Source organism: Chaetodon trifascialis, chromosome 21, assembly GCF_039877785.1.
Source record: "Chaetodon trifascialis isolate fChaTrf1 chromosome 21, fChaTrf1.hap1, whole genome shotgun sequence".
NCBI lineage: Eukaryota > Metazoa > Chordata > Actinopteri > Chaetodontiformes > Chaetodontidae > Chaetodon > Chaetodon trifascialis.
The window spans coordinates 8,025,468-8,169,646 of NC_092076.1; the positions used below are offsets into that span (position 1 = coordinate 8,025,468).

At 42.1% G+C, this 144,179-nt stretch overlaps 2 protein-coding genes across 16 annotated transcripts; both read left to right on the forward strand.

Moving 5' to 3' along the window:
- The first annotated feature begins 2,937 nt into the window (after positions 1–2,937).
- On the forward strand, positions 2,938–33,822 carry LOC139349493 (disks large homolog 5-like). 7 transcript variants are annotated; one of them, XM_070990348.1, is made up of 35 exons: positions 3,225–3,638; positions 9,286–9,354; positions 10,038–10,206; positions 10,565–10,708; positions 12,737–12,920; positions 14,270–14,526; positions 14,775–15,087; positions 15,409–15,639; positions 15,761–15,799; positions 16,885–17,069; positions 17,207–17,332; positions 17,602–17,734; positions 17,819–17,943; positions 18,151–18,326; positions 18,568–18,671; positions 19,064–19,156; positions 19,865–20,815; positions 20,927–21,050; positions 21,732–21,879; positions 22,570–22,691; positions 23,181–23,261; positions 23,357–23,516; positions 23,779–23,856; positions 24,276–24,438; positions 24,529–24,662; positions 24,962–25,126; positions 25,232–25,415; positions 25,844–25,992; positions 26,284–26,454; positions 26,572–26,768; positions 27,403–27,546; positions 27,709–27,836; positions 28,747–28,856; positions 30,920–31,029; positions 32,762–33,822. In XM_070990348.1, exons 1-35 carry the CDS (start codon positions 3,341–3,343, stop codon positions 32,863–32,865), a joined length of 6,069 nt encoding a protein of 2,022 aa, XP_070846449.1. In that variant the 5' UTR covers positions 3,225–3,340; the 3' UTR covers positions 32,866–33,822. The 7 variants fall into 7 exon arrangements, with proteins under 7 accessions (XP_070846451.1, XP_070846455.1, XP_070846450.1 ...); XM_070990350.1 differs by lacking the exon at positions 15,761–15,799 and having other exon boundaries at positions 2,938–3,638; positions 10,053–10,206; XM_070990349.1 differs by lacking the exon at positions 15,761–15,799 and having other exon boundaries at positions 2,949–3,638.
- A 701-nt stretch (positions 33,823–34,523) lies between these two features.
- On the forward strand, positions 34,524–114,984 carry LOC139349494 (calcium-activated potassium channel subunit alpha-1a). 9 transcript variants are annotated; one of them, XM_070990364.1, is made up of 32 exons: positions 34,524–35,467; positions 46,158–46,301; positions 66,098–66,159; positions 70,357–70,450; positions 70,540–70,651; positions 76,645–76,720; positions 77,574–77,649; positions 77,799–77,969; positions 79,614–79,705; positions 82,757–82,867; positions 83,009–83,114; positions 83,221–83,303; positions 84,194–84,263; positions 84,427–84,582; positions 84,829–84,938; positions 85,227–85,295; positions 85,783–85,869; positions 87,195–87,271; positions 89,431–89,604; positions 92,242–92,274; positions 96,089–96,182; positions 101,285–101,408; positions 101,771–101,995; positions 102,735–102,927; positions 103,852–103,965; positions 104,192–104,284; positions 105,260–105,390; positions 106,144–106,338; positions 107,103–107,221; positions 107,342–107,563; positions 111,789–111,817; positions 112,698–114,978. In XM_070990364.1, the coding sequence occupies exons 1-32, from the start codon at positions 35,234–35,236 to the stop codon at positions 112,847–112,849; spliced, it is 3,828 nt and encodes a 1,275-aa protein (XP_070846465.1). In that variant the 5' UTR covers positions 34,524–35,233; the 3' UTR covers positions 112,850–114,978. The 9 variants fall into 9 exon arrangements, with proteins under 9 accessions (XP_070846465.1, XP_070846457.1, XP_070846459.1 ...); XM_070990356.1 differs by lacking the exon at positions 92,242–92,274; XM_070990358.1 differs by lacking the exon at positions 89,431–89,604.
- Positions 114,985–144,179: the final 29,195 nt, after the last annotated feature.

Sequence of the window (144,179 nt, forward strand, 5' to 3'; positions counted from 1 at the left end):
TACTATGCTACAATCACTAAAAGTAAGAATTGACCAAATTGTTGATTTGCTGTGGATTTTCTCCGGCCGTCCAATGAGGAATGTGCGGTTAAGTGACATTTGGTTGCCAGGGACCTAATCCCGCTTTAAACTTCATGAGTGCATATAAGCAAATTACAAACCCGAGGATTAGATGAACAACACATAATGAGATGTAGCGGTAGATATCACTATCCAGCCTGCAGAGCTGCAGCCCGCAAGGCTCGAGGTTCATCCTCTGATATTTGACAAAATAGGAGAATAAAACCCGTCCAACCTGTTCCTTCTATTTGTGTATGCAGTCAGCATACGTCCATCCGAAGAGGCTTTGAAGAAGAGCTGCAAACTGTGTGCAGCGAGACAACATATTAGTCTCCACTTAATGTTTTTACAGCAAACAACAGCGCGAGTTTGAACTTTTCAGGGTGTAAGAGCCTCCTGTTTCAGTCTGCGGTGATGGGTTTAGGAATTTACATAATTCCTAAACATTCCGTGTGCGCCAAGTGGATTTTCACTGCGGGAGAAAGAAATTAGTCGAGTTGTTATATAACCACTTACATTGTTAAAGCTGTGCTAAACTTAAGTGGGGAAATGTATAGGCACACTGTGTGCAGTATTAAGCTTTAAAGACAGGCCCTGTGTGCTCCAGCTACCTCCAGATGAGAGTCACAGTCCTCATAAAGGCAAAACACTGAAGCCCCTCAGCGATACAGACTTCTGTCAGCAATTATGTTAAATGCGGTCAAAGTAGATTTCAACATCTCTCCAGTTCAGCTGCGGATAGATAAGCACATATAAATAATCCTGCGTATGATTTCATTGTCTGCTTTTAGATCATTTGTTTCTTGAGGATATCAGCCTTACGTGACGTCTGCCTCCTTTGAGATCTGATGGATTATGTGGAGCAGAAGAAAGCTCACAGAGCGGGGCAGATGTGTCAGGGGACAATCCAGATGAGGAGCATGCAGCTATATGATCTGGAGATATGCAATCTGCTCTGAAAAGAGATCAAAACATGGAGTAAAAGCTATTGCTTTTCCCTTAGAATAATCTATTCAGGGTGCATAATTCATGTGCTGTATTGATAACTGGATTCACTGAACAGATTAGGCTTTAAAGGCAAAGCCCAAATCAATAAATGTTTGATATGTGATGCTGTAATATTTACACAACTGCTTATCTATAAAAACAATTTTCTTCATTTTACACCAATTGAAAGAAAACACTATTTTTGAGAAGTGCATGCACAACATGACAACAACCATACCTGTAAGATACAAGAGATAAAGGAGATAAAACTCCATCAAGCTGTCAATGATAACCAAAATACACATAACATCCCAATAAGTTCCTTCTATGTATCAGGAATGTCATTCAATAGCCATTTATTTTATGATTAGTGACAAACAAACAAACAACAAACTTCTGTCAACCAGAAGTTCATTATGAAGGATTTTTAGGGACCTGACAAGGTAAAAGTTCATAAATTTCACAAGAAAAAACAACAGAAATATCATTAAAAAAGACAATTTGGGGCAAAATAAGTAGTTTTTTTATACCCCCTCTTTTTTCTTTTTTTTTTTACAATCTCTCTAATCTTCTTGTGGCCCTTCTGATCTATGTTGAGACCACTCGTGTCCTGAGCCCTGGGTTGGGAACCATTGTTTCCCTCAGTACAAATACCATCTGTGTGACATGGAATGACTTTCATCAAGGGATCAATAAAAGTATCTTATACAAATATTGCCCAGTGGAGAAAAAAAAAAAAACCTGCAATATTTGGCTCCAAAACGTGGAGTAGAAGTATAAAGTAAAATGGAAATACTCAAGTAAAGAACATGTATGCCAAAATTGTAAATAAATACAGTACTTGAGTAAATATAGCCCGCTTAGTTATATTCCACCACTGCTCACAGAGGCAATTTTAATGAATAAATGCTTTTACTTTTGATATTTTAGGTAGGCTACATTAAGCTAATAATACTTTTTTTGTGACAATGCAAGACTTTTACTTTTAATGAAGTTTCTACCACTGATGGAACAACACAATCCCTCCACAACACCCTAGAAAATATTCAGCCAGCAGTGGCTAATGAAGTATCCTTCACTTAAGTAAAACTAATAACACCAAAGTGTAAACATACTCTATTACAAAGTAAAAGTCCTGCCCTCAAAATTTTACTCGAGTCATCAACATCAACAGAAGAAAAAGCAATTATTGTGCAGAATGGCCCATTTCAGAATAAATGTTGAATTATAGTTATTGATACATTACTATGCACACTACTACAATGCTGCCGCTGTATGTACTTTTGAATTTCACCAAGGGATCAATAAAGCCTCATCTTTATCCACAATAATACATAATAATTGATGATTTTTTATTATTAAACAAATATTGTTTTTTTTCCTATTTTATATTTGATTCCTTTCTATGTCTTTTTATACTTCTGATACTACTGCTGCTGCCTGTAACCCCCAAATTTCCCCTGTGAGGGATTAAAAAAGTATTATCTTATCTTATCTTATTATCTGCAAAGCAACTAAAAATAAATGTAGTGCAATAAAAAGTACAACATTTACCTCCAGAGTGTAGAGAAGTATAAAGTCAAATGGAAATAGTCAAATAAAGGTGAAAATTGTACTTAAGCTCTTACGTTACTTTCCACCCAGGAGCCATTTTACTACATCTGCAGTACTTGTGATATTTTAGGTGAATTTAGCGAATAATATTTTTACTTGTAAAAGATTGTTGACTGAACACCACAAACCCTCCACAACGTCCCACAAGACTGCTCTGTAACTTTTATATCTCGTGATATTTTTCTTAATGGGACTGAGCGGCGGGGAGCCAGGTGCGTCTACAAACTAAGCCCCGCCCACGTTTACCTTAAATGTCCATTGCACGGAAATATGATTGGCACAGAGCTACAGCTGCTCGCGCGGTGAGACATGGCGGAGTTCGCAGTCTGACAGAGAGGGCTCTTTGAAGAGTTTTTACACTTTTCAACATGTCGAAACAACTCGGTTTCTGGACCACAGCGTCTCCGTAACGTAAAGGAGCGGAGCTTAAAGCGGCAGACACGTTTTTCTTTTTCTTTTTTTTTCGGGAAGGACGAAGCGGTGGTTGGGAAAATGTGTTGTCATCTTCGCGCAGTCAACAGCCTTGGGCAACAAATATGGCTACTTCTTGTGTATCCTTCAGTTCGGGTTGAAAACCGTCCCGACTGGGCCGAGCGGGAGAGTTTCGGGGAGTCGCCGCAGTAGTCCGAAGTGAAGTCGACCGCGCAGAGAGACTAAGAAGGCTTTGCTTTTCGCGGAGATGGAGCCCAAGCATAAAGAGTTGTTGGAGAAATGTTACCAGAACTTGGTGGAGTCGATAACAGACGCGGACCGAGTTGTGGATGTTTTGGCTCACTGCGGGACCCTCAGCCAGGCGGAACGCTACGAGCTGGGACACAACTGCTCCTCCAGCTCGGAGAAAGTGGACCTCCTCCTGAAGATACTGCTCGGTAAGGACAGAGACCATTTCGCGGAGTTTTGCACAGCCCTGGAGAAGACGCACCCTCACCTGCACGCCGTGCTGCTCAATGGCATCGGACCGGTGGACCATACAACTGGTAAGAAACCGCTGGGTTGATTCCTCCATCGGTATCTGCTCATAACAACGAGGGAAAGATCGTGTGTAAAAGTAGATGAGTGTGGAAGCTTCTGTGGCTTTATGATAGTGATGTTTGAGAGCACTAGAGTTGTGTAGTTTGCTTTTAATCCAACCTGTTTTCGATCCTGCTCTGAGCATGATCTGTCCAACATTTGGGGTATTGACCATATGACAGTTTGATGAACGGCATGACTTTTCCTTTGGGCAAGAATAAACACAGAGAGAGGGGGGGGGGGGGGGGGGGGGCTACACAATCATGTGACCTGATGCTTATTTACACTCACACTACTGTGCTTGTTTCCTTTGCCATGTCACTAAAAGCACAGCCTGCTAGCCCTTTGTGAAAGCTTTTAATGGACCCAAAAGGCTCCAACAATCAATGTAGTGACAGCAGGGCTGCCCCTGTGTGTGTGTGTGTGTGTGTGTGTGTGTGTGTGTGTGTGTGTGTGTGTGTGTGTGTGTGTGTGTGTGTGTGTGTGTGTGAGTGTGTGTGAGAGAGTGTGAGTGTGAGAATCAATAACCCACTGTAGAAGTTAAATGAACGAGTGAAGAATGAAATGTGGGCTCATGCACACAGTGCAGGGATGTGCAGGAGCAGGAAGAAGATGTCAGCTTCGTCTGTGTCCCGGTGCAGCTGCAGCTAACGTTTGTTCTCATTATTAATCTGTAAATGAGCCTTTTTTTTTTAATTGAATGGCAGTTTGGGTTGTGATATATCCATCAAATGGTTTGCAGGGCTGCGACCAATGATCGTTTTCATTATTGATTAGTCTGCTGATTGTTTTCTGCTGATGTATTTGTTCATCAAAATATCAAACTGTCCAAAGCGGCTTTTTCAAAATGCTTCTTTTGTCCGACCAACACTTCAAAACTCAGATATTTACCAAGGAAACAGAAATGCAGCAAACCCTTACAGTTGAGAAGCTGGAAATGCTTTGACAATAAATATATAAACAAATTAGTAGCTGCTTTATTTTCCATTGATTGATTAACTGATTAATCGTTTCACCTCTCATGTCTTGTTTTGTCCGAAGGACAGATGAAAAATCCTGAAACATTCAGTTCACGACAAAGCAGAGAAAAGCGAGAAATCAGCAAATGTGTGTCATTTAATCCAAAGTATTTTTAGTTTTGTGTTGTCCAACTAATCAATTTTGGGTTTTTTTTGTAGTAAAATGTGTTCAGAATGACCTCCCTTAAGCAGTTTAGCATCAACAGAAATCAACAATCAACAGAGTTTAAACTGTGTACCGTCACTTTACTGAGAAATGGCTTTGTTGCACGTTGCCTTTAGGTTTAATGTTCCACCTTCATGACGTATTATTTCACCCTCATCAGTGACTTTATTTCTTAACACGTTCTGCAGAACATTCAGTGTAATATGAGTCATTTTGTCCCGTTTTCCTCACAAAAACACACCACTTTCCCCTCTAAATTAGTTTTTCCTCCCTCATGGCAAAATCCCACAGGAATAATGTCTTTATGATGCTAATAAATGTATCATCATAAGTCAACCTGGCAATGATTTATAAAAAAATCATGTCACTTTGAGACGTAAATCCCTCTTTTGTGTGTAGCTTGCAGTACATGCATAATATTGAGCAGCAGCGGTGGCACATGGTCCTTACTCAGCACCTGTGCTGCACCTTCGCATTTCAGAAGCAGCATTGGCGTTGCTGGTTACGTTGTTCACTCTCAGCTATCGCTTCATACTCAGTGAGCTGAATGGTGAGGTGTTAATTATGCATTTTATTCTGCCCTCATTATTTATGAGAGAACTGAAGCCGCAGAGTGAGTCCATTTTCCTAAGCCTTTTCATTTTTGCGCCGCATTTCACAAACGTGCACCGAGTCTATCTCTGAGCATTGATAGGCTTCCTGCTGCCGAGGAGGTTTGTGCACGAACGTGTTCTGGGCTGGTCTTCGTCGTCTGCAGCTCCCTGCTGGAAGTCACACAGGACACAAATGGGTTGAGCTGCTTTTTGCTACTGGGCAGACAGGTTCCTCCACTGCACAGCCAGGCGACGGGCCTTTCCCCAGCCAAAGCAGTAGCTTGTCACAGCCTATGTGTTTTGATAATACACGCCGTCAGCAGCCTGATTGAGCTGCTCCCCAGTCACCCACCGCCTCAGGGGGTGACAGAGGTGGATCATCTTTGGAATCAAAACAAGGTTAACGAGGGAGCGCCTCGTTAGTTAACCCCAGCAGGCAGCCGAACGTCAACAACAGAGGTGCAAAAATGTAGCAGATTGAAATCAAAGAGCTGCAAGACTTTCGCTGTGATGTGAATGTGATGCATGCCTGTACGGTAGTTTAAAAGGTGCGTGTCCCCGAAGGCTTGTTTGTTTGCTTCTTTTTTTGATAAAAACAAGAAATTCTGTAGTTTTATATAACCGTAGCTTCAGGGCTTGACAGCAGAGACCTTTTGTTAGCAGATTGTTTTCACCTTTTCTGAAGAACAATAAGGTGACGGCAGCATCTCATATGGGTGTGTGTCGCGGCTGACGTGTTCAATTGGCTGCGCTGTGCAACTGCAACAAAAGGCTGTATGTTCAGTCGTATGTTTTCTGTGGATTTCCTGATCTTCTGTCCATTTAAGAGGGAAATAAGTGTCCTCCGTTCTTCCAGCAGACTTTAGGTGTTTAGACAGACACTAGTTAGCATTTCGTTGCACATTCAAAACCTTTTTCCAGCTGTTTCATACCCATGATGGAGCCTCATTAGGCTTTATATTGTGCATCTTATTTCTTTACACAATAAAACAGGAGCCAGGCTAGCGACCCGAGGATCACTTACAGTAAGTTCACAAAGGCAGTTAATGTCTGCACCAAACTGCCTGGTCATTGCTGAGACGTTTCACTCTGAACCTGATTTCATTTTGGGCGCCACGAAGCACGAGTGTCCTCACCAAAGTTCACTGCAATCCACCCAGTAATCGTTAAAGAGGAGCTGAAATGATTGGTCCTGTTGGAGTACAACGGCATGTGGGGGAAATAAAGTTGTATGAGGGTGTGGTGACATGTAGCAGGCGTATGACCATCACCAGCCGAAGTGAAATTTATATCAACTCCACGCTAAGTGAACATTTGCTTTGCCACCGGATACAAATTTGTTCATGTGCGACTTTACGCCGCAGCTTTTAGCGGCTGCAGAGGGAGCTGCATGAAATCTGATAAACTGCCACGCTCATGCTGTCTAATGGGCCTTTTTTCAGTTACAGCAGGAAAAGCACGAGTGTAAATAACAAAATTAATGATGGCTGAATTCTGTGCTGCAAACTGCATCATGCTGACTAGTGTCTTTGTGTTGAATAAGATGTTAATGTTATTAATGGCAACTGTGCTTTAATGTCTGCTGTGAAACAGTCTGGTTTTATCATTACAGTAAATAATTTCTCTGCCCATGACATCACAATTTCAACACTATCTTTGCTTGAATGTGCAAAGATGGTGATAGATTTCGCCTTTGTCTGTTGAATTATCTTGCCCGATCAATGTTTTATTTTATGACTTCCTCCGTGTCCACTTCCTGGACCTGTTGCATCAGTGAATAAGACAACGTGACCTTATGGACTCGCGCAGGATAAGAAGTCGCTTTTACCTCCAGATCATATTTAACTCATTGTAGGACAATCAGATCTGAGGAGGAACATGAGCCTTTTAAAGATTCGGTTGTCGTGACTTAAAAAAAAAAAGAGATCAACCCAAATGAGACACTTGAGCGGTGAGGGTCAGACCCGCAGCGAGGTCCGGGTCACATGACTTCCACGGAGCAGAAAAGTGAGTGTGCTATGACACAGGGAACCTTGCCCATTGAGAGACTCTCTGCTCAAACAGAGTCATGGGAAACTTAAGCTAGAGCGAGAACAAAGAGAGCTTGATCCATGGGATGCCACGGTTCCTGAGGCACATCAGTCTTTTTTTTTTTTTCCTCTCTTTCAGTCCTTTGCTGGGAAAAAGAGGGGTGAGCCATGTTAGCTGGGCTCCTTCCAGTCTTAATCAAACTCATAGTCTCCTTTAGCTAGTGGGAACTCAGCCAGCCAGGGATTGATTTAGAGTACTGAGACGTGGGTAAATAGAACCGTTTGTCATGCTCCCGCTCCGAGCCGAGAGCTAGACTTTACATCAGGGGTGGAAGTTGCTGATTTAACCGAACCCTAAGCCGCTCATCCCACGGCCGAGTTAGATCTCAGCAAATGTGCACTGCTGGCTGTTTGATCGAGACTTGTGCAGTCTGCGAAATGTTTTAAGCACCATTAAAATGCCTTTTTCTTTTTTCTTTCCTGACACACTTAAAGGAGGAAATGTGTGGAGGTGCTTGTTTGAGTCACGTCTGATGCAGAGAGGGAGCAGTGCCGCTGCACCTCAGCCGACAAAACATTATTAAACAACAGTTTTGGCAATCTGTGGATTGTTTGTCAATCCAAGTTTCTCTGTTTATAGAATAAAAATGACTTCACCTTGAGCTTTAGTGTTTTCTGTTTTTATTCTCATATGCGCATGTAAATTTGAAGCTATAGGTCAGTCGATTCAAGATACGTAAGGACCGATATCGATATTTGACACAGATGTAAATCAGATAATGATACATCAGTCTTTAAAAGCCTTTTGTAAAGAACTGTGACCATATTGGAGCTGAAGAATAAACCTGTCAGTGCCACCATGAAACGATTAATGGGCAGCTATTAAAACACCAAACACTTGCTTGTTCCAGCTTTTCCATGTTTTGTGTTGGCTGCTTTTCTTTATCTAAAGTGGTAGAAATCTAACTAACCCTGTCTAATATCATTACCTTTGAGTTAAGGTAATTATGGTAGCCATTTCTCACTTTGTTCAGTCATTTTCTAGACATAATGATTAACCAGTTAATTGAAAAAAGAAGTAATCCTGCCAAGTGCTAATGAAAATAATCATTACTTGCAGCCCTACACTGTTTCTAAATGACATCCATATATCTGCAAGAACATGCATTCTAGATCTAGTTCTGGCTTTGGTACCCAATAGCATATGCCATCATGATATGAAAGATGCCATAAACATGTTAAACTTCGGCACAATGTGGCTTTAACAGACGAATCCTGAAAATGATCAATAGTCCCACCAGTGATGAAAACGATTGTTCCTTCAGCTTCTTTTCAAAAGTTACTTTAACTTTGCTTTTTCAAGTAACACAATCCTCTCCATAATACTTAGTGTTGCACTGAGGCTTCCTCTCTGTACAGTTAATTATGAATCACTGTAGGCTATAAAAGAAGGGGCTTTCACGGGGGGCGGGGGGGGGACTGTGTGATGTTGTCAGAGGAGATAAAAGGAGAAGCTCTGAGGCTGCAGCCTCTTTGGGGCCCTGGCTAGTCAGTATTCAAGCTCCCTGCCCAACTGATAATTAGCCACACTCTGCTGTCAGCCCACAGGCCCGTCATCGCAAGTTGGGGAAAGTCCCACCTTATTATGTCTCCAGCTGGCCCCTTTTTTCAGCAAAGGCCCCTGAATGTAACCTAAGCCACGGAGCCTTGATGTCGCATACAATGCCGCAGATAATCATCTTACTGTAATGCAGACATGGTCGAGTACACTCACAACTGACTTTAATGTTTTGTTCGCCTGGCAGGGTCCACTTACAGCATCTTGTCCACCATGCCGTCGGACTCAGAAAGCAGCAGCTCTCTCAGCAGCTTAGGTGAGTGTGGCGCTCACGGTGGTGTTCAGGTGACAGGTGTACAAATATATATATCAAAAAAATCCAAAATGTTATCTTCTATGTGCAAAGAACCAACCTTAGCACACACTCAAAAGATAATATGCATCAACTAAGAGTCAGTCATTGGTTGCTGCTTGTTTAGACTCTGAGCACATGCAAGTGATTACACAGATGTGAGAAGGATTTAGAAACCCTCTACCCCCAAACACACACACACACACAGACCTGGTTCATTTAGTCCTAGGATTTGACCGGTTCATGCCACTGAACGGGAAACACAACTTTGATTTGCATCAGCGGGGGATTCCTGTGTGACATATTCACAAAAACTGTGGTTAATGAGTACGACAGCGAGGCCGATGACTAAAGAAGTAGAATATCAACCCGATTTTGGCAGCACAAATGTGAGCAATGATTAAAAAGGTGTCTTCTTCTTATGTACTGTAAATGAATGTGTAGATTTTTGGTCCAGGAGCTGCAACAAATACAAGTTTTCAGTAAAAAGTTGTAAAAAGACTTTTTAGTCTCCAGTTTTATGGAAGCACATGTCAGTTATACTTTTTAAGATTTTAGAGAAATCAAGCTTTTAAAGACGTTGATGGCGCCCATCATTTGAGCCTTGTGAAGGACACATGCCACCAGTGACATGCTGACTCACGCAGGTACGCCCGGTCAAGCCTCCTCCCCTCCGCCCGCCCAAATGGACAGCCACCAGGTGAGCGAGAAGATGGAGACGGTTCTGTTCCAGCTCCGACACGTGACCCGCGAGAGGGACGACCTCCGTAAACGCCTGGCCCTCTCTTCGCCTGGAACCACCTTCGATGACTGCAGGTACTGTGCTGGTCTCGTGCCCCTAAGTGCCTGTTTTCCAAAACAAACATTTGCAGAAAAGGGCAGTGATCCCGTGTGCACTTGCACGCTGTGAATAGAGGCATTTTGCCTTGTTCAGCCTTTGAAAGCAACAGAGAAAACAACCGAGTTGAGGTCATACGTGACGCAAAATTGTTTTAAAATATGCTCAAGTCTGTAAAACAAGGGGTAAGCATGCAATTTTTATGATGCCCCTCTTCCCTCGTGTTCCCGTAAGCACAAAGTTTGTGATGTTTATCTCGCTCTGACTTCTCTCATCCTCCCATGTGGCATCTTAAAAACTCAGTTTTTTCTGCCTTCTTCCCTCTCTGTGTAATAGACCAAACTCGAAAGCAGGTCATGACTACGAGCGTCTGAAGCTGCAGTGCATGAAGGCGATGGCAGACCTGCAGTCCCTGCAGAACCAGCACAGCACCACCCTGAAGAGGTGCGAGGAGGCTGTGAAGAAAGCAGACTTCTACCAGTGAGTGGAAGAGCCTACTACAGGGCCTTTGTAAATTTTTTAACAGCCGCCGCATTTGTGCTGTATTTATTTGCGCTCCGCCTGCAGGGTAGTAGCTGGTACTCAGCTCCCTCTCTGACACACTCACAGCAGATTGCATAGAACAGATTTTATTTCTGTGAAAGTAATAGGGATGAAGCCTGTATATCAGTCCAAAAGCTGATGAGTTAAACCCGTGAAACACCCGTCAATTTAATTTCATGTTTTTCTTTGCAAAGTTTTTATTGTCTTAGCAGCATAAACCCTGAGTCGTCTTTTCAGACCAAAGGTTGAGAGACTGAATTACTCCTCTATAAGTAATGCCCTTAAAGAGTTCATGCCAAAGCGTGGCCCTGTAATCATCATCATCTGAATCCTGTGTGCATGGCACGGCATCTGTGCCATGAGGATAATGCTACCAACAGAGCATTTGTTGTCCCGTGAAATAAGCTGTGCCGAGTTGACATGAAGGCGGGGGGGGCGGTGGTCCATTTGTGTGAGGCCATACTGTCTCCAAAGTGTAGGGAACTAACATCTGTCCCCAATGCAAACAGGCGGATGAAGGATTATTGCCACGTTTAAGCCTCTCCTTCTGAACCCTGTTTGCACATCAGAGAGAGTCTTTATTTATTACTGTCCTGTCTGCCTCTGCACTTATCCATTTTAACTAAACACCAACCTCTCTGAATGTGAAAACACATTGTACTGAGATCAATAAGTCACTTAACACATAGGCTAGCATTAGGACTCAGTAATCATGAAGGATTTTATTGATCCTCATTGTATTCATGTCTGTGCCGTGTCCAGTTAAGCAGTATGACATAAGAGGCTTTTTTATCTGTTAATATCAGCATAAAACTAATTAGCATCTCTGAAGTGGCATAAAGACCTGAAAAGAAGGGTTTTTAGACAATATTCAAAATATTACTGTATGATTTTTTTTTTTAACTCCGCTGTAAATTACTGCATATCAGAGTCAATGAGAAAGTTCCTTTAGAGAGTGAGCTTGAACCTGTCTACAGTTGTAGCCTGTGTCTGATTTTTAATTTATTTAGTTTGATTGTTATGTAAGGTTACCAAAAACAAGCTTTGGTTTGAGCCGGGCACATCTAAAAATAAGCCATATTATGCTCAGAACCCGAGGAGAGTAAAATCCTGTCCATTAATTTGTAGAAATTGTGGAGTGTTGTTTCCGAGAAGTGCTAAAATGATGAGTTGATTGAAAGGAAATTACAGTAATCAACAGCAATTTTCATAATCAGTTAATCATTTAAGTAGTTTATCAAGCAAAATGCCAGACAGCCTCTGTTTCCAGCTTCTCTAATGAGGGGATTTGCTGCTTTTCACTGTTTTGTGTCGCTGTGATTTAAATGTCTTTTGGGTTTTGGACAGTCTGCAAAATGAAAACTTCACCTCGTGTTCTCGGAACTCGTGATGGACATTTTTCTTGTACAACCCTGATTCCAAAAAAGTTGGGACACTGTGCGAATGCAGTCATTCACAAATGAAATGCGTTTGCCGACAGTTTTACAAAGTGTTCCTGAGCTCATGTAGTAACATGCCTTTCCAGGATGCCCCTTTCATACCCAATCATGACACTATCATCTGTTACCAATGAACCTGTTTACCTGTAGAATGATCCAAACAGGTGTTTCTGGAGCGTCAAAGTCAGAATAAGCATGTATTTACAAAAATCTATGAAATTAATGAGGTCATTGAATTAAATGTATTGTTTGAGTATATGTCAAAAGCACTCACATTCTGGTTTTATTTATGTTTTGCACAGCGTCCCAACTTTTTTGGAATCAGTTGTAAAATGTTTTCTGTGAAGTAAACAGTGCATCTAAATCATCGTATTATATGCTAAATAATCATTAGTCGAGTATTTGTTGGTCCGTGACTCAAAGGGAATAGTCATACTTTTTCTTGGCTTCAAGCGCTGTGATGCTGATTTTAAACATGGCTGGCAGCGCCCACGGTCTGATGGTACTTTCTGTGGTGTCTCCTCAGCACGCTGCACAGCCGTCTGGCGAGCGAGCACGCCCAGCTGAAAGACGAGCTGGAGGTGGTGAGGCAGGACAACATCCAGCTGGTCAGGGAGCACAACCACGTGAAGCAGGCCTGCGAGGAGCTGAGGAGGCTGCACGACGACGACCAGAGAGAGCTGGCCGACATGAGGATGCTGCACCAGCAGGTACAGGTGGAACTGGCAATCCTGTCTAAATGTATGCTTACGCAGCAACATACAGGTGCAAACTGTCCACACACAAAGTAGCACTCATGCACTCATTCCCATCTCAGACTGCCTTTGAGATTTAATCATTTGGGTCTTGACATTTGAGACAGAAATCGACGTAGTTCTCGCTCGCTGACCATTGCTTCCAAGACGTCACTCAGAGGAATGGGGTCAGACGAGCTCGTCCTCCCATGTCTCCATCGATCAAAGCGTTCTTTCAAATGAGACAAATGACTTAACCTGCGTCTTTTACTGTTCATCCGTCTGACATTCAGTCAGAAGGTCAGATCATTAAATGTTTGCAGTAGCTTACATAACAGTGGGGGTTGTCTTGCATTGCTCTTTGATAGCAAAGATACATGCCTCATTGAGCTCAGAGCTCATGTCATCATTATGTAAACTGATGTTCAGCTTCAGTCAGATTGGGATGCAAATTAGCTCAGTGAGGTCGGTCCACAGTCGACCTTTGTTGTGTAGTTGTTAGATGCCAGTGATAAACTACATACTGGACTTTGTCTTTTGAGAAACATATCTTGATTTGTCCTCTAGTGTTTTTCCGCTTGTGTACTTTAGCAGTGTGCTAGTAAAAGAACAATCTATATCTGGAAGGATATGTGTGCATACGTAGGATTAAGGTTGATGGCCTACTTACCTGGTCTGGAGTAGGACAGAGGAAGGAGGTACAATCACTTTCACTTCCTGTATGAGGCAAAGTCCTGCACTTGTGCTGATGCACATGTATGACCATGTTGACTAAATTATCTTGCATAATCATATAAATCGTTTCCTATTTCTTGGATTTTTTTTTGTTTATGTTTTTGGTATTTTTAGCTGTTAGCCGGTCAGTATAGAGGCAGACAGGAAACATTGTGAGAGTTAGGACTTCATGACACACAACAAAGATCTCTAAAACTGAACTGAGATCATTGTGACAGTTCTCATGATCAACACATGAACTGAGTAAATGTAATCGTAGTTAAGTTCATGAAACTTTACTAACATATCTGTTACTGTCACACAATCCTGTTCAGTTTATGTTCACGCCACAAACTAACTGCATCAGTGATAAAGTTATTTTTCTAACTTAAATTTAAAACTTCATTATTTACATTAAAGTTCACCTGAATTGTAGATGTAAGTGGAATTAAATAAAATCTTATCTTTGTGTAATTGTAGTGAGACACTCAGTTCATTACATTGTTTGTCAGCATCCCTATTGTCCTTTAAATGCTCCATGAATAGATGAAACTGGCAGTCCCATTGTACTCCTCCAATCCAGCGAGGCACCTGAATGATGTCATTTACAGGTGATGAGAGAGGGGTCCTCTGATGTCCTCAACAAGCTGTATGACACAGCAGTGGACAAGTTGGAGGCCATGAAGAGCGACTACGAGGCCCTGAGGAAGCGCTACAACGAGAAGACGGCCGGTCACAACGCAGACCTGAGTCGTCTGGACCAGGCTGAGGAGGAGAACCACCGGCTGCAGAAACAGCTGGACATGCTGCTGAAGCAGAGAGACGCCGCCATCCACTATCAGCAGCAGTACTCCTCATCTATAAGAAGGTGACGCACACACGAAACCAGCGGCACTAAAAAGCTCCCAGCACAAACTCAGCAGCTGTAAAACATGTAATGATTAACAGCAGTGGCTGCAAACTTTGCTACAAACTCAGTGCTTGAGTTTAATGCCAAGGTCAAATGTGCAGAGTGCTGAAACATTCTTTATCCAAGGCAGGTGAAGCTTTGCAGATGGGCAGATGCTTTCACGTTTCCTTTATGATGCTTTAATTGTGAGCATGGTCACTTTGCAGGTTCGACAACACGCAGCAAGAACTGTCCAAGGCCGCAGCCCAGAACAAGGAGCTGCAGCGAGAGATGGAGCGGCTGCAGTCCGAGGTGACGCGGCTCAAGACGCAGCAGCTCAAGGCCGCCAAAGACTGTGAGAAGTACAAGGAGGAGCGGGACTCGGTGATCAACGAGTACCGCCTGATCATGAGTGAGCGGGACCAGGTGATAAAAGAGGTGGACCGGCTTCAGACCGGGCTGGAAATGGCAGAGGCGAAGCTGAAGAACACCTCTTCAGAGAGACGGGTGGCTAACGAGGAGCTGGAGGCTCTCCGACAGGTAAGAGTTAAGTTTGGTTTAAACGTTAAGGACTGGGAGAACAGATAGTCCTGTTTGGATTGTGGATTTGTAGAAATGCATCTTTAAAACAGGTTAATTTTAAGATCATGAATGTGAAAGACTTGTAAGAAGTTTGTGGTTTTATTCTATGAGATTTTATTGATCCCCAGGCAGTGTCACAGCTGCACAAGAAACAGACCAAAGACGTCGGTACAAAATTAAAAATAAACACTCTTCATGTATCAGAGTGAGACAGAAGATTCAGACAGTTATGAGCATTTCTCTCATTGTTGATCTCTATTATCCACTTGTGATATGAAGGAGCTGGCCTCAGCACTGGTGGACAGGGACCGGGCCATCTGCGAAAAGAACGAGCTGCTGGAGAAATACTGCCACGAGGTGAAGGACAAGGCCGAGGCCCAGAAGGAGCTGAGCCAGGCCTGCAAGGACATCGAGACGGTGCGCGAGGAGAGGGACGTGGCCCGCAAGGAGAGGACGGAGGCCATTATCCAGAGGGACCAGCTGCTGCGAGAGTATTACCAGGCTAGACAGGTAGCCAGACAGACGGGAGATTTATCATTACAAGTGCAGGGATTGACTTATTCCTCTGACAATAATCCCTTCATCCCATCTCATATAGTAGTAATAAATGTTTTTGTTTTTTTTTTCCCAGCAGCTGGCAGGTTCCCACACATTGAATCTGTTGAGAAACGTGAGCATCACCCGTCACACACTGTTTCAATGTGATTGTCAGATTAATTGCAAAGAAAGCGATGAGAGTCCTGCATTAGGAAATTACCAGCAATTACGAAGAAAAGGCTCCCTGACTCTGAAGAAAACTGCACTGCATCAGAAATGGATAATTAAGCCAAACAAGGGCACAGTAAAGTCTAATGGAATTAATTTAGCTATGGACTTAATTAATGCTCTTACTGCACTTGGCAGTCTCTCTGCTGTACGGTTATTTAGAGACGGAGAGAGAGCGTGTGCTGCAGATACACCAGAGACATACACTTAATATCCTATATCTGACCCACTTCAAACCACACTGCCTAATCCAATCTGTGACTGTCACGCCTCAAGCTACCTTTACAAGACTGCACAGGCAGATGCTTTGTAGTTTGCAGCAGTTTGTCGGAGATGTGTATGGTTAAACATGATGAAAAAATTCATCTTGAGGTCAGTTAAGTTGACTGCTTTCTTATTTTTCTCAAAAACTGCAGAATGTTCTGAACTCGCCATGTAAAAGGATCTTCATTTAGCCTTCAGACTGCATTAAAATGGGGCTTCGATGGTGTGGATGTATTGCAACCAAACCAAAAATGATCCTGGATGCCCAGTTTAAACAACACATCAGTGGGTTTGAAGGTTTAACACATGCCTGAACACAGCGCAGCGGCTGTTAAAACCATAAAACAAGATTTTACTGTCTGCAAAGTTACTGTGGACAATGACTGCAAGGTTAAAAGAAGAAGTACCCCCTTCATCTTACAAAGCCAACCTCCGGGAGTGTGTGTTTGCATGTATTTGACGCAAATACAATGTTCACATCATCAGTAACAATTGATGACGTGTGGCTAGGTTAAACTTGTTGCCAAACCGCTGTTTATTTTATTTTACTTAATTTCTGTGTGTGTGCTTCAGAACACTTGCTGAGCTAAAGCTGCAGCCTCAAGTGTCTCAAATATTTGTTGGAGGGAAAAGCACGATATTAGATCAAAAGCACCTCGCTGCTCGTGCCGTCTGTGCAGCCCTACACTGATCTCCATCGCCGTGCTTTTCCTTCACCTCCACCAGAAACAAGACTCTGCCACTCTGGACATGGAGCGAGCCAACAAGGAGATCGACATGCTGAGGAAGCAGTACGAGGCCATCTCTCAGGAGCTGAAGGAGGCCCTGCAAGAGGCCGAGGTAGCCAAGTGTCGACGCGACTGGGCCTTTCAGGAGAGGGACAAGATCGTGGCCGAGCGGGAGAGCATTCGGTGAGCAGCGGGTTCAAAAGTCTACCTTTGTTATGCGGAAGTAGGTTAGATTTATGATGCACGTGAGTCAAGTGAAGACTGAAATAGATTTGTTTACATTTGCTGTGATGCCTTATGAAAACGTGTGCATCTGTCAGCACGCTGTGTGACAACCTGAGGCGAGAGAGGGACAGAGCTGTGAGCGATTTGGCAGATGCTCTGAGGAACCTGGATGACACGAGGAAACAAAAGAACGATGCTGCACGGGAACTCAAAGAACTAAAGTGAGTCACTCCTCTACAACTTCCTGCCATGCTTATGCCATCTTCTGCACTATTTTTAGGATTAAATCTTGAATTTTATTCAGTAAGTTGCTACAAGAAGAGCGCAGAGCCTGTGCTCTTCTTGTTTTGGGATCCAAAAAGTAGATTTCTTATACTGGATCTTTTGTGCCACCCGGTGGATGAGTTGTGTCACTGACTGAGCAAAGTTCAGATCTCTTCTAAAGGTGACTGTCCTCACTCAGGAGCTACACTTTTTATGTTTCCTGCAGAGAAAAGATGGAAGACCAGTTAGAAAAGGAAGCAAGGTTTCGTCAGCTCATGGCTCACAGTTCACATGATTCAGCCATCGACACAGACTCGATGGAGTGGGAGACGGAAGTTGTAGAATTTGAAAAGCACAGAGTAAGAACCGCTTCTTAAATGTATCTTCAGTAATTCACTATTTGTTCTCTCAAACTGTAACTGAACAGATTCTCTATTCTTCAGGATATGGATTTGAAAGCTCTTGGGTTTGATATCGCTGAAGGGGTAAATGATCCTTATTTACCAGGAGATTGTGGCATATTTGTCAGTAAGGTGGATAAAGGAAGTATTGCTGAAGGGAGATTGAGGTAAATGTCTTGCTGTTTTGCCTCCTCGCACATTTTTTTAGAGCTGGTTATCATTTGAATTATATTAAACACTTTGTTTGCAAGAATATGAACAAGTTTTAAGCCTTTTGTTACTTGGCACTTTTTAAAACTTTAAAACAGTCCTACGTTTTTATTCATGAATCTGAATTTAATTCATTGAGCTGTCACTCTGTTCTCTCTGTGCAGGGTGAACGATTGGTTGTTGAAAATTAATGACGTGGACCTGACCAATAAGGACAGGAAGCAGGTGATCAAAGCGGTGCTGAGCGGCGAGGGAGTGATCAATATGGTGGTTCGCAGAAGGAAGTCACTAGGAGGACGGATCATCACTCCGATCCAGATCAACGTGGCTGGACACAAAGGTCGGCTTTGAATAGGAAATCAGCGTTACCATTTAGATGCTGCTGTTAACATGCGACCAATGACATTCCAGCACACCACATAGTAGTTATTAATGTTATTTAGTACTGCACATGCAATGATTAAAGGTTTAGTGGTGTACCTGTTTTTGTTGTTTGATGTTTTTGTTATAAACAGATGATATATATTTGACAGTTAACGTGACATTTTAATAAGGTTTCTGGTTCTTTTTCTGTCTTACAGACAGTGGCATTGGACTGGAAAGTGGTGTGTTTGTAGCCACTTTGGCTCCAGGCAGTCCAGCTGCCAGAGACTGCGCTCTTACTGTTGGGGATAGACTGTTAGCTGTGAGTATGCTGCCCAGAATTTAAGTTTAACTTACACTGACAAGACATGATGCACATTTAATGCCACGAAAGAGCTGTTTGGGTATAGAGTTGGGCTGCTAGTGCCCTCTGCTGTCCACAGATATGTTGTGTTTGGCACACTGGTCCAAAATATGCGCTCTATACTCAAGCTCTGAAGGGCAGTTAATGTACAGGAAAGTTGCGCATGTTACTGTTTTATCCTATGAGGAAATGATGCAGTGATACAGCTGCAGCATTGAATAGCTTCTAGTAGTGTCAGATTTTAAAAAGCAGTTATTTATTCCTCTCCACCATCTGTTTATCACGCTGTCCTTGGAGGCAAGTTGTGGCCGCTGGCGTTTGTCCTGACCTTGTGTTTTCCCTCACTACAGATCAATGGAATCGCACTTGATAACAAGTCGCTCTCTGAATGTGAGTCTCTGCTAAGGAACTGTCGTGATTCTCTCAGCATCTCCCTCATGAAGGTGAAGTCCTCAGGCCAGCAACACACCACAGAGACCACCACTGATCTAGTCGCGGACACTGACGTAGACTCAAACAAAGAGGGCCCTTTAGAAAGACATGTAGAACAGACACAGAGACCTTTAAAAGCATCTCTGTTAAAGATGTAATGTTTTCTAAATCTGTGAGACTTTTTAATGAGTTGTTAGTTTTGCTAGTGGGAGAAGTATTATTTCTCTCAAAGCTTGAACAAGTAAATCAAAAACAGCAGAGTAATAGTGATTTGAAAGCATCTGTGACGCCACACTTGTAGCTACGCCTGGCTTCTCCTCCAATATTATAATATTATTTAGCCGTAGCCTCCCTAGCATTGTTCCTTAGTTATGTGACTTATGACACCCTTGCTGTCTGAATCCATGTTTGTTAGACTGTCATTGGTCCGCTCATGCAAGGCGTTGACTGATTGATATGTCTTGTAGCATATAAAAAAACTCCATGTGGACATGTTAACAAGGTTAAAACCTCTTTACCTTCAGCAACTTACTTTGAGAAAGTGTTAATTTTACAATACTGGAGCAATCATCCAATTTCCTAAAACAACTGGTACATTTTACTGCTGAAAAGTCTACTGAGAACTTTTAATGTGAGGAACATCTCTAGCTTTTTGCATGTCGGAGGATCCCATGTTTTAATTTTGTAAATAAAGTATAATTTACCTCTTTCCTCCACAGTTCCTCCCACAGAGCTGTTCTGGACAGAGTTTATTTGAAAGTTTGAGAGACACAGAAAAGATCTCCCGGCTCCAGTCCTGCGAGATCCACACCAGGAACTGCAGGAACTCCAAGCACAACTGCTCCACTCAAACAGACGTTTGCAGCTGTGACAGAGGGGGCGAGGCGTGCAAGGATACGGGCGACTCTCTGGACAGCAGCGGCAGCAGTGCTCACTGCCACAGCAAGCCTTTCTCCAACAGCTCCCTACACTCCCGCTCCCTTTCCTCCTCCCACAGTCCCTCAGAGCCCCACCCGGACTTCTGCTACAGGAGGCAGGACCTCCACCATCGCCCCTTCACCTTCACCCCTGTGCTCTCTGACTGCAGCTCACCTCAGACCGCAGTGGAACGAGGGCAGAGCTCGCCAACGAAGCCCAGCGGAGGCACGTGGCCTAAAGTCATAGTGGGAGCTTCTATTCCTGAGTGCGCCCAGCTCTCCATCTACAAAAAAACCAAACAGAGGAAGTCCATCTTTGATGTGAATGCTTTCAGGAGGCCCGAGGCACCAAAACTGGACTACATGTCTCTTTCTCAGTTGCCCAAGCACTCGCCGCAGAGCTCCATATCTGAATCTGCTCAGACCCCTCCCACCCCGCCGGCCAGGAGCGACTCGTTCAGGTTCAAACATCGCCAGCAGAACAGCTCGGCGTCTGACTCCACCATCACCACCGGCACTCCCCCGGCCTCCCCAGCCCAAGCCACATGCCGACAGGATGATGGAGAGGCAGGGAACCAACTCTATTACACTGATGCTCCTCCAGGAGAGTCCAAGAGTGGCTCCAAGAAACCCGCTGAGGAAGAGGGGAGTCGACACCAGGTGGAGGAGCGGGGAAAGAGGAGGTACCGGCCGAAATCTGCACCGGCACTACGGCGAAATGTGACACCATTACACATCCCAGTTCCCATGCAGGTATGTTAGACGCCGTCCTTATCTGATCTGGCATTCTATTCATTTATGTGTGTTTTAACAGTTTGTCGACTGCAGCCTCAGTGTCATTAGATGTTTGATTGCGTCTCGCAGGTACAGAGTTTCTCTAACGATGAGCACTCTCCAGAGCCGATGGACCTGCTACGTTTCTCTCCCATGCGAACCAATCGGTACAGCATGCAGTTTGCACCCCCCAGCTACAGCAGCATTGCAGCACGTAAGTCATCCAAATAACTTTGCCTGTTCAGTTTTGCTTTAGTTTTTGTTTTAATGAGTTGGTTGTCCATCAGCTTCTGAACGCAACGTGCTTTGTGAATAAAAGGATGTTAAGAATCTCTAGTCTCTGTCACTAGTATTGAGACTTAAAGGACCAGCCTGTGGGATGTATTAGTGGCATGTAGTGGTGAGGTTGCAGATTGCAGCCGACTGAATCCCCCTCGCTTCACACCTCACTTTCCCAGTGTGCAGGAGATCTAATGGTGGCCTTGAAACTTGCAAAAAAAATGGTAAAGACGCTCTCTATAGTCAGTATTTGGTCAACAAGCTCATTCTAAGGTAACAAAAACACAGCTATTAACATATTAACATAATAATGAATACCATGTTAAATTTTCGCCATATTCTCTTACACACTGGTCCTTGAGGTATGAGGTATGGTTACTTTACTCCTCAGTTCAGAGATACAGTTTACTTATTAGTAGTACTAATTATAGCCTTGATACATGCTAGAGTACATCAGTGTTTCTATTGAAGTGCAAGTTCTCAAGAGTTGGATTTCGCAATGAAACAGGAAAAGCATGCTCGACTTTGTCTGTGTGAGATCATGTCATGTGGCTGCACCTTTACTTTCCATCACTGTGTCTGTGTTGAGTCTGGTATGATCTCTGTGTTCCCGCAGACCCAGCACAGCGAGGTCTAGCCCCGTGTCCTGCTGTGACGGCCGTGATGAGAAACCCGGTCTATACCGCCTGGAGCCACGAGATCCAGAACAACAACAACTGTCCTCCAACTCCCAGCTCAGGCGTCCACCCACATTCACACACAAGGTGCTAACATCTGCCAGTGTGTTCGTGTTTTTCTTTGTTCGCACTAATGGGGCCTTTCCACAGCAGACAATTTGACTTGTCATAATAGCACTGGTGTTACTCATGACATCAGCAATGGCTCTATTCTCCTCAAGTGTCCCATGACAGTGTCCTATCAAACCAACACACGCAACAGGAGGACCATGAAAACAAAGCGTCTAAATGGAATTCAGCCATCGTTAATAACAATATTTACACCTGTGCTTTTCCTACAATGACATGTTAAAATAGCTTCAAGAATATCTGACGTTTGATTCATTTCATCAAGCAAGGTATAGAGCATTTCATTGGTTCCTGCTTCCTCAAATGTGAGGTTTTACTGCTGTTCTCTGTTTAATATCATTGTGAAATGAATGTCTTTGGGTTTTGGACAAAACAGGAAATTTGAAGACGTCACCTAGGGCTTTGGGAACTTGTGATGGGCATTTTTGATTCATGATACTGAAACTGTCAGTATTTGCTGCCTTAGTATTGTTTTTCCACATTCAGCAGTGATTTAATAAACCATGTGATGTATTTATTGCACAAAGCAGCAGTGTTTACCCTGCCCCAGATCTCACGAACAGATGGCATGTAGCAAATTATATCTTGCTCTGGGTTGAATAATTGACCGCCGGGGGACTTACTGAGGCCTTTTTACTCCACTTGTAGCCCCCAGCATCAAGGTCGCCTCAGTCTGGACCTCAGCCACAAGCGCACTGGAGACCTGACTGAGACGAGTTGCAGCCAACCACCTCACAGCACCAACTCCCTGCCCTCCAGCGCCAGAATGGGTATGTATGGAGTCCTAGTTTCAGGCAGATCTTAACTTATATAAGGTGTCCTGTCAATGATGCGATGATTTTTTTCTCTAACTTGTAGGACATGTTTTTGTAGAAATGAACTGAGCAACACACCTCTGCTGCACCTCTGTTGTATTGGTGTAGTAGCAGATCGATAAAGATCATTTCCCACAGTGTATAGTCTCTGCAGTGAGTAGTAGATGCAAGCTGACTCCCCTTAAATTGGAGCTCCACCCATTTTACACATCAAAAGCAGTTTACAGGTATGGCTACATGAGGCTGCACTCTGACATAGCTCAGGAGATGACAGTGACGAATTGGCCACATCCTACATTATCATTTTAGTAATTCATCAGAGCATTGTATCACAATGTGTTAAAACAGCTTACCACCTCTAAGTAATATATTTGGGGAAAATGTGTATCTACATGGCTTGATAAGCACACAGGCAAGTGAATTTTCTCTGTTTGTGGCCCTTAGGTTCCTCCACTTTACAGTTTAGGGCAGAGCGCATTAAGATCCCTCCAACCCGTTACCCCCGCTCCGCTGGATCTGACCGAGGTACGCCCGAGTTTGGCAGCTACATCATCCAATAACCAGCGATGCAGCAGTAAACAGCAAGTCTGAATTCATACCTTGCTCCTCTGCCACTCCAGGCTCCCTCTCACATTCGGAGTGCAGCAGCCCAACACCTCCAATGTCCCCCGTCAACCTGGAGACATCATCTTTCACCAGCAGCCAATCGCAGTGCTCCATTTCCACCCAGCCCAGGATATCAGTCAGCCCCGCTCCAGTTGGTGACAGGAGGAAGGATGGGTAGGCCGGCCCCTCGTCCGGGTCATTATGCTGCCATCATTCAGCAGAGCGCGACATGTTTTCCACCATTTGTCTGTACTTCTGTCTGCTTCATTGTGATTAAGTGCTTGTAAAGCAGTAAACAAAGCTGTGAGCCCCCCATCTCTGCTTTCTAATGGGCAGAGTCTCCATCTATCATTTTATTCTCATCTCTTTCCTCCCTGCTGCTGTTCATTATAACCTGAAATCTTCCCTCTCTTTCCTCTCTCTGTCTCCTTCTCAGATTTGTCTCTTATAACACTTCCTCTGTCAGACATCCACTGGCAGTTAAGCCCAAGTTCCTCTCTTTGAGAAGCTTGAGGTTTGTCCCGTGCTGCTTGTAGCTCATGCAGTATCTGCACTATCTGCATGACTGTTTGAGCACGGATCTCAAGACCTTCTGTGTACACACTGCAGATATAAATGCTGTCATCGTCTTTTCTGTTGTTATTTATACAGAATGCTGTCGAATTTTGTATATTGCATGACTTTGAGTTGCTTTCTGAGATGCACTTAGCACAGCCCACACAGCTGAAATGTCTTATTGACGAGGCTTTTTAACCTGAAGGCTAGCAGAAGCGTCACAGTACAGAGATCTCCATTACACTGCAGGCACCAGCATCTCCTTTGAGTCATATGAAGTTGGTCATTCAGTGTTGCATGTTGCATTCTGCCAGCAGTCTTCATGGCTTCCCACAAATGTCAGAACATTACAAAATGTTCTTCTTTGTCTCCCTGAAGGCCATACTTGGAGGAGCCACGCAATGTGACAGTACAGAAAGGAGCAGAACCACTGGGGATCTCCATTGTGAGTGGAGAGAACGGGGGAGTGTTTGTGTCCAAAGTGACAGCAGGCAGCATCGCACACCAAGCCCGTTTAGAGTACGGAGACCAACTCCTCGAGGTACGGCAGCCACCGGACTTCAGCTAGATATCCGCTTATTTATCTGTTGATTATTTCTTTCTGTTTCTAATCAATGACTGCGTTTTTCAGTTTAATGGAATCAACCTTCGCAATGCCAACGAGCAGCAGGCGCGGCTGGTGATCGGGCAGCAGTGCGACACAGTCACCATTTTGGCTCAGTATAATCCTCACATGTTTCAGCTGGGAAACCACTCTCGTTCAGGGTAAGAGGGAGCGGAGGGAAGAACGCCACAGCAAGAACTTTCACAGATTGGTTTCGTGAATTTTAGGACAAGTCAACTGTTCTGCCAAGAAAAGCTTGTCAGCACAGAGCCAGTGAAAGTTTTCAGTATAATGTGAGAAGATGAATGAGACGGTTATGCTGCTCTACAGACATCAGTTACATAACTCCCCCATTTTGTAAATATTCATTACTGCCATTGTTTCTGAAACTTAACAAATAACTTTTGAGTAATTTAGCAAAGAGTTGGAAAGACTTTGACTCCACTCCTGTCGGTCTTAGTTCTCGCATGGAGTCCATCAGCAACCAGCCGACTCCCCACGACAGCGGAGCCACGACCCCGGATAATCACTCCATCGTCGATACGCTGAGTGAGCAGGACGAGGGCACCATGACGCCGCCGTCCAAACAGACGACTCCTGCAACGAGCCCTCAGAACTCCTTCAGGTTCGACTTTAATGTTTTCTATCACTGCAGCCGACAAGTATGAACTTCAAAGCTACTGGTAGGCATAATGGGCAAATTCAAAGCTTCAAAGTTTTTCTTCTTCAGGCTTCCTGGTTCGAGCACGCGGCGGGCTGCAGAGCCTCGTCTGGTGAGGCTGAAGAGGATCCAGGTGGAGCTGGGAGTCCAGATCTGTGGAGGAAACCTTTACGGCATCTTTGTGGAGAGTCTGGATGACGACAGCCCTGCTAAATGTCCTGATGGCCTGCTGCCTGGAGACTTGATGCTGGAGGTACCTGCGATGTTTCGCAATCACTTAGATTAACTAAGAACTTCATGTGCGGAATAAACATGACGTAGCCAGTTAGTGCTAACACTTCATAAGATATAACGTGGGAGTAATGACCTGTGTGCGCCGAACAAATCAGTTCCTTTTCTTCCTCTTTCTAAAATACACCAATAATGAAGACATTTGATGACACAGAACATTTGATGATTAAACAGAATGAAAGCACTCTATAGTTAACATTCAAAGGTCACATACAGCTCCATTTTAGCACATTTGGTTGCACATAGGCGAGTAAAGTACAACTTAAGTCCTCTATATAACTGACGTTTTTTTGTGCGTTGTTTGCTTTTGCTGGAAGTGATGAGTCATTCTGTGTTGGCAGCCGAGCTCAGCGTCCTTTTGTCAGCTGTGTGATTGATGTTTTCAAACAGTACAACGGCATCAGCATGAAGAACAAAACGAAAGAAGAGGCATACCTGGAAATGTTGAAGCCGGCAGAAACAATCACATTCAAGGTTCAGAACTGCGTGGACAACCTCGCTGCCATCAAAGAGTCCCGTGGAGATGGATTTTACATAAGGTACCCAAACTATTCTTCAAGCAGTCCAATTCAACTTCACATTTCAGTTCTGTCACACGCAACGAAGGCAACAGAAGACGATGATGGAGATGTGAAGAGGCCTAACAAGACCGACATAAAGGAATCCTCGCACCATGTTTTGTGTTTTCTATGAAAGGTTGAGTCTTAAACACAGAATCAGTGCTACAGGCTCTTTACTTTTGTGAAGTTGTCTCTCAGTGTGTTGTGTCCTTGCTCAGAGGTCAGAGGAATGCATTCATCATCGCGGCTTCATTCTTCTTCTCTCGTCAGAGCACTTTATGAGCGGGTGGCAGAGGTGGAGCAGGAACTGAGCTTTAACAAAGATGACATCCTCTATGTGGAAGACACACTACCAAATGGCAACTTTGGCTACTGGATGGCCTGGCAACTTGACGAGAATGCACAGAAGCTGGGAAAAGGGCAGATTCCAAGTAAATACATGTGAGTCATCTAGTCCTTTGTAACTATCTTCATTCAATCTGAATTAACTCTTCCATATTCACCAAGCATCGATGTTAAAGAATGTAATTACAGTTCATATGAATGTGCCTCCTTAAGGATGGACCAGGAGTTCTACAGGAGACACAGCATGGCCGACATGAAAGACGACAACGGCACCAACAAGACTCTGTCTGCTGCCGCAAGGAGATCCTTCTTCCGCCGGAGGCTGAAGCACAAACGCAGTGGATCAAAGGACGGGAAGGACGTGATGGCTCTGGATGCCATCAGCACCGATTCTTTACCCATCACAGAGGGTGAGAAACCGTCCACTGAGGCACCTTAATGAGACAATGTGGATTCTGCACCGAGCACCAGCTGCGGCGCAAGTATTCAGATTGTTTATGTAATAACCACAGAGTCCTGCTTTCTAACTTTTGAATGTTTGACATATTTGCAGGAAGTTTCCAAAATAAAAGCACTCTTTGTAAATAAGAGTCAAAGTAAGTTTATGTTGTTCATGTCAGCTGGAAAGCAAAAAATGTTAAATGTCTAAATTTCAGTGACTTATCAAGATTTTTATCCACAGCAGTGAAATGTATCTAAAAAAAATCTCAATATATAAAGAAACATGGATATCAGGTAAAGTGGAGAAAAATACAAGTGTACGCAAATTTCCAGTACTTTCAAGAATCTGGCTCGCGACTATATTGGAATATCTGGATGGGAATCCAAGTGTTCTGTACGCTGACTTCAGATCAGTGGTAGTCAGATGTCAGGCAGCTCTCAGGTATGAAAGTGTGGTTAAATCAGGACGGTGCTATAAAAAGCATGCTGGCTCAACAGAGCCTTTCCCAGGATGCATAAATTCATAACTGTGGTTATTAAAGAGCAGCTGCGTCTCTACGCAGTCTTGTGTATTTTGAGTGTATTTCTGTATCTCCCGCTCAGACGGAGTGAGCCTGATGTACCAGCGGGTTCAGAGGGTGGAGTGCTCTTCCCCCAGACCAGTGCTGGTCCTGGGTCCGTTAGTGGAGGCCAGTAAGGACATGCTGGTGAAGGAGACTCCTGCCAAGTTCTGCCGCTGTCTGCCTGGTGAGCTCATACACTCATAGCGAGTGTGTTATTACAGTTAACTTATTCATGAAGGACTCATTGGTGTCAGAGTGCAGAGATGGTTTTCACGAGAGCTACACAGCTTATGAAATGAATGAAGTTGAGGGAGCTGAACATCAAAAAATCTGATTTATTCTGCAGAGATTATGAAGGCATCTCAGCAGGCGATAGAGCGGGGAGTGAAGGACTGTGTGTTCATCGACTTCAAGCGGAGGAGCGGCCATTTTGATGTGACCACTGTCGCATCAATTAAAGAGATCACAGAGAAGGTAAATTGTGGGTGGAAGAAGATACAGCAGGTTGTAGAGAGATGCAGCGATCCACTTTTTGCACTTCTGATCTGATTCCAATACCTGAATATGGATATCTGCTAATCTGCTGCTGCTGTTTCGTCTCCTCCTCCTCCTCCTCCTCCTCCTCCTTTGTCCTCTTCTTGTTCTTCTTCTCCGTCTCCTTCTCTTCCTTCTTCTCCTCCTCCTCTTTACTCTTCTTCTCCTCATTATTCTTAATCTTATTGTTGTTGGTATTATTATGTGTAAGGTTACACAGTTAACCAAACAGCAGTCTTACTGAAAGAGCAAAAAATAGACAAAACTAAATTTAATTACAATGTTTTCCAAAGCACTTTATTTGAGCTGTAGGATAAGTAGGCCGCACAGCAATGTATAATCAGCTGCTAGTATAAGCAGATTTCTATATTTGAGTTCAAAAGTAATAAGAGAATTTTGAAGAGTGCGGTGGAAAATTGACAACTCCTCCAATGAACTGTGTGGAGAAATAAATATCTACACTATCGAAACATCAAATCTGTTGATTATAAGTGGACTGTGGAATCTGAGTGTGGGACATCAGTCCGATATGAGCGAATTACGTCAGTTTCAGCAGCTAATGCCGATATTGGATTGGATCCGTTCCAACTCTGATTTAACAGCACATCTGTGCATCAGTATTCAGATGTAATGTTTGTCTTCAATTACAAATGATGACATTATACAATGTGGCTGAGCTGCCAGCTCGACCTGAGTTCAGCAGTGTCAATGTTGGATGTTAATTATGCATCCAAAACCTCTGCCAAGAATGAGAAACTAATGCAAGTCCTTTAGCATATTTTCTGCAACATTCTGCTTTGAGTCATCCCTCATTCCTCATGCAGTCTTTTGCTGTCATTCTCTCTCATAGGACTGTCACTGTTTACTTGACATTGCCCCTCACGCCATCGAACGTCTTCACAGCGTTCACATCTACCCAATCGTCATATTCATTCGCTACAAAAATGCCAAGCAGATAAAGTGAGTAATCCCATGCCTTTTTTTTTTTTTAAAGATGTTTGTTTCAGGTTGTTTTTTTATGGTTTCTTGCCTGAAAACATGTCAAGTGTATGTCAAGTGCGCTTTGTGCTTTGGTGCCACCGCTGTTTACCCAACTTCACTTCAAGTTCAGATCCTTCCAACGACACACTGAGAAAATCAGTCATTCAAAGGCTTTTGGCTCTGGAGGCTTTTTATGACAGCATATATGTGATTTTTACAGAAATTTAGGCCCAAAGTAATCTCAAAATATCAAATATTAATGCACACGAGGCATCAGTGTCTGTAGTGTCTAATACAATTACCTGATCTTATTTTGCAATTAACTGATTAAATTCATATATAATCAAAAATGTAGCTGCTGCACATGAAGCTTATTTGGCAGATGTTTCCATCTTTACATGCTTTACCCAGTCAGGACGATGTTTTGGTCAGTAAAATAGATGTTAGCATGACTCAGCTCCACATTTCTCCAAAACAAATGCTCTCATCTGTGTTGGTGCAAGTTCTCCCTCCAGGAAATCTAATTTTTCTCTTATAATTTTCTCCCCATCGGGGCAGACGCTCAGTGAATTGACATCTGCAAAAGTCTTGCTGCTTTCATAATCATATTCATCCTGCAGACACAACAAGCGTGCGATTGATCAACCTGATTTGATCACAGTGTCATTAGTTTAGAAACCACAGCCTGCTGCCTCCAGCCACCTGCCGGGGTTTTCATAGGATGATGGTGATATTTCAAAGATCCCTCTGCTTTTTCATTTGTAATCGCATGGGAAGATTAAATCTGCTGAACCCTCAGCATGGTACTTTATGCACATGCACACGCACACAAATAAAGCCACACTCAGGTCTGGCAGAAACAGGCTTTCTCGGCCACACACGTACACACACCCACGGCCACAAATCTATGAAGCGGTGCGGCGGGCGAACATGGTGGAGATTGATTCCTGCTAAGCCTCCGCTGTCATCAGCTGAGTGCCAGCTGTCCAGGGAGAGCTCGCGGGGGCCTGTGGCTCCGCTTCGTGGCGTGGGTGGCTAAAACACTTGCTGACCCCACCCGACGCCGCGTGCACACACAAAAAAACACACCTCCCACTGCCTGCCTGCCTGCCTGCCTGCCGCAGCGACTGACAGAAGCTCAAGCTTTTTCATGATTTTTTTTTATCCTCTGGGAGGCATCAGCAGACCAATATGTTGACTGCATACTGAGCGCCAGGCAGAGACGGGAGTGTGATTCTAGGTTAGGTCAGGGGCTCCCAGTGGATGAAGACTGAGGTCTGACTAGTCACATGACTACTTCTTAAGACTGTGTGCAGATACGGAGTGAACCAGTGGGCTGGAAGGGCTTGCAGTTGAGAGATGTCATAAAAGCTCTGCGTGGGTTTTTCTGTTCGACTTGCTGTAGGTTTGATGATGGAAATTAGAGATTTTACGATACCAAAGTGTATGCATTAAAGTTTCCCTTTAATACAGTATGTCTTATTGCTTTAGTCCATTGTGGGTTTCAATGTTACGAGTAGGATTTCTCAATGAATTCACATAATTTTTGATTAAAAGTCATTACCACCTGGTTATTCTCAGTAGAATTTCCATAAAATGTGCTCTTATTTATTTACATACTTAAAATCATGATGTATCTAAATACTATTTACTAAATACTATTAGTATTTTGATGAATATACAGGCAATAGAAGTTTTGATTTTGAGTATGCAGTCACATCCTACAGTTATATGTTGCGTTTGTTTCAGAGTGAGTTTTATCATCCTGTCAGGCTGGAATACATCAACAGACAAATCAGATCAAAATAACTCCGGAAAGGGAAAGTAGAACAAGAGATACACCAACTGAGAAACAAAAATTATGACGTCTGACTGATGTGGACATTCGGTGTCATCTCAGAATCTGTTCTGAGGACCCGGCTTTGAAAAGTCATCCTCTGGCTTTGACTCACTCTTGACGTGATGCTGTGTCATGTGACGCATATGTGTGAGTGAAGTGTGAATTTGAAGGCTGCTGACGGCTGCTGATGTTGTGTGTTCAGAGAGCAGAAGGACCCTTTGTACCTGCGGGATAAACTCTCACAGAAACATTCCAAGGAGCAGTTTGAGGCGGCACAGAAAGTCGAGCAGGAGTACAGCCGCTTCTTCACAGGTTGGTGCAAATGACTGATTTTCTCTGTGATGATAGCGTGGATACAGGAATTACAGTAATAACTAGAATTATTTTGAGCTTATAGAGACATCAGGGCTCTGTAATGTACTGAAATGTGGTTATGAAACATCATTGCAGGGCTGAACACCACAATATGTGCACTTGAGGTCACTTCAGGTTTTTGGATCACAGTATCGAGAGTTAAACTTTCGCTATCTGGAACAGCAGCCAGTCTGAGACACCCAGCTGTCCAGCTGATTAATGACTCTATAAAAGGAGGCGATTTATTGGGAAGGGCTTTTGGAAATGAACACATACCGCCACTGATCCCTTCTAACAGGGAGAGGTGGCCGGCCAACTTCTGCACACAAGCTGCGACGATGAGGACTGTAATTATCAGCAATTATAAATCTGAGTGTCTGGTGGTAGTTGGCATGAGGTGGAGCTGGTCACACCCCTGCTGTACTCAAATAGTCTGGCTGCACAGTCCTGTTCGTCCACGAGAACATTTATAGCTCTGAAATGATTCGACTGGCGACAGAAAGTTGATCAACAAAGATTTGATGCTTTTCTTGGAGTTAAAGTACAAACACAATGAAGATGTTGGATTGGGTTCTGGGAGCATGTGATATATGAATGTATTAATCAGTAAATGTTTTCCCATTTTTCAAGTAAAAACACTGTTGATGTATTTACCGACTTGAACATTAAAGGGGAACTTCAATGATTGTATGCATCAAAGACAGTTTACAGGTCTTGTGGAGAACCGCTGCACATTTGAGAAAAGTTGTTTAAGGTCTGACAAGCTGCCTCGAGTGATGTCACTTGAGCCGGTAGGTGCTGAAGACTACAAGATTTAAAATGAATAACATCTGGCAGAGTTAGAAAGAAGGGAGCTAACCAGATCCAGATCTGTAGCCTGCTCCTAATCTCTGCCCGAGGCTAGCAGCTCAAAGCTACAGGAGCTGCTACTAGCATAACACACCCAAATCTCTCACTGAACTGTTGACAGTTGACAGGCATCATGGGTATTGTAGGCACCACAACAGTATCCCTGGTTGTGAAAATTTATACAAAGGTACACATAATCACCATTAACTAGTTACTTTTAGCATGCATATTAGCAACATGTTAGCTCGTTTTTAGCCCTTTTCAACCCTAACCCCTAACCCTAACCCAAGAAGCACCTGTGCCTTATTTTAAATGACCATATTCTGCAACTACTAGACCACTACTCAGGAGTTTTCCCTCAATAACCTCCTAGTTATTATGTATTGATAGTAAGTAAGAAAGTTGATTCCCCTGCCCCCCCAGATTAAGGCATTAATAAAGAGCTAATATGCTACTAATATGCATGCTAATAAGAAACTAGGTAATGGTGAATATACATACATAAAGTGTTACTCTTTGGATCTGTTGCATCGATTTTGATCCTTTTTAAAAACTGTCCATCATGGACAGGCGGCGTTATAGGAGTGTGATGCTAAATCGGTGGAGTGCTCCTGTATTCGAGACAGTAATCATTAGGTGGAGCCATTTTTTATAATCATTTAATATACTATCAATAAACTGATTCATTAAAAAAGACAGATTAATTGATAATGCAAAATATCACTAGTTACAGCTCTAGATGTTCATAAACAAGAAGCACCCAGATCTTAAATAAGTATTTAACACCCCTCATGTAAATACCCCCCCCCCCCCCCCCCCCCCCCCCCTCACTGTGTTGCAGGCGTTGTCCAGGGAGGCAGCGTCTCCTACATTTGCACTCAGATCATGACCATCGTGGAGCAGGAACAGAGTAAAGTACTGTGGATTCCAGACGGAGCGCCGTAGAAATGCCACCTCTCGCCACATGTCACTCGGAAACATTGGGGAAGATGTGATTGTTTTTGCTAACGGGACACAGAGTGAATCGGTACATCTCACCAGACATCATGGTTAACTCCACGGCTTTCTCACACATAGCAATATCAGCACTGATGATCGTGTAATATTCCCACTACAATAGTGATGTACTGTACTACAGATAGATTTGTTTACACTAGCATTTAATACTTGAATGTTTTATTTCCCCTCATATCTAGTAGCACTCCTTTAATCCCACTTCATCCCATGAACTTGTCGGACCACAGGAAGTCTGCATCGATGCAAACTGAAGACTTTATTCTTGAAGTGAAGATAGAGTGGACCACCGCCTTCCCTTCTCTATATTTATACATATTTTCCTGTCATTTAATTTATCTAATCAAATCAAAGATGTTGGTTATGAACCTTTTGTTATACAAATGTAGTTGTGTAGTTAATAGGAAGGATGATATTTTCCAATTAATGTTTATTTATAGACGAGAAATTGGGGCAAATTTGCTTTGTACCTTCACTTTTTTTTTTTCTTTTTCTTTTTTTCATCATTTCACTGCTCAAAAATAATATTGTGCCAAGCTAAAAATATTGCTAATCACTATCCACTGTTGGATTTATTAACACCACAACTTCTATTATGAATCATGCAGCAGGTATGTTCGTTCAGCACAGTTTGTCCCAGTGTGTGTGTTCTACTGGTATTGCCAATACTCGTTTGTCTCTGTCAATTGGATTTTTAAGAAGGGATGTTTTATTTCGGGTTCACGGTCGGCTGTCCACTAAACATTCACACACACCTCTTGGATTTTTCCGTAGATCGCGCTGGCAACATTTCACGTTCAAGTTGGATGAAATGCTTTAGGTCAGGTTTTCTCCTAATGAAGGTTAATATTTCTATAAAATATTAAAAACAGAGTACTGTTAATGGACTGCGACTTGTCTGTGTTTTTCATTGAAGCAGAGGTTTGCTCGTGTGTTCATTTGGTGTGTTACCTTTTAGTTTTTGCAAGATGATTCACCAAGCAGGCTGTTTGCCTCGAGCTGGACCTCAACGATCAATGCGCTTTTTGTCCGCTAGGGGGAGTAACCAGCCGCTGTAGGTGACAAATGGTAAGATGTCCTATCACCTCATACTACATTATCATAGCTGCATATTCTAGAAAGAAAGAATACTCATTTATTGACTTGTTTAACAACTTTCCAGTAGATATGTGTACTGAACGTCGATGCTGCTGCTTATTTTTACCGTAAGAGCTAAAATATGTTGCAGATGCACCTGTCGTGAAGTTCAAACTTAAAGGATTTGTGTTGATGAACTTCATGAAAACGATGAAAATTGTTGCGTTTATTCTCTGCTACAGCTTTAAAAATACATGTTTACATGTATCTGTTTACTGTAATGTGAATCCATTAATTTAGAGCGAATAGAAAAGCCAAACTTTCGCCTGTAATAAAGCAGATGAAACACTGCTGTATTACTGCTGAAAAAGTACGATTTTTGGATGTGATTCGTTATAAAACTGGAAGTCTCCTCAGAATAGTTTCAAAGTAAGTTGGAATCATGAAAAATAGATGAAGCGGTCACTATAAATAACCAGACATCCAGATAAGCATCGACGTCTGCTATTGATGGCTCCTCCCCCGCTACCTGTAAATCTGCGATGCCATCTCCCAACAAATGGATGTGACAGGCGGCCGCCGGAGCCCGGAGAGGGAGAGCAGCTAAATCCTCCCCTCGTTTCACGAAAGCGACATATTTTTCTTTCCTCTAACGACGTCTCCTGAAGGGATATCGACAAAAACTGCGCGCTTTAAACGCGAGGAGCGCATTCAACAGTGCGCGCCGCGGAGCTGAAGCGGCGGAGCTGCGGCGCTCAACAAGGTGGAGCAGTGAGTGAATCCATCGGCTGAGGACAGCACGCCTCTGCACTTTACCTTACACTTCTATAGTTTCTTCCGTCTGGAAAATCGTGAGTTTCTGAGGAGTTTGCGAATAAATAGATTTTTTTAATTTATTTTACGCACAGATGGAGGATGACGCGCAGTCCCCGACATGAACGCGCATCGTGAGGCGCACCGCTGATATCTTGATTTCAAAGGAAGTTTTTCTTATTGTGTGCGGCTCTGCTGTCGACTCAACTTTTCCGTCCTCGCTTGGTGAAGCCAGATAAGAAGGCAGAGGAGCGGGAGGCGGTGGGCTTAACATGGCTGAGCCGCTGGGGCATCAGGGGGCGCTGGCTGGAGCTCCCCAAAGCGCCTGAATCCCGGTTGAGTTGATTGGGTTTTTGTTTTTTGTTTTTTTGTGGGGGGGTGGGGGCTGGCAGGTGACCAGAAGCCGATCATGTCGAAAAACAGGGAGAAATTCAACCCGGACCCGTCCATCCTCATATCCAAGATGAATGTGATCATCCCGTTTTCGCCAGATGTGCCCTGTGACAGCAACGGCCAGCGGATGTGGTGGGCTTTCCTCGCCTCCTCCATGGTCACTTTCTTTGGGGGTCTCTTCATAATCCTCCTGTGGAGAACTCTCAAGTACCTGTGGACTGTGTGCTGCCACTGTAACGCCAAAAAGAAGGTACGATTTTCACAAACCACCACCCCTCAGTGGAATGACTTATTTATAACAGTATAAATATGACAGCCTGTGTGTGACAGCAGCGTGTCCGGATTGATTTATGAAATGAGCTCCTAATTGAGTCTGTGTTAAGGCCCCATCAGCAGAGACCACAGCGAATAATCAACTGTTGGCTTAGTGTCACGTACACTAACAGATTCCTGTGCTTCACTGTTTGACCACATAACGCTGAATGATGTGTTCAAAGTGCACTGACACTTGTTGGTGGACCATCTTCAAATCAAAAATGACCCAACTCAAGCAGGTCATCATGATTATTTGTTGATATGAATGTATTTTGCCCAGCCCTCTTTGCACAGCACGCGTCATAGCAGATGAAAATTTATACCAGCAGGATTTTAGCAAGTTTTTTAACCTCACTTGTGCTTGCTGTGGTGGAATATTTAAAGGCTCGACTCACCAAAATGACTAAAAAAAACCCAAAATGCATATTTTCTCTCCTAAAACTACAACTGGTATCAAGTCATGCAGACAATTTAGCCTTTACTAGCACAGGTTTGGAGACATCTCCACTCCAGCACAATGGAGGTGAATGGAATTTCATTAGTGCTGCTGGAAACAGTGAAAAAGCACATAGAAGAAAATCACCAGCTCGTCTTGTGAGAACAGTTCACAGCTTGTTCTGTGCATGAATCAGAGTCGCGGACACTTTCAGGAAAGAAATGCTGCTGCTGTATCTTTCAAATGTAAGTTCCATTTTCCGCCCTTCTTTTGGGGTGGAGACACAAACCCACCCTTAAGGACTCTCAGGCGTAGACAGAAGCAGAACTGATCTCAAACTTTAGGATTATAAAAGGCTGGAAGAGTGAGCTGCTTGCTTTTGAGACCGATGTTAAATCTAACTCCCAAAAACGTCACCTGTGGCTCAGTTCCCCTTCATTTATGTCCTCATCAGTCCGAGGTTGTCATTATTTGCTGCATGCAACCCTCCAGTGAACCGTGCAGCACCATCCGCCTGACACGTTTCCAAAAGTCAGGAATAGTTTTGGCTGCTCGGGACGCGCAGTCAGCTGCTGCCACATGGGCCGAACATTGCTGGATGTCCAACAGACATTCCCTTACCAGCGGTGTGTATCTGCAGCGTCTGTGTGGAGGTTAACACTCATGCCACAGTGTAATCCCCAGAAATCATTTTCATAACATTTAAGGCAGACTGCCACTAGATTTTCTGCTTCGCAGTTGTTACGACACCATCTGCCCGAGGCCGGCCGCAGCCCCATGTTGGGAAAATAAAAAATCTCGCAGCGTTTCTGTTGTGTCCATCAGGCTCTGTTTAGCCGCCTCTTAAAGTTTGTATCCTTCCCTGCTTGCTAAAGGACAAAGATGTCTGATCCAGCTGCCAGAGATGGAGCTTTTTATCTTTCTACCTAACGTATGTGCATTCTTCTCTCAGACAGGCGAGGTGGAAGAGGAGAAATGGCAAAGGCTGCATGCAGGGTGGTGCTGACCTTTCTGAAGGGAGATGTCTGTATCATTTCCACGCTTTGGCTGGAGCTGCAACTAATGATTGCATTCATCAGCGATTAATGCGCTGATATGTTTTTAGAGTTTTTTTCGTTAATCTCTTAGGCTTTAAAATGTCCAAGGAGCCTGAGGTGATGTCCTCAGATTACAGCCATTCAGAATCCAAAGATATATGAGTTATGATGACGTAAAGCGAAGGTGGAAGCAGCACATTTGAGAATATTTCTGCTTGATAAATGACTTAAACCTCAGATCTGTCATCCGGCTGAGCGTTTCAGCTAAAAGAATCCATGGGCTTGCATCAGAGTTTTATTTATAGGTGTGCAGAAATGCAACAGAAATACATCTGTGAAAATAAGATCAGGATGAGGTTGTTCTTTTCAGAGTCCACAGTCAAACACTGCTCATGTGTGAATACAAGAGCGCAGTCAGATTTTGTGTTTTTCTTCACATTGGCTGGTGAGCTCCACCAACCTGTTGTGCCGCTCTGTGGGAGTCAGCCAGAGACGGGTCATCCTTTCACTTTCAATCTTCCCCTCGCTGCCTTTTGCTCTTCTCGCATTCATTTCGTAACTCCTGCCCTGTCTTCTTCTCACCCTCTTTTTCTAATCCAACAAACCAACCTTCCTCCGAAGTGTCAGAAATGCAGTGTCAGGCGCATACGGTATGTGCCATATGAATCAGTGTTTTTGTTGCTAAGCAACTAGCAAGCAAAGGATTTCATTATAAGAGTAAATCTCTCTCCGTTATGCAGTTGTCTAGGCTGTGAGATGTGGCAGGTTGTGTTGGAGGAACACCTCCCCACCCCCTCCCAGTCTGTGCATGTCATTAGCAGCTCAAACATGGAGCTTTCAGTGCATTGTTCATAGATGGGAGTTGATAATCCGTTTCCTCCTTTTCTGATTTTCACTTTGTGTTCCCCTCCGTGAGGCCTTCACTGCCCCGTTCTCCTCTGTTCTGACAGCTCTCTGAAACTGAGCCTCCGTCTAAGCGGCTCTGCCTTCCCCATCTGATGGTAATCGATGAAACGTGTCGTTTGTGTGGTTCTGATGAATGACGGCTATTATCTGTCTGGGAGGAAGAAAGCCGGTGTTCACTGTAAATGGCACTGCACTCACACGATGGCAGGATGACGAGCCGCAGCAGATTCTCAGTCATTTTTCGGCCTCACAGTAACCAAGTTTCAGCCAAGGAATGTGTTTGTCTGTGTGACATCACTTATGCAACATAGGACCTCTGTTCAAAAGCAGATGCAGCATTGGCCAGCGTGTAGTGTACTGAAAGAGGCTCCTGTCCGCGCCGTATTTTTAGACATCAGCGGCGGGGTTGTAGGGATGGCAACATCATCTGGTTGACCGCTTTGATCCAAATTTTTGGATGGATTGCCATGAAATTTGTTGTGAACATTCAACAGGTTGATGTTTGCAGTTTTGAGCGAAATATCTTAACAACTATTGGATGGATTGCCATGATATTTAAAATATGTTCAAAATGTAGTAATATAGTAATTTTCATTATTTACGTTAATGCACATGTTTTGTTATTTGTGAGCATGTGTTCAGGTGTACGTGTACAGCGCAGTCAGCGTCAGGTGCATCTCCTGGCTGTGACTCAGTGTCCTCAGATGTGTCAGGTGCATGGGGTGGGTGGGGGCTGGGGCGAAGGGGGGGTGATTGGGGCATTCAGATGGAGAGTCACTCTCATGGTGCTTTTAAGTGCCGTCTGAAATATTGTAATTATGAGACGAGTGCTCCTGATCGAACAGTGGTAATTACGAGTCAGAAAGTTGGAATAGCTGAGTGGCACTTTGCTGTTGTCTCTCTTTCGCTCTCTTGCACAAAGAGACACACACACACACACACACACACACACACACACACACACACACACACACACACACACACACACACACACACACACACACACACACACACACACAATGCCAGCAAGTCAAGCAGAGTGAATGTTAATGCAACACAACATCAACTACAACAGCTATCATAAATTATTTTTACAGTTCCTGCTCACGATTTCTGAAACACAGACTGAAAAGATACAATTGCCTGATTTGGTTAGCCTCCATCTCTTTTCATCTGTAGCCGGGGGCCCTTGAACACATCACATGTTGTACTTCAATATGAACTCAGAAGAAGAAGCGCTTGAAGGCAGCATCATTTATTCAACGTGCAGACCCTCAGTCCTTTTACAATGGTCTCATTCACCTCGTCAGTGTTCTTCGTGAAGAAATCACATATATGCCTTGTAATGTCGTTTTAATTGGCTGTGTAATTAGTTAGGCAAGTATTAGCTGCTCACGTTGCATAATATAAGCAGCATGCTGCAGCTTGGCCGTCAAAGCACCATCTGGGATCCAACAGGTCTCAGATTAACACAAACGACGGTGCCAGGGCCTGCTGCTTTTTGTCAGTCAGAGAGACAAGAGATGCACTTGATGATGTTTCATAGAAAACGTTTACACATGTCTATCTTTTATATTTGTGCAATGGAAATCCAACTTAATTAGGAAGAAAGAAGGAAAAGTTGCAACAGTGGCTTGTGCAGATAGTCCTTAACTATTTTCACCGATTTTCACTTTTTTTTCTTCATGCATAAACTTTTCGGCTCACTTCGTGATAATGTTCATCCACTGGTGAGTCATTCATTCAGCACGTACTACTCAGGTGGAGTTTTAGCCTCTGATTCCACCGAACGTTCTTGTTCGAGCTGGATGTCGCTGCAGACTGGAGCCTCGGTTTCTCTGCTCTTTGACATTAACAAAATAATTATGTTCATTCATTCAGTGAGTCATTGATTTGAGAGACTCGGGGCCAAGTGCCGTATGTGATACTGCCTTTCTTCACTCAGCCGAGGGGCCATAGATCAGCTATGAGATGCGGATATTTCAGGAAGTTTTCCCTCCTCGGAAAATGTCTCGATTTATTTTTAATGTGATTTATATTAATATATTCTTAAATAATTCACTCACTTGTGCAGAGACTGTGTCACGGGCCACATGTTCTATTCTGGTTTAATGCACTCGCCCCTTGAGAAATGATCATGGTGGATCCTGAGAATAGGCTAACAGTGGTGATCGATGACCTCTGGTGGCAGGAGGACTCAGACGAGATAGTGAAACCTAAATTTGGAGGCTCGGACTATTGATCAAAGTGACAAAGAGGAGATGTGCGGCTGCCCGAGTGGGTGTAATGACTAAATCTACTTTTCTGGTGTCCGCTGCTATTAAAAATGCATCCCATCCATTTTCATTTCATTAAAATAAAGTCTAGTGGAGGATTGTTTAACACGTTGGATGTGTAGATGACTAATACTACTTTTACAAAAGTAATCACTTCCAAAACACACCTTGATTGTAAGCATATAACATTTTTCACGTGGGCAGAAATGAGGTTTTAAATGTCAAAAACGCAGCTCTCCATCTTCACATTGAAGGTATCTTCCTGCATGCGACCTTAAGATGAAATCAGCCGGCTGACCCTTTTAAAAAAATAATTGGACAGAGGCATGTCATGAATCACAAATGATTAATCTTTGAACTCTGCCTTTACTGGCATTAAAAATCTCATGGCCACTGTGTTTTCAGGGTACACTTTCAGATTTGGTCATTAAAGTGCTCGCGGATAACAGCGTGGTGCCAATTAAACCTACTTAACGGCGATCACTTCGCTCAACACGGCCTGTGTCCCCTCATTCATTAAAACAGGGAAGCACAGCGTCAGATAAATACATTGGGTCAAGTGATTCATAGAGTTTAGACAGAGGACACGTCATGTGAATTGTGGCATAATTGCAACATGTTTTGGAAATTATTTACTTGCTTTATTTTGGTCGTTAGACTTTCAACAGTTTCAAGTTGAAACTTTCAAGTTTATAGAGACAAACGGCTTCATACTGTGAACTCTGTTCACTTTGGGAAAAAGCCAATCAGAGGACACCAGGAGCACCTCTGTAAGATTGATAAACTCTGTAGATATAAAAACTGAGCTCTAACAAGGAACAATAAATTCCACGCAGGCATTGCTCGCGAGCTAACGACGGATTGAAGCTACCTATTGTCGTTCTCTTCGGATGTTTTTTTTGTGTATTCACGTTCACTTCCGAGTGCTTCCGTGTTTTATTATTGCACTTGCATACATTTGGGAGTCAAAATTGAAGCAGCAGAGGCTGAGAGATAACCATGTTTAGTCCTTATTAATCTGGGTCAAGCTCTAAAAACCACTGGATCCTACAATTCCCATAATGCAACTGGATAGTATCTTTCATTAGAATGCTTCTCCCTGTTAAGAAGACTAATCATTTAAACTCTGTGCCCCCAATTTATGACTCAGGTTTGTTTTGCTAAACATTTGAAAGCTCAAGCCTGAATCAAGATAACCCAGATGACATCATTCTGACATCATCAGGGCTATTTTGTCTGACTTTAGAGCCACAGAAGAAAATAGGAACATTTCAGTTCTGAAACTCTTTTTATAGGTTAAGTAATGACCTCTGGCAAACATGGAATCAGTGTTGATGCCTGGTATAAATGTCTGTTTTCAGGACTTTTCAGCTTTATTGTCCAGTTTGCATTTGCATGGATGTTTGAATCGCTTCTTCTTGGCTCTTCCTGTCAGTTAACTGCAGTGAATCCAGAGGCCTGTACTCAGTTTAACACTCATCAGCAGCCTGCAAACAGCTTGTTCTTTTTGCTTTCAGTCTCAAAGCCACAGTCTGATCCACTCACCCTGATCTCCATGAGGGGATTCAAAAGCCAGATTTAACTTAGATTTCCCTGGTGGCTCCGTTTCAAGTCTGATAAGTTTTTTCTTTTTATTAAATAAATGATGTAACCTTGGAAAGACTTCGTGGTTTGGGTCACAGTGTAAAATAATTGCTGCAAAAGTGCCTGTTTACTCCTTTTATTACAGCAAAGCATACTCCACTCTACACAAATTAAAACTCCGCTGAGGGCAGCTCACATATAAACACTGCCTGAAAGCAGCTGATACCTGTTGCCTCTCCTTTCTAAACTGCGCTCTCACAGAATTTTCCGTTGCTGTGTCTCGTTGGCTGCATTAGCCACTAAGTGAACTGGACATGTTATTATACTGTGTTATCAGGTTAGTGCTGCGGGGCTCTGGACCGGCTGTAGGAAGTGTAATATGGTCTGCTGGTGGTCTGCTTGTCTCTGATTAATGGCTCTGAACATGATTGAATTTCATAGTGCAGCCAGCTATTTAGTAATAATAATGGAAATGGTTGAAATGTGTGGTGTGTGGGTGGGCACCATTATGGAATACCATGCTGAAAAACCACTTTTATATTAAAAGGTGTGAAATTAAGAAGTCTTTTTACATAACCAATGCTCTTTAGAGTTTTGAACTACTTATTTTCTGAGACTTCTGAACCTTTTACTCCACCACATTTATCTACTGGCACATATGTTAAGCTAATCAAGATTGTTATTGTTTCTTGGCTCAGAATAATAGAGTCAAGTGAAATCTGAAGAAAGGGGACATTGTGGGGTGTTGACACTCTCTCATACTGATGAGTAATGTTAGTTTGTGTCAGTAGGGTTGCACCAACATTGCAGCTAATCATCTCTCGTTCATTCCAGACTTTCCTTCCCTGCCTGAGGCGCACAGCCCCAAACCCATTGGTTAATTATGAAGGTGTAAATCTTCACAAATGGCCACAAATGTAAAGCTTCATTTCTAAAAAAGACTCAGCAGTTTCCTGAAACAGCTGACCACTGCAGTTTGTAGCATAGGGTGTGTATTTGATGGGGACTACTTACAGTGGCAGATTAATATGCATTTGATGCTTTCTTGGGTATTTACAGCAGCGGGAAGGTATATGTGTGATTGGAGCATTTGCGACACGCCCTCTTGCTTGTTTACTGTCAGCTCTGTGCGTTACCTAGCACAGAGTTTGCAAGGCTGGGGTAGAGATGCATGTAATTTGCAATGTAAACATAGGAATATTGTCTCTTCTGGAATAAGGGCACAACTGGAATATTTTGTGCATGTAAATGTATTCAGCGTGTCTCATTACTGTTTGTGGACAACAATGGAGCCCCTAAGGGAATAAGTCATATCAGGATTTGGCTACACAGGCTTGGTTTTGGGAAAAAGTATCATTCGACCAATTCTCTAAAAACATATAAAGGAGCCACACCGTTGCACTGCATAACTTGTGCTGTTCATTCCAGTGAACATGGGCGCTGTAGTTTATTTTAAGTTGTTCCCGTATACATCATCCTGCTTCCATAAATACTAGTGCGCCAAATTCACAGCCAAAAATAATCCAGAACAAATGTGCAATTTACTCCTGCTTGAGTAACATTTGCTAAAAATTACAGTATCCCACTGTTGAACTATTTGTACAGACTCAGTGGGAACCAATAGGCTCGGGTTTGGGCGCTTAGGAAGTCAGAAAGTATTGTTACCCACACTAATGTACAGATCTTTGTTTTTTCATGGGATTTGTTGCCAATGACAAAAATACAGATTATCACCAGCCTTGCTCTAAACTTAAGGATTTAAGTTATTTATTTTCCCACCCTCCATCCTAAACCAGACTGCTGGCAAACAGCTGCCCTTGTTGTCTAATCACAACTGTGCACCCCGTGGTTGTATGTTGCAGACTACATTCAGTCCATTATTTCAGTGGTGCTGCACTCCCTCTGGCTTTACAAAGATTGATGGTGGAGTGGAAGCACAGCACATGTTGCATGGTTGCATGCCAGAAGTTCTTTGGAGCTGATGCCCTATCACAGGGATACACAAAAGCCCATCCTGCATCTGGAGAATGCGGCATGTTGAGATCTCGGGCATTAACGCCGCGACAAGAAAGACTGCCGTAGTAGCGCACGCACATGTATGCAAACAATATCAACTGTCACTGCTTTCAACCATGAGCTGCTGTTTTTCCCCTCTAACTATGTAAACTGCATCAGCTAATCCCACATGACGAGCAGAGCTGCAGGTGAAAGGCCTGATGTGTGACACCATTAAGGTAGAGGGGGAGTAGGATGTCATGGGGTAAAGAGTCCGAGTCATGTTAGCCTTGAGGCTGCGGGGTGTTTCATCAGGGAGCACAGCTAACCTCTGCATCCTGTCTCGATTTCCTGCTCTGTGAATCATGCCAGTCCCTGCAGACAGACAGTCAGACAGACAGACAGGAGAGACAGACAGACAGACAGGCAGGCAGGCAGGCAGGCAGGCAGGCAGGCAGGCAGGCAGGCAGGCAGGCAGGCAGGCAGGCAGGCAGGCAGGCAGGCAGGCAGCCAGCCCACTCAGTGGAGCAGAAACACCAGGAGCTCAGTGGCTGCCATGGATACACTCCTGGAGCCTCTTTGCTGCTCTCGCTCTGTATGTTTACTGTATGCATGTGAGCATGCATGCGTGTGGGTTTATTTTGTAGGCCTTCAGCCTGGTCACTACATCAAAAATGATGCATTTGTGTTTTTGAAGAGGTGACTTCTGGTGTCAAGCTGTTGGTTCATGTTGTGTTTTTGCATAGCTGTCAATAAAAAAAACGCAGGTGCCACTTCCTGTTGACAGTTTGGATTTCAGTCGTATCCTTTATGCTAACTCAAAGCTGATCAAAGCAATATTGTTTCATTAACCATGAATGAAATGAATATTTATTATGTGGCAATCCCACAGAGAATGATCATCTCAGCTCTCTGGGGAGTTTTACTGTCTTTCAGCTCATTGCTTTCGTTTACGGCTCACAGCTTTTGCATCACTTTCACAAACCTTTAAAACTCAGCACCAAAGAACAGACACATTTAGCAACTAGCCAGCAAAGGTAGCGGAGCTTTTAGCCGGTAAAGAGCCAGATGTTTTACTAAAGAGATGCTGGAGAGTGAATACTGGTGCCATATTTGACGACTGGCGGAAAAGACAACTCCAGATGAATGCTAATGTTGCTCTAAGGCTGCTAAGATGTTAGCCATATTGAGCAGCGACGTAGTAGACAAAAACATCAAATACAGTAATGCAGGTTTAACAGGCAATTTTTATTGAAGATATAGCATTAAATATAATTGGAGCCAAAGGTTTTTGCAAGAGCATTTTCACTTCTGCTCCAAGATGTCTCCTCCAAGTAAAGATGCTAGCAGCTACTTCCTGCTAAACAAGGAACAATGGCTGTTATGATGCTAAAGTTAGCTCAGTCCTGATTTTGCCTCTCTGTGCTTTTATGATTCACACTGACTGCTGAAGCTAATTTTCGTGCATTAGGGACGGGTGAGTCAAAACAATGAAAATCCCCTAACTGTTCTGTTTTTACCAACAGCTAATGATAGGCATGATATTACAGCTAACACATAATGAAATGCACTCTTGCTTCTATGGACATTGGCTGTTTCTTTCAGCTTAAAATGAAATTTCAAGCTGTTGTCACACACTGGACTCGAAGCCTCTGCACTGCTGGACCTCACTGACAGAATCTAACTTAACTGGAGAACTAGCACGACCGTGTGGCTCTACCTGTCGGCTGCCTCTGTCTTTATTGGTCTCTATGCTGTGACCTGGATGCTAATTGGACAGCTGCTAGCTGGACACAAATATGTTGAGAGAGAGAGAGAGAGAGAGAGAGAGAGAGAGAGAGAGAGAGAGAGAGAGAGAGAGAGAGAGAGAGAGAGAGAGAGAGAGAGAGAGAGAGAGAGAGAGAGAGAGAGAGAGAGAGAGAGAGAGAGAGAGAGAATATATGTAAACATATCTCTTTTAACAAGCTACTATTGCAGTTCAGATCTTGGAATAATGAGGGACTTGTCTGTCATTTATGAATTACAGCAATGCACTTGGAGATTTAACAGGTTAAACATCAGCCCACTGCAAAGGTAATTTAGCCAACCTGCTTATGGTCCAGCACAATAAAAGCCTGCACTTTGCTCGTGGCAGTTATATATTGATTTACAGGTTCTGCAGAATAGCAGTGTTGATAACACCATCATCCCAAAACTCATTAAGATAATTTATTTATTTCTCCTTTCCGCCCAGTTGTTCCCTATTGTCTTATTCTGTTCCATCATACCTGGATTTAAGAACCAGTAGACATAAATGACACTGCTGACCAGTCATTTACTGTTAAACTCTGGCTAAGTGTCAGATTTGTCACTGTGTTACCTTCTACATCTTTTTTTTTTTTTTGCTTGCAGGAGGTCCACCGGATCACCACAGGCGATGGCATCAAGCGCACCGACAAGGACGACGCGGCGGCCAGCGAGGTGGGCTGGATGACCTCGGTCAAAGACTGGGCCGGAGTCATGATATCCGCTCAGACACTGACAGGAAGAGTCCTGGTGAGTTCACTATCAGCCATCATCCCTCGTTTAATCTCTGACTGACATCTCGAGCTGCCTCTGCCTGCATGCAGCAGGCTGCCGTTTAAGACGTCAGTGAGTTGAAGCGTGACAGCCGATCACGATCACCCCCAAACTTCCTCCTGACAGCTTGGCACTCGGGCTGAACTCCTTCACCGTATATTTGTCTGTCAGGTGGCCTCGTGAAAAATATTTTGTTATTAAAGGACAGACCTTGCTGAGGAGGAGCTCGCATCTGACAAGCCACAAATCGGGCACGCCTGGAAGTCCCTTGAATTTATCCCTGCTGGTCCACCGCATAAATATACTGTTTTGAAGTGCGTATGGTGGTAACTTATCTCTCAGACAGGGAGGCAGATACATTAAAACAAAGCCAAGGCAACAGAGAGGGGAGACTTAACAAGTGTATTAAGGTCAAACACCCCATAATGCTTCAGACAGCAGAGAAACACATCCGGGAGGAGGGAGGCAGGGAGGGACACGTACCGTTTACCAATTGCATTTGGTCAGCTGAAGTTGTTGCCATGGCGCCTGCCGTGTGTTGACAGTGCCACGTGGAGGACACATGCCTCGTCGACCACATGTTATCTTGTATTGTACAGCGAGATTTCAGCGAAGGATGAGTAACCTGTCTTTCCTGGTTTGAGGGCGTCTCGTGAAGGACGGTTTCGCCATTATTATTATTATTTTTTTATTTTGCAAGAGTGCTTGATGATTTGGCTATAAGTGCTTGGCAATGCAAGGGCAGGACTGAGGAGTGATGAAATGAAATGGCATTAGCGGGAGCACCGTGCCAAGGCTTGCCGCAGTGCTCGGGGGCTGATCCCGCTTTCACCCACCCCCCTAAATGTGGCGCAGCATCTCCAGTTGGCTCGCCGTGTGTGTGGAGGTTGTTAATCATGGGTGCTGGGTGCTGTAGCTTTATGGGGAATATTAACGAGCAACTTAGCTCACGTTTATGGGACAGAAACTGGTTGAGAAAAAGCTGCTGACCATGTTGGAAGGATGAGAAGAAGAGTAATTTCACAATATATACATGATATGCACAGTACAATAACGGACGTGGGAATAATGTTAAGTAATTTAACAAAGTTATTATATTTGGTGTGAAAGACTTTTTTAAATTGTTTGATGTAGTGCCTCTATAGCGCCTTCCTGAGGGCAGTTTTATGAATTCTTTAAAAAGACAATGAACAGGGCCGGACGCAATTTGTCTGATATACATCCCAGTAATTTTACAGTCCTTGTATGTAATTCTGGGAGTCTGTGTTTGTTGTGTCTACACACAGTCAAATGTATTGATGAATTAATGAATCGTGTTTGTTATTGTTCCTGCTTATGGTGGACGTTGTCATTTAAAACCCAGTGCAGTGAAGCATTTGTTGTTGTTTTACGATGATGTGTGTGGCTGTAAGCTTCTCCATGGAGGTGATTAAGACCAGGAATGGAATAACCCCCCCCTTTTCTTGCTCTGTTTGGACTAAAAACAGCACATTTTATTCACCTTCCACCAAATGTCATATGAAGCTCTGATGACTCAGGTTGTCCCCATGGCGTCTTCTATTAGTTTGTCCTGAGCCCAGACGCTAGTGACGGCTAATGGTGACAGTAACATATTGCTAACAGAAGCGTGACATCAGCTCGACTGCCATCCTGCATTTTCTTGTTTTTTTTTACTTTGAAACACCAACGCTCCCATCAACTTGTGTGTGTGTGCAGCTCAAGTGCCCTGTCTCAATGATGGCTCGACACACAACTGTTTAGCAAGTGCTCGTCTGTAACCATGGCAACTGCAGCTTACCTAAACATGGCAGATGTGTGTTTTGTATGTCAGCCTGTTTGGGGGGGGGTGCATTAAAGCCTATTTCCAGGCCATCTGAGAGAAGTGAGAGCATGGGTGACTTAAATGAAAGGCAGAGTGTGTTTGTGTGTGTGTTTTTATTTTATGCCTTTATTTGTGTGTGTGTGTGTGTGTGTGTGTGTGTGTGTGTGTGTTTGTGTGAGTAGGGATGAGCTGCTATTCCCACATCTTCACCCACGTTGTTGTTTTCTTTAAAAATTGCGAGCAGCCTATTTGCTCTTGAAATATTCTGAAAGAGCTCTTCGCTCGAGGATATTAATCTTAACCTGTTTCACACTTGCAGCCATCATTAATAAAGGCCAGCAGTGGGTCAGTCGATCTGTGTTTAACTTTCTCCATACCCAGGGAGTAGAAGCATTTTCATTTAACACATGAATCCAAGTGAAATGCATGTTGTTTAATTAATTTTACCAATTAAACCTGCTTAAATGATTAAGTGCAGATGAGGATGAAGCTGAGGAGAGAATAAATCTAAACCTCTAAAGACAACTGAGACGTGGATTATGCAAGAAGGAGGTTCAGCTGTGAGATGCCTGCAATATTTTAGTGTGTTCATGCAGGTTTATGCATCAGTCACACGGACATTGGTTGATGTCTCTGCAGACTAAATTACTTGTTCTGTTTTTTTTTTTTTGTTTTTTTTCCAGTTCAGATTAGTAGTTACAAAGTGCAAAGAGAAAAATATGAACATGGACACAAAATATATAAATCACAAAGTAGAAGGTTTTAAAATAAAAAAAATGAGCGAGCATCATGATGACAAACTGTACTTTAAGCTTCAACCCAAAATGCAAACTCATAAATCATACAGCTGTATAAACACAGGCTGTGACATGCATCAAAGAAGCTGGTTAATGTTTAAAGTAACCGACACAAGCCTGCAGCATCTTATGTTTTTTCATACTTGATGAAATAAATTTATCTCACTTCTTTATAATCTGGCAGCTCAAATTGAAATTTGAGGGACCAATTGCAGCATAAAACATTTCACCCAAACGTGACTTGTATCGCAGCAGCGCTCGCTGCTCACTGTTTACCTCTGCTGAGGATGCTGAGTGATAAACAGGTGCAGGCTGCCCTGTGGAAGGCCCAGAGGCCTGATGCTCATTTGCCCGGCTGGCTTCGCATCTCAGCAGATTGTGAAAGATCAAACCGTGCCTTCAGGGCTATTTGATTAGCTGGGAGGACACTTCCTGATGACCTTTCAGCCCATAAAGGTTTATCTGTTGGAGAGCAGTGCACCGCTCCTCATGCACTCAAATACAACAGAAAAGCCTCGTGTTTATTCTCTAAATTCAGATCAGCAGCGTGCTGCATGTATAAGGACACGGTTTCCCCCAGATTGGGGACACAGACGGATCCCATCTGTCAGTTTATGCATTATTGCGTTCCCCCTCCCCCCCCAGTCACTTTTGCATCATAGGACCACCCTCCCTATTCATCAAAAATGTCATCACGCTACTGTTTGCTCGCGTCAATACAAACAAAACTCGCTTTGGGGGTTGAACAGGTGGCTGCAGCTTGTACCTGTGCCAAGAAACCCAGCGGGTCCGCTGTAATGTCGTGCATCTATTTCCTGTTCACTCACACTTACCTCGAGAATGTAATCATCAAGAAATTGGAAGATGGGGAGTGTGTGATGGAGTCCGAGGGTAGTGTATTCTGGGGGAAAATGTGATTTCTCTTAAATGATGGCACCCTGCTGAGTGACATTTAGCCCACGTGTGCTCGGTTCCAGAGGTCCACAGGGGGGCCTGGGATGTCGCAAAGCTATTATTCTGGCCACAGAAAGGTTTTCTATTAATGGAAGTGCAGAGCTACCCTTTGGCACTATTCCCATTGCAGTCTTTGCCCCCTAACCCCAATCCCAGTCGGAGGTTGAATGGAGTCAGAGATGTCAGACCTGGATGAATTATCTCCGATTGTTTGGCATGTTGGTCAGCTCTCAGCTGCTTTTACTGACGCTACCTGTCTTATGTTATTGTCACTGTAAGTTATGCTACTTAGAAATGCCATCATTTGGCATATGAGTGGTGACGTTCAAAAATTTGAATTTTTTTTGACTGTGTGTACAAGGGTTTTCAACACACAACTATGTACTGTGTGAGAGCCACATTGATGGCTACTGTATCAGTAATGTAAAATGAAAAAACAAAACTATTTTCATGGAGTTTTTTGCTCCTGTGGTTTTTGTTTCTTCATATTTTCATTTGAGATATGACAATTAATATCATGTCAAATCTACTACATGCTACATTAGCTCCCAGCAATTCCTGAGACAAGATCCGAAGTTATAAAGAGCGCTTTTTTAATTTGTTTTCCAGGCAGATCTATGGGTGTTAGAGATAACTCACAGCGAGAGGTCTGCTGATTTCAAAATCATGTGTGTGACGTCTGTGCATTTTGGTGGACTGAGTGGACTGGTTGGTTGCTAAAGTGCTCAGTACTGTTGGATCATTAAATAGTTTTGAATCCGTCAAGCATTTCCTAGGTGTGCAGAGGTGTGGAAGTAGGCAGGTGTTGAACTCTCTCACATTCTTTTTTTCATTCCTCACATTTCTATTCGAATCCTTTTCCTCATTTGTCAGATTCATTACTTGGAGACCTTGAACATGCAAAGTTCTTTGCAAAGATCTTGTAGAAAGATCAGGGATGCTGTGGGATGCCGGTTAATGGTGGACAAAAGGTGTCTGCAGACTCATCGCCACCAGCTGTCAAACAAAAAGTGCTGCAGATTCAGGGTCGTGTCGGATTACCGGGGTCAACATGTGGAGGAACTCTTATTGGATGACAGGGTGAAGGAGTCGTCTTCCGTCTTGACCGCTGTCGTCCAGATTTGATGTCGCCCTGGGAGCAGCCGCAGGGAGAGAAAGGAGCTCCGAACGAAATTATAGGTGGGCCAGAAGGACATTTTCATCAGGCGGACAAACTCACCTCCTCCTCCTCCTCTGAGAGGCTCGGTGAGCAATTGAATCACTACATGGAAAAGCTTTTTGTCTGATGAGACTGAAAAGGGGGAAAGAGGGAGAGAGGGAAACAGTAAACACTTGATCTCTTCTCTCACAGGCGACTGTGTCACTGCAGCAGCAGAAATGTCCACTCGGAAATGATGCGAGCACTCATTCTTTACATGGCTGAGAATTCAGCTAAGTGCTGCTTTATTATCACATCAGCAGTGTTCTGCTCAGCATCAAAGCACTCCAACAGGATTCACTTCATGTGCCCTTTTCTTGACATTCCCAGTTGACTCTTGGCTCCAGATTAGACGTCAGTGTTGTTGTGTGTAACGGATATTCTACCAACATGCCCGTGGCCTTGTGGCAGAGACGGGAGGCTGTTTGCCACCTGTGGACTCTGGTGCCAAGGGGATCGTGTGTGACTTTCACCGCGCCCGCCCAGTGCAGCAGAATGAACAACGTGGGAGCGTCACTCGGCTCTCTGCCCACCGATAAGTCTGCCGCTATTTTCGGGTGACAGCAGCTGCCAGGCCTGTTTTGTCAGAGCCTTCCAGAAGGAAACAATGCTATGTGAGACTATGTGTTGACTTTATTGTCCCCAGTCAAAAAAAGAACTGCTTATTAAGACATTTCTGTTTGTGATCGAGTGAAGAAATCTGCATGTGCATTAAGAATATTGCATCTTCTTTCCAATAGAATTTGACATATTTCAAGAATTTTCTAACCAACTGTATCTTGGAATAGGAAGTGCACTAAAAACGTTCTGGGAAGAACTGGTTAGATCTGATGCAACCATCATCATTGAGAAAAGACATTGTGGAAATCAAAATGATAAAATGTGCAGCTCTAAAGATGGCAGTGTCCGTCATCGTCATTGCGAGCGTGTTAGCTTGCAGATGTTAGCATGTAGCTCATACCCCCACTGTGTCCTCACAAAGCAACCAGCATGGCTGTGGACTCTTACTTAGAAGGATCCCTGGTGAATAATGAGCAGCTCATTTGCATTTTCTTTTCATTTTTCTTCCCACTTTTTATGAACACAATCATTTCCTGAGCTGCAGATGTCAAGAGGACCTTGTTTGCTGTAAACTGTGGTTGTCAGTGTTTCCATGCTGCAGGAAACTGCTGCCGGAGACCAATCTGTTGAGTTTCAAGAAATCTTTCTCTAAAATTTATATAAAAAAAGAATAGGATCATATATACAGTATGCGCGCTAAGTCTTAGCTGAAATCTTACAGATTTCTAAACTGAAATGCTAATGACGAGGCCATCTGGAGTCTGTCTAGATTTCTAACATAACCAGCACTTGCACACTAGCTCACAGACAAATCTGAGTGTCGCTTTGACACATTTATTGGAGGTTGGCTTGACCTGTGGCCCATCTGTGCCTGCACTGTCCACAGATCTGAGAGTTGATCCTTAACTCTCTGCCCCCGTGAGGCCAAACTCTTGCAGCAATCACACCATTAGTCTTGGACACCAGCAAGTATCAGGTGTGATAATTACCATCCCCCCAGGAGCAGGGGGGAGGGGGTGAGAAGGCTTTTCTAATTTGGAACTTCTCTATGTTTGGCAGCCATGTTTTCAGCAGGGCCTCATTTGGCACAAACAATCGGTTGAGTATAATTAGTTTTGTGGAGTTGCATCATATTCAGAACGGAGGAACTGTGGAGAGGACGTTTGCGATAACACTCTTCCTCCGTTCCCCCCAAAATCCAATTCATGAGCAGTATTATGATAAGAAATTCGCAACCGTCACGAATTGGGCTCTCCAGATTTCATTAACAATCATTAGCTACACAATGACCCAGCAGCCGCTGCCGTAGTGGAGCTCACATAGTCTTCAAAACTCATCTCAGTCTTCTCTTTCTTCTCACAGGAAAGGCAGATAATTTTCGCAGCTGGCACTTTACATCAAACAGGCTTTCCTTTTGGCGGGTTCAGTTAAATTAATTAACACGGCCACTTAGAGAAAATGAATATTTGGAGGTTAATAGATGTTGCAAACTGGTTACATGACAGGTTCTAAGTTTGAAAGTTCACCGTAGGTTCAGCCCTCGTCCTGAGCGCTTAATTGCAGTCAAATTGTGTCCGATTGCAGAACATGAACTCTATTTTATGCATTAATGTTTCGGAATTATTCTCCACCAGCCTGCTGGAGCTCACACTTCATAAATCCTGCATCCCCTCCACCCTTAAAAATACATGCGACCACTACAGCACCAGCATGTCCAACTTCCCAGATACAGAACATGATTTACATTTTAACACATGAGAGGAATTTCCACTTCCATTGTTAGTGCAGGGCAGAGTCTGTCCCCCCCCCCCCCCCCCCCCCCCGTCAGAGCCCCTCCTCTCTGCTGCCAGAGAGGTGAGTCATCGTCTGTATGATAGACATCAGAGAATTTACTTTTTCAGACAGCAACATTTAATTTTTATGTCAGTTTTCCTTGTCAGTTTCCTTCTCTTGTTCACAACACTCAGAACAAGCGAATTTCAACCTCATATTTCAGATGAGACAGACAGCGAGAGGTTGGGGAGGGAGACACGTCCATCCCCTCCCATCCTAAGCTCTTTACGCCTCACTGTGAGAGTGGTTGGGCCGCTTCCAGGATGGCTTAAATCATGGCTTAACCACGGTGGGATTTGGGGTTCTACACTGCATGTTTTGATTGTGGGTATTTTAATAGCCGAACAATGGCGCAAACTGTAGTAGAATAAGTTTAAGTCTCTTATTTATAACCGAGCAGAACATGCTGTTTTGGTCCAGTGAGAGTATTTCTGGATCCTGTCGCATGAAAGAGATATAAAAAGCAAAGAGAATCCCAAATAGACGCTCCAACAGGCTTGACCCATAATGTTCAAGGATAGCATGATTGTTTTCACAGCTCTGAGAGGAGTTGTGGTCGTGTATGTGATCGCTCACTGTATACTGTGACCGATGTCAAGTAAACACAGGGTCAGGTTTCAGGCTGCGGGTAGTTACAGTGCAATCTATACAACTTGAAACTGAGCACTTACGTGTAGCTGCCAAGAGTTTAAGGAAGGATCTGGTTTCTCAGTGCTTTAACTCCGTTATTTTTTAAATATCTGTGCATTATGGCTAATGGGTGGAAGCCAAATATCAAGTTATGTCATTTAATTCTAAATGTTGGGATATCTTTGCAAAGGAAAAGGAGAATAACCAGTTGGTTTAGTTTTTGACTGTTTCTAAAAGTCCACTGAACTTGGAGTACCTTTTTGTGCCCTCTCATGCTGCTGTGTTAGTTACCTTGTCAGTGGGAGGAGGAAGAAATGTTTTAACTCAGCTCAGACTCCAAACATACTCAGTGAATATGTCCTTATTTGCACAATTATGGGGTCGGTGTCATGGATTTTTCATCAAAAGAGAAACAAGCTTGCTCACCGCTAATTTCACACTGTTGTGTAAACAGTTTAAAGGCGATCTGAGTGTCTCCCTGAAACCCATTTATCTCTCAGTCATACCTAAAAACACTCGTCTGGCCTCCCCAGCAGAACTCTGACTCACTGCTTTCATGGCCTCACTCCACTTGTCTGCCTTTTCCTTGCTGCCGTTGTCATGTGCACAGACTTTTTTCAGGACCTAACCAACACGGTTTATCAGAACAGCATGCGTGTTCTGTGCTCATTACACCTGGCTGATGAGCGTAGCTCTGCGGCCGCTTTTTCCTCTCAACCCCCTGAATCTACTGCAGTCTGTCTTTTTCCATCCAGAGTGTTCAAAATGGATTTCTGTCATTTTTTCATTTTTTTTCCAGTAGAAACCTGCAGGAGCCCGTTACTCCACGCTGTGTGCTCTGAAGTTCACTGAGCAGCACAGATTAGAGCTCGGTGTGTTGATGTGGGGTTACGGAGTGAATCAGGAAGTGTGAGTGGCTGTAGAGACCCTGCCAGCTCGTCCCCAGGCAAACCTCAAATCTCAGGAGTATCCTGCTTATTGCTGACAACAACAGCCATTTTCCTTTCTGGCGCTTGCTGCACTAAGAAAGGAACATGGCTGATGCTCCTTTCATTTTGGTTTTTTTTTCTACATGTGGAAAAAAAATTATTATCACATGTTGGTTGCACGTCACATTCAGAGAAGGCATTATTCATATGAAGTCATAAATCAATGTGCATCAAGCTGCCATGTGCTGTAATTTGGACAGCAGCTGTTGGGAAACGATCACCAGTTATTTTTGACCCACTGTTTTCAACACCAGAGCGTTTGCTGAAATGGTGTTAATAATTACAATGCCATCAACATGCACTCTCTCTGACGACCTGTTTTAGAGAATATGATCATGCTCACAAGTAGCACTTGATTATATATAAAAATAAACCACAAAAATCGCTCACTGAATCTGTAATATTTGCCTGCCTTAATTTCACTTAAAATGTCTGTGAAAGAAACATGCAAAACTTTAAAGTCAGACTGGAGAGGATTCAAATTTAAGTACATCTTCGAGGTCTTCAAAGACTCCAGAGATGGCGTATACTTAGTCTGGGATGGTGTGTCTGCGGAAGTGTTTAGAAAAGGAAGAAGCAGGAGACAGAAGCACAGATGTTGCATCTCACAGTTTACACCCCAGACATTTTTCTTTTCCATACTGGTTCCGTCCCTCGTGTGCAACGTTGGTCTCTACCTGCCGTCATCAGCGAAGGCGTCTGTTGACTTCCCTGTTCTCGTCCCTCTGCAGCTGAAAGCAGTAATGTTGTGACACTCTGCAGCAGCTCCTGGCGGGCTCTGTGGCTCCTAGCAGGAAAGAAAACTTCTAATGAGCTACCAGCAATCACTGTACCAGGAACTGTTCTCTCGGGCCCCCCGTAATGACCAAAAGCAATGTTCAAAGCGCGCACGGCGTCAGGTATTATTCATATCAACTGTATAAAGTGAAGTTGCACAATCGCCTGTGCGCTCCAGAACACGTGAGAAAGATCCCGTGTGAGGTGCATGCAAGTGTTCTGAAAACAACGGAAATGAGTTATTGTTTGACTGCTGATTTGGCCCGTTTATCAGCAGTTGCAGAGGTGGCTGTGACACACAGCTCATGCAGGCAAAATAAGGTGCTTTTATTAGCACCAGATTGCCACAATTTGCATCAACACTTGTCCTCCTCTGAGTCATAGCTCTGTCTAATGTGAACACACAGACATGATACACATATTTTTAAACTCAGCGTCACTCATACTATGGGATTATATAAGCGTCTCCAGCGTCCACGGCATAGAAATGTCCATTAATTCCACTTAGAAATCGTAGAAAAAGACATTGTTTGTAACTTCCGAGCTTGCCTGAAAATAATCACATTTTTAAGTTTTCTTCAATATGAGAATAATCCGGTGATAGTTGTCTGTAGATCCATGGGTGCATTACAAACAGGAACTGCTAACAGCTAATTCGGCATACTTTTAATGGTGCCACTTTGTCAAAAATGTAAACAAATATTGGCTAAAAACAAACTGGGCTCCTGTTGAAGCCCACAGTGAAGTACCCGGTAGCTCTTTAATTATTCTGGCCCCCTACTGCAAAAGAGCCTCCTATTTGATATCAAGCTGAAAAAGAGGAGGGAGATTTATAGTAATATGTCTAGGGTGCAAAATGAGCCATCACCTATGTTTGTTTTTGTCTTTTAGCATACATAAAACTGGAGACAGACTTGTGATTTCACTGAAATTGAATCGTTTTGATCCAAACTTCTGCTCAAGCCCTTAATGTCAGTTCCTACTTCAACACAGTAACCTTTTGGATTCAATATGATTTGTTCAGATGAATCATAAATAAATCAAATCACAGGATAGTTGTTGTGTGTATGTAGGTCAGGGGGGTTTATTATTAAGGGTCCCTTAAATGTCACGCAAAACATTAATTTCCAATATTAGGTAAGAAAAAAACTCATGTGAAATGATCAGTGTCACACTCACACACTGTTTTCATTGCTGCAGCTGCTTTGTATGTAGCTCTGTAAAACTGCCTGTCAGTTCTGCTCTTTGAGACAGATGCATCCAGATTTGGAAATGATGATGTTATCACTGAATAGCAGGTTTATCCCTTTGGAACCGCTGTAATGCTGGTAGTGATTCCTAATGATGTGGAAGCAGCTGCATGCAGCTCCACTGGAAGCCTGGAAGACAAAGGAATAATCTGCTTTTATTGACAAGATGAGAGAGAAATCCCTTAAACCCACCGGTTTTACTCTTGAGTGCGAAAGTCTGAAGCGCAACAGTAAAGCCACTGATGAAGCCGTGCTTCGGATACTGAACTGTCTGCACAATGCACTCATCCTGAGTACTCTGAATGATGCAGCACAAGCGAGAATATTACATTCAATGTGTGTGAGGCTTTCCAGGGATTCCCAGCAAACCAAATTACAGTCTTAAAATGACTATTGCACTTATGCTGCATGTTGTACTCTAACATCTCCCCCATGTACACCGTAACAACTGTACAGTTCAAAGCTGAATGAATCAGATTCCCCTACAGGGGCGCCTGGGGTCCCATGTAACTCTGAGCACACCGCCGTGATACACACACTTTTACATTCAGTGTGACCCATGCTGTCTGAGGATATGATTATTTTCCTTGTTTCATATTCGTCATGAATAAATGTTCATAAGTCCACCTGGAAATCATGACCAGGCTGAAAAGCAGAGTTTCACTGTCTTCTTTGGAGGTTTTTACATCTCGTTTCACCTCAGATTACACTCGGCATCACTGATCAGGAAGCTACTCCTACAAAAATGTCAGGCTGGTTGAGAATCATTTGCAATGGTTTGTGGTTTCTGGAAGGAAAGCTGGCCTACATCTAAAGCTAAAGCTACAGTTACTTATTTTTATTATTGATTTTTCTGTGGTGGCATGTGGTTTTAATAGACTTTAATTTCCTATATGTGTGCTTACATGGTCCTCTTTGATTTGTGTTTTTGGACCACAGCCAAAATGGAAATTAGAAATATTAGAAATTGGCAATAAAATGTTTAATTGCTACTAAAAATAAAACTCTTTTCACAGCAACAAACCTACAGTTCAACATGGTCTTTCAGCCACCCTTCTCCTGCTGATCAGTCTAACGTCCTTGATAAAGCAGTCCAGCGGGTGAAGAGATACCTCTGGCAGGGTCACTGATCCCGCAGCTCGCAGACTGACACACTGAACCCGTCCAGCTCTGCGTCCTTCAGCTTCGCTTCAGTCATGAATCAGATTGCCAAAACAGCGCAGGCATGATCAGAATGACACATGATGAGCTCATTTCTTACCACACGCACGTCTCAGATTCCATAATATCCATCACCCCTCTGCTGCTGTCGTCAGAGACTGCAGCCCATTATGCAGTCTGATTGTTATTGTCCGTCGATGAGTAATGTCACACTTTCTGCCAAGCTGAGATTCAGATTTTCAAGATCTGATGCATTCATATATCTCAGTACAGTACTCTGAATGATGCTTCCGACCCTGGCAAATCGAATGAGGACAGCCTGCTCAGGCCTAATTTCCCCTTCAGTCTTTTCTCACAATGTAAATTGAGTATTAGCATGGGTCAAAGTTGCATGTCACTCATAAAAAAGTAATAACAATGCCACTAAAATCACAGTAAATTTCTCATTTGCAGCCCTTACAAGTGAGAGTGAAGCACAACGGTAAATCTGTGAGCTGTAAAGCCAAAACAATGAGCTGAAAGGCGTTAAATTCACTGTAAAGCTCAGGTAGCTGCAGTCAGGTAGTATTTCTCTGCAGATTCGTCACAACAAGTGATTCCTTTCACTTTACACAGTCATTTGATGTTAATGTTAATATAAAAATATTGATTAGTGCAGCTTTAAGATGATGCTCCCTGTAATTTAAAATAGCTACATTGACAAACATGATGACAGTCATTGTGAAAAAGGTGAACTCCTGTGCTGTTAAACTACTGACGCTCTAATTTTGACCTTAAAACTGTGGGCGTCTTCCCTTCCTGTGACCTTGTCAAACACCCGAGTGACACAGACTGCAGTGATTTGGACCGTTTAATCACAGCTTCTTATTCAGGCAGATGAAGCTATAGTGTGCTTATGAAACACATGCTGGGTAGGTTATATTAAGATCATGCTTGAGGAGGGTGCCAGGCTTCAGGAGCACTATCCAATGCTCCATTAGTATGCATGTTGTGTTTTTGCCTGTCGCCACTAGCATGGGGCACATGCAGACACAGCCAGCGAGTGCAGGTCTGAGCTGGAAAGGGACGCAGCTGTCTTCTGAAGTCCCAACCCGTCATTTTTTTAACAATATAACTTACAGGTAGAGCCTCTATTTGCATGCGTAATTTTCAATCGGTTTCACTTAAAAGAAAAATAAGCATTTCTTCTTTGTTAGCAGATCATAGTTGAAATTTTAAGCCTGTTTTGCTTCTGACTTTACAAACAGGACTGAGGTTGACTTCAACAGCACCAGAAATCATTTATAACTTGGATTTAGCTATTATTCATATAGTCTTATATAGTCTTGTGTTTTGAAATTTTGATGGAGGGCTGACCCAGATGTTTACATTTGGAGCACCAAGTTTTGCCTTTAAGATTTTATTTTAATCTGTCAACAGACATTTTCTGTCACAGACAAACAATATACTGTGGGTGTATTAAATATACAGTATACCATATGTATAAATGGATATGTCCGACCAGAATTCTTCAACATTTTGGGAAATACCTTTATTTGTGTTCTTGCCAAGAATTGGACGAGAAGATTTATTCGATTCTCTTGTCTGAACTCTGAATATGTTGCTGTTGCCAGCAACCTTTTAGCTAAACTTAAAATAAAAGCTGGGATTTCATGTGCAGCTACACGCTGGACTGTTTCTTGGCTGGGAGCAGTGACTTCCTGCAGTCTCTGCTGGTTGCCTGACAACTGCTCCAGGTCAGGAAATAATCCAGCATATAAACACATTTAAAACTGCAAACTGTTGGTTTTACACTTTGGTTTTCATATGGATGAAAAAGATGAGATATAACTTAATAGTTAGGGAGCTGTGAAAGTGCTGGTGGGCATTTTTAATATGAAATGTTTGGTAAGAGCCAGGCTAGCTTAAGTCTTTATGCTAAGCTATGCTAACTGCTGCCTGCATCCAGCTACATATTTACTGTACATATGTGACTGTGGCATCACTTAGTCCATATCTGCCGTCTTCAAGATTTACTTTATTTTGGTTTGGCCAACATGAATTGACCACTTAGGAGAAGCACAACAGGCTGTTGTTAGCAAACAGTTACCTTTTTAGGAATAAACGCAACAACATTAGCATTTATTCCGAGTCACGTTTCTGTTTTCCAGTCAGATATTACCCTACTTTCATGTACTGGAGCTCTTTTTCCGCCTCTGCCAACTCACAGCATACAAAGTAATGTGATCCATTGTTAATATAAAAAGAAATGTGCAGCTTTAAGATTGTGTCAACGTAGTTCAGAGTAGCAACAACGCTGATGCATGAAAGGTCCATTAAATAATTGGTTACCCTAATCAGCAAAAACTGACAATCACAGTCTGAAATCTAGCAACATAATCAGGATTACAGTTTTAGCCATAATTGTTGTGCCCTATTTCAGGCCTGACACATGCTCTGTGTGTACTCGGAAGTGCTCCAAATAGACAGTGAGGAACTTCAGAGAATCAAAAGGTCACAATGAGGTTGCAGGTCATCATCCATCATTGTTCTTTAGCAGCAGATGCATACATACCTTCTCCAATGCCAATATGGAAACGGTAACAAAGGCTTGAGATTGCAGAGGTGAAATTGCATCACGTCACACATGTCCTGTCAGCTGCAAAGACGTTCTGCAGTAATGATACCGTAAATGTCTCAAGGGTTCATTCAGTGTCCGTATGTGTCAGGGCTGCAGTCCGTCACGTTTATGGCTGTTGCTGTAAACATGCTAATTTGCTGTTATCACCCTGGGCGAAGGATAAACTGTGCAGGCGCACTGCAAGCAAAGTCTAGTTAGTGAGGACAGTTACGATGACTAGGGCGTTTCTACAATTCAAGGGTCATCACACATTTACAGCTGCTGTAAACCTCATGGGACCACACAAACATTCAAACAAATCGCCTCTTATTAAATGAATTTGTCGTGGAGTTTATGAGTGCGATGACTTCGCAGGATGATTCACAGCCAATCCCAGAAATAACTAAATCATATAGAGCCCTCTGCCACTCATCTTTAAAAGAAAAATGTGTTATTCAAGTTGTGAAATAGAAATCTGAAGAAGAAAAATGGATGCTCACTTGCAGTGTAATTCAGTTCAGTCTGTAATTGCACTATTCAGCTTAAGGACGGCACATTGATTTTTTTCTCACCTCTATTGTGCAGTTCTGTATTTCTGAGTGTGCCATTATGGCCGAGACGCCTTGTTAATCAAAGTGGCACTTGAGGACAGGCAGATGGGCCGGCTTGAATTCACCAGGACGGTCCCTAGGTCATTTTATTTTGGAAAGCAGCACGGTGTTCCTGGGGAGGCTGCTGAGGGTCAGATGAGGAACACCTGGTCAGGGACTTGTGCTTCTGTGAACCTTCGAGTTGCACACAGTTAAAGAGGGAGATGCATGAACTGGATGTGACGTGCAGGAAAGCGAAGCTCTGACTGGACGGGTTTACTTAAACGCAGACGGTCTGTCGACTGCACGCACAAATGCGTGGCATCCCACCAATGACAGCTCTGATCCTGCACTGACCGCAGGCTTTAAGGGAATATGGAACAATCTGACCCCTGGTTCTTCTGAATCCTGTTTTTAGATCCTGCAGCAGCTCACAGTAACACAACCCGCTACTGCTGAATTTGTAAAACATGTTTCTATGTTACCTGAATGTCAATGAGCCCTCATTAGATACTATTATTTTAACTGGACTGCTGCACAGTTACTTTAACTTAATGCTTCTACATCTTGAAAATAGAGCATTTGCCTCTGTGTCAACCTCTTTCCCCAACTACAAAGGAAAAGAAAAGTCATTTTAATGTGAAATATCAGTGGGGGTGACACCACCTTGGGCTTTGAGCTGGCTCTCCACAGTAAAAGTAATTTTTTCTGCCCAAGTGAAGTTCCCATTTCTTTGGCAGGTTATTCATGCTGGTTGATGGTGAGTCACACTTCAGGAAGAGTGGAGGAGCATGAGTGGGTTCTCTGATGTTTGCAGGTTGACATCTGAATGCTTGAGATCTGCTGGTGCTCTCTGCAGGCCTGTGATATGCTGCACATCATTGGCAGGATGATTGGTGATCTCATAATCTGCTGTGAGAGTGGACCTAGAAGAATTCTAATTGTTCTATTTTTACCGTGTGTAATAAAAAATGCTTCACAGCCAGACTGTTCCAGTTTAGCTGCTGACTCTTTCTCAGTTTTAAGAGCTGTAGAGTTAAAACTAGAGGACTCGATGTGGCTTTGACCTAACTGCTGCGAGACATCGACTCCTTAAAGACTTATTTTGAGACACTGTGCTTCGACTCTAAAGTCAGTCCAAATGTTTGACCTCAAAAATCCTGCAGCATTAAATAAATTAACAGTGATAAACAGTTTGTGCATAGCCTTAAATATGTTCTAATAAACTTGGATATTTGATCTTTAGCTTCTAATAGCTTCTAAAGAAAAAATAAAAACATTATTTACACAGTTTTGAAAGGAAAATTCTGAAATCCTTTGTCATTTAACACATTTTTCTTATAAAGACTTGGCCTCAGCTTGTCCTGAAGGACTTAAGATTTGAATTGGACTTGTCCTAAATGACTTGAGACTTGCATACTTTGGACTTGACTTGGACCTGTCTCTCATGACCATGAGTTGTGACTTCATGTGTTCTGACAGACTGGACAATTGACTTGGACTTGTCCTAAATGACTTGAGACTTGAGTTAGACTTGTCTGAAATGACTTGAGACTTGAGTTGGTCTTGTCTCGAATGATTTATGATGACTCGAGACTTGCTCTGACAGACTTGAGACCTGAGTCAGACATGTGTCCAATAACTTGAGACTTTAGATTTTTCTCAAATGACTTGTGACTTGACACAAGACTTGATCTAACAGACCTGAGAATTGACTCTGACTTATTTCAAATTACTTGAGACTTGACTGTGAGTTGTTTCAAATGACCTGAGACTTGACTTTAGACTCGCTCTGGCACACTTGAGTCTGGACCTGTCTCTGTTCGAGACTTTGTTTGGACTTGTCTCGAATGATTTGTGACTTGGCTTGAGACTTGCTCTGATAGACCTCAGGCTGGACTTGGACCTGTCTCATATAACTTTAGACTTTGTTTGTACTTGTCTCAAATGACTCGTAACTTTCTTTCTTTTTAATCGGTGATAGTTAAACGAATGATTTTCTTCTTGAACGCTCACTGTGCTTTCTGGAAAGTGATTTCCTTCCTGGCGGTGGATGATTATTGTCACATTTGAAAGAAAACATTTGTCATTTCCTTTTATTGCTGCATGATTTCCTTCATATCTTGTAACTAGCTGCGCCGTTAAGTGAAATAAATGCAAATTAGACAGAGTATGACTTGGCGGCCCTCGGGGTCACCACGCCGTGGTCGGGGCCTCTCTGAGCCTGATCCCACTGTGCCCCCTTGTGGGTGGAGCCATCTGCCAGCAAATGGCTGAAGGTGGCTGAAGATACAGATGTGATGCATCATTATCCAGTGACTGAGATTAATGATGAATGCTGGCACCGTCTGCTGTCACCTCATTGACAAACCCAGCCATGGTTGCCCCCCCCCCCCCCTTTGTTCTAGCCTGTGTTTTATTTACCGCCCTCACTGAATCTCCCTCTGCCGGCGGCATTAGCATTTCTAGGGTTGCACCAACATTGTTTCCCATTTCTAAACCGGGATGGTCAGAGGCATAAAGAGATTTCCTGGCTCTCAAAGAAGAAGGGTTGATTAAAAATGCATGCGGGTGCTTTTTGTCATTAGGGAGCCATCAGTGGTTGCAGGTTGACAATACAATTTCACATCATGGAAATGAATTAGGCTGAGCTCATTCATTATGGATGCCCACTGGCTTCTTGTTCAGGAGAGCCATTGTGTCATTTCTAAATAGATGAAAGCCAGGTAGGGTTGAGATAACCTGGTAGTGTATTTCAGGATGTAAAACATTTGCCCTGCTGTCTGGCAGAAACCTTTCGGTCCATATCTGTGTCTCGGTGGCTTTTAACAGGGAAATTAGGACACTCGTTTTGCAGCCGTGCTAATGAGCTCCTGTGCTTTTTGACTTCTAAATATCGATGATGATGCTGTACGTTACTTTTAGAGAATGCAAGTCTAGGTCTATCCCAAATGGCAGGAAATGTGTTTTGTAACAGCTGCGTGCAAAATGTGAAACGTATGAACTCCTGAACTGTGCTGTGGTTTAGCTTCTTTTTAGCCTACTTTGTGCTAAGCATGCTCTAGTTAGGTAACAGATTTTGTCCTCTGCCTCCCATCTCTGATAATCTTCCACCTTCTTGTCCGGTTGGACAAACACAACATGACAGCAGTCACTGAGTTTCACTGTGGGATCAGTGGCAGGTGGAAACAAAGCTTTTTCTCCTGCAGGTAACAATGGCGTGGCCACCTGCAGCTCTGTTGGACTTCTAAATATCTAGATTTGGCCGTTTATGTTTATTTCCCTTTTAACTATATGTATTTACAGTTAAGCCTGATTCTCCATCTCGTTCCTGACCGTTATAAAGTTTCACCTACGCTCGATCAGTGTCAGAGCTGTCACCTGACATCTCTCGCTTTGTTCTCTAACCTTGGATCTTTTCTGGATGTTTATTACCTTGCAACCTGCCTGCCAGTCTGCTCTGAACGTCTATCATCCCGCTCCAGGCTGAGGTTTATTCAGCAGCGGCTCCCCCCGCAGAAAGGCAGAGTGACAGAGTAAAAAGCGATACCCTGCTTTTTTTTTTTTATTATCGTGCTGCTCCGCTGTGGCCACCGGAGCTTTGGGCTCCGCTGCTGCATCCTTCCTTGTTTGTGTCTGTGAAAGCTGAAGCCACGTTCTGTCACCTCGCCCACTCTTCCGCTGCCAATTTACATGATGAGCCGAGCTCTTGTGTATTTATTTACACTGTCATATGTACAGTAACTGATGAGGCTGTTTGTGACACTGCTGTTCCAAACTGTGACTCTTTCTTTCTGGTTTATATAACACAATTATAACAGGCTTTAGGAGATGTATCAAGGTCTGTCAGTGCTCATTCATAGGCATTAAACATTTGTTACACACCTTGAAACACATTGCATGGCTCGGTTTCAGGTACTTTACTCTTGTGAGAAAATAAGTTGTAGAATGAAAATTGCGACAGCTGCACCAGTGACTGCTTTCGTTGTTGGTTTCTCTGCTGATTGTTTTTTTGTCAATTAAATAATTCATTGATTGTTGAATCTCGAAAATGTCAGAAAGTAGTGAAAAATATCCACCACAGTTTTCCTGAGCCAGAATTGATGCCTTCAAATGTCTTGTTTTGTTCATCCAAAAGTCCAAATTTCAATTTTCTGTCAATCGGTTAATCGTTGCAGCTCTAAAAAGATAGTTTGATAACAGTTTTAAACATTATTTCTGAATTGCATTATCTCAATTTGTCATAGTCTTTGAATATTTATTGTATTCTTATCTTTAATTTAATTTGTTAATATTTTATCTGATTTTACACTGATTCATCTGTATTTCTGTAAAGTCTTTGTAATTTACCATCATCAAAAACTCAGAAAGATGTTTTGCGGCTTTTGTTTTTTGTAAACTCCTCCACATCCAACAAATCATTTTAAATATTAGAGTGAATTAGTGTTTCCAGTCAAATGTGTCATGAAGCTGGTGTCTTTTTCCCATTTGCATCAGATGAATCATCTACAGTTTAGTTCCAAACTAGTTTCTGTGTAAATATATTGTGGATGATTTGAGAACTATCATAACATGGTGAGTAAAATGGTCCATTTTTCCTTTTTTTCCCAGGTGGTGCTCGTTTTTGCTCTCAGCATCGGGGCCCTTGTTATATACTTCATAGATTCCTCTGAGTAAGTATTTCATGAGTAAAATCGTCATTACAGCTGCTGTTGGTCTAACCTGTTCCAGCAGGTTGTTTGGGATGCTGCTGCATGTAGAACTTATCAGAGCTGACCTGAACATCAGACGCAGCTGTGTAAACTAACGCTGCTGTAGCCTCGAAGCGACTGAGCTGGTCTGAAGATGGACAGATGAAACTGAAACTTCTGAGTCCTTTAGCTCAAAGCTGACAGTAACTTTAGGATTTACATGTTGCCAGTTTTCTCTCAGAGAAAAAGAGAGATGTAGGTTGTGCATTATGGTCTTAATCCAGTCTAAATTACTAACAACCTGCTGGAAAAATAATGCTGCTTCAGTTATACAGATAAAAAAGGTTTGGTGGGGAAATTGTATGTATTTCAGACATGTGTGATTTAGGTTGGCCTCAGAGACCTCAGCCATTAACTGGTTCCTATACTCTCATAAATCCCCATATAGTGCTTATACTTTAGTTTTAGCCTTAATAACACTGAGTGCTTTGTGCTCTCTATATGCTATTTGAGAACATGTACTTGCTGGCTGGTTTTATCCAATCCCCTTCCAGGTAAACTGCTTTCAGCTTACTGGCGAGCTGCACCGACAAACATCCAGTACGCACAGATGAAATTTGCTTAATCTCTGTAATGAAAGGATCTGACCCTCAAACAGACAGGAAAGACCAAAGTTCCCGGTCAAAACAATCGCCGTCGCTCATCAAACTCGAGGAAGCGGAAGACCCTTTCAGCTCCATGCGCGACAGTATGCTGTTACTGCAGCCTGGTGGTGTTTGGACAGGACGTGCCATTAAGAAGCAGAGCAAAATACATCAGGATAAAAGCTTTTATCAGGCCCACAGGGAGTCTCCGCTGGGAGTAATGTTAAAGCAGAGAAGAGAAAATGGGCTGTAAACTCACGTAATTTGGCTCACAGTGCTGAAGGCAGGTAGTCAGGTTTTTTTTGTTATTTCATAAGAAGGCATGCAGCTGAGGGCTCGGCCTGCTCTGATGTGGTTTGTGAGCATGATCTCATTTCATTAACTGGACAAGCTCAGGTAGAGTTACATCCCCACCAATGCCATCTGTGGCCCTCCGTTCTCAGAACTTGCTTGTAGCACCGCCTGATACCTTTTCACCTGATGAAGGATGACCTCCGACCTCTGTCTTTAACCTTTTCAAGCACAAGAAGGGGTGTTGATAAATACACAATGAGGAATGATGCCGCGGCACCTGTTAAGTTACTTATATTCATATTCATCCCACAAGGCTTTGTCCCACTTTTCATTCAGTCTTGTCCAGGTCTTTCTATTATTCAGACTGTACTTTTTCACTACCTGCCAACCCAACAAGCCCAGTACTTAAAGCCAAAGAGCAGCCAGTTAGCTGCTCTCTTGCATGCTTCTAAGTGGCAGCAGACCGTAATAGATACAGCCCTTCCTGTAATTAGTCCTGTGGGGCTGCTGAGGCTGCTATATGATGGACAGGCTGACCTGGCTGGAAGCGACACACAGAGAGACGTCAACACAGAAGACCCACTTAGTTTCATAGAGAGCTCAAGCAATGAGCTGCACAGCCATGAAGGAGCTGGTTAGGTCCCAGAGGGAGATTTCTGACGTAAAAGTTTCATTCATTGATTTCTTTGGCCCCTTGAAGGGCAGCAAAACTCCACCACAGACTGACACACCGAAACAGTGAGCTAAAAGAAGCCATAAAACTTTGTAGAAGCGCTAACTTTCACCCTGAGTGGATTCAGCTTTTCTTGACCGCTGAGGTCGCCTGCAGAGCCAGAACCAGAGAACATTCGGGTCTCCTACATGTGAGCCCTTCTGTTTGATCTGAGTCTGAATTGAATGAGGGAGAGAAAGACCAGAGCTACTGTGTGCAGGGAGGCTTTGTGATCCATAACAGGCTTAGTCCTCCTCCAAAACAGGCCTACTGGAACTCAATTATTTTGCACTGCAGGTCTGCCTCCACTATATGGTCTGTCACCCTGCTATGACAGGGATTTGCCAGGATGACGTGTCATTACAGGGAATGAGGGCAGAACTATCCTTTATGTTAGGACTGTTCTCCGAGGTGCCTGAGAGACAACTGGATAGGATTTTTGGGAATTTGCTCTATTTTTCCATCAAAACGGTACATATATTTTTGAAAAGTCTAAAAACTCAGAATAAAGTGACAGGATCAAGAGGAACTTCTTTACCTATTTTTTGACCAGTAAACCAGCACCTTTAACAGGAAGTTGAACATCTTTAGACACACCTAAATGCAGCAGAAGTCCAGTCATGCTGGAGTAATACACTGCCTGCCGAGGAGAACAGTTTGAGTCTTCCTCATGACATCAACGACCTCCTGATCATCAACCAGAAGATCAACCGAGTGTCGCTGCTGCGCATCAGATCAGTTCAAATTAATCCCCGAGGTATTTTAATGTCACCTCATGAACTCCGCGAGGACAGTGTTTTATCAAATGCAGTTTATTAGATTTTTTTACATAACCAAAGCAATTTGCTTTAATCCGAGCGGTATTAAACAGCACAGGGGAGATTGTTGCTGTGGAGTGATGATGTGTGCGTTAGTGAAGCTTGTGGATGTGAGTGTAGGGATCCTGCACGCAGAAGGCAAACAAAGAGGCGACATGCATGAGAGGGACCTGCTTAGCACTAACATGCTGCAGGGACTCCACAGGCATTTATTTATGTGTTATTATTACTTTAGAACCAACTAGTTAATTATGATGTATTATTATAGATTAAGCTATCCAAGCAGTGTATTAAGTGTTTAAAATGAGCCCCACCTTTACCCTCTGCAACAAAAACAAACACATTAATGCATCAAAATCCAGTAATATATATTATTCTGAAATGGGCCACTTTTGGTACTTAAGGTACATTTTGATGCTGATACTTTTGTACTTAAGATTTTGAATGCAGGACCTTTTCATTTGTAGTATTTTAACACTGTAGTATTGCTACTTTTACTGAAGTAAAAGATCTGAGTACTTTCCACCGCTGTCAAATGTTGCATATCTCTCTGAGTATTGAAGACTGTGAAGATATTTTGTGCTTTCTTACCCTGTTAATCATCTCACCTACGTTGTGACCCCCAGGAGAGGCCCGACCCTCAGGTTGGGAACCACCGCTTTAGGGCTGCAGCTAATCGATGACACGACAAATGTTTTTTTTCTTTTATGATGAATTGCTTGTTTTGTGAGGGGGGGAAGTAAAAAAAAAAAATAAAACCTATAAAAACAGCAAATCTACACATTTGAGAACCAGCAGATCCTTTGGTTGAATCAACGACTTTAATGATTAATCATATATCACATTCATTTTCTGTCAAGTGACTAATAGATTTATCCACTAGTTGTTTCAGCATTAACACGATTAATCAATCTGTTCTGCTTTTATTCATTTCACTCAACTCGTCATTCCAACCATATCTCAATCAAACATAAATAAGAGCATTATGATAATTTAAGTAACCCTTTTCTCCACCGCCTTCTTACATTTTGAATGTACGGTAAACCTGTGTTTTCATTTTAGGTGTGAATATATTGAGACATTTTTTCTAACTTCCAGTCCTACTAACCTATTACAATCTCATTTACTTGGTTATTTATGTCTCTTTATTTGAATTCTTTGTGCCAGATACAAGCTTTTGAGGGTGAGCCTTCACTGCATTGCTAGCATTTGCTATGGCTGCCTGACTTCATAAAAGAGGACATGAACCCTGCATGCATTTAACCCTTAAACTACTGCCTTGGCTCTGCATTTCCGCCATGTTTGACTTAATATCTATTCCATTTATTTATTGTATTTATTCCATCAGATAGGAAATGCAGGCCTGACAGGAAAACAGCATCATTCCCATGATGTGATATCGCATCAGACAGATTGTTTAGCAGTTATTTAAGGGTTAATCAGGTATCTCGACAAGTTATTGCTTGTGTGACTTTAAATGCATGTCCTTTCTCAACAGAAGAACCATTGGAAAATACCAAGTATTGCACTTTTTCAACACATAAGTTCCTCTTGTTTTGGAAATCTTAAAAATGCATTTTCAGGAAAAGAAGAATGCAACTTTTAAGCCTTTTTAAATGAAATAATGTTGATATATATCCATAGCTTTCCTCACTTGAAGGCCAGTGTTTGTAAGACGTTATCATACTCTGTTTCTCCCTCTGTCTCATAGTCCCATCGAGTCCTGTCAGAACTTCTACAAAGACTTCACGCTGCAGATCGACATGGCGTTCAACGTCTTCTTCTTGCTGTACTTCGGCCTCCGTGTAAGTTCAACTCGAAAAGGTTTAATTGCGCCCTCATCCCTGTACCTGAAAACTGTGAGTGACTCTCATCTTTAACCCTTCATTTCCAGTTTATTGCTGCCAATGACAAGCTGTGGTTCTGGCTGGAGGTGAACTCGGTGGTGGACTTCTTCACAGTTCCTCCGGTGTTTGTGTCGGTGTACCTGAACAGGAGCTGGCTCGGTAAGGACGCTTGCATCTCTCACAGAGGCTGATGAACAGACCGAGTACTGTGCAGTGGATAGTTGGGCTCTTATTTAGTAGCCTGTGGTGCCACCCGGTGGATTCACCGGGTGTAGCAGCTGTCAGTGAACGCACCAGATGATCTCAGCACGCTACTAAAGCTGCAAAAACAGAACTTGGTTGTATTTTGTGGTGACTTACACAGGCACACCGACAACATGAGCCATATAAGTTTGATAAATATGTCATGAAATGTTGAGACGTTGCATGACATGCATGAAAAGTTTGAATGAGCCCCACTATTACTGTGGAAATGCATCAAATTAAAAACTTCAGAACAGCATGAAAACAGGAAAGCATGGTGACTCCAGAGCTTTATGAGCTTTACTCCTCAAACTAATGCTTGTTTGCATGAAAACACAATCAAACACTGTATGGCTGTCAGCCGGTGTGCCATCTAAACTTGCATTTGTGCAAGCTGATTTGAATGGAAATGTAATCTTCGATCACGTCTTTGGCCACGAGTTGTGGGCAGCGGGCACTGTGCTGCAGGGGTCGTTCACATGCCCTTCACCTGTCCAGCGGCGCTCTAGAGAACCCCTGCAATAACACTCGAATGAAATCACACTGTGATTGAAAAGAACATGAATGGATGGAAAAAAGGTAATAAGCTTTGCTCTGGGACTCGAGCGCGAGGATGGAAGTCAATCTGCTAAATGTGTGAAGCTCATCACTCGGAGAGGTCTGTGAGGAATTAGAGGATTAGGGAGGATCATTTTTTTTTGCTGCATTACAGGTTTTTATAGCTGCTTTTTCTTCCCCTGTCAGCTGAGGAACAAACCTGCCGTGTAGCAAACAACAGCACTTCCCTCACCAATGCTCTACTTTAGAGTCAGTATGACAGCTTGATGAGTGCAGTTGCATAACGTGCCGGCGTATTTTCCCAGGGGCTAATGTACTGTGACTTACGGCGTGAAAACAATAAAAGTAGAAGAGGCCGGTGCTGGCTGCTGGTGCCATCTAGGGGACATGATAGAGTATGGCTGGCATTAGAGGGGATGGAAATCTCTTTTGCAGTATTGTTGTGGATTTGAGAAGCAGTGTTTTATTATCATTGTCAGCTGAATTATACTGATAGTTATAGGTCTGTTAGCTACAGTAACATTTTTATTGGCCATTGTGGTGCCGCTGTTATGACAAGCAGTGCTTATACTCAAGCTTAAATGAATCACAGATATCATTTTCCATTTTATCTCCAACTCCAAAGAGTCTCTGTGTCTTCTTCTTGTGACTGTTTTATGTGTAAAATTTGTTCTATCTTGTTTTTAACTTTTTGCATGCACATTGGCTGCTGCTTTTACATCCTGCTTTTATTCCTTTTTCTGCTCGATGTTTCTACACAGACGTCACTCGGTTGTTTGAATGCACACTGCCAAAAAAAACAAACCGCAAATGAATCCCTCACACCCCTCCTGTCCTGCTGCGCATCTGTTAGGTCTGTGTGGATGGAAAGACCTGCACCCACAGTGATATACGACAGCTGCGTTTTGTTTAATAGCAATAAAATAATAATTAATTTAATAGTAATAAAATGATTCCGACCAATCAGACTTGTAAGAAACGAGGTAGATTGGGGGCACAGCTTTGGTTCTGTTTGCTGAAGCACAGATATTGAGGGATGATGGAGTTTATTCAAAACAGCTGACCTAGCCGTCACGTAGGTTATCACATGGTAGTTGCATTTTCTCGATATAATTGATATTTCAATAACAATACGTTTTGTGGAGCTGTAATCAAATTGTGCTCTTAAAGTGTTAACCTGTGAGATTTCTATTTCAGTCTTGGTGTTAGTTTCAGTGCTCATGCTTGTTTTGGCTCAGAGTTTCTGAGACAAACAGTGTGAATATTCCTGCGATTCTGTTGTCACTGCTTCCATCCTGTTGCTCTCTTGTTACTGCTTGTGTAGGTGTTGCTCTTTTTGCTGTCTGCTCAGCCACGCATGACTCTCTCTGCTCGTCTTAAATGTGCTGTTCTTCTATTTACTGGCTTCTGTTTACCTGCCAGACTCCAAACAGCAAGTATACAAGCATTAATGCCCCCAGTTGAGCGAATACAGGTTTGAATACTTTCGTGTTTGTGTCCCAATTTTCTTTGAAATTGATTTTTGTTATTCAAATCCGCATGAAGCGTAAATACTGACATTTGCTGTGGCTTGTCGAGCTGGTTCCAGTGGAAAAAGACATAATCTCTGTCAATATGGTCACTGAGCAATTGGTCATGTAGGATTAGCGAGTGATTTACTGTTTAGTTAAACTGAGGTTAAACAGGTGGCGAGTTCATAACCAGCTCAGCAGCGTCTGCTCGCAGCTGTCAAACTCCCTCTTCTGATCAAAACTCCATATTTCACCCGGCGCTCAGCCAGACCGCCAGTCTGCCGGGCCTCATGTCTGAACATTTTGACACAAATACTCACACAGTACGCGCTAATATTCTCTCACACTAACGCGCTCATTGATGCAGGACAAGCCTGCGGGTGCAAGCACGACACACATTCTGGATGATAGAAAATGCCGTCGTGCAGAAGCAGCGTCTAAGAAGCACAATGACAGTTTTTACTGCAAAGTCTGACATTCTGACCTGCTGCAGGTGTGAAATACAAGCAGCACATTTATCTCTGACATTGAACATAATCCAGCGCAAATCTCAAATATTAGAAAGTAAACAGATCATTACTCTTCCAGATAAGATATTCTTACTGGCGGCCACATGTTGCAGCTTTTTCCTCCGGAGCTGAAGTGTAAAACACACAAAGAGGCTTTTAGTATTAAACTGCACTGAAACGAAATGTCCTCAAATGCAAATGCTCTAAAGCAGTGGCTCCTAGCTTGAGAGCCAGGCCCTCCAGACATGTCGCTCGTTAAATATGCTGCAGAATGATCAATGGAATAGGAAAAAATGGTAATGCTTTATCTTAAACATCTGTGGTTATGTGGAAAGAACTGTGTAATCTGATAAAGGGAGAAGTGAGACACAGTTCTGAGAAAGTCATTTAAGTTTAAATGTCATATTTTTAGCTGACCTGCTGTGCACAGACTCACTTTTCAGTTTGTGGGCCCTCAAATCAAAGCAATGTCTTCTTGCAACCCCTCATCACTGGATGCATGTGTTTCCCAGTTGTGACCAGTTAAACTTGAATAATTAGTCCTGAAAAGGCAAAATAATCCACAAGAAAGAAGGATTAGGAAAAAGTCTGAAAAGATTCATGTTCATTTGTGTGGCAGAAACAACATCTTTTTTTTCTTATGCTGGGGGGTTCTGACCCCCAGGTTGGGAACCATTCCTCTAGGCCAGTGTTTCGCAACTCCGGTCCTCGGCCCCCCTGCCCTGCATGTTTTTGATGTTTCCTGCTCCAACACACCTGGTTCAAATGAGCGGCTCGTTATCAGGCCACTGCAGAGCTTGATGACGAGCTGCTCATTTGAATCAGGTGTGGTAGAGGAGGGAAACATCTAAAACATGCAGGGCAGGGGGGCCTGAGGACCGGAGTTGAGAAACACTCCTCTAGGCTATGCCAGCAATTCATCGGAATTGCAGCACCAAACTGGAAGTGGTCCAACCAAACACTGTCTTGGTTTTCCCTGTAATAAGTACGAAACTACATCCACAAACCTCCGTATGACTTTACTGTGACTGCACATATCAGCTTTCCTTTTTCCTGCAGAAATCTTACATCTGAATCTAAAAAGTATTCAAATCAATCAATCTGAGAGGGAAAAACAATCACTTTGGTGGAACTGCTTTCAGCTAATAGACAACTCTGCCAGCAGAAGTGACACATTTCAAATGCTGCTTTCACATTCAGATTTAATGGACTTTGCAGACTCGGACAGATTTCGGTCAGCTGCTGTGTTTTCGCTCTTCGCAGTGAGGCTTTTTTTGCGCATTTAGTTTTAACCTCAACTACAATAGCAGTTATTACATCAACTGTGATTAATTTAGGGATTATTGCAGCATCGCTAAATCCATAGAAAAACACATTTATTGCCAAAGCTTCTCATTTCTCCATACACAGCTTTACTGGCTGTTCACATGACTTGTTTCCTGCTATAAAACAAAGATACACGCTGTTCTTGTGCGAGATTAGAGAGTGAAATTTGGTTTGTCAAGAGCAGTTGTGGGGTTATAGGGATGAGATGTAGGTTACATTGTGAAGCCAGCTGATGGACAGACTCGCTGCCCGGCCTCTTCCTTTCTCTGGATGAATCCTAAAGGAGCTTACACTCTAATATCCTGATGGGAAAAGGGTTTGCTTTAAGCTCGGCGAACACGCCTCATTACAGCGAAAATACTATGGAGGCCAGAGGTAAATCAGATAAAAAATACTTTAAAAAAAACAGTCCTTTCTGGTGCCAACCTGTTGGGTGCGACTATCATGAAAGCACCTGATTCTCTTTGTTTTTTTCTCTCTTTTTGGAGGAGGATCATATTTTTTCTACATGATATTGAGCAAGGTGGATGCAGAACAGTGAAGACGTGGATGTGAAGCAGATTTTGGACTTGATTTTTGCCCACCAAAAGTAACCTACAGACATGATTCCCACTAAGATGTTAGTGTACAGGGGGCCCGACGGAGGCACACACACTCAGGCGATTTCTAACACAAGAAGGCGCAAGAAATCCACCGGGGAGCTCTTCCAGAAGGGCTACAGGGTCAGGATGGGCCACGGCCAGGTCAGCGAGAAAGAGGACCAGGACAGCATCTGGTACAGCCTCGGCGCATGCTTCCATGTAATCTCCTACTGGGGTAAGACCCGCAGGACGTGGGAACGAGGGGGAATCTCCGCTAACGCTGAACGCTGGTGTGTCCAGAAGTCCTTGGACTCTGTGTGTCAGCTGGAGCAGGTTCAGGTTCAGGATTTGCTCCGTATTACGCTCCCCATCTGGCAAACGCTCGCTTGAAATGAAAAATGAGCTTTGGTGAGGCACACCACGGTTCACATCATTTCATAAAAGATTATTTATTTCTATTTTTCCAGCTGAATGATTGACTGTAACGTCTTTGATTTGTGTCATTTGGCATTCAAACAAATCTGCTCCAGCAGGGGAATTTGTCTGCTCGATTAATGCACCTAGAGATGGATTTTACTTGATTGCTCATTGATGTGAGGCTGACGTGGATTTTAATTGTTTATGCAGCATTGACACTGCAGGGGATTTCTTTTTGGATATCTGAATCATTTAGCCTTTAAACTCAGGTGGGAGGTTCCTTTAGCAGGTAGTTTACTGCCATGCACCTAAATGATGACACATAACCAATAAAATCGGTGTTATTGTGCTTTATCAGATGTGTTTTTGTAGGGGATTGTGATTTCTGTGTTGATTATCTGAGCTTTTTACATTCTGATTTATCATATATGCGTCTTAAATGACGGCATGTCAGTCAGTGGTCATGTACAGCAGCACAGGCTGGTGTTGTCACTGCTGGTTTTGTTGGCATTATGCCGTCCTTGAACTCTTGGCAATGGGCACAGGCTCTATTTTTTTCCTCCCATAAATGCCCTCAAATTTAGGATTTGACGTCACATCTGTTTCGTGAATCAGTGTGGCGTGACAGTGTCCACCTGTCTCTAATCCAGGCTTTCATCTCCTCCTCGTTCAGAGTTTTATCCAGCAGGAGTGAAACATGTATCAGGTAGATGCCGGTGCTTTGTGAGTTGATGAAAAGGTAGACATCTGGGATGTTGAGCTTGTTTTTTTCCCCACGTACTCCAAGATGTTTGTTTTATGCTGCAGTAAGGTTTAATATCGCCTCATCAGACGGAGTTTTTTTTTTTTTTTCTAATCAATATGAATCCAATGAAGTTGATAAACATGGATGAAAGTATGAAAGGTATGGTGTTCTTGTTAAACCGCAGTCAAATGCTGTTGATGTTGTTCCAGTTGTTATTGATGATCTTAAAGTAATTTCTTTATGGTCTTTTTTTCCCTCACAGGCTTGAGGTTTTTAAGGGCCTTAAGGTTGATACAGTTCTCAGAAATTTTACAGTTTTTGAATATACTCAAGACAAGGTAAGTGTATTGATACTCTGTCTCACTCTTTTCTCCGTGTAGCAGTGTGAACATTGCATGTGAAGTGATGGTGCTCTTATTTTGTAGCTATAAGCATGAATATGGTTTTATTTTGAAGGGGAGAAAGTGGGCTTTTTTTTTTGCAATGTTTATCATGGGCACATTTGATTTGGTAAACATTAATATAAGTTAATATTAATTTTATTCTTCAGTCCTGCAGTCGGTAACGTGCTGCACTTGTGTGATTGAGTCTTGACTCAAACAGCTTTCCGTTTGTCTCCTGGCTGCTTAGAATTAAAGCTTTTTGCCCAGCTGTCAGGAAGAGCTTATAGAGAAACAAAATGCTTCAGAATAATCTCCTCACTCACTCACTCACTCACTCACTCACTCACTCACTCACTCACTCACTCACTCACTCACTCACTCACTCACTCACTCACTCACTCACTCACTCACTCACTCACACTCAGATAAAGGTAAAGACATTAACACAAAGTAGAAGAGAGCAGAAGTCATGCAGGGACTCATTCCACCATAACACATGAACTGCAATGTAAATCTATACATACTGTACATAGTGAGGAAGACCTTCACAAAGTGCTGTGTTCACATTTACTTTAGTCATGTTTTTTAAATGCATGGTGTGAAATTCTCCTTTTTTTAGTGGAAACTGAATGGAAATACATTGCAATCAAAAATGACACCATATATTTCAAGACAAAGCTGAGCTGTATAATGCATTTTAAAGCATCGTCCAGTCTAAAGACTTGTTCTGACACACTGGACTGTGATACCAGTTTAATAACTTTATTCATTGGTAACTCACTTTGTGTTCTGGCTCTTTTTCAAACAGCAACTCCATAAAGCTGGTGAACTTGTGTTCAATCTTTATAAGCACATGGCTAACTGCAGCAGGCTTCATTCATTTGGTAAGTTAGTGGGAGCTGTTAAAGTCAAGGTGGATGTTGGTAAAGCAACGTCATAGATGCTTTTATTATTCATTTGTCAGAGGATGAAAAAAAATCTTCACTTCTGTGTGTTTCCGTGGTTGTTGTACAAATATCAACCTCTGTTCCAGGTGGAAAACTCAGGGGATCCTTGGGAAAACTTCCAAAATTCCCAGGCACTTTCTTACTGGGAATGTGTCTACCTACTCATGGTTACTATGTCCACTGTGGGCTATGGAGACGTGTATGCAAAAACCACCCTGGGCCGCCTGTTTATGGTCTTCTTCATCCTTGGTGGTTTGGTAAAAATCCCTCTTCTTACTTATTCCTGCTTAAAATCCTCCATGCAACCAATCATCACACCCCACCAGGTGTTATCAAACGCCGGGACGCTCTCAACTCAGGACGCTCTTCACCTGTTGTTTACACTGAGGTGTTTTTGTGGCTCACCACTTCACCACAGTATGTTGCATATCATGTATTGTATGAGTTGTCTACAGTCTTGCAGCATTTATGCAGGTGTAATGCTTAAGTTTTGTTCTGTTATTTATTAATTCCTATATGAATATATGTGATATTCTAGAATATTTTAGGATTTTTGTATTCGTACTTAACTGTAAAAGTACTGCGGTTTCAGGTGGCTCTACCATGCCCCCCCCCCCCCCCCCCCCTTCCAACAAACACAATGAAGCAGGGATGATTTATTGTAGCCTGGCTTGATGGATGTAGCGACATTATCTTAGTCTGCACTAATATTTAAAGGCATATTAGGGAATGAAAGGCAAGAAGCAGAGACTTCACAGAATAATAATGTGAGAATCTTACAGAAAGCATGGAATTTCTGATTTGTTGCAGTTACCTGATAAAGAAAGTAGCCAAAGGTCATCTAGAGGACACAGTTATCCGGATCATAAAGTATTACTGAGGAGAGGATTATACAGCATGTATATGTTTTCAATACTGGACCACATTCAAAAATCGTTGTGTCCATGTGTCACTTAGACACAGAAGCATGGGAAAATAGGATCCAGGCTGAAAAATACCCTGAAAGTAACATTTCATGTCTTGGAAAGCCTGAATAGACCATCAAAACACATGTGCAATAAATACAATTTCAGACTCAGTTAAATTTTACATTGTCTTTGGGGAGAGATGAAATTCTTTCATTTGGATAACAGAGATCCTAAAGTTTCCAAAGATACAAACTATGTCAGGCTGAATTTGGGGGAATTGGATTTTAAATGATGCAAAACACATCAATGTTTCCATCTGATGAAACTGTGCAGGCACTGGAAAGTCTTAGGACTGAATATTTCACTGTGTAAATGTCATAAAGTTGTATCTTCAGTGATTTAAAGAGCTGTTTTTCTTTATGTTTTATTACAGAAAGTTTTTCATTTTTGCTCATAAACACAAACAGCAATAATGATCCATGAAAACATGCAAATTATGTTTTACTTTTGCCCTTTTACACTCAATTCAATTTACAAGAGTTAATGTCTGCCATCCATTCAGCTGCGTTCTCCAAATCAACCCGACATGTGTGTTTGTTGGACAAAACATGGCACATAAGGCTTTTTCTTAACTTCTATAACTTTTATTTTTCTATCACAGATTGACATATCGCTCATCAGCTGTCATTTTTCTCCTTTATTCTTCCAATATCCGTAAATATTGGCCTCATAATTTCCTTTTTCATTTTCATACTACTTCTTGATATTTGGAATGTAACTGTGATGTAACTTCAGGCTACATTCGGTGACTGACTAATCTGAATGAACTGCAACTTTTTTTATTTTCCTTCTCCTCCCTCCTGTTAATAAGTAGATATCACTGCTACTCCTGCACTTACAGTAGTGTTCGTCTCTAGAGTAAAAATAGAGGACCTCCTCGTCTTTGCCTTTCTTTTTTTTAGTCTCTTCTTCTGTCTCCTATCTTCTCCTTAGGCCATGTTTGCAAGCTACGTCCCTGAAATCATAGAGTTAATAGGAAACCGCAAGAAATATGGTGGTTCCTATAGTGCGGTTAATGGGAGAAAGTAAGTATTCAAGGAGGCTCTACTGCCTCCGCCGCAGTAGAACCTTCTCTGCATGCCCTTTTCTTTTTCTTTTTCATGCATGTAGGCCATGTTTGCTCGCTACGTGCCAGAAATTGCTGCTCTCATCCTTAATCGGAAGAAATATGGAGGGAGTTATAACTCGACCAGAGGCAGAAAGTAAGTCAAACAAATGAAAAAACAGCAAACTTTTAATGGTGTGGTTTTGTGTGACTCAAGTGGCCCTCTCATAAAGAGGTGACATAACCTGATTTTCGCTTAAACAGACGCCATGAAACTGTAATATGAGATGTAATGATCTCAGTTAGCACTAAAGTCACACGGTGACTGAAGAACTTGGCCATGATTAATGTGTAGAGTTTACTGTACTGTATTGCTGCTGCTTTTATATGTGTGCAAGCTGTCATCGCTGCTTGTCATGAATGAATGAAAGTCTGCTTTTACACTGCAAAAAAAAAACAAACTCAACAAGTGATTTGTGCCTGTTAATTGAGCCCTAAAAGTATTTTTTTCTTTAAAAAAATCACTTATTTTAAGAAAATGCGACTTTAGGAGCTCAAAAATAGGCAAAAATTACTTCTTAAAACAGACATTTTTGCAGTGCAGTTATGTATGTGTACTATTGTCGTGCTATGAGGTTGGCACATGTAGGATTTTCTCTTGGATCTATGATATAAATTGTAATTATGTAATAATGTGTCGAGTGAACCCACTGAGCCTGAAATGATGAGTTGTTTCCTCTTTAAATGTTACATAGTCTCACTTTAGAGCTGTAGATAGTGAGCAGTGATTTACAACAGTGGTTAAACCAAAACTATGTTGGTGGTTTCCTGTGACACGATTTTAACAGCTTCCAGCCAATCAGGAATTAGAGTATTCAGCCCAACATACCCTGGTTAAGTGAACAAAACAGACAGGTGTGACCACCGCACTCCACAGGTGGAGCACAGTTTATTACACCTTCATTGGCACTTTGAGAGAAAATCCTACATGCATTGTGGTGTCTTACTTGTAATTAAGCTGCTTATTGTCGATGTACATTTGTCATTTACACAGTTTTGTTCGCTCATCTCCCTGCACACCCTCCCAAACTCAGATGTGCATGTCAGCCTAAATAATGACAAATAAATTAAAGCAAAGGAAAATAAAAGAAAATTAATGATTGGTAGACAGCCCTTCTCTCACTTAACTCTGTACAGCCCTTCAAAGCTATTATAGAGTTGAATCAGTTTATTGAAGGGTAATAATAATAATTTTTTCATAACGGGACGACTTTACAGTGAAATTATCAAGTGAAATAATAAGCCTTCAGGCCATGTAAAGCCATGACAAAATGATCAGCCTGATGAACTCAAGCTTACCTGAGATCAGTATGCAATCCTCAAACTCATCCGTCCACTCCTGTTTGCCATTGCTTGCTCTGTGCTCATTTTTGGGATTCTGTGTTTCTGTTCAGGAAAAACTCGCCTTGCTTGTCGTCGCTTTGCTGCTGAACATTCTTGGCCTCTATCTTCAGTCTGACCTACACCCTCAGGACTAAAAACAATCTTTACAGGGATAGTTTGACATTCAGAGAAACAGGCCTATTCGCTTTCTTGCCAGAAGTCAGAGGAGGAGATCGACTCCCCTCTGGATGTCTGCATGATAAATATGAAGCTGGAGCCAGGAGGTGATTAGCTTAGCTTAGCATGTATAGCTTGTTTTAACATTTCATTTTGTGTATGGATTTAAAATAACAAATAAAATACAGTGTGCTAATAAGTGATCTTTAGTGCTGGTATGCATATTTTTTATCTTTAATCAGAAATGTGCTAGCTGTTTCTCCATGCTAAGCTAAGCTAATGGCCTCCTGGCTCCAGCTCTGCACGCAGCACAGACATGAGAGAGATATCGATCCTCTCGTCTGACTCTCTGCAAAAAAAAAGCAAGAAAGTGTATTTCCCCAAATGTCAAACTGTTCCTTTAACATTTTAAACTTAAGCTCTGCAGCTGTTTCTAAAGAAAAAGTGAGATTCTGCTGGATGCCTCTAAACAAAATGCGCCTTGTTGTAGCATGCTTTCAGTATCTGTGGTTGCTTGGAAAAACGTCTCAAACCAAATCTGTGCTTCTTTTGTTGGTCAGTTTTGTAGAAAACTAAAACTTAGAGCATTTCTGTGTAGTTTGTGCAATTCTGTGTTCAATATTTCCTTCCCTTTTTTTTTTCTCAACAATCTTATATATTTATCTGACACAAACATCTGGTCGGTTGTGGCTTTGCAAATTTCACCAACAGCCAGTTTTGAGAAATTTAGAAAGTGTGTGGATAGAGTTTTTATAATTTTCTTTCAATGCTTACTAATTTAAATGTCTCCTTTAGGTATTGTCCCATCTTTACAGATTTATTAGCATCATTATTTTTATAATTATTTACCTTCTTCCTTATGTCTGCTTGTTGTCGTCAGTCTCATTACTGCCACTGATATAACATCCTCTCCACTGTTTTCCTTTACAAATTAGTGGTGCAATATAATGATTCTGATATTTATTGTACGTTAAAGCCACAAAGAATCACTGTAACACAGTGAGATTAGACAAAATGCAACCAGAGTAAACATCTGAAATTATTTCCTAAATAATTTAGACATATAGGAATACATCTAAACTGGGTTCCTTACATGAAGGATCTGTGATATGTGGCAGTCGAGACAGACTGTGATCTGATTTCATAATCTCCATCTAAGTAAACTCTGATCCTTTATAATCTGAAATCCACAGTGTTCTGCACATTCAGTCCCGACTTGTCACAGTAGGAACATCACACATCCCTCCTGTAACATCCAGTAGTTTCTATGACTTCCACACACGTTTTGAATCAGTCGCCTGAACTGTGCTGATGTCGTCTCATGTCCATTACGTCTCTCTCATCTCAGGTTTACCTTTTGATTCCAGGACAAAGATGAAGATGAAACATCAATTTTTGATTTTTTTTTTTTTGTTAACGCTTATTCCGACTACATTGGAGTTTCATTATTATTCTGCACCTCGTTTTCCAGGCACATCGTGGTCTGTGGTCATATAACACTTGAGAGTGTGTCCAACTTTCTAAAAGACTTCCTACACAAGGACAGGGATGATGTCAATGTAGAAATTGTTTTTCTCCATAAGTGAGTACAAAACCTCTTTTTTTTTTCACCTGTGTCTCTTAAGAAAACTTTGATTTCTCGAGAACAAGCAATCATCTCCTCACAGGAGATATGACATAGTTTTCCTCCTCAGATTTAAGAGTTTCTCCTCTTCACTCTCAGTATTTCCCCTAATCTTGAGCTGGAAGCCTTGTTCAAGCGGCACTTCACCCAGGTGGAGTTTTACCAAGGGTCCGTCCTCAACCCACACGACCTGGCCAGAGTGAAGGTAACCGATGGATAATACTTCCTGTGCTGCGTTTTGGTGCCCATGAAGTCTAGACTAAGTTTACTGACTGATGTTATGTGTTTGCTGTGTGTGATTTTGTTTCCAGATCGAATCAGCTGATGCCTGTTTGATCTTAGCCAACAAATACTGTGCTGACCCTGATGCTGAGGATGCATCCAACATCATGAGGTTCACCATGATGTGTTGTTTTTTTGTTTGGTTTGTTGTTCAATGTGCTGTAGCTTCTGCAAAACATAGTTTGGAGTGGAAGAACTCTAACTGGTAAAAGAAGTAGTTAGTATGTGAAGAACTGCAATGAGGGTTACTTTTTGATCTCAAAAGTGCTTGAAAAGTTTTAAATGTGTAACAGAAATAATTAGGACTTGATTCTGATCAATATACTGTATAAATCATTTAAAATCCAATAATCTGTTTATGCACAAACCAGTGCAATCGTGCAAAGAATATTTTCTTTCCTGCAGTCAGTAATGTGTTGGCAGTGGCTCATCTTGTGTCAACAATATGTAAACTTTGAAAATCCCAAATTATTCAGGATGAAAACTAACCTCTGCATCAGCATGTCCTCTAGACTACTGACAGGTATTTGGAAATCCAGGCACAATAAACTGGGATATATGAAATGTTACCAAGTCATCATACTTCCAAAAGTGAGTGCCAGTGTTTGATATCAGTTCCCACTTCCTCCTGGATTTAAGAAGTGAGTGTAAGCGAGCGTGTCGGAGCTGGCGCTCGCTGGAAGCAGACAGACTCTCAGCATGAACAAGCTCCTGCTGCTCACTTTTCCTTTTGGAGAATCACCAAGAACTCAAGAAGAGAGGAAACACGAATCTGTTACAACACACACTATTTCCTTTCATTTAAGGATACAACAAACTGTCTTAAGTTTTACATCTCTGGGCGTAAATGTTAACTGTCAGCTGCAGTTGATTTGAAATTGATTCGTTAGAGCTGTAAGGAGTTTTTACTGTATGTTTATGAATGATATAAGCATGCCTGGAAAAAGTAGAGAGGGAATAGGAAAACTCTTGATTTTGTTTTGTCCTTTTTTCATGCATCAGGGTAATATCTATCAAGAACTACCATCCAAAGATCAGAATAATCACTCAAATGTTGCAGTACCACAATAAGGTTGGTATAATCTGCTACTTTTACTTGTGTCATTAACTACAAAGGCTGCTGACCTCATTTATGTTTGGGTGTTTGCCCCGATGTAATTTAGATCTGAAAAGATTTATCGTTTAATCTAAATAGTTTGAAATTCTGTGAATCCACTTTGTTTTTCTCCCTTTAGGCCCACCTTTTGAACATCCCAAGCTGGGCCTGGAAGGAGGGAGATGACGCCATTTGTCTTGCGGAGCTGAAGCTTGGCTTCATTGCTCAGAGCTGCCTGGCTCAGGGCCTCTCCACCATGCTGGCCAACCTTTTCTCCATGAGGTCCTTCATCAAGGTAGCCACAGCTAAGATTCATCCATCTGTGCTCACTGGATTAAGTACAAAAGTAAAGTTGGCCATAAACAAAGTCTGAATATAGATAATGATTATCCCAGATGAGGCCCATGTACAGCATCTGGTGAGTGGGCTGGGATGAACTTGTAAAAAAAAAAAAAGAAATTGAACTGAAACATTATTCAGTTTTTTGTGTTTGTTTCTTGTTGTGATAAAATAAGCTTTCTGTGATAAATCTTTGGTGCAGATCGAGGAGGACACATGGCAGAAGTATTACCTAGAAGGAGTAGCCAATGAGATGTACACTGAGTACCTGTCGAGTGCCTTTGTGGGCTTGTCCTTCCCTGTAATTTGCGAGTAAGTACATGAAAAATGTATATTTTTTAATTAGAAGTTTTGCTTTGTAGCTTTGTCTGTTGCTCTCTTCTCTGCTACGTTTGGATTAGGGTTTCCTGGATGAGAGAAATTTACGCTTTGAGTCATCTAGCATTGGTCTTTCTAGTAACTTAAAAAATGCTCAACTTCAAAAATAGAATTGAGACCTCAAAGTAGAAAAAGGTGCCACTCAAAGCTAAGATGATTTTCATAAAACTACAAATATTTAGCATGCATGAAGTCTAATTATGTTGTTATTCTCTTTTGCAGACTCTGCTATGTTAAGCTAAAGCTGCTGCTGATAGCTATAGAGTACAAGTCTGATCAAAGGGAAAGCAGGTAAGTGGATGTCCTCACGGTGGCTCGTTGAAGTCATTAAAATTCATGGATGCAAAAACTTAAATGCACAGGTGTGTTTGCTGTCAGTATTTACTTTCAGTGATGAAGCTACTTTGAATCGGCTTCTCGGTTTGACTGCAAACACAAGGCGCCCTACAAAATGTGCTAAATTGGTTTGTTCACAGACATCACAAGCGTTTCTGATAACATCTTGACAAATTAATAGGGGAGGTGGCAGTTCTTTAAGCGTAGATGAAGCGTTGTTTTAATGGTTTCTCCAGCGCCCTGATGCTCATTTTATACCATTTGAAGTGTCACTGCTATCTGCTCTCATCAACTTAATTCAATAAACAGAGGCTAACCTGCCAAATGAGTTGTGAAAACTAATCCTGCCAGCATGTGAGAGTGCCAGTGATTACTGCAAAGCCTTGCAAATTCTGTGATATAACTTTGCACTGTGACATCTTTGGTCTTCAAATCCTCACAGCACCCTGATAAACCCTGGAAACCATGTGAAAATGCAGGAGGGGACCTTGGGCTTCTTCATTGCCAGTGATGCCAAAGAAGTAAAGAGGTAATGAATGGGACCTGAGATTAAACGGTGGTTAAAAGTAAAGTCAAGCTGTTTTATTTCCCGCTCTGTAGCATTAGCCTTCACATCATACAGCAGCTCTATCTGTATTCTTTCAGTTGAGATCTAAAATGTAGGAAAAGCAGCAAACTTTCCCAAACTTCTTACAAAGTGCTTATAATATGCTAGTTATCTTAGCACGTAAGCTAGCATGTTGTTAGCTGCTGTTAGCTGGTGATGTTATAGACAGAAGTGCATGCTTTGTTGCTTGCTAGCATGACGTAGCAGAAGAGACTTATTCAGTTTGGTGAGTAAGGCCACATGCTGCCGGTGCTTGCGACATGCTAGATAGCTAAACATGTTAGCTTGTGGTTGTTAGCTAGCAAGTTGTCAGATGATGATATCAGCTGTAGGCAAAGATGCTCTATAACAACAGATTACCCATTACAGGCTGTGACAGTGGTGTGAAATGCCATACACTTCCTGTCTCCTAAGTGGGCGCGGTTGCCCTCCCCTCATCCCCATTGGGCATTTTTAACATTAATGCATTAGTGATGGACTACTGCTGGCTCATGTCAAAACACTACAACACTAGATACAGTACAAATGTAATTTTGGTCTTTATTGTGCGTTGCTACCTTAATATGCTCGCTCCAGATCTCATGAGAGTGTGTTGCTGATACAGACAGGTCCCAGTAAAGTGAATTTTCTCCTGATCTGTCTGTCTGAAAAATACATTTTTATTGTCAAAATGTCTGGAAGATATGTGGCTTGTGAAAAATCGTCCAGTATTTACTTTGGTGACCATGTAGTGAAGGAAACGCCCATAATTTGTGCTCAGGTTCACTTCTCCCTTTGAACAGGACAGACTGAGGACCTGCCACTAGTCTCCTAAAGGGGCGGGCAGTGGTCAAACCCACAAGACACAGATACAGGAAATTACTTTTAAGTGCACCATCTTGTATCTGAACGGTGTCTGCTGTTATCTGCTCTTTGCTTGGCTGAGGGTAGGATTCAAAGGCATTTTAAAGATAAGTCAGTGTTAGAGAATAGTGTCACCGGTCAGAGGGCTCTGCACAGCTACTGCAGGGCTCAAAATGGTGAAAACATCATTTAACGTTAATACTGGGCTTCCAAAGGAATACCAGTATGGGACGAAATCTGTCAGAGATTGAGAAATGAAATGCTTGCTTGACCTGTTTTTGAAAGCCAGGATTAAATCAACCTGATACTACTTGTTGCAAACATAGTCAGTACAAACTGTCTGTAAACATTTGATTTCGATGTTAGACGCTGGTTTACATGGGATTCTTGTTTTTCTCCCATAGGGCTCTGTTTTACTGCAAAGCCTGCCACGATGACATTACTGATCCGAAAAGAATAAAGAAATGTGGCTGCAAGAAATGTAAGTGACTGCGTATAAAAACACCGTCTGCGTTTGCTTGACTTCATTTACATGTTTTCACAGACTAAAGAGAAACAGCACTGAGCATCAGTCCGGCAGTGTGATGGCATATTGACATGACCTACATAGCCATGTGTCCAAGCCACTTAGTTCCTGCATTAATTATTCATTTCCTGAAACCTTGTAACTTGTACATGCAAAAAAGGTCGTTGGATTTCTTTCTGCAGCCAAAGCAAACAGGTGCACTCCAAGTTTCCCTTGTAAAACTACATGTTTGAGCCTCTGTATGACATAAATACTTGGCCTCATTAATGAGTCAGTCCAACCAAATCCACCGCTCACCAGTGCTATCTGTTTTTGCAGACAGTTGTGTTTTTTGGGTGAACTGATTCTTTAAGTATTCTTAATTTGTTGTGCATGTTAACACCACTTCTAATGTGCAAGATCAGAGAGTAGAGAGAATTATTCTACATTTATAGCTTATTGTCTTTCCCATGTGATTCCCACCTTCTATAGACACACAGAGAAGTGAGAAATCAAGCTAGTTAACCCCCTGTGAATACGGTCTAAATGTGCATTTTGTCTGTGTGCCTGTGTGGATGTTTGCTTTGTTTTCTTTTGTATAATAGGTGTCTGGGCTGTTACAGTTAATTGCTTACTTTGCGATGTTAACAGGCATTCAGAGAGACTGTTAACACCACAGGTACCAGGATGGATCGTGTGTTTCCAGACTTTAAAGCCATCATGTGTCACTTTGTTGATCTTTCACTTTAATACAGTTGGTCTTGTTTTAACCATTACAGCTAACAGCTAACATTTACTGTATTCTCTTCCTGCTGCTTGGGAACTTGACACTCTTTCCTTAAAAATTCACTTTATAGTGATATATTGTGAGTAATGTGGATTCATTTCCGCTCCGAAAGCACAGCCTGCTCCCCCTGACTGAAGCAACCTGTTTGAATGTTACTGTAAATGTTGCATGCACAATGGTTGATGCTGCCTGGATCCCCCCTGTCGTCATGTGCACGTCGCTTTCAAATGGAGGAAAACGTTAAATGAAAATGAGCAACAAACTTAGAAATTATTCTGTCACTATTATAAAATAATAACATTTATGAAACAAGACCTAGAGAGATAAGGATAGATAGCTGAGCAGTTGGAAAATGCAGAAGTTATTCCAGCATCCCCAAAGTATTTTTTAGAAAACATTTCATGCCTGCTGAAGTCAGCAATACTCCACATCACCACCAGGTGTCCCCGCAGTCCTTTGACAAACACATCGCTGCAAGTAGAGCACAGCTAGAAAACCACCAGGAAGAGAAATGAGGAACATTTCATTTGAAGTGTTTTGATAGAAGGAATAAATCTTTTGACACATACCCCAAAGCCATCTAATTCACTGAGGTGACTGAGCAGCTTCTCCCAGCACATCTGATACCAGGAATGTTTTGGGACAAACAGCAAAGCTGTTGTGCAGTATGTGTTACTCAAGAATGTCAAATGAATTTATGGTCTAATCCAGCTTCACACAAGGGGAGCTTGTTGTTTTTGTCCTTTCTGGATGCACATACAGATATGTCTGAGTCCAGAAAACTGTTTTATGTGAGACATGGTCACATTTACTTTGACCTTTTGTTGGATACATTTCTGCGATCTTGCCCTGAGTTTCAATTCCCCGCTGAAATCAGTACAGATATTTAAGAGCTGTAAGATGATAATGCATGCTCAAATCGTTTCTCATCACAGAGTGGACATACAGTAAGCTTGCAGGGCTTATGCTGAGGTGAAGGGATGAAGTCAGGGAGTCAAGAGGGAACTCATGGGAATTATTGTTTCTTCTGCTGCTGAAAAAGTACATAACCTGCCCACCTCCGCCCCACTCATGTCACATTTTTACCCAAAAACAACATGACTTTAGGACCTCGTGATATTTCCACCACTCGTCCCAGAAATGACCCAAACTGAACAAACCACGAAAAGTGGAAAAAATTCAGATTTCCTCGTCTGACATTTGCACGCTGTCAAGACTAAGTTTATCTTGTGCATCCCAGCAGCAGCCTTCCTCTGTGCCCTGTCTTGCCTTTGTCCACTCTTCCTCCAGAACGACCCTCAACATTAACCTGCTCTTCCTCTCCTCTCGTCTGAACCCGTGACTGTAGCCAAGACGCCCGCCTACAAGAAAATGAGACTGGCATGTTGTTTTGATTGCGGCCGCTCAGAGCGGGACTGCTCTTGCATGCCAGTTAATGTGCGTTGTAACATGGACTCCCCTCAACGCGACATCCCACTCTCTGCTGTCTCTGTTAATGATTGCTCAGCCACTTTACGTGCCTGTAAGTTGTCGCCATGACATGTGCTCTTCAGTGTTTGAAACATGCACTGTGTTAACCGTGCAGTGTGTCTTTAGCGTGTGTGCTGTCTAGCTCTAGCAGCTGTGTCGTTACTGTCATGGATATAGATGTTGCTTTGTCTGTGCTGCTACTTTTGGAGGTGACTTTTAGCTGTCGTGAAGCATGCCAGTATACTGTTTTGCTGGTGTTTTGTCAGAGAATGTGAATTCAAATTGACCTTAAGTTTAAATTAGACCAACGGTCACTAATGCCAACATTTTTGCAGAGTGTGAAAACTAATTCTCCCCTGGAAAAAAAAAAGCATGCTTCCCCCCTCCAGTGACCTCACCAACATATTTCCAAGAAATTAAAACCGAAGCCATGAAAAATGTACAGCTGTGCATCCCCGCTGCAAATCTCCTGATGCACACTCAAACTTGGGAATCCTGGTGGAGAATTTACATGCATTTCTTCAAATTATATGTTTTGATAGGAGCGTACAAGTGCTATAATGATGTCACTGGAGAGGGTAACTTCATTTCAAGAATAACCCAAATAGCATTCACTTAATCCAAATATTTCACTACTGTACCCTCCAGAAATGGGTGAACAGGATAGGATTTGAGATATTTATATGTGTAAACGCCACTGACAATTAATTTTAAAAAAAAGGGTGGTTTTGAGAGCACCTGAGGGGATTTTCTGAGGGTAGCAGTACATAATGAGGTTAATGTACTGGTTTTATTAAATTAAGATCAAAAGCTTGAACCACCACTGGGGGTAAAATCTCCAAAACGTATTCAGTACACAAACCAGTGCCAACATTCATTGCCAGCAGAGAAGCTCTGGGTTTCCAGCTTTGAGGTTTTCAGTCTCGTGATATTGATTGATTTGTACAATAAGATGAACAGAATACAATGGAATAGAAGTGGATTGCATTGGATTGCAAGAGGAATAAAAGACAGTAGAACAGCGCTGGATCGTATTGGATAATTGAGCTGCCTATGAATTCTTAATTCAAGTGTGATTCCCCTTTAAAGCCAGAGGGCATGTAAAATTGTACTGATGTATCGCAGACGGCATGAAGAATGTGTCTCGAGTTTGCAGAGCGTTGATACAATTTGCTGGAAAACATTGCAGACTGTCATACAGTTTTAGTGAATGTTTCTTGATCAAACACCATTCTGTGTATAGTTGAACGTCTCTGGGCATTTCCACCCATCAACATGTCTTCCAGGGTTGTGTGCTGCGAGCATCGCCTGGCTAGCTAAGCTCAAGCAGAGCTCCGGAGTTGCTGTCGACACGGTGCGGGAGACGCGCGGAGCGAGGCCTTATACGGCCTGACATGGAAATTATGTTTGCATTTTCATTTTTGGAGTGCTACCGGTTGTCATGAAACTCAGCCTGACAGTTCCTAACCACCAGGCAGCCGAGTGCCCCCGCCCCTCTCCTCCTCTCTCGTTGTGGGACAGATGCTAGCCTGTTAGTCCTGTGACTCTGCTCGCGCCCTCCGATTGCAGGCGACAGATGCCAGGACCAGCAAGGTCCCTGTTTGAACATTGCTGTCACTGTCCTGCCTTAAGCTCAATGCATGACCTTTATTATAAGCAAGGGGTTGAAATAAGGTACTAATGAGCACGTGTGGGACTCACGGCTCCAAAAAGTGACTCACAGAAAGTTCCATGTATCCGTGCAGGTTGTGTCGGGCAGTCCAGAGGAATGGGAAACAGATTTTGGGGAGGAGAAGGGGAAAAATAAACACAATGCCATTGATTTAAGAACAAGAACACACACACAGTGTTGCCACAGAGTGTAAGCCTTGTTACATTCACACCTCTCCTGACTAAATGTTAATGCGGGTCTGCATAGTACACATAGGTGCTTTTCATGTCAAAAGACATGTTGACAAGTTAAAACCAGGCTAGGTTTGGTACACATTTCTGACGTCAAGGTTAAACAGCGTTTTAATGACTGCAGTTCAGTGTGTGCTGTAGTAAGGAGCTGCTTCACATTGACATATAGTCACATAGTGTTGCTAAAATGATGATTTATATGACCGTGATAGAGCTGAAGTGAACAGAATGTGCAACGATTTTGATCTGATCCATTCATTTTTCAAGCAGAGATACCAAATATCCCCCAGCACCTCAAAGTAAATTGGTAATTTTTGTGTTTTGAATTGTTGAGCTTCAGCTTTGGGCTTTAGGAAATTGTAACAGGCCGTTTTCATTATTGAGGACCAAATGATTAATTGATAATGCAGCGCTAAACCTCTCTGATCAAACGTAGTCCAGGTTCACCCTCGACATCTGGTCGTCTTTTGACTTGCAAATCACCAAATCAATACTTACTGGACACATCAGACGTGACTGTTCGTATTCAGCAGGTGACCGCCTCCACACACTGACAGTGATCCGCTGTTTAAGCTTATGGACCACATGGCTGAAAATCATATTCCTAACTGACCCGTGTTTTATTTCTCATTGCTTTGTCTGTGTTGTCTTCAAGGCACCTCTCTTTTATTAATGTGCCTTAAAGAGAAATCTCTCAGCCTTCAGTTCCCAGCTGTCATTTATAATTTGCTTTCATTACAACCTGTTCTTCCCTGTAACCTCTCATCTGTCTCTGCATTTTCCTCAGCTAAAAATAGCTATAATGGATATATCAAATCAAGTAAGTTTTGATTTCCATTCTCTCTCGTTTGTCTTTTTTTTTTTCTTCTAACCCTTCCACTTGTGCATTGTTGGCTATCACCACGTGAACTGTCTCTAACCTGCTGTATTTCACTGTTTACATGCTCGTCGCTCTGTCCAGTCCACCATCATCCATCATTATCTTTTATATGCAAAGCGTTAGGTAAATTGTTTCTGAGTGGTTTGTGTTGGGTATCGGTTACAGCTCAGCAGTAGATGGTGCTGCTGCTGCACTGTGCGTGGGGATGGATGAACCCAGTGTACAGCTGATAGACAACAGTGAAACATTTAAAGCCAATGTATGCAAGAATATATAATGCAGATTCAGACAGGAGGCATTTAGTCTAATATTTTCTCAGCTCTTGTGTGTGTTTGAACCATGTGGGCCGTCCACTTTAACAGGATCTGTGACAGGCAGCAAATCTGCCACAACGCGTTGTCCTGGAGAAGTGCTGTGCATGTTTGACATGGGGCAGATGAATAGTGGAGGTCTGGAGCAGAGAGGATAATCTGCTAGACAGCTGACTGTTGAAATAATCATCTCTATTCTCCAGTTTTAGCTCCTAGCCATTTTTCTGGAGTAAGGGGAACACTTTTCCTCTGCTTCCTTTTGTCTGTTTTATCACGTTATCTTTACCAGTTCTACCTCTAGTGGAGCTGTAAGCTTTCACATTTCAGATAGTCAAGTGGATACTGACTCACTCCTCCCTCATCAGGCATAAACTGCACACAGCAGCTAGTGGCTGTTAATTCACATTGTCACCTCCTTGTTCTTAAGGCATAACAATCGCTGGAACACCTGAAAGCGTATTTATTAATTCATGTTTATTATAAATATCAAAGCGAATGTCAAATCCAACATTTCATTGGTGGCTGTAGCAAGTGGTTAAGTGGTGTTTAATAAGAATGAGGTTTTTTAATTATTCAGCTATTAGCATTCTTGTGCCAGAAAGAATTACCCCCAAAAACCAGTGATTCTACTTTAATTATGATAAGAGTCACAAGATGTTTTATTAACATACACACTGCAGGTCTTTCTGAAGTCAGTTCAGATCAAATCCCATCGTGTGGAGAATGTGAAGACTTAAAGGGTCGGTCCACCCCAATCACAAAGCAAGCATTTTGTAACTCACCCCTCGTGGTATCTAGTCATGCACGCTATTTCAGTTTTATGCAGCCATGTTTTGAAATATCTGTCTCTGAGATTTTGGTTTCCAGCCAACACACCGAATCACAAAACCTGATATAAAAAGAATAAAGAGCAATGTGTCTTTCCATAAATAATGTCCTAGTTACTCTACAAACATACTGTGAACGGTTTTCATCTTGAGTATTTCTTCAGTAGAAGGTAGTTCCAATGAAAACTGTTGACCTGAGGCCGGAACATTATTTCTACAAGGTCACACTGAGTTTTTGAAGGTAATGTTTCAATGCTGTGAGCACCACTGAGAGCTAAGAGGGAAAATATGTTTCCATCAACGTATTTTTATGCACAGTTTGAAGTATCGTAGTAGAAAAGGTGGATTGGAATGGTAAAATAGGAATAATTAATAATTTTCACACTTGCTTGGGGTGTTTTGTCCTATTTTGAAAAAGGGTTAATGCGCTTAATGGGAGATGGAAACACCTTTTTCAAATAAGTTGTGACGTAGCAAATAATTTCACCCACATGACTGATCAGCAGATTAAAACGTCTCCTCGTTGCTTCACACACATCTGATTTGAAATGTCATATTTTCATCATGTTTTCTACTTTAATCTTTCACCACATGAGGTTTCAACGTGTTTTTTATAATTGTGTCACCTTGTTGTACCCCCTTCTTCTGCTACTACCTACTGCTTATCTTAATGAACCAACTGTGAACAATCGCATTGTGGCAGAGGATGGAAACAAGCATTCATTTGTATTTACTCTTGCCATTTTCCATGAAATTCAGTTAAAATCTGTGACACGTTTGAATAGAAACCCAGCTTATGTTTATTTGTGATTTGGGTAAACTGACCCTTTAAAAAAAGCAAATAATCCATTAACTTGCATTGTACAGAACCTGATTTTGACTCCTCTTCATTTAGCAGTAAACGACGGTCCCCTAAGCCAGTCGTCAACTTATCAATACAAGTCAGCTAAACTGAACCACAACTCGGCCAGCGAGGTCTGTAGGGGGGCCCGTAGCGGAGTCGCTGCTGTGTCGGTCCCGCTAGTAAACAACCGCAAGGGAAGCCTGCTGCTCCCCGCTGAGCCCTCTGCTCTGAGGCTGAGCTTCATGGGCTCTGGGGACCTGAGCCAGGTGGGGCGGCTACCAGGGGTGGCAGAAGAAGCCAGCCGGCTCCAGCGGGCACGTAGCCTTCCGGTGAAATACAGATACCACCCCAGTCAATCCAATCACGCCACACTCAGTCACAGGCACTGTAAGGGCCACCTCCCCCCTCCCCTTGGCGTGTTTGGCAGGCCTGAACTCAACAACAGCATAACCAAAGCATGTGCTTGCCAGGCTGGAGTGGTTGCATGTGTAGCATTCCTTACTAATGACCCAGTGTGTGCAGCTGTCAGCTGTGAAACATTAAATATTGAACAGACCGAGCGTGATGTGAAGGGCCAGTGTGTTGGAGCATCCCTCTCCACTGGAAGCCCCCCGCACTTCAACATTTTCCATTACGGTGTCACTCTTGGACATGCTAGCGAGGCTTGAAATCCTGTGTTCACTTGCAGAGGAGTATGATCTTTGAGACTTTTTTTTTTTTCATTTTGATGATAGCTCTTTTAAGTTTCTTCGTTCAAAAAAGCGCCGCTGACAACTTGAACCATCATTAAAAGATACTCAGGCGTATTTTCCATGACCTGTAACAAGCTATTCCCACTATAAACAATGGCTGTTAAAATGCAATTAGTGAAAACACATTTCTTGCTGCTCGTGTTTATTTTACCAGCAACTTCCACAGAGTAGAGTTGTTTTCTTCAGCTGTGATATTGGCTCGTGCAAATATTTTCCTGATTACTTTACTCGAGGGTAAAACTTGTAATTCGTTCCCTATGAAGAGCTCTGTGCAGTTTCTTGTAGTGATAAAGACAATGTCCATGGGGCATCTCAGCTGTACATAAATCACTCTGGCACAAGGACCAAGCTAATTATATGAGCCAAGGGCGTCACTCCCAAGATGAAGAAAGACCAGCAATCCAGACTGGATTCAGTATTGGCACAAAAGCAGCCATATTTATAACACTGGATGCTTGATGTTTACAGGTTATTGCCTTAATTAAATGAGAATGTGAGTGATCAGCATGGCCAAAAGAGAAGCTATCAAAGTCTAGGTCTGAGGAAATTTGTACTAACAAGGGATTAAAAAAATTAAGTATCCTAATACCCTTTGATGTATTTGTGGTACTAAATTATCTGAATTACAAACTTGTTGACATGTGGATTACAGCAGTTCTCTGGGTTAGAGTGTGGTGAATAAACCCTCACAGATTAGACATTAGATTGGCATGATGGTTGATGATGGCACTATTGCATGTTTGCATCTTCATACACAATCATGCAAATGTTGTGCCAGTGTGTCCTGTCGTCATCGTGCAAACATTGGACTGTTTTCCGTTGCACACGAGTTAAAGTGTCCTGTCCACTCCATCTTGTTCACCCAACCTCTCCTTCCACTCTGTGTCTCTGTAACCGTATTATCTCTTTGAATTCACTGACCTCAAATCCTGCTGTGCTGTCCTTTTGCTGTCACTGATGTTTGGATTTTTGCGTGTCGTCTGATAATTCGTTCCCTCATACTGTTGCTATTTCTTGCAGTTGAGGAGGACCAACAGTCGGCGTTATCGCCTAAAAAAAAGCAACGTAACGGAGGCATGAGAAATTCTCCGAACTCCTCGCCCAAGATAATGAGGTAGGACAAAAATGATGATATTTCTGCTTTGTCGTACTTTGTGGTGAGCTATTTGACCTTTTTTATGTTCAAAATTTGTGTGCTATTAAACTGTAAAATGTGCCACTCACTACATTATAAACATTGTTACATACATTGATACATTTTTAGTCATGTTTCTGTTATGTCCAATATTCATTTTCCTTTTAGCTCTGTTTTTGGTCTCCACCAACTCCACAGGGAAACAGCAGGTTCTTTAGCTGCTAAATGCTCCATAACTTAGCCTGTTGACAATAGCTGCTGTCATTTGCCACAAGGTTGAAACAGTGAAGTTGTGAGTCATAAACCCAAAACGATGAGCTGACAAACACTAAACTGGGAACCGCAGAGTTTGGTAATGATTTTCTGTGGGTTCATCACCATGGACGATCCCTTTTGATATTATCATTTGTTGATACGAAAAGATTGTTCAGTGCTACTTTAAGGTTAAGGCTCAGCAGTATGTATCGTGGAAAAAACATCTTAAAGAAAATGTTTGTGTGCTCCTGTTTTCATGGCAAACATGTCAGACCTGGAGAAGGTTTCAAGTGACAACCACAGACTGCAGCTCTTAAACAGGCCTGGCACTAATGACAGCACCAGCTAGTCAGAGAGGCTCTAAAGGATAGATAGCCCAAGGCTATTCATCTATTGTCGGATCCCTCTGAGCTCTTTTCAGCACGTAAGGCCACAGATGATATGTATCATCACAATGAAAGGCGAGTTCAAATGCTACCTTGCTTTTATCTTGTCCCGTAAAATTAAATCGGCGCTTATTGATTTTGACTGGAGATAACGCTGTTATTCAACAAGAGGCCATTACAGGGATGATAATAGTAATAGTCATTGTCATTAAGTGCCATGTTGTAAGGAAGCAAGGCAATGGGGAAGTCCTGCAGCCTGACATATACAAAGTGGAATTGTGCAGATGAAATTGAATTAAAACTGACAGATGACTTTATGTTCCCACTGCTAATATGGCTGCTGTGCGTTTGACATTTAGAAATTAAATCCACAAATGTCCAAATGGTTTGATACTATGACACACAATACAGATCAGTGATTGTACAGCAGTGATAAAAAATGATTTGGTATTATATCTAAAAGGAGTGTTTATATGCATAATTTAGCATTTTCCTTTGATCTATGGCCTCTGATTTTTTCAGGTGGGCGTCTGCCCTTCTTTGATTGTTTGATTTAGTTCAAAGTGGTGTCAAAGTTGAATTGCTCCAGGTGATTTCCAGACTCTTGGGTAACAAAGGCAGGGTTTTCTAATGCTATAGCCATCAGCTAAATATCAGCCCACCAAACCAATCTACTTGTCATGCTAAAACACTCTACAGCACAGGTGGATGTGTTATTTCATCCAGCATGTCTGCTGCCTACACGCTGGAGAGGCATTCGCTGCAGTAGCCTAAGGGATACTTCATTGCAACAAGCGGAGAAAAAAACATCTTGCTGTATACTATATCAAATGTGTTTTTACAGGACCTGCGGCCTCAAGGCCTTTGTAAATAAGTAATGATCAACAGATTGGCTGTGGGTTTTGAAGAGCAAGCCTTTGTCAGTTTGCATGATGGGGAGGATTTTCAAAGACTTCGCCTGTCCTCACTGCTTGTGCACAGTTACAGTCAGCTACTGCAGTGATGCTGAAATAGAAAATTTACATAATATGCATGTTTAGCTTCTACTTTATGTCTCTCTCGGCTGTCACTGCGCTCCTCCAGAAGACACCTGGCTTTATGTTTCTCGGTCGTGACGTGTGAAGTCTTGTCAAACGTGTCATCTTACTACTAAAGTAGTGAATTATGCTGCTGATCATTTTGAATGTTTAGAAGTGCGCTTACGGAGATGACACTCTCGGAGCCTCTACTCTGTGTAATGAAACGCACCGCACAAAAGAAGGAAGCAATCAGCTGTGGAAGCGGAGCTGTCTCCTGTTTCCAGATGTATCAGCAAACTAACACGTCCAGTCTGGAACTTAGCAATGACGACCGCACTGAAATTAACACCATTTCCACAGGCTCCTTGATGGGTCATAAGACACATCTAATTGTGGGATGTCACAACGCGTTCGGTCACATCGGACTGCACCGACATACACGTCATGTCTGCTACAGCACTGCTGAGGCAATTGGCAGTGCAGGGTAGTGACAAGCCGTCATGGCTGACAGTGAGCGATAGCTATCCTGGCAGAGCTCTGCCTCACCAGTCATCTCCACAAGGACAAACTGAAGTGACAGGAGCTCCACTGAGTGAGTGGTGAAACATTCGACTTCTGATGAAATATTTAGCCGAGGTGTAAAGCCACTAAATGCTTTCACTCTTATTAGAAGTTGAATTTAAGACTCGAGCACAAGCCAATGAAGTAGAGTTATGAAAGATAGCTGTCATGGATAAATAGTGCTGAATTTATGGATTTATTTATTTTCAGAAGATTTATGAACATCATTTATCATGCAAAGATGTGAAACGTTTTCTGGTTCCAGCTTGTGAAATGTGAGGATCGGCTGCTTTATCCTGTTTTGACATCACTTTAAATTGAATACGTTTGGGTTTGGACCGTTGGTCGAACAAAAGAGGAAATATGGAGACGCCACCTTGAGCTGTGAGAAAAACGTTCTGACTTTTCACAGACTATTAATCATAGAATAAACCAATTAACTGTAAAACATAATCAACAAATGAGGCCATAATTAATGTACTAAAGTTCCCTAAATGGAAAGTTTTCACCATCTCTTAAATTTTCCAGCCATTTTGCAAGAATCTAGGTGATATTTTCTCTTCAGCATTTACTCTTACATTTTCAAGTTCTGCATTTTCATGATGGTATTTTACATTCTTTCATCCACAGAATTTAATATGCACACACACTCTGTCTAAATTAGAATTTCTTTGACAGATGAGATCCTAAGAGGCAGAAAGTGGCAGAAAAGACATTTCCTCCTCCAACTCCTTCCATTTTTGAAGGGACATCCAGGTCTTGCCTAGGGGTATAGAAGCCCAAGGCGGGCTTTTTTGGCTTCGGTCTCTCGGAGCCTGAGGGATGGAAGTTTCGGCTGACACTTTCATGCATACTTAACATGTTACTTTAAGTAGCATTCTTTTAAGTACTCATGTGGATTAAAGAGATGCTCTTCTTACAGGGAGACGACTTGAAGTATTTAAAAGGTTTTGGACAGAGACAGAAGTCTTCTGTCTGAGTTTCAGAAGATAACATCTTCAGCTCTGATCTGACTCTGACAAAGTCCATTAGGTGGAAATAAAGCTGTTTTGGGCAGCACACGGCCTCCATAGAGCAGCTAATGGTGCTCGATCACATTGGCTGGGTCGGACTTTCCTTCATCCAGTTTCTATGTTCTCCCTTTGTCTGTGTGGGATTCCACCAACAGTCCAAGGACATACAGTCCAAAGACATGCTGGTGAACTGGAAATTGCAAATTCAGCAATAATTCAATATTATCGTATATTGACTTTTGCTGGAATCGAATTGCGATGATGGTCTTTTTGTGTCATCATTTTACTAAATGATATTGTCCAACTCAGTGATTTCAAGGAGAATGCAATAATTTTGCATACATACACAATATGTCAGTCATAAAAATATCTGTATTTTTAATGGTGAAAGTGATTTCAGCTACATAGCATAGTCGTACCTTTCTTTCTATTGTATGTAAGTGTGTTTGCATTGTGATAGACTGGGGAGCTGTTCAGCATATGCTGTGCCTCTCTCATAATGCATGCTGGGATAGACTGTAGCCCCAGCACGGTGACAGATTAGAAATGGGTAGATGGACAATCCCTTAAATTGGTTACAGTAGAGCAGCAGGAATGGTACTTTAAGGCAGCATGGAACTGCACTTTTAGGCTAAAAGGTAGGAAAATGTAAACACTTGAAAATGTAAAGTATGGCTCAAGACAATAGCCTCAAATATAACGTTAACAAAAGCTACACCTCAAAAGAAAATTGCTGTTTTTGACGAGGACTGGAGAAACTTTTGAGAGTAGCACCTGATGTTGGGTATGAATGTGTGCTATTTCTAGTAGGAGGAAGATATTAGATATGATTTCATACATTTTACAAGTTTTATTTCTATTTATTTTGTTTGTTTTTTGCAGATTAGTCGACTATTTAATTGTTTGTTTCAGTATCATAAATTTGAATACATCTCTAGGAAGTCTGTTAAGAGATCATACCACTCTGACCAGAACAAAGCGTGTTATAACCGCAGGTACTCATGTTGGAGACCACTTTAGTGGTCAGTGTTGGCGAGGATGAAGCTCACCACTGCGCTCAGTAAAATTAGTTTATCTAGTTCTGATGCTCTGTTTAAACATTAATAGGCTTCACTTTGAAAAGCAAATATGATTGGGCAAATTACTGAAATATTTAAAGTCTGGTCTGTTAAAGCTTTTACCACACAGCACACTACGTCAAAAGCTGTATGCAGTAAGGGGGCGTAATTACATCTCCGTGCTCATGCCAGTCAACGCAGTGTGTTGCTGCCATCTCCTTCCGCCTGGCTGCCGCTGCTGATGTCACTCTGCTTGATGACATGGCAGTTTTGTTGGCATTTCTGCAGATGGCCTCTGACAGGAATGAGCAAAGGGGGAAAAGGGAAGAAAGCTACTTTTCTGAGTATAACTGATTTGTTTGGAGAACCTTAAATATTCTGATGGTCTATTGATGGATGTTTTTGACAATTAACGAGTGAAATTTGTCTAACTTTTATTTTTCTTGATCTCAATTATTGTGTTTCATTTTTGCATTTTTGAGTTTACTCGTGTTATTATCATCATTTGCAATCTTAACATGTTTCAATCTTTATTTAGCCAGAAATATAACATCCCAAAGAACAAAGTGCAGTACAAGCCACGCATACAGAAATCAGTATAGGCCGATTCTGTCTCTGTCTGTCTGTCTGTCTGTGTCCTTGAAAATGGATTTAAAAGCATTCTTTTCTCAGGATTATCATGTGATGATTTTGCTTTATTAGTCAAAAGCTAAGAGTTCATTTAATCCACATTTACAGTGTCTGGTGCTATTTTTTAATTCCCTCCATCCTGTCTTTTTGTTTGATTAGACATGACCCGCTCCTCATCCCGGGAAACGAGCAGATTGAGAGCATGGATGAGAACGTAAAGAAATACGACTCCACGGGGATGTTTCACTGGTGCCCGTCCAAAGACATCGAGAAGGTCATCTTGGTGGGTTCTGCTCCTTTACTCTGCACACGTCATTTGTCCCCGACACTCTTCTCTCCGGTGACAGATGTGTCATGTCACAAAGCACCATCAGAGGTTGACAGGGCACTTAAACACTCTGTAATGAGGTGTTTGACATGTCATTTGCTATATGGGGGCCCTGTACATAGAACATTTCTTGGACTAATACATATGCAATTTTTCATATTACTTTCATAGTCTAATGCAGTCATGAACTGCATGATATATTTTTCTGGGTGAATAGGCAACTGAAAAAAGAGAAAGCACTAACATTTGCTCGAAAAAAGCAGTTTGTCTCATAAACATCTTTTATTTTTATCCCTTGCTCTTGCTTTCCTTCACAGACCCGCAGCGAGGCAGCCATGACTGTTCTCAGCGGTCATGTGGTCGTGTGCATATTTGGAGATGTGAAATCAGCGCTGATCGGTCTCCGGAACTTTGTCATGCCTCTGAGAGCGAGCAACTTTCACTACCATGAGCTGAAGCACATTGTGTTTGTCGGCTCCCTCGAGTATCTGAAGCGGGAGTGGGAGACTCTTCACAATTTCCCAAAGGTCTCCATTTTACCTGTGAGTTCAATGAAATCACCCAACCACCCTGTTTTCTACAAATTACATCAATATGAAACTTGCATTGCAGACATGTAGCAAACATAATGCTGTTTTTAGCCATGCTAGCAGCATGGCTTGGTCTGACTGGCAGTCCACCAATTTTTTTCCAGACTGAAATATCTAACTATTGGATGGACTGCCATGAAATTTCATACAGAATTTCATTAATGGTAACAAAACAATGTGTCTAATTACTTTGTTGATCCCCTCACTTTTCCTCTAGAGGCATCATGAGGTCAAAATTTCAAAAGCAAAATGTTGAAATGTTGGGAACTTATATTTATTTAACTTGAAATATTGTTTTATGTATAAAATATTTGCCCCTTGCAACTAAAGCATTTGATTAAGGTTAGGCAAAGACAGTGGTTTTGATTAAATATTTAGTCAAAGCTGACTTGAAGCACAAAATGGGACAAAACCATGATCGTTCCTTAAATAATTGTCTCAGTATCCAACAACACAACGGACACTGGATGTCAAGACTTTCAACGACCTTTGTTAAATGTAAAAATATCACACTTCTGTATTGAGGACTTTGCCAATGAAGTAATGGATAAATGGACAAAAGCATTTTGCCTGAGATGAGGTTGAGATATGTTTCAAGGATGAAAACCACAATTTAAAAGTCACTACATTTTCATCCACCTCGTATCATGTAGGTGAGATAACAAATTCTCTCCTTCACTTCCTCTCAAAGGGCACACCGTTGAGTCGGGCGGATCTGAGGGCTGTCAACATCAACCTCTGCGACATGTGTGTCATTCTGTCAGCCAATCAGAACAATATTGACGATGCATCACTGCAGGACAAAGAATGCATCTTGGCGTCACTCAACATCAAATCCATGCAGTTTGACGACAGCATCGGGGTCTTGCAGGCTAATTCCCAAGGTAAGGAGCGCCCTATCATAGTTCACTGCACCGCCTGGAAGGGACAGGGCCCTGGCACAGAGAATATCCCTCACTGGGTGCTGCCTGGCTGACCTGGTGTCACTGCGTTTGACAGTAAACCCTACTGACTATTCCTCAGGTTACTGTAACAACTGGTTTCTTCACAAACCTAATTGGTGGCAACAAGCACAGCGCTGGCACAAAAGCCTTACCTGCCTTACACATATTTACTTTTCAGTATGTGGAACTGCTGTGTAAAAAATATATTATGTGTATATTTTATGAATTTTGCATGTCGCAACTCTCAAAACAGCAACTGAAGCACTCAGTTTGCTGGAGATGGCCTTCAATAATGGTCAGTCTTTGGTACTGAGAGAAATGCTTTTAGAAACCTTTTGACCTGAGGAGTGGGGAAAAAATCCCTGCCAATTTCATTATTTCTCTAATACATGTATGACCTCGCATTTGCCTGAGTCAGCAGTAAGTGATGGATGTCAAAACACGGCCTATGTATAATACATACAGCATCACTGATTTAATGTGCTTACTTGTCAGTCTGAGGAAAGCAAGGAATGTCAAGTCAATTTGAATTCAATCTTGCGTCACTTATTTTCTATTTCATGGCTCCGTACTGTACACGCTTTTGTGGGTGTGTGCAAAGGTTTCCGTCTCCATGCACACACAATCTAAGGGAAACAAAATGAGCAGTATGTCACATCTATTATATACAGTATGGACTAATACTGGACTTTGTCAAGAACACAGTAACATCGCACTCAGCAACTTTATGCTTTAGCAATGGCTGGGAAAAGATGAAACAGCCCCGGCGTTTTAGTTCTGCTGATATGCTTCTTTGTAGCCTCTGATGAAGTGCTGAATATTTCATTAACAGTTGTGCTTTATGTTATGTGTGTGTCCATTCAGGCTTCACACCACCAGGGATGGATAGATCCTCTCCTGAAAACAGCCCAGTCCACGGATTAGTAAGGCAGACTTCTGTCACCACTGGAGCAAATATTCCAATCATAACAGAACTAGGTATGCTGGCTGCTGTGTATTTATGTCACTTGATTGATATGCTAGCTCCAGCGTTGCATGTATTTTTTTTCAGTTAAGTAGTTGTTAACAGGTCTGAAAACACAATTTCTGCAATTAGATGCTGTCAACACTTGATTAACCATACTAAAAGTGGAGTATTTGTGTTTTGTTTTTTTGTCCCTTGTTGACATGCTCCAGTAACTGTTTTTCCTCAACACTTGTCTAGCACCATTAGCAAAGCCAGGCAAAAAACTGCCTGTGATTTCATTCAGTCAGGATAAAAGCAGTGGGACCAGCATACAAATGATAACTGAGCTGGGTAAGAAGTGCCTCTGTCCTGTACTGCAGTGTTGTAACTGCTGCTGCCTCCATATCAGCTTTCTTTTGATTTCTCTCGCTGCACAAGAGGCTCAATCCATTCCCATGGCATCACTTTGAGCACATTTTACCCTTGGTTCTGGTTGAAATTGCCTGTCTTGTTTTGGCCCCTTATCTCAAAGCAAAATTTTTCCCTTTTATTTTTCTAAGAATTGCGAGGCCTTTGATCCCTCAGAAGTCCTCGTGGCTGTTTTCATAGCATCTTCTGTCGGATCACATTCTCTGGCCCGTGCCCGTCTTTCATCTCAGCCCCGTCGATATGACTGACATTTATTTCTGTCCTCATAGAAGTAGCGGTTCTCCAACTAAATTTTACATCATTACTTTCTTCCAGCTACTGCATGTGTTTCTGTGCTCAAATACATCTTCAAAGAGGGTTCTGGGGCAATGAGATACTTTCATTTGTTTTGACATGCAAGTACAAGTAATTGGAAGTTCTGTCTTGGATTTACAAGACAAACAATGGCATATTGGTGTTATTGATATTAACTTCAGGAGGACTTTGAATCAAGGCCTGAAGCTTTGACAATATGCATGGTGTCATGAGTGTGCATGAATGGCCTGGATATGGAATGTGGCAGAGGCAAGTTGGCCACAAGGCCGAACGTAAATACCAGACACGGTTTCATTTCAGCCGCTAAAAAGACGCCAGAATTTTGTCATAATTCGGAAAGAGGAAATTAAACCATACAGAGATTTCTAATACAGTCCATATCTGCAGGTACTGACTGTTGTGCACAACCTCTCCTCTTTTGTGTCCTCCTCTTCACGCAAATCAAGTATTTGCCTGACGTATGCTTAAACACACGATCCATGCTTTTTCAAATCACAATAATGTCATGAGATCTGGTTTTGTAGTGCACAAAATGAACATGAGGACTTTATGATAAGTCTATCTACATGTTTACCCCCATAGTGAATGACTCGAATGTTCAGTTTCTGGACCAAGATGATGATGACGACCCAGACACAGAGTTATACCTCACTCAGCCTTTTGCCTGCGGGACGGCCTTTGCAGTCAGTGTGCTGGATTCCTTAATGAGTGCTGTAAGTTTATGATTTATGATAGAGTGACATATAATATCTGATGTGAAATATGCAAAGAAATCTTGGGTTTTGATATGAGGACAGGTGTCAGAATACCTCTACCCCCTCCAAAAATGTGGGCACTCTGATCATGTTAAAACAATACACGACAAGACTGGAACTTGTACTGGGTATGATGGCTTCACTTGTCTGCCTTTCAGTTTGAGAGAGGTTAGAACAAAGCTGCCTTCAAGTGCGCTCCAGTCTAGACAAAGGTAATGCTACCTAATGGACAGCCCTCATCCATCATTTTAGTCAATAGGGCTGTCAGCAGCCAAGGGAGATGTCACTGTGCTGTACAAGCAGAGGGAGACGAGACTGCAGTGCAGCGAGAAGGTGCAGACATTTGGACTTTTTAGGATCAACAAAGCAGAAAGTTGTTGGGATTAAAAAGATAACTTCACTGGGGAAAGTGCATCTGCAGGCTCAATGTACAGCTTGTAAAACTGTTTTTTTTTTTCCACAAAATTGTCAGTTATTTAGCTGTAAGAAATCCCTGTACAGCATGAATGCGTGCCTCTCTCTGATGGGACTGAGAGTAACCTGCAGTAATTGGATTCTCCTGTCTTTTCACTCAGTGTGCAAAGCAATGTGACGCAACAGAGCAGGGCTAGATGCCACCATTTGGCCTAGCTGGCACTCTGAGAAGGTTCAATTGTGACTTTGATAGTGTTTGCTTAAGGATTTATCCCCTCTCTACCTTCATTCCTTCAGACATACTTCAATGATAATATCCTCACCTTAATCCGGACGCTGGTAACAGGCGGGGCGACGCCAGAGCTGGAGGGGCTGCTGGCAGAGGAGAATGCATTACGGGGTGGCTACAGCACGCCACAGACCCTGGCGAACAGGGACAGGTGTCGCGTGGCACAGCTGGCCTTGTACGACGGACCCTTCGCCGACCTCGGGGTACGTGACTGATCTTGTCACCCAGGGGCTAAGCACGTCTTTGTCTGATGGGGTTGTGGGAGCTGACTTTAGTGACAGGATTCAGACTAAAAGGGACGGCTGTGATTCAGAGTTGAGATAAGTAACAGAGATTGTGTGTCCAAAAATAGATGAGTTCTGTGACAATGAAAATTAGAGTTTTAATCCCGTCCAGTCACCATCAAATAAGTCTTACAGAAAAAAAATTAAAGCAATATTGTATTTAATATTCATACAGTATGAGATGTCAGCTATATAGTTTATGGACTGCAAAGAGAAGGAAAAAAGCTAATTAAGCTAGCTAGCTTGCAAAGTATCGCTCAACAGCTCTGTCGCTCACGGGACAATAAGTTAATGCAATTCATTCAAGACCACTGATTCCTGTCTTAAAACCAGGCTCTCGTTGAGCAGTTTATGCTTAGACAGAGGATGATTAAGTAAAACTGGATGGTGCAACACAGCTATTAAGATAAGATAGCTTCGTCCATTTTGGATTTTCTAGCTCTCTTTCATTGCTGCCAAGGTCAGCTCCGTGAGGGCAGTTTCCTTTTGGTCAATGGTGGGAATTTATGTGCGCGATGGTACTGAAATGAATGTGGTCGAGGCTTCAGGGTCGTCCGAATAATTTGCATCACTGCCTGTAAATGATTATTTTGATGCATTTTTATATTTATGTCTAGTGTTAAATTTTTGTTCAAATACAAACCATATATGACAGTTTTTTTGTTTGTGCGACTGTCTTGCAGGATGGTGGGTGTTATGGTGACCTGTTTTGTAAAGCCCTGAAAACATACAACATGCTGTGCTTTGGCATCTATCGGTTACGAGACGCACATCTTAACTCTCAAAGCCAGTGTACCAAACGGTGAGTACAGCCCTTATGTGTTCAAAAGTGTTCAAAACAGCCACAGAAAAGGCTTAAAAACTACCTTTAACCGTTACTAAATTTAGAACTGCCCTCCCATCTGCTCCCTCTCTCCTCTAGGTACGTCATAACCAATCCACCATATGCGTTTGAGCTGGTGCCCTCAGACCTGATATTCTGTCTGATGCAGTTTGACCACAACGCTGGCCAGTCTCGAACCAGCCTCTCCCACTCTTCACATTCGTCCCATTCCTCCAGCAAAAAGAGCTCCTCCGTCCACTCTATCCCAACCACCAACCGCGCCAACCGCAACAAAAGCAGGGACTCTCGAGACAAACAAAAGTATGTGCCCCTCTAAAGCTCTCTGACTGTCTTTGTCCGTGAACAGTGCCTGCCAACAGTTGCTGTCCTGTGTGTCCTTTTGCAGGGTCCAAACAGACTGTAACATGTCTGGGTGTCCATGTGTGTATGTTTGTCTGAATGTGTTTGTATGTTCCTTGTATGTCTTAGTTTGCCTCCAACGACCTAATGCAGTAAAGAACAGTGTGGTTTACCCCTTGACCAGGGCCACCTCATTGTACAGGGCAAACTAGGCTACCAAAAAGGGCTTCTGTCCAGTTGTTGTTATGGTGGCTCTGAATTTTTCCATCCTTGTAGATTTTTATGCAAAGAACTAAGTAAACTTTCCGCAGGGTTGTAAGTAATTCTGTTGTTCTTGAGGAGCAGAGTCATTAATTCATTTCAGATCACATTTTGTCTTGATAGACTTAGACTTTACTTTATTGATCCCAATTTGGGAAATTCTTTTGTTGCAGCAGCAGGTTAAACATACACGTAAACATAAAATGATGTAACATTTCTTGATTTTCATTATCCAGAAACCTTTAGAAACCTGTCCAAAGGCTCTCTGTGGCTAAAAGCAAGTTATCAGAATCAACAATTAAACTTTGAGACACACACACATGTAGAAGAGGGTTTTTAAGATAAATCCTCTTACTGTCCAATTCACTGCTGACTTTGTTTTGATCCAAGTTTTATTGAATGTAGTTCAAAGGATCATTTGAGTTGATCAGGTTCATCGCTGATTTCACTGTAGTGCGCTTACCCGCACACACAGGTGAGGTGATGACTGTTGGTTACATGTGAAGGACAGGCCCCTGGAGCAAAAAAAATGAACAAAAAAAGAAGCATTTGTTTAATACGTGTGATTTTGGCCAATAAAATATACAGTACAACAGAACATGTCCCCTCAGAGTTGGTGCTGCCAATTCCAAGTGCAGAATTGGCTAGACCTTTAGTTTTACTTGTGCTGTGTTTTTGTTAACTCTCACCTCTGTGATAAAGGTCACTGGGTCCTTCCATCTTATAGCATTCCAGGTTTTGCTCTGTTGAAACTTGTTTGTTTTATTTAAATCAAAGCTGAATCTTATTGTTCTTGAACTGCACTTTAGTCACAACCCAGATTCCAAAAAAGTTGGGACACGGTGTAAATTGAAAATGAAAACAGAATGCAATCATGTGCAAAGAAACTGTGTTTACTTACAACAGTTCTACAAAGTGTTCCTGAGCTCATGTAGTAATATCCTTTATCCATTCATGTGTTCACAAAGTGGTGAACCTCGTTCCATCCTTGCTTGTGAATGACGGAGCCTTTCCAGGATGCCCCTTTCATACCCAATCATGATACTATCACCTGTTACCAATGAACCTGTTTACCTGTGGAATGTTCCAAACAGGTGTTTCTGGAGCATTCCACAACTTTCAAGTTGCTCCTGTACCAACTTGTTTGAAACATGCTTGCTGCATCAAATTCAAAATAAGCAGATATTTACAAAAATCAATGAGGTAAAACATATTTACTATATATCAAAAAGGAATAACAAGTTGTCACATTCTGTTTTACTTATGTTTTACACAACGTCCCACCTTTTTTGAAATCATAGTTTTTCATGTCTTAAAAGTTCATGCCTATGTCATGCCTATGAAATACTGAGCATCATGTCCTCTTAATGCCTTGTGATTTCCATTCACATTCAAATGTTTTACTTAAATGTTATTTGCCACCATGAAGTATTAATTATATCAAGATATTGACAAGTAGAAGCTGTTAAGGTTATTAATAAAGTTGCACCGCCGCTCTAATTACATTGTCTTCACATGTGAATCAAATTTCAATGTTTATTTGTTACATTTTGTTTTAAAGCCATTTTAGTGAAAGTTTGGCAAGCTAACAACATGTTTATTATTATTTTGTGGATTACCAGTAATTACATTTTTACCAGAAACTGATAAACGCATTCTTCACAAAGTGTGTGCTAAAGGTCATGGTTCAAAGAAGCAAACAGAACTGCATCATCAGCAAAAAGACAGACGTCTAGTCCTAAAGCGAACAATCTCCACTCCCCAGCTGTGCCCATTGATTCTTTCTATGAAAACCCCTAACAAAATACATAGCATGCCACATCCTTGACAGACCCCAGAGCAGAACACACTTTGACTTATTGCCAGAAACACAGACACAACTGTCACTCCAGTTGTATAAGGATTGAATGTCTTGTAGAACAAGCCACAGCACCTCGTAATCAGCGCGCCCACAAGTCACCAAGAGGGAAGCATTCATCAAACTTCTGCAAATTAGTGAAATAGATGCAGACTGGATGGGCAATGACCAGTCCTGTATTGCTACAAGAGTAAAGAGTTTGTCTGTTGTTCCGTAAGCAGGGAGGACTCCACCATGATCACTACCTCCCAACCAGCACACTGGCATATGTTTTCCTTGGGAGGCTCAGCACTGTGATGCCCAAATAACTTCATCACACCTTCAAGTAACCTCATTCAAAAAGGGGAACTACCATCCATCTGCCAAACCATAGGCACTGTCGAAGACTGCCATATGACACTGAAGAGGTGCATTCAGAATGTTCTCCTAGCCTCTCAATGCCTGTCTGTTGATCCAGGAATCCCCTGAGCCAACCAAGCCAGAAAAACCTCCTTTACCACTGGTGTACAATGGCAGGCTCTGTAACAGGCACCAATGACTTTCTGGCCACAACTCTGCAATGGAGACTTTGTGGAAACGAACTTAAAAGATGTTCCCAGTTCATCATCACTTTGCATTTGGGCTTACCAGGTCTGTCTGGCATCCCCCCACATCCATCTCATAACTCTCAGTGGAAAGTGGTGACCAGTAAACAGCTCTGCTCCTCTCCTCACCTGAGCATTTAAGACATAGAGCACCTGACCAAATGATATGACTTCAAAGTCGATGATCGATCTTTGTTCTGGAACCATGTACTATTACCACTCAGTACTCAAACGTGTTTTATTATGTACAGTTTATGGCTAGCATGGAGGTCCAATAACAAAGCACTACCCAGGTTTAGATCAGGTAGGCGGATCCTCCCAATAACCCCTTCAGGTTTCCAAGCTCAGCTACTCGTCAAGTCTTCAGGTGGCACCCTATGTAGGACCTGAACCAGAGACTTCAAGAAGTACATTTGCTATACAGACACAAATACACAAAGAATAGTTTGATCCTTCATCTTTGTAGAATGCAGTCATATCGAGGCAACCGTCTCATTTTGTTGGAAAACTCCAACACAACAGTGCTCAGCTGGAGGTTCATGTGTATCACCAAACTCAATAGGTGCCTCTAAACGTGGACAACTCCAGAATCCAACTGCTAACCAGGAGCAAGGCATTTTGACTATGATTGGCAATACAGCAACATGACAAATTTAAATGGCCATAACTCATTATATTGTACAAGGAGCCATAGTATTCTGAGAGTGTGAATTAATAAGAATTATTGTCTGTCATTGTGTGCATTTTGAAAAGAAATATCTAAACATTTTGTATTATTTACACATTTAGAGGATTTTGCAGATTTGGCACAGGTATGCATCCTCCGAGCACTTTTTTAATCTAATATTCTTGCTATGGGAAAATATTCACATTCAAATATTCTTTGATTGTTCATTCAAAAGATGAATGAGCACATGTTACATTTCCACAGCTGCTGAATGAATACTACAAGTATTATGGTTAGTAATCTGTGCCCATTTAAAATAATAATAAAAAAAAACATTTTCAGCCTCATAAATTCATTCACATTGCACATTTTACAGAAATTGTTGTAATTCCACATGAAATTGCTGAGCCCTCTTGTTTTGTGCTGATCCAAGTACATTATGTAACACATTTGGTATGTTAACTGCATGCTGGCCATTGGGTTCTGAATTACATCTGAAATATGGACAACATCATCCTTCCAATTGCTTTGGCAACAGGCATGGATTCAGTATGGCTGCTTGACACATGCTACACTGGCTAGATGCATAGTAATGGCACCCAAAGATTTTCTGACATGATACACATTCTGTTTTTCTTTAATTTTGTTGAGTCGTTGATTGCACCCTACTGTTTAACCTAGATTACATCCACATGTAATGAGAGCATCTGCTGTTTTTATACCTCTGATCACCATGCTGTGCAGTTTCTGTTATTAATGGTCATATTAGTATTTCCCATTAGCTTACATTTAGTGTACTACTCTCTTTTTCCAAAGTGCAACAAGGATGAATAGAGTGGGCCAAGGTACGGAAGTGAATGATTATGCATGATGTTAAATAATGCATTGAATACGGTCATGTCCTTGCTGACATCTTGCCCTCTGAATGAAAGCCAAGTAGTTTAGTGTTTCCAAACGATTGCATCAGGACCGCATGGTTATGACCTATGCAGTACATCTCACTTTAGGTCTGACTGTAGAATGTGTGATTGCAACTGAATGGTTTGATGCTACTTCATATTATTCTGTATCAAGTGATGTTTGATGTTTTGTTATTGGCAACATGTATTTACTGGCATATGTGTTAATGTACTGTAGTACCACAGCCTTAAGTCATGTTGATGAAAATGCATGACCATGGCCATTGCCAAGTGGATGAATCACCAGCCATATATTATGCTAGACTATCTGTTTCCTTCAATAAGAAAAGAAAGTTGCATCAAGCCAAAGCCTGAAGCCCCACAAAAAGATTAAAAACATAAACTTTTACAGTATGAATTGTGAAGGTGAAAGTATTAACATCTAATTTGGTACAGGGAAGTATGAAAATAAATTTTGTTTAACTGGTGATCTGCATGTTTGCTGACCCAACAAAACGGCATGCTTCAATGGCAGTATGGTATATATGAAAAACCTGAGATGAGTCACATTACAGAGGGGAAACCTGGGACTATGGGACATTGAGCGATACTTACCTGCCATTAAAAACTCCATCTTGGAGCGCATTTTTATCATGTCAGAATTTCTTTCTACAAAAACAGTTGTTTATTTTATAATACGCAATGTCCCCCTAATGTTCTGTGTGCACTTGAAACACAAACACTGAAATTGTAATTGACGTCCATGTGGCATTAACTGTCTCGTGTCCCTCCTCTTTGTCTCTATATGATTTTGGCTCTTTCTCAGAAAAGACATGGTTTACAGATGAGCCAGAGAATACGCACCTGAGGACCATTCAGATCAAGCCTGTGAATACTCTCGCCGTCAACCAAGTCAGTCAATATAAATCCACAAGCAGCTTGATTCCACCCATCAGAGAAGCAGAGGACGAGTGCTGAGCTCCAGACCCGCGCCGACACCTGAACACTCGGACTCCCAGAAGACTTGGTGTGTAGGTGTCAGACTGGGACTCGGGGTGTCTTCTCATCTGCAAACACAATCATCGATTGACGTTACAAGAGACGAACCACACTGCTTTCCTCATTCATCTCTGCAGCAAGCTTACTGTACAAGCAGATTTAGAATCATACATGAAATACACATGAAGACAATCGCAGTCAAATGTCGCAGCCACTCAAATATTAGTTTGTGCAGCTAATCTTTAGTGGTGACCAGACTCCATGATTTTTTTTTTTTAATTTTATTTTATTTATTTATTTTTTTGCATTTTGGGGAATGAGGGTCACTTGAAGCAAGGAGGGGATTATTATGATAACTGGATCAAGTTTTGCAATTGTAAAAGTTGCCTTTTTAGCTGTTGATGAACAACTACTACTACTGCATTTACTTTACCCAGTGTTGCAGTTATTCTGTACAGTATGTTAAAAATGTGTATTTTACATCCAGCTGCAATCCCACCACAATGGCATTGTTAGTGACTGACTCTCAGTGATTTCTTTGCCATTTGGAGCTAATTCACAACATTTGTGACAGTTAAGATGGCCAGTGTCCATGTGTAAATGGCATTTGGCTCCAGCCTTATCTCTATCCAATTATATTTGTCTTATCTTTGCCTTTTTGAGTTGTTTGTTATAAATGTTTTCATGTTGCTGTTTGGTTGCAATGTCCAAAACCCCAGAAATCTTATTAAGTAAGGCTTTTAAGTGTCTGCAGAGTTTCTCCAGGGCTAAAACGTTAGGATTGTTGTTTTATTTTTCTTCTTTTTTTGCCAATAGCCAAATATGATAGAGCTGTTTTGTTGCCGACACTAAAATACAACCAAAAACTCACACAGCTTCTGATTCAGTGACAGAGCTAAAGACATCATTAGACAGCAAAGCTAATGCCATATGATTAGTCTGTAGGTGAGTTGAATATAAAAGCCACATATCGCATGAAGTGGGCATCTTCAAGTCCTCCTTTGGCTCTAAGCACTGCCTGACACAGGATTGTCTTGGAGGCCATAAGTGCTTGTATGTACTCCATGACCAATCTTAATGCCATAATCAGCCATGTCCATGCTTTTAGAAACAGCTCTATCATAAAATATGGTTTTGGCTATTTATATGTTCTGCTGGCAAACCATCTTGGTGATCAATCTCATATTCAATATTTTCATAAAACAATGACCACACATCTAAGGAAGCACCAATCATGGGTTTCAGTTCGTAAGTGGTTATTAATCTTGTCTTATTTAAATAATACAACATAGCTATATTGGCACTGTTGTCACTTTACGTCAGAATCAATGAAGGGTGAAGAAAGGTTTTAAAAAAGCAATCCATAAAATCCTTAATCCACAGTGGATGTGTCACAGTCTCACCCAGGATTCGTGTTGGATATGAAAAGAGAAAGGTTGTGACATTTTTACTGGCACAGAGAACATCCAGATCGTCCGTCCGTCAGTGCCAGTAATGTGCCAGGCAGTGCTGAAGCCAACGGAGGACTCCAGAAGACCCACTGCTGCGAGAAGAGGCTTCTAGTTTAACTGGATTTAAGCAAAATGTACTTTTACTATGAGACTGAGAAATGTACTCTCCTCTTTGCTTTCCATCTTGCCAGCTCGGATTCTTTTAAAAACGAGTCTTTGAATTTCTTAATGTGAGGCTATAATTTCCTGGAGATAACTAGAATCGTAGTAAATAATTTGAAGTCTTAAAACTATTTTTAAATGGCCCATTGTCAATAGCAGAGCCTGATAGCAATTCGTTTTAATGTATAATAAATCTGTAAAGCTTAATGTAAAATATTTCTTTCTGGTGTGTTCTTGTTTGACAGATATTCTTGTTTTACAGTACCTGTGGGGTTGACAGACATTCGGCATTGCAGTCTAGTTTGTATTATTTTGTGAATTTTCTTTTAGCACATTGACTTGTGGATACAATGACAGTGCTAAGTTGATATTTCTGACTATGTCATAATACCCAATAATAAATACAGTTTATTGTCTTGTACAAATAGGCTTGTACATAAATTGTACATGATTTCATTTTGTATTTTCACAAATTAAAAGCTGATGTATTGTGTTCTACAGTGAGTGTCCTGCCATTTATTTTCTCAGGCCTTACTGGGAAGTTACTACACAGCCGCTCCAGCCCACATTTTACACATTTGTCTTGGATTATATCATTCAGGATGAGTTTAAGGTCCTCCTCCTTGTATACAAAGCCCTTAATGGACTAGGACCAAGCCGCATCGCTAACTCGCTTATTGTTTACCTTGCTGCTGGTCTAAGGTTTCCAGCAACAGTCAAAAGAAAATTGAGGATGCAGCCTTTGTCTGTTACGCCCCAATGCTCTCTAACACACTGCCTACAGATATCAGGGAAGCAGCTTGCTGAATATTTTCAAAGGAAAGCTAAAAACCTATGTCTTCACCTTAGCCTTTGACTAGCTTTGACTTTCTGATACAGGTCTGAAACTTTAGTGCTTTGCCTCGTGCTCACACACTGTTGCACTTCTTTTAAAAAGGTATTTTACTTGATTTTATGCACTCTATGTAATCTATTTTCGCCTGCCTATACAGTACCTATCATTTTATACTTTATATTTTATTTCCCTTATTCTCCTCTATTTTTACCTAGATTTTAATATTTTATTGTGTGGTTTTATGCATTGTCTTTATTCCATCTTATTTTACATTCATCTGTTTTTATGTCCATTCTGTTATATGGTGGTCTCTGGGGCAACAATGGGTTGTGCCTTATAGGCAGACGCACAGTGACATTACATCCATGAGAGTCAAGACCTGTGGTGAATCAGTATCTGAAGAGAAGGAAAAAAATTCTGTTGTGTCTGAGAACCTTCTTTTAGAGCTTCGTCCTAATAGACAATTTTACCTCAATTTTAATCTTTTATCTGTTTTTCTATATCAAGCATTTACTTTGTGCATGTGGTTTCTTTCTTGTAAAGCACTTTGAGCCGCAATCCCTCTATGAAAGGTGCTATACAAATAAAGTCCTTTATTATTATTATTATTATTATTATTATTATTATTATTATTATTATTATTAATTATCAAAGAGGGACTAATCTTCCTCCATAATGATGATATAAGGCACTTTCTGATTGCCAGACTGATCATGTGACGTGTGGATAATGGCTGATAAAAAAAACTCTCCACCTTCTCACCTTGGGGACAAAGAGGGCCCGTCATGCTGCTTGTTAATGATTTTACACACCATGGCACTGTTGGAGACTGTCAGCATGCCGATAATATTTACAGACTAACACCTCGCAGAGAAGCCGCTGATTTCCCTGATCCTCCTGCCAGCAGCAGTGTCACCTTCTTAGTAAACAAACACATGCAGCCATCACACCAAGAAACACCCACTACAAGCAAATCTGTATTTATCTAATGGATTTTAAATAAAGTTCTTTGCAGTGAAGGACTGAGCTTGATTAGAAATGTCTGTCTAGCTAGCTAGCTAAATTGCTAGAAGGACAGAGATAGCATTGGGTTGAAAAACATGGAAAACAGAATTTTCTTTTCTTCTCCATTATGACGTTTGCTAGCTGTGAGCTACACTGTCCCTCACCAGGGAAACGTCAATATTAAGTCCCCATGGGAAGGACAACACAGTAAAGTGGAAAACACAAAAAGAAAATCCACATGAGTGAAAGTAAAAGAGTGCAATAGTGGAGTAAATTAACAGTGTCTGAGAATACTGTATTAGCAACGCATTAGCCTCAGACGGCTAGTATAATGGCTAGCTTGGTTAGCAGAAAACTAATAGCAAGAAAAATAAAGGAACAAATCACCAATCAGAAAACAGCTGGAATAAAAAAAAAACATACAATTAATGCTCCAACAAGGGCGTCTGTTAGCATTTGCTAGTCAAATATCGGACAAAGCGGTGGACGTAGCAGCGTGAGTTAAACTGGAACTGATATGGAACTGTGCCAGCAGGGGTTACGACTAGCAACAGAATGTTCAACTGAAACCAGCCGCTCGTGGCAGAATTTACGACTGACGATCTAAAAGCTCTTTCTTTAACAAGAGCTTTAACGGCCCTCTCAGTCCGCTTCAGAAATCGCAGAATGATGTTCCACAGATCTACAGCAGAGTATGAAAATGCATTTCTGCCCATGGACATCATCAATTTAAAAGAATCAACATTAGCTGAGCGACCTCTCGTCTCTGTTGAGCCTGAAATAACTGCAACTATGAACTGTATTCTTTATAGCTTTGTAAGTATAACTTCAATATGAAAGTATGTAGGAATATATCTGAGTTTCATAATTAAAATGCATCTTTTAGGTAACGTCTCCTCTGAAAACGGTCATTTTCTGCCTCTGACAATTAAGTGAAACTTCAAACTGGAGTTTCTACAGTCACACTGGGCCGTGCATGTGTATACACACACGTACACACACAGATCCACGACTCCCTCTTAACACAACTCTTGTCCAGCTGCACAGGCTTGGCTGGTGATAATAGTTTCCATGACAATGCAGCACTCCAAGTGCATCAATGCCAGCCTGGATAAACAGTGATCCTTTACCAAAACAAGGGGGTCATTACGGCAGCTTGTCAAATCAATGTTGAGAGTGTCCTCGCTGATTAAGGCGTCCCCTCTCAGTCCTGACACAGTGTCAATACTGGCTGGCCTGTGGCGGCACACTCCCATGATTGGACTGAAATGCCTATCAGTCAGGCAGCTGAGCTGGACTAATGATTCCCTGTGCTGCCTATTAGAGTGACATGACAATTTAATCCTGTGGGCCAGGCAAGGAAAAAGTGACCTTGGTGCTTTATATTGAGGCTGAGGTAAATTGACAAGAGCAGATAAATCTTTACCTTAGGCTATTAACAGAATTAAAGAACAACAACAAAGGCAGAAGGTCCTCTGTTTTTTGTTGTGTTGTCCTGTTTGCCTCCGTCTTTCCAAGCACTGTTACATAAAAAAAACCCTTTAAATTTGAAAATAATCTGGCAAAAAACAACCATAAGATAACACTGCATCATTAAAACGGCTGTATTTTTATCGTTTCCAAAACATGTCCACTCTGCACTGCCACGATTGATCGAACTCTTAGAACAACAAAGAGTCAAATAAAAGCCATGGGTTGAATTCTTCTGTGCTTTCCTGCAAAGCTGGAATATTGAAAGTGGATATTGCTTGAAGCTCAAGGTTTTTCAGATGTTCAAAGCCATTCCAGCATGGCCCCAGGGCAAGGTATATTGCCTTGGACATCTATCTTAAGGCTATGAGAACATTGTCTACATGGTTGGAAAGAGGCCATGTGTTTACACAGATGTTTCAAGCTTTTAGCGCACAGATCTTCCTGTACCGAGCCGCACCACCATCTTTTGTGCCAAGGGCCATATACATTTTGCATTAGTTTACCCTTTGATACAGAAATGAAGGAGGGCAGGAGAGCTTGTCGACTCGCACGCAGTGTCTAAAACAAAATAAAGATACTCTGCGCTGCTGCTTGAATATTTCCCTGAATCGCATTTAAAACGAGGAAAACTTTGCTGTTCACATTTCCGACACCGTGGCTTCATTTGCTCCTGTTTTTTTTAGCGGTTGTTGCGAGGTGACCAGCGCGCAGACAGAAACGCTGAGCCTCTCCACATTTCTACCGAAGGAAAAGAAAACAAATGGCAAAAGATAAGAATTTCATCCCTGTTGTAAGGACAGATCGTCGGCAATGGGAGGCAATTTGCCTGTGAGGCAGAGTTGCCGCACTGACCCTTTATGTTCCCTGTAAAGGTCAACATTTCCCTTTCTTTTGTTTCACTCCATGCATGCATAAATCAAAGCTCTTGGCTATTTTCATTTTTGAAGTGGGAAATACCAGTCATCAAAAACAAAATCTAACCTAATATAATAATAGAATTCTGCTGCTTTAATAAAATACCATCTGTGGCTGCAGTTAGGTGCTAATGTTTTGATAAAATACAAAATGTTAAATCCATTTTTCATGGGTTGGTTTAAGAAATAAATGCTTGCAGTAAAGATAATTTGCTTCAGCATCATCAATCAGTGTTTTCCCATATCTGCTATGCTGAATTGTAATATTGCACATTAAAAACACCCTCTCTGTTGCTTCTGTGCAAAGAAATTAGCAGTAACAAACAGCAAACAGATGGCACTATCCCATAACATCACTTCTCAGCCCAAGTTGTAAACATGATTTACAATTTGCAAGATATTATTTACTGTGATTCATGTTTCTGTCAGCTCCACACTGGAGGTTAATAGAAATGCCAGCATGCTCGCTGATTTACTTAGTAAAATTTTCATCCCAAGGTTCAGGTTCAGAAGATTGGAGTCAGAGAGAGTTACAGGATTCATGCATTATGCAGAAGAAGCTGACACGACCTTCAGCCATCACAGTCTTCTCTATATATCACACTGGGCTTGACCCTCCCAAGGCCAGAAGGAGCGTTTGATATATTTAACCACTACTGCCATTAAATTACTCACATTCTTTAAGAGCTGAAGACGTTTTATGTAGCTCGCAACATGGAGGCAATATAATCTTGATTAAAAGTGGTTTTACACTTTGTATTTGCCTTTTACCGCAGGTGATGCTTCAGCAATAAGAAAGCCATTCATAAGTCAAAAGCAAACTAAATCAACAAATAAATCTCCTGCATGGCCCTTCTGATTTTTATGCCCCACATTATGGCCTCCCCATATGTCGGCCATATGTAGAAATAAAGAAGAAAATCTGCTCCTGCTGTTTGATACAGAACACATCATAAAATGATAGGAAATAAAGTGCTGTTTTAGAGGGTGAGGTCCATTTTAATATAATTGGCTTTCGAATTATTTATGACATTAATTGCCACATTATCGACTGGCTGTCAGCTCCTTGGGCTTGCAGTCCATTCTTCTTCACAAAGAGCGCCTGCTCAGCCTAAAGTAGACTGACAAGCTAATTATACCATCTTCCTTCTCAATGATAAATGTCACTAATGTGAATCTGGCCCAGAAATAAGACTCCTTAGTCACCTCAACCGCAGAAGTCTCCCGCTCCAGCCAGGATCTTTGGATAGGGATGCTTCATTTCCTCCTGAATCAAGTTATGTTAAAGAATTCAAGCCCCAAATTGTGAAGCTGCTTCAGTTCAGTCCTGCGTATTAATTACTGAACATTCAGTCACACTTGAATCAACACTTTTTTATATTTAAGGCGGCAGAATACTTCAGACCTGCTTGTTGGATGATCAAATGGCTTCACGAACGCCTCCAACCGCACCTGTTTGACGCTGGATTGGGGAGGATGTGTTGAACAATATCTGTGCCAACCAGAAACAGACAATCCCACCCACATCACGCAGCGATTGGCCGGCTGTGCGGAAGTGAGAGCTATATCTTTGAGTACAACTGAGCACAACACTGAGTGACTTCAGGAGGAAGTGCTTTTGCGTCATTATCACCATCTTTAGATTGAAAGAAAGTTCCCTAAACATGCCTTTGTCCGACTTTCCCGCAACTTTCCGTTCTTTTCTGCATAACCAGGCTCTTACTCTGTCACTTAAACATATGATGTATAATTACACTGTGAATGACTAATGCATACTGGATAATTTGTTCCGTTCTTTAAATGGTTTATGGTATCTGGATAATTTCACCCACTTAAGTGTTTTGAGGAGAGCGAGAGCAAACATCAAAAACATTTTCCTGTCACTCCACCCCAAAATCCTTCATATGAATTCCCTTTTTAATGACGCTGTTTACATATTCCGACTTCACTTAGGATGTATCCTGACAACAATGAGAGCTGACACGTACCAAACTTGGTATGTCCCAGAGCCATCTTCAGTGGCTGGGACGCTGTCAGCTCCACCTACATCAGTGGCAGTGTCTCAATGGTAGTGCGACACATGTCAGAAACTTTTAAATGTCTGCTCTTTTCAGCAGAGCGCTTCTGCAGCCCAAAGATGGTATTTTATGTGTATTAATTTGCGTATGACTGCTGGTCAAAGAGTAAGCCATATTTGCTGCAATATTGGCATAATGTCAAGTATGAGGCTTGTACTTTATTATGATTCTGAGGCTCAGTTGAACCCACTGGATCGATAAACTCAAATATTCTTGACACATAAGCTTTTTATCTTTTCTATTATCTGATAAATTCCCAATAATTAACGACATAATAACTCTGCAGCTCAATCAAGCAGCCGTCAGTGCAATAAAAATTCAGCCCCGCGCTCAGATGTTTGAGGAGAAGCCATCTTTAGTGATTGCACACGCCTCGTGGAGCCAGACACACATCTGAACTTTGACCTTCTTTGATCAGCAGTTTTGGCAAGGCAATCCATCATGGTGCTCTTACTGTCAGAAGAGGTGCCTGGCTGCAGCTGTGTGTCACTGGCTAAGAGGGGCTGCTTAAAGGCAATCATGTCAACCTCCACGCGACTGCTCAGACTCCCAGATTGAAGGAGGACTTGACAGGGCCAAAAGAGTCAGCTGAAGACACTGGAGGGCTGTGTCTGATTGCTCTGTGGCCATAAAGTGATGGCTGATTTTATCCTCTGTGAACAACCGACTGAATGAAGTAAAAAATGGGGGAAATTCTACAAATGAAAACCCGACCTTTGTGCTTTTAAAAGTACCGTTTCGCAAGTGAGGTGGTATAAAAGCAAGGCCATCCTTCTTATTCTCTAAGAACAGAAATTATATTCAGTTTTTAATTGAAAATCAGTTTATGCTACATGAATCATAATTCTATATACGACAGAAATCCATTACCAATGATCTAAAGCTGCTCTGTTTAACATTACAAAAAGACAGGATATGAACATTTTTTCAGGTCTGACCTTCAAAATATGTTTCTGCCTCAGGACAATGTCTAGACAGACAGATTGAATACTCTTTAAAGGGACGACTGGCTGAGTGTGCTGCTGAGCCATGACTTTAACACAAACTTTGCAATTAGAAGAAATGTAAATTACTTTTAGGCCTCTTCTCAGCGAGGTTTTGTGGTGAGCTGACCTGGCACAAACACACCAAAAATAGTAAATCCAGGGGGAAGAAAATATATTTACATGCTCGGGAAAAACTGGTGGATGAGTGCGTTTTTGCCGAGGGCAGGGGAATTATATGGGTGTACTGTGCTGATGTATACATTATAGATATTTGGAAAAAAGCCTAGATTCTTGCGTGTGAAGAGACCTCCGTGGCAGCAGGTTAGGTCGTCATCTTTCACAAAATGCCACTTGTCAGATACCGGAGATACATCCTGGTGTAAATAAGGCTAGCGATGAGTGATATTCCAGTTCCACTGCCAATGATTACCTGATGGGAAAGCAGATAGCGTATTCCCTGTCACTTCTATACAGGCACCGAGCACATTAACGGCAAAAACGGGCCTGACTTTCAGACAAAGAAGCTGAGTGACGGCTTGCTGACTGCGGCTCCGAGTGTGGAATAACATGATGTGAAAGGACATTGTCAGGAGCCGAGGAGACGAGCCCAGATTGTACATAGTGACAGAAAACAGAGATGAGGACAGAGATACTGGTGCCATATTAGTGGCCAGCATATTCAAACACCATCTTTGAGTCTAAGCAAACTTGACATCACCTCCAATGGCTTCAAAGTGTTCGCTCCTCACCACCACCACCACCACCTGCCCCCTCCCCTTCTGTCTGCAGCCAGCTTTCCTCTCTGATGTGTCTCCAGACTCTGTTCTCTCTTATGTAGAGAGTTACCAGCAGGCCTGTTCTGTCAGGACAGGAGGATAGGGGCGCCGCGGCCTGCGGATACCCTCAGTCAATCTACATTTGGTCACCGCGGTGGGAAGTGTGCTCATTTTTTCCGATATCTGAGCTACTTGAGGTGATCCAAACACTGAAGTGTGAGGAGCTGTCAGCTTGCATAAAGCTCTGCACCAGCGAAAGATGTACAGTTCCTGATATGCTAAGAGGGGGGAGGGGGTGGAGATGTCTCAGCCCTGATAGGCTATGGGGACCCTATAAAAAAGAGGAGGGAGGGGGGATTGCATTCTGTCTGCCTGGGGACTAGAGGTCGGCGGGAAAGGAGGCAGCTCATCACCAGGCCCCCTGCAGTCTCAGGACAAATTTATGCTGTTACAGGGGCAAACATGGAGGAGATATTTTAATGCTGTATCAAAATATCTACAAGGGGGCAGCAGAAAGATGCACCAACAATACACCATTGCTTTTGCAGAAAGTTGGACGACAAAAAGAGCACTGTAAAAGCCTGTAGAAAAGAATGATTTACTTGGTAAAACTCTGAAAGAAGCTGTTTGTTTTAGTTTGGTGTTTTCACTGGAAGGTGTGCTGTAAGCCTGCCCAGTGGCAGTGGTGGGCACCGCTGTTTGCACTCTACAGGCCATTAACAGTTCACCCCACGTTCTCCAGCAGGGCAGCAGCTGGGGAAAAAGAAGCATGCGGCAGTGTTGCAGGATCGCACCAGTGCAAAAAAACATGGCCAGAGGCAGGGAGGCTGGAGTACGCTCCGAGTGAAGTTGGCAGCTGTGCGGCTGTGTGTGATAAAGTGCAGCTCGCCGTAAATACACTCTGGGGCTCCCTGCACAGCTGGCGACTGTAGGTTACAGTTCTGAAAGATGGAGTGCAGGAAAGGGATAGTAGGGGGAAGAGACTGATGAGAGAATTGCAGTGCTTGCATCTACACATCATCTGTCTGAGGTGGAGAGGGAGATCAGAGCCAAATTTCTGAGAACAAGGAAGATGAGGAGGAGGGTAAGAATGTTACCGTGTCAGTGTGAGAGAAGACATTTGTGGGCATCTGTTGACAATTTAAGAAGCATTAACATGAAAGTGTATGTGTATATAAATATATATATATGTATAGGACGATAGGATGTCACAGAGCTGAGGCTAGCTTTCCACTGTCTCTGTGGGTTCTTCTCTTTCACTGAGTTTAACAAGAGTTAGAAATCTATTAGTAACATAATTACACTATTTTCACGGTTGACAGCTTTAGCAATGCAGACTTTATCCATAACCAAAGAATGATGAGATTACGTGGCTAAAATTATGACTAAGAAATTCATTTTATTTAGAATATTTCATCATCTATAATCATAAATAAATCAGTACTTGGAGATAGTTTTGAAAACAATATTGTCAAATAATTTCTAATGTGTTGAAATCTGTTATTTATCCATAAACTGTATTTGAATAATGACACAACTTGAATAACTGATTGAAATATGATGGGAATGTTACTGTTACATGGCAATGACCAGTAAAGTGTTTAAAAGATGTCAAGGCAAGTTAGAATCCAAAGTTAAACCAACTGACATTTAGACGTTACTAGGGCACGTAATACTTCATGAAATGTTACTTTGGCTGCTCAATATTTATATACAGTACATATTTCATCATAGATTACCCAAAACAACCAACATGAGTGGACTGAAATATTAGTTTAGATGATAAATCATTCATTTCCACTGTTGTTTTTGCTGATATTCTCCTGCTCCCAAAGGAAACATGGAGGCACAGCTGATAAAGTTATGCAGACATTTATTTTTCACTTCCAGTGATTTAGCGTGACTGTGCTTGTCACCATGATTTAGAGGAGGCTGCAGTCGGCATTCTGTTTGTTGTGACCAAACAAGTGCAGCGCCTGCACGCTTTCAACTTCAGGGTTATTGATTAAAGTTTTAAATGGTTGCCATATTACCCAGGGACTTCTGGGAGATTAATTTGCGTCAACATTCGTCTGTAATTCATTAGCCATTGAGACAGCTCAACCACAAGGACTCCGTCTTGAGAGAAAAGGCCATTTTTCATAGTGGAAGGCAAACTAGATGGTAGTAACAGTAACATACAACAGATTTCATGTTGTGAAGAGGATTCAGTCTAAAAACTGAGGATGACTAGGTGTGAAGTTTTTGTAATTACTTTTTATGGGATGAAAGTTATGGGAAATCTGATCTTCTCTACTTGTCCTACATTTAAGTATAGAAGTCTTAAACTAAATATGGACAAAACCAAAGCTCCACTAATGATTTTATATATGTTTCAAATAAATCAGATAACAGTGTGTAAATGTGAAATGGGTCACTCACCAAAGACTACAAAGGATTGCCACCCAACTCCAGCTCTGCAGACCCTCTTTTAGCTCATTGTTTTGGTTTTATAGCACATTAACTCTATGGTACACACTGACTGTGTTCAAAAGCCTTGTTTCCAACAGGTAGGCAGCTGTTTTCAGCAAGCAAGCTCTGATAAACCCAGTGTAAGCTTTCTGCCCAGCACACAAAAGGCAGTCAAATAAATGCTAATGTTGCTGCCTGTCTGCTGGATGTGTAAATAGGAAACTGTTTGCTAACATGTTAGCCATTGCAACTTTACAGAAATTCAAAGTGAGACAGGAATTTCCAAGTTCTGCTGCACAAACCCAATGACGTTAATGCAGCTCACTACAAAATCAAGTTTTAGAATACAGCCGTATCAACAACATGTTAGCTGGTCCACTCCAGATGTCTAGATAAGGATGGTACTTTAAAAAAAGACCCCATTCATTTTGTTATTTATGTTACATTTCTGTCCTTAACGGCCTTAAACACCATTTCCCATAAGCCCTCGACCACCGTGGCTTAAATGCCACCAGCTCGACAGAATGAGGTGAATCCATTTCTTAACACATCCATGGAGCCCACAGATAAGTCGAGCGCACTGGAGATAGAGACGTTCTTTCAGACAGCAGAGATTAGAGCTAAAATATTGGAAAGATGACTTCAGCAAAATACAGAAGAATGCAAGTTACAGGGATGCAAGTACCCACAATGCCATGCTTGCACATTTTAATGGATGCATTATGCTAACAAATTCAGCATTTAATTTTGCTCAAATCCCACTGGTTTCATCTCATTTTTTCCATAAAGACCCATGAAAAGAAATGCTGAATGAGAGACTGAACTGAGTTACAGAGGCTGGCCCGGACTAGATGTCAGAACTTGCATCAGGTGATAATATTTAAGTGCTGCACATCTGTTATCTTATTGTGGATTTTGTCTGCTCCAAATTACCAAATAAATCATCTGAAGCGAACGTAATTCATTCGACTCATGAGGATTTTTCTCTACAACAAAAGAAGCGGTGGATGTCCTGTACGATGTAAAGCCAAAGCCTCAGCTGGAGAGACATTCAGTGACTTGATTTCTTCAAAAATAATAAATTGCCATCAAGAGGCAACGTAGTAAATAAGAAATATGACTGTGAACATGAAAACTGAGCTGGCTGTGTATGAAGGCATGTTGTGTCCTGAGGCTTTGGGTCAGCAGTCAATTAAATTATCACACTGAACTGAAAGACTTTCAAAATCCCCTTACTGAATAATGGTTGTCAGACACTCTGTATCCTCCATGATGTTCTGTAAAAAAGGTTGCAGCAATGGGATTAGGGCTTGATCCTCAGCTACTGCTGTGCCCAGTCTAAAATGACTATCCTCTTATCTCAAGGCAACAGAGCTACATTATGTTATGTACCGACTTCGTCAAGATAGAATGGATGTCATTGAAATTAATTTAATCTTCCTTAAATTAGCTTCTGACTATGAGCTCTCGCAGTCAGAATTTATGTCCTCCAGGATTCAATTTCCTCCGTGGTGTGATATGCTTTTATCAGTTGGTAACTATTCGGTGGCCTCCAATAATGAGAGCTGTCACAGAGGCCAGAAGCGGATAGTGTTTGATGGCGACCATCTTGTGACCACTGGAACTGTCGCCCACATCTACCAGGGGGAAGAAAAAAAGGACTCAAGGGTTCCCAGACGTTACACTGCGGCTCTCGCTAAGGCAACAGTAATTACAGAATCACATGCTGATCAATCTGGATCCACTTTAATCCAATTATTAGTCATTAGACCATTAGAGGGTATCAGTGTTTGATTCATGGTTGCTGAAATGAAAGACAGGCCATCTGATGTCGAAAACATATGAGTCACGACAGCGAGATAACAGCTTGGAAAGATGCCTTCCAACTCATTTCCACACCAGCTCTTACGTAAATAGATACAATAAATCAATTAACTGATAAAACTCCATCGGATTGTGATGTTTATTGGATGCTTAACTTGTTGAAGTGATAGAGATCATAATAAAGATTGCTATAAAAATAGTGACTATAGTGGATTCATGTAAAATTGACTGCAAGTGACGATTAGTCAACTGATCAATTAATGAACAAAAATGAATACATTTATCGTTTCAAGTCATCGCATCGGCACAGTGGGTGCTTTGAGCTAAATGCTAACATCAGCATGCTTGTACTCGTGGAGCCGTCTGTCCGTTTTTATCCATGCAAACACACTGATGTTGATACAATGACGCAATGTTTAAACCAGAGTCAGATGATGTTTCGCAGATTTAATGTTTACCATGGTCACCATCTTGGTTTTGCTAATTGTTAGCATGCTAACATTTGCTACTTAGCACTGAAATACAGCTAAGGCTCATGGGAATGTCATTAGTTGCGCAGTTATTTGGTCATAAACCAAAGTAATGGATGAAGTCAAATTTTGAACTGATGATGATCTTGTTGGCCATTTGTCATTATTTATCTTGACATCATTTTCCAAGAATTCCCTGAATAATGAAAAAGGGAGGATTCAAAGATAATGAAAATAATCAGTCACCACATCCCGAGTTTACAGCACAGTAAAGAACCCTGAACAGGCTGCTTTCCCAAACACTAAAAGCTGAAATGTTCTGAGAGAAAAACCGTCTTTAGCCATGTATACCAAAACCCATTGCTTAATAAAAAAATAAGGGACCGGCTTCTGACAACTTGACAGCAGAGACAGTTATGTATTTTGAAGCCTTATAAGCTCTGCCGTGGGTTCCTTTCACCAGAAAAATTCCAAATGTCACTTCCTACCTGAGATGTTAGGTGCCCACCCGGCTGTCTGGTCCCCATTATTACTTTCATCTTCTCTCAACTCCTGATGCTTAATAAGCAAGAACCTGAGGGTCCTGCCTCCATCTCTAAACTCTGATTTGATGTGGCAAGGAGACAGAAAACAGGAAAGAGGGGGGACAGAAATAAAAGAACAAGGGATCAAAATAACTGTGCCTGGCTGGCTGAGTGGAGTGGGGCCCATCAACACCAATAACCGTTAGCTGCGAACACGCGTGTCACAGCGAGACAAGTGTCATATCACTCAGCCCACTGCTTCATTTGACTGGAACACATCAATCACTCAGGGAAATCCACACAGACGTGCTGAGATAGGCCTCACCTCTGGCTCCCTCATTACGTTGCGTCAGTGTTAGTGAAACCTTGGCCTGTCAGGAATTCACTGCCGTCTTTCTCTAAAAGAGTCTCTCTTGTCCAGTTGCTTCTATCGACGGCGGGGTGAGAATGCAACAACGCATGGGAATCTCACAGCTATTACACCTTCGTCTGTGTGTAGGTGTTTCAGCTGACCTCTGCTACTAACCAAAATGCAAAGCGTCTGCATGGCTGCACATGTCCGTGCCCATGAGCCTCAGCGCAAATAACTGATGACAAAGACTCATCAGTATGACATTTTAAACCTTTATGGCCGCAACAAATGATTGTTGTCATTATTGATTATGCTATTGAGTATTTTTTTAGATACGTTTTTATGATTTAATGTGTAAAGTGTCAAAAAATTGGGGGGAAAAAATCCCATCAAAAGTTCCCATAACCCAAGGGAATGTGTTCAAATTGCTTGTTTTTCTCAACCAGCAGACAAATCCCAAAGATATACAATAATACAGATACAGTACAAGCTAAGCTGAAACCAGTGAATATTTGGGACTTCTAATTCATAAATAACTGAAGCAATTAGTTGATTATCAAAATTCTTTAGGAACAAGTATGTAGTTTTTCAGCTAAAAACAAGTGAAAAAGCCAAATTTCCATCTGCTGTTCCTTTTCCACCTTCACATCACATAATCAAATGCCGTCCATTCATTTTCAGTCCATTGACTAATTGACTGACAAGCACGCTCACTTTTCTGCACCATTTGTCACACGTCCACACCTACTGACATCCAAATTAATCAATGGGACAAGTATCATTAATATCACATCTACGACACTGCAGCCCTTTTGTAATAAGACTTGTTATTTCAGCTCAAAATCTCTATGTGCAGAGTGAAAATGAGAAAGTGTCCCTCGGCGGTGGGCTTTAACGAAGGATTAAAGGCTTATTAACAAAGGCGTCCCTTGAAAGCCCGGCTCTCTCCCTGGCCACCGCCATGCTGCGCCCAGCTGTGTATACAACTCCGACAGGTAGAATAATAACGGTTATACATCACTGCACCTGAGAGCCCAATCATCTAAATTTTCCCCTGCCACCGCCTCCCAGACTCCATTACTTTATTGACACGCAATCTTAAGAAGGAGAGAAATATTGCACATGTAAGGTCACTTGGTTATGAAGACATATTATCATATTATCTGCATGAGGGTTGTAGGGCTCAGGCCTGACAAAGCTAATTATAATTGGACATGATACAGAGCTCAGAGCATATTACGTGCTTGGCTGCATGACAAAGTCGCAGCTGAGATATGAGGGGAGAGAGGGGAGGAACATGAGCTGAAACTCAATGCGAAGAGGGTGAAGCTGTACAATAACAGCAGCGGGCTCTCTGATGATAATTTATGGATACATCCACTATAAGCACCGGGCCAAACCTGCTCCTGCTTGTTCACGAGGCACGAGATGGAAAGAGCCAGTTGTTCAAATACAAATTTCTTACGGACGCTGACTTGAAACAGCTCTAATGCCCAAATGTCACATTTTGTTAGCGACAACAAAAGTGGCCCCGTGGCTTCTTATCTCCCCTCCCAAGGTTATTTCAGTATCTTCAGACACAGACAACTGTTTCTGTTTTTCTTCTTAAACGACTGAACCCTTGTGCTGCTTCCTCCAAAGCAGCCATTTACCTCCAAACAGATCTGCATTTTTTTTTTTTTTTAAAGCAGACTCGCTCAAACTAGAATCAGTTATTGAAAAATCAAATCAACCTCACAGACAAACAGGCAGAAGAATAACTGAGTCAAGTGACACTGTGCATCTGCTCTCCTCTAGTTCCCGTCCTGCAGCTTCATAATCTCATCACGGGGGTCGTGATCGGTGCGACTTCGAGTAGCTGCGATCTGTGATTGGACCCAGAGGTCAGATGTTAACTTTAGTTTAATCGTGTCAGGTTTTCTCCTCCACTCATTTGTAGTGATTCATCATTTCAGAGGTCTATTCATGCAATATGCATTCACTTGTTCTCATGACTATTTTTACAACTGGTCTATTACTGTAGCACAGCACTATTTAAATCCCAACTTCCCACTTAAATAGCTGTCATCTGTGCGCTAATGGAAATGTACTGAAATAAAAAACCTGTGATGATTTCAGAGTATCTCTAGTTAAATGTGTATAATGTATGATGTAGCAGTCGGTAGGCTGTAACCGCCATAACTCAGCTGAGTGTCCTCTCTCCGAGAAATGTCAAATAAGACGCACCTTGAAAAAAAAGGTGATCTTTTCCTAAACCTAACCAAACTATGATCATCATCTGAATCTTTGGTGGCAACCAACAATTATATATTCATCACTGGACACCATGTTTTCACGCCAAGGCGAGGTCAAATGTGACACCGCCACGATGGACAGGCAGGTTGGCTAAACCCTTCACCATAACCAACTTTTAAAATCCTTGTTTGCTTTTGTTATTTGGGTGGAGAGACCCTTTAAAGCAGCAAAGAAACCTTTACATATTGTCTCAGCCTGTAAATAAAGCAGCTCTATTATCTTGACACAAAGCCAGACGACTGTAAACTCTGACGTCGAGTGCTGGTGGCCAGACGCTGTGAATTACCAACTGAGCTTTTTGGATGTCGTTTAATTAGGACAAACTATCAGTATAACACACAGTGTATTCAGATCTAATCCAGTGCATATGTTTCTTCTTAAAAAATAAAAATGTCTACAGCACTGCTGTTGGCCTAACTTTTAAAACATTCTCTCTCGCTCTTGCTGCAAAAGATACTCAAAACATCTGGAAGTCCATCTGCCAATAAATCTCCCTGATAAACGATGGTGCTTCAGAAATCCGAGGAAAATAATGAGTGGTGCAACATCTTGGCACAACTAAAAACATACTTGAAATACAAGACTACATCTCAGATGCTGAGCTCTGAGACCACAAATCACAAAGGCTCAGTGAATTAGGAATTTATTTCAAAGCACATCATGTCACACACACATTTGCAACTGTATATCTTTCCAGATACTGGCAAGTGATGCTGGAAGTCTGGTAATGCTCATAGGTGGACAAGAGTCTACTGCAACATCACATCTTGAATTTGCATGCCCAGTATGCTGTTATGAAAAGGCACATTTGTTTCTGTGTGAGCTGTTCTTCCCTCATCGAGCACAGTCGCAGTGAAAGAAATTAAGCTGTAGATCATTTTCCTGACAGGAGATTGGTCAATATGTCGGAAATTAATCAAGCATAGGCAGGTAATAGCAATCTGCCTTTAAATTACAGAACGTTTCAGCCGTGCTATTTGAGCATCACGATTTTGCTTTGAACAATTAAATTTAATTAACGACTATTAAGCCTGGTGTTTCTGTTTGGAAACTCCCCCGCCAGTCGTCCGGCTTTGTCATCTGGTTTCAGAAACTCGCCATGACAGGCCATTTTTCATGATTTCTCTTACATTGGAAAAACACCAGTATTTTAATTAAGAGGCCTGAATGTCCAGATGCTTACCTATTTTTTTTTTTAATGATTACTGATGGCAAAGCCACGAGCGCGGCAGCCAAACATCGATGAAGGCGAGAAGGTTGCAAAGTGAGAATTCTCTTGTGCATGGTTAAAATTGACGTTTTAAGGCTCTCTGAAGCTGTGACAGCACTGTTTGTGCCATTACTGGCTCTTTGCTTCTCTAACAGCACACTGTTATCTTGATACTGCTAAAATACTCAGGAAGCTGATGAGTATCTGCCTGAGTTTGTGCTGCTGTGTGAGGACAGTCCAACAGGTGGCATGAGTCTCCTGCCCTGCTCCTTCATTTAGAAGCGGCTGCAGGGGACGGAGGCTACCTTTGTTGTGTTATCATTTTTCTTATTTGGCTGCCAGACAGACAGGAACTGAGCCTAATTTCCGCATTGTGGTGTTGATAAAGTGAACTGAGCCACATTATGTTTTCTAATCTAAGAGAATAACATATTTGACTCAGTTAGTGTAGTGTCCTCTTTAGTAAGTCCTTAAGTTGATTGAAGAAAATATTTTTGCCCTTCTCAATGTTTTTGTCCTCCTTGTGCGTAGATGTTAGCACAATGAATATTAACAATATTAGCCTCTCAAGAATGTCAACAATTTTCTGCCGACTTATTTCAATATCCTCTTTGCACAAGGCTTTCATTTCCTTAGGTACGCTGTTAAAAGGCAGCTCCAGCCTGCCCTGACTAATTTCCTCTCAGCCTCACAGATCACAGGCCTTTCCCACCCAGTGCTCCCTTTGCTCCCACAAAGACCCTCGTAATCCTGCTGCTTGTCCACAATTAATCTTCCCAGTTGCCATATTATTAACACAACCACCCACGGGCAGAGGATGCAAATGTAAAGCCAGGAACAGGCCTCTCTGTGTGCAACCGCCCACCCCCCCCCGCACTCGGCCCACAGCGGAGTGGCAGAAGTGTCAATCACTCCAGGGGTTTAAACCGCTGCCCACTATCAGCATCAAGGGCTTTTCAGCCTCCCCTCCTGTCTGCTGATCAAACAACGTGACCCCTCCCACCACAAACCCCAGAGTTGAGTTCCCTCTCTACATTTTTCTTCATCTACCTTCGCCTGTCTGTCTTTCTGTCTGACTCTGTCCCTCTAATCTGTCCTGTTCTCCCTCAGCGGCCCATCACTCTCATTAGGAGAAGACAATATTCATGTAGGAAAACCTGAAGGTAGCCCTTTGACTTTGTTACAACCTTAGTGGGTCTGACACAAAATTAAAATTGAATATCCTTGGACTGTTAATCGGATCCCCCCAAAATACAGAAAAAAATAAAAATCTGACTGTGCCCATTGGATGTTGAGAAACTGTTATGGCCATTTTTTGCTTAGACTAAATTATTAATGGATCAATCGGACAAGTAACCAACAGATAAATAAATACTAGTCAGCTGCAGCCTGAGTAGTTCCTTTCCCCAGCTCTAAAATGAGAAATGGGTGGAAAAGCAAACCACCACACCTCAAAACTGCGGCAAGATTGAAATAACACTGTATGAGACAGAAGTCAGGGCGTTACATCAAAGTGATGAATCCAACATGTTTCATCTGATGTGTCAAAACAAGTGGCTGTTTTATAAGGTGTTGGTGGTGTTATGAATAAATCTTATGTCTGATGATAAAAAGCCAGTAGTTGCTTTGGCTCTGAAGGAGAATCGTGTAAACACTGAAGAAACAGAAACAATATTCCACTTTTGTTTGTCTCGCTGTGTTAAACACATGTGATTACTGTAGCCGTCTACTGGGGTGAGCTCTACCAGTCAAGTCTTAGCCGTTAGCATATACTCTACAAATCATAGCCTTGATCAAAGCTGCTGCTGTGAGAATAGCTTGGCACCACTTTAAAAGAATATGAAATAATGTCCCAATCCAGCAATTCTGAAAGACCAGAGTAAAGAAAGGGAGAGCATAAGAGCTGAATGTGTGGAGGCTTTTTGAGAAGTTGGTCACTCTATTGCCTTCAGTGTCACTTGACATGAAAGTACTGCCAGTTCTATGGAGATCCAAGCTGTTCCCCAGTGGTTGAAATGCTATTGTGTGTCAGACAAAGGACATGGTTTCATAGCACCCCCTTGTTTGCATGCATGACCAGCACTTTCAAATAAGGCCTTTAGATCTAAATCTCAGGCTCCACTCAGCACAGAAGGCAGCAGGCAGCTTTGTTAGTGGTGAGAAATTACTGGGGATGTCCAAACTGAAAACTAGGCGTTCACATCTCCAAACAAGAGCTTTTATTATGCTGAAGTCTACAACAAAGCCCTGCTGTGAAGACAGTCCCGCTGAGCTGAGGCATGTTGTTTACCAAAGCATCATACTGAAAGATACAAGATTGTCTTCTGCTGCTGTCGTCCCTTTGGAGATTTAGCAGTGAATCATCGCAGATTGAAGTTTTAGTTAAGCAAACATTTCTCGGTGGCAGAGCAGCCCTCGCTGCTGAGTTAAACCTGCTTCCTTTGGCTCCGCTGAGGAGCAAAGGAAACAGGTTTTCAGAATGAAGGTATACTAACTGGCAAACCTGAAAGAAGGCCAAAGGAAATATGAATGAATTATATAAATCAAACATTTTCTGACTGTGCACAGCAGGATATTTAAGGATGTTAGTGTCTCTAAAAATTCTGTAACATTCAATCACAGAAAATTATCACCTGAGTCTGCAGTTCCCCTAAACTATACAGAGCTTTGTTCCAACTGTCAGCCCATTGTTTTGGGTTTTCTGCCTGCAGCTTCATTGTTTTGGTTCACTCTCACCACTCTTAAAGAGTCATTTTTGGTCGCAGCAGGAGCTGTTTTTCATGAGAACACTCTAAAAACCACCTGCATGCGACCTGCCCAGCACAAACTGCAGGCAGACAATGCTAGGTGGTGAAAATAGTGGCGCATTTAGCAACTAAAGAGGTAGATATGTCCCTCTGGAGTAGGTAGAGACCAAAAACAGAGTGAAAAGAGAGTGAATACTGGATTTATAGTCATCATCAAACGCACAACTTCAAATAAATGCTAATATTCCTGTGTCTACAAAATGTGCAAAAATAGGCAACTGTTTGCTAACAAGATTGCCATATCAACTTAATAATGTGCCATTTTTGTGTGTGTTCCCACTGCTCCACTCGAACTATGAAATAACGTATTGATGAGATGCTGTTTGCATCCTGTTCTACAAGCTGATGCACAAGGATGCACATTTCCACGTACATGCATGCAGGTGACACAATGCACGTTCCTGCCAGCAGAACTAAACTCTTCACTTCTTGCCCTCGTCACACCTTAACCACGCCGAAGCTGATTGGTTGGTAACCACTGTGGTTCGGCCACTAGCGCAGAATTTGAATCTCGCGAATCCAGCTGCCTCGCAAGAAAAGGGTTTTAGAGACATGTTTGATGTAAAAGTGTGACAGTGAGAATGTCACTTGTTGCCAGCTGTGAGTCAGAAATGTGTACCTCCAACCACTGTAACCACCTTCACTTTTAACTGTTACTTCAGCAACAGCCCGACTATCTCGTCTTCATCTTGCTCCCTTCATGTCATAATAAAAAGATGTATTTCTCTCACTTCTCATGCAAAGAGCACATCCTCACATTTCACAAAAATTCAGGAGGCCAGGCTCAACTTGCTGTCAGCGATCAAAGTTATTATCAGAGAGAATGAAGAAACCATTTTTCTGCAGAAAGAGAAATTCTCACAGCGATATATCAAGGCCTTGGATTTGGGAAAGGATTGTCTGTCAGTAAAATATGAGATAGTGTTTGAAAGTTGAAGGGGCTCCTGGGAGCAGGAGAAGACGATGTGAATAACAAACTGCGTCTGATGACCTGAACCACAAGCTGGGATTCTGTGGCACAAACAATGAAGACGAGTGAAACACTAGACACAAGCTTTGTTCAAATATGTAGCGGAGTAGATATCATTTCAGTAGCACTCTGTATAGATGCTAAGATAAGAATCCAACCTGTTAACACTAGTCACTAAGCTGCTAGCAGGGGCACTGCTACAACAGCTCAATAGCAGCTCTGACTCAGTAAATATCTATGTTTGGCATGTTTCAGGGCCTCTGTCCAGCTGTGGGCCCTTTGAATCATCCCTCCTAGCCCCCCTAGCTGTTTCACTTAAGAATCCAGAGTTTGACTGGCATTAAATAAAAGCTAGCAAAAGCTTTTCTTCCACTTATGAGGGAGCCTTAGTCGTGGTTGTCTTCAGGATGGGGATAACATTCTGAAACATTTCTGGATCATTTAGAACAAATGCACGTGAACAGCCCCAACACAAACTATCACAGTTGGTTGAGGAGCGTCTTTAAATGTCAAACAAATTCAGCTTCAACATTTAGTCGAATGGCTTTATGTAATGTGGAACTAGCAGGGCCAAACTCCCATTTTTATCCGTTTTTAGTTAATATCTTTAGTTTATGGCATATTTTGGTTCAGTCTCTCCGCTCTGATCAACTTTACTTCCAACAGCTGCAGGCAGGTGGTTTCTGCCATAAATCTCTGAGTCAGCAGCTAGCTGCATGGAGAAGAGGGTCGAACATCTAGCAGCTGCAAATATATTTCTTAGGGGTTACATCAAACCAGAGCTAAAAGGAGAGTGAACATTGAGCTTCAAATCAGCAGGTAGACAGAAACAGGGTGGACACGTGAAAGACAAATTTACAAGGGCTGTGGGTGTTAGCTTAATGTTTTGCGTTCTTCTACCCCCATTGCCCAAAACTGATTAATAACTGGAGAACTGGTGCCACCCACTTCATATCTTGATAAACTGATATCCTGATATCTGCATGACAGAAATGGATGGAAACAGGCATTCATTCAAATTTTCTTTCACAGATTTTCTCCAAAGTCGGTTAAAAATTTGCATTACATTTGGATGGAAACCCAGCTTGTGCGGTCCCTCCGAGGAAACTCCTGGTGCATCGCCGCATTCGGACGTCTCTTCCGTAGACACGTGGCTGAGGACATAGTGGGCTGTCTGACAGAACACAAAGAACAAGCACTTCTCCAGCTGCCTGATTCCCATGTGAGAGTGATGAGAGCGCGCAGAGGGTTAGTCAGAACCCGCTGGAGACGAGCAGTATGGAGGTAGGCCAAGCAGACGTCAAGTGCGGCTTTACAAGAAGCCTTACACACAGCGGGGGCCCTTGGTAGCATTGTATTAGGGTTCCTGTATAGGCATATGTCAGCTAGCAGGTAGCGAGTAAGTAAGGTAGAGAAAATAACTGCTGCCTGTTTCCAGACCTTTGAATCCGCCCACTCCACCAAGTTCAGTTGACTGATTCTGAAAAAGGAGTGCATCGAGTTCACACTTCTGTCTGATATCTGGCAAACAGAGCTGAGGACAATGACAAACACAAAACCGGAGGTGCGACGATGTGCACAGCTATTATTTACTTTACAGGACAACTACGAGGACTTCAATGTCAGGTCTGAAGAAAGCAAGAACTCTGCTGAAGCAGCAACAACTGAAAGAGAATCAAATATGTTCTTTTCTGCGTGAGACTTTGGCAGATTTGAAAAAAAAAAAAAAAAAAGTTTTAATGTTTGCTCCCTAACAGAAAACAACACTATGAAACCAAGTGGTGAGCATTACCTGTAACTCAATTTCCATATGGTCAGCATGAACAATAGATATTAAGTTGGCCTTAAAAGAGCCTGACAGGAGTTTTCAAATGCCAGCTGGTCAAATCAAATTAAGCTGCTTTGTCAAGCCTCCCCCTATGATCCGCCAACATGTGTGTCTCCCATCACCTGAAAAATCATGGGCAACACAATTTAATTACAACTAAAAAAAAAAAAAAAAGTGTAAACATCACTCTCTTTCATCCCTTTATGTATGTGGACAAGAAGACAATGTGTTAAGAGGAAATAAATCTGCCTTGACAGCCACATCAAAGGGTGCAGTGAGGGGCTTACTGCTACTTAAGGCACAGGAATGCTGTTGCTAAGCATCAGTCGAAAACCTATCAACCCTTTAAGGACTTTACTATTTTTGAGAGGGAGGCTGAGCAGGTTACTAGAGGCCAGACACTCCACGGTGACAACACCCCGAGAACTCATAAATCCTCAAAAACAACACATTTAGTTATGAATCAGGCACGAGATTCATTTTTAACACAACACACACTCCATTAGGTTTTTTGGGCTAGTTTGTTACCACCTAACAGGGTTTCAGATCTCTGAATCTTAACTCATAAATAAGTAACTATTTGCTGACTATGAACTTCCTCTGCCCTTTTAGGGAGGACATGCTTGTTGATGAATTAGGACATGCTCCACTGCATAAAGGCTATGAGTCAGTGCTAGCCGCCACCTCCCTGTGAATAAATTCAATTCCCTCATTTTGCAGGGTGAGGTGCTAAATCACTGGCAGCGTTTGGGAGCAGCGGGGTGTCATTGGATGGCTGGGTAGCCAGCCTGCTATAATTCTGTCCATCAACCTAATTCATTATTTCAGCAGCTGCAGATTTCTACTCTGAATTACAGAAAGTGACAAGTTTGAGTTCAGTTCAAAGGAGAAAGCTTTTAAGTCAGACTTTGGCAAATGATCTGGAGTAGCATGTCGACGGCGCCCTGTCATTCACCACTTTGATGAGTGGTAAATTTTTGGGTCGAGGCAGGGGAACGAACTCGTGCACCACAAGTCTCACTTGTAGGAAATAGAAGCGATAGGTGACCTCTCACTAACTGGTAATCCACAGAGTATTAGTCATAATAACAGTGGATAAATCCCTTTGAGAGAGTTGAGCCGTCTATGCATGGCATAGAGCTGCCTGGCCAACAAATCTCCTTTTTTTTATCTCATCGTTGAGATGAAAGAGAAATGGTGCTGAGGATTACAGAGAACAATCATGCATTATTAGCCATGAAAAAAGAAAAGTACAGAATCGGCTTTGTGAGAGGCCACTCATTACCAATTACCCACTATTTCTGACAGCCAGGAAAAATTACTCACCATGGCCTGAGACAGATTCCATCAGTGTTCACAAACAGCTACAACGCTGTGTAACTCTTCCAGTTAGAATAAATTCAGAGTAATTTGTCTTGTTGACTTTGATGCTGCAACCTGTCAACAACATAGTAATTTAGGTTTTCTTGTACAGCATACAATGCTCAAACTGAAAGGGACTTTTCATTTGTCATTTATCAAATAACAAAACTAAGAGTCTACAGCATAGGCTGGATAAAACACGTGGATGTAGCCTCTATGACTGTCACCCATTGGATGATGGACTATCGTTTTGAAGCCTTGGGTTTGAGATGATGGCTGTCTCCATCTTGTTTTTTTTGGAGCCACATTTGGTGGAGGGTGAAGCCGGTGCCAAGCGAGGGTCGAATCTGAATGAGAACCTGAGGACACTTCAGGTCACAGTGGTAGCAACTTGTCAATCACAAGGTAGCCACGCCCTAAAGCATACCTTACTTGATCATTTATTTTACTGCACTGCTTCAGTCTTCAGATCCAGAGGTTACGCCACTTTTCTTCATAGTCAGCGTTCTAAAACCACACTATGAGGCGGCGCTTAGACATAGTGGTGCTTTTGTTCTTGCTAACATCAGCATGCTAGCATGTTCACAATGACAGTCATAACATGTTGATGTTTAGCAGGTATGTTTCCCACATTCACCATCTTAGTTAGCTGAGGCTGATGGGAATCCATTAGTTTTGGAGATATTCGGTCATAAACAAAGCACAGCTAAAGATTGCAAACACTCTCTGAGTCCTGCTTGTAAAAGGTAAAGATTTCATGCTTTTCCTGGTTTGGATCATTGTAGTTTTGTTAGATAAAACCATTAATTTGAAAATGTCACCTTGAGCTCTGGGAACAGATGAAAGCATTTAAATAAGAAAGCTGCAGCATTTTCGGTACTTCTGTTCTTTGCTTATTTACTGATTCCACTGACTCACTCACATCGTGGCATTCAGTGGGTGGAAGCTTCTCCCTTTATTGTAATCAGCTTTCATTCCAGCCCTTTTGATCCCTTGCTTTCTTTTGTGCGACACACCTCATCACCTTTATTTTCTGCCATAATTGCATGGGAAAGATCTCCCCTTTGATACCGTCTGCATGCCAAATCACTATCGGGGAAAAGAGTGTCGAAAAGTGCCATGTGCGCTGTCTGCAGGGAGAATAAAAGAGCTCATACACCTGTGGAAGACAAACAGGGTTTTCAGAGATATGACATATCTATCATCCCGGAGCAGGATATGAACTGTTCTGTCATCTTAATGGTGAAGGGAGCTTTGCATAGTGTAACAGTAGGTGCTGAGAGACATGTGTTGCACATGGTGAACTGTCTGGCAGCTGGCATTCCCAGGTCTGCAACCCCCTCTCAACCCCTTCCAGGCCCCTGTCTCATCTCCTGGCTCTAATCTGCAGACACAGTCCTCTCCTGCAGGCTCATCACCGGGCTGCTGAGTGGAGCTGAACAGGATCCTCTGCTCCCCCTCAGGCCTCCTCCTCTTCCCCCTTTACCACTACAACGTCAACACCCACCCTCCACCCCATCACAAGTGTCAAGTGAGGTTGTCTGATGTCTCCTGCTAACACAGCTGCAAACTATTTTACAGGGGAATTAAAAAATCTTAGACCTTTAATCAGCCTCCAAGGAAATACAAAAAAAAGGGTCTAGAAAAACTTTCACACTAAGGATGTAGGTGGATAGATATCCACCAGAATGATATGTTACAAAAGGGAATGGGGAACATATGTTTTGTCATTTGTAGTTTTTGGCTCTAGTGTTAGGACACTGATTATTTGCTAATAGTGGAAACAGATACAAGAAAATTAGGTTTTCATAGCAGGTAATCTCAGCATCTGTCAAAGTAATTACGGAATAATTGTCATTGATCAGTAACCTGCAGGTTTATTAAAGTGTTTTTGCTTTGGGACGTTTTTACTGTGCGTGCACATTTACTTTGAAGTCAGTCAGCTTTGTAATTTTGTATATCCATCTTGTACTTGGTCATTTATGCCAAAATGCCTCAATAATTCTGCTCAGACTTGTTGCTTACCATGAACAAATTCTGTAAACATTCCTCCTGAGTTTGAACTGAACTCACTCTGGAAAAGAAAAAAAAAAGAATGCCTGCACTGCATGTCCTCGCACAGAAAGGCAGCCGCTGCCTAACAACATAGCAGCAAGATAAGCAAGCTAGATTCTACTGAGAGAATCTGTTATCAGGGATGGTGCTATGCACTGACATTAAGGATAATCATATCTATCAGCACACTGCCAAACATCCCCAAGTGAGCCTGGCGGAGAACAAAGCCAGCATCGTCTCTCAGAGCTAAGGTTACAGGCGGATGATGATGTACTTGTCACTGGGGTGCAAATGATCCACTGCCCGGCCAGCTCCGAATGCAACCAATACAATCCACAAGAAGATATGGGTATCAGCAGAACAGTTTAGATATCTGCTCATTCGTCTGCATGATAGCTGCAACTAGCCTGCTTGTTACAGTTCTGAACCAGGAAACTGTATGAGCACTCCAGTAGCATATAATGAGCTGTCTTAGATAAAATGCAAAAAGAAGTGTTGGGGGGTGGGGGGCTGGATAATGCAGTCCTTCATCGCCTCACTCTCTTATTGCAAGAGCGATGTCTTTGTTATTCACACTCACCTTATACTGAGGGAACACAGAAAATGCAGTTACACAAGGGAAATATTTTTTGCAAAAGTTCGATGAAAGTGGAAACAAAGAGTGTTGTGAAGGAAACAGTAATGAGTGTTTATGGTGAAACTACAACTGTGCATACAAGGATAAGGATTATCTGTTGTTTTTAGACCTATTATAACAATTAGACCATAGGCCAGCTATTATAGCTGCACTCAGAGTATCTCATTACTGACGAGGCACAAAAACCAAAGCAAAACAAAAGCAGGATGAGTAGCGTGTTTTGGCAGCCGTGTCAATTGCTGCAAGTAAGTGCATATCCCACGTTCTGTTTGAGGCCATGAGAAAACCAAAACAAAAAGAGTTGGCAGGACAATTTGAATCTGACAAAGTAGTTGTGGATGAGTCAGTGAATGAATCACTCTCAATATCACAAAGCACAGCATTTGGAGAGAAATCCACCCTTAGCAGGGAAGTGCTCCGCTGGCAGTGATAAATTGCTTTTCTCTGCAGCGTCTTCCACATGGTTCACATCAATATCCCATTCATTATGATGTATTGACTCCCATCACAGGTATTGCTAATGTATATCTTAAACCATTTCCCGCTGATTTAAATAGTTTAGAAAACTAAATATCCAAAGGTGGTATACAATATATCCTCTGTAAACATTTGAATATTTATCTCAGTTTACTTTGTGCTTGGAAATATAGATATTAACAAGTTAGTTTTTCCAGGTGTTGAATGTTATTAAAGCTGCGTTAGTGGTTTTAGACCACCAGGAGGCAGTAATGAGCCAAAACAAATGGACACACAGCCTGAGATACCATCATCTTATAAATGTACAAAGCTCGAGTTAGGACATGCTTAGCTTAGCTCGGCATGAAGCTAGAGATAGGAGGAAACAGCTAGCTTGTCTCCGTATGAGTGAAACAAACGAGATGTATCATGTAAAAAAGTTAGTGTTGCTGGTTGAGGCATCTTTAACAGATTGGCTAGCTGGTTCCCCCTTCTGCCCGTCTCGATGCTAAGCTAGTTCTAGCTACCTGACTATCTATCATGACAGTCAATCATGCATTCTATTTGTGCAGCCAGGAAACAAAAACAATGAGACTAAAAGATAATTAGTTGGCAGTTGGCAGTTAATCCTCAGTGGGTTTGGTACTAAGATTAATTTGATTAAATGTCAGTAAAATTATTGCTTTGATACACTCTGATTTAATGAAGTGCATGAAGGCTAAACAGTGAACTACTGATATGACGCTGTATAAACAAACCTGTGTTTCATGTCCTCTGCCACCTAGAGCCAGACACAAAAGCAGAACAACCTCACATGGCCTCTCAGGGTCACCACAAAACACACGCACACACACGCAGACAGTCAAGGTGTGGGCAGACAGAATGGGTGTGGAGAGCTCAGAGCCAGACAAGGCAGCTCCTCTTGCTTGCAGAGAGAAACAACTATCAGTAGGATCACTCCACTTCACTCCACAAGCTGGAGTCTAAACAAGTCTCTGTTTTCATTTCCATAAAGCCGCGCTCTGTCTTTTGTTCTGACGGAGATAAGATGTATAAATTATGAGCAGCTGACAAAGTATACTGGGACGCCTCGGGCAGCTCATCAGTCATGCTCGGCCTGTCAGCAGGTAACTGATGGGGGCCCTACAGGCACAAAGCCCCCTTTTAAGCAAAGGAGGGGGAGGCAGAGGAATTAAAGCTGTTGTTGGAGTCCTGCGCACAACAGCTGACTCATATTTAACAGTCTCTTTAAAGGAGAGAGGCAGACGCCAAAAGCTTCAAGCTTCAGAGTGTGTTTTGTGGCTCTCTCCTCGGGAGTGTATGTCTTGCTGTTGTGCTCTGTCGGCATTATACAATGGCCGTCAAGCAGGAGGTAGGCACACAGAGAGAGCTGTCTTGAGAGACCACCCAAAAAGAGCCGGAGAAGGGTCTGACTGTGATAATCTTCAGCTTAATCAAAACTACCAAACACATATAATCCTCTCTATGCATCTGCAGAGGACTCCTTGATATTGTACCCGTTTTCGATTGTGGATCATTGAGTTTCATTTCAGCACTAAAGCCCAACCTGTAAAAGAAAAGGATCTGATTTACTGGAGCTTTTATGCACGGTGTGTATTTGAGAGATAATCATAATGAGACAGTGTACTGGGCTAAAGATGACAGGTAAGAATTGATGTCTCTTCCTGCAGCCATGTGGGTGGGAATGAGTTGGCTTTATTTCAGTCGGCACCACAGCTTGAATCTCCCCCGGTCACTGTCGCTTTCTGTCTTGTGGACTCTAATCTAACTGGGTGGATGTGCAGAACGTAACATGGGAGAGCAAGTCAGCTTTCCATCCAGCACGGCCAGCTGTACAACAATAAAGGTGCTGGTCTGTGCTCAGTGTGAGGACTAATTAGAGCTGCTGTGCCATTTTCTTTCTGCCTTTCTGTGCGCGTAGGTATCAAGTGCTAAAGGACTGAATATTGAAAAGGGTAGTTTAGCTCTGAGGTTATATTTATCTTCAGAATAAATAATATTCCTATGGAAAGTGGATTTATGTTCCACTTGGTAAAACAGCTATAGAACATAAAGCTTTTTTTGGAAACAAAAAGGGCAGTGAGTTCGGCTGGTTTATGCCCCCTCATCATATTTCTGCAAACCAATCTCCACGGCTGTCTGACGTCTGGAAGGACATAAAGTATCACACCTTCATTTGGGTCAGGCAGGTACTTTACTGTATCAAATGATTGGGAGTATAAAATTCTCTGAATAGAGTCTTGACACCAGAAAAGGAAAGACACCACTGCCGCTCAAGAGATGTAAAATAATACAGCTTATCTCTGATGCCCAGGAGGAAGAGATATGTCCACCGTTGCCAAATAATGGCATATTTCCATATGAGTC

What these genes read in the sequence shown, in the direction of transcription:
- LOC139349493 (XM_070990348.1), top strand. Translation starts at nt 3,341, where the DNA reads ATGGAGCCCAAGCATAAAGAGTTGTTGGAGAAATGTTACCAGAACTTG. An exon ending in TTGGGGATAGACTGTTAGCT is followed by an intron (nt 18,672 to 19,063) that starts GTGAGTATGCTG and finishes CCCTCACTACAG; the next exon opens with ATCAATGGAATCGCACTTGA. An exon ending in GTTCTGCCGCTGTCTGCCTG is followed by an intron (nt 27,547 to 27,708) that starts GTGAGCTCATAC and finishes TTTATTCTGCAG; the next exon opens with AGATTATGAAGGCATCTCAG.
- LOC139349494 (XM_070990364.1), top strand. Translation starts at nt 35,234, where the DNA reads ATGTCGAAAAACAGGGAGAAATTCAACCCGGACCCGTCCATCCTCATA. An exon ending in TGCTGTACTTCGGCCTCCGT is followed by an intron (nt 70,451 to 70,539) that starts GTAAGTTCAACT and finishes CTTCATTTCCAG; the next exon opens with TTTATTGCTGCCAATGACAA. An exon ending in GATGCATCCAACATCATGAG is followed by an intron (nt 83,304 to 84,193) that starts GTTCACCATGAT and finishes TTCATGCATCAG; the next exon opens with GGTAATATCTATCAAGAACT.